Raw genomic sequence first — 144,179 nt, forward strand, 5'->3', positions numbered from 1 at the left:
ATAGCGTTATGAGAGCGTTATAGAAAACGAATTAGTGATAAACTATAAAATACCATATACATTAATTTATAAATATTTACAATATTATGTTACACATTCAATTTAAAGAATACATAGTTCTTCTCGTTACAAATACAAAAGTCCAGCACATGCTCAGTCAACCATATCAGAGAAAGTATAACACTCTCCCAGGTGAAGCTGAAGAATGTCCTTATAACCCCTAAGTAACATGATTTTTTTCTGTTTGTAATAAATAAATAAATAAATGTTTATTTAGGTAAGGTACATACATAAAGAGATTTTACAAAGTTTGTTGGATTAATAGATAGAGCTAGTACATACAATGCCTAAAGCCACTATTACGCAAAGCGTTTCGGGCAGGTTTCGTTTCATTTTAATAATAAATCCAGTCGTAGGATATAGTAATATGGGGCACTGCAGTGTTTAGATACAAGAATATTGGAATCTGGAATATTTGAATACTTTAATTTACCTTACACTGGGGGCCACCATTCCTTGTGGCCTCGATGGGGACAAGAAGCCAGTTATTTATGGAAGTTCTCGAGGAATTTGCCCACACTATTGACTTGAGAATGGTCCAGGACAGACCGAAACGTCGTCGTCTCTTCACTTTCTAGTGTGTGGTTTGGTCAGCATATTTCAGCCACGTTATTGTGACTCCTCGTCTGCCAATTTGCCCAGTTGTGTGTTGTGAACTGAAGTGCTGTCATGGCATTTACAGCTTCAGTGGCCAGGAGATTCCATGGGTTTGTTTACCTATGGACCAAAATATATCTGTTCTCTCCTACCTCGTGGCTTGTTGAGTTTGAAGTTGTTGCCCATTGTGAGAGTTACCTTGGACCTTTTAAGGAATGTTGTCTGAATCAATTGCTTCCAATTTGTTTATAATTGTAAAGATGTCGGTTAGATCAGCCTTGTCGTATCTGGTGTGCAGGTGTTGTTAGCTCTGAGGCGATCAGTCTTCCCTATTATGAGAGTTTACTCTGTTCTGGGACGGTTTGAGTTGCTCTGCATTAAGCCTTTTACAAATTTTTGTATTATATATTTTTATATATTTAAAAGAAGGCACAATGGATTGTGAGAGAACATATTTCTGTGATTAAAGTACGTTCTTGCAAAACCACTAAGGTCCATACCATAATGGCCAAGTCTCGTCTCAGTTGAGTTCAATTATTATGCACCTCATACCCAGCTTGTAGGCGGTAGTGGAAAGGGTTACAGAGGCACATAATGGGCTCAGGGACTGAACCCCACAATTCAATTGGCTAAGTAAGTTATAGTCTTGATGAACTAGCTACAAAATTCAATAGACATCGTCACATCATCATTGGGGTCGAGATCGATCACAAGTACAATTTCTAAATTAAGCAACTGTGAAATGGTCAATGATTTCCTCCTATTTAATTCTCTCCATAATTTTGCATATGGATTGGCTGATCACTCAGTAACTTTCAGATGCACAACTTTTGTTTTTCTAAAAGATACCTTTAGAATTTTCAAATGTTCAATCTTGGGGTATTTTTTCTTGATTTAGGTATTTGGTGAATAGGAGTATTAGCAGTAAACATTTCATTAGTCATATTTTTACTATTCTGAATTGATGATCCTCAGATTAGGCAAAATGGAATTTATTTTGTCAATAAAGATGTTAATAATAATAAAAAAAGACTTCCATCCATAGCTTAAGATTATATTTATTTAATTTGTTGCTGCTCTTCTCGATTACCTAAAAAATGGGGATATCACCCATTTACCGCATGAAAAGGGGATACCCGCTAACTCAATCTCTTCCCCTGCTTCAAACATCTGTTTGAGGTGTTGGTATACTCTCTAAGATTTCTAGTGTGAACACTGATGTATTCATTACTCCATATAATGTTTCAAGTGACCTTATCTGAAATTTAATTTGATAATTTGGGTGTTTTCTTTCATTGTTTTTTTAAGCAGTCATTGGGGGGTCATTTACCTCAATGACTTAATAACCTCGTTAAATCAAAAACATCCCCCCTACCCCACCCCAACCCCATAATATACTACCGTTGTTGTTACTTAGTATTCATGAGCTAGGCAAGAGCACGCTTTTCTTATCATTATATTATCATTATATTATATATTACTTTTTGTTTCACAGCAGATATCTGTGATGTATGATTTATGATGAATATGTTACAGTTTAATACTAAATTAATAAATAAAAACAAAATTATTAAATTAAATCACACCTGTTGAATACTAAAATTCCTTCATTTATGATCACAATGACTCAATGTGAACCCTCAAATTAAAATTTGGAAGCTTTATTCACCATTATAATATTTAAATTAAAAATGTAAGTGTTCTCTCTGTGCATAGACTTTGTGTATTTTCATACGTGATTTGTGTTTTTATTTTTCAAATTTTAAACTTCATGAGAGTTTTATAGATAAATGGGATCATTTTTACAAGTGTTCAAATTGCCATAATATATACGAAATGTTTTCAAAGTAATTTTTCCCAAAAAAACAAAATTCAGGAAACAGATGGCGATGGCTGGGAGCATCCCATCACCAGTGGTGGGTGGAGGCACCCCATCACCAGTGGTGGTTGGAGGCACCCCATCACCAGTGGTGGGTGGAGGCACCCCCATCACCAGTGGTGGGTGGAGGCACCCCCATCACCAGTGGTGGGTGGAGGCACTCCCATCACCAGTGGTGGGTGGAGGCACCCCCATCACCAGTGGTGGGTGGAGGCACCCCCATCACCAGTGGTGGCTGGAGACACCCCATCACCAGTGGTGGCTGAAGGCACCACCCCATCACCAGTGGTGGCTGGAGGCACCCCATCACCAGTGGTGGCTGGAGGCACCCCATCACCAGTGGTGGCTGGAGGCACCTCATCACCAGTGGTGGGTGGAGGCACCCCCATCACCAGTGGTGGGTGGAGGCACCTCATCACCAGTGGTGGGTGGAGGCACCCCCATCACCAGTGGTGGGTGGAGGCACCCCCATCACCAGTGGTGGGTGGAGGCACCCCATCACCAGTGGTGGCTGAAGGCACCACCCCATCACCAGTGGTGGGTGGAGGCACCCCATCACCAGTGGTGGCTGAAGGCACCACCCCATCACCAGTGGTGGCTGAAGGCACCCCATCACCAGTGGTGGGTGGAGGCACCCCATCACCAGTGGTGGCTGGAGACACCCCATCACCAGTGGTGGCTGAAGGCACCACCCCATCACCAGTGGTGGCTGGAGGCACCCCATCACCAGTGGTGGCTGGAGGCACCCCATCACCAGTGGTGGCTGGAGGCACCTCATCACCAGTGGTGGGTGGAGGCACCCCCCATCACCAGTGGTGGGTGGAGGCACCCCCATCACCAGTGGTGGGTGGAGGCACCCCCATCACCAGTGGTGGGTGGAGGCACCCCCATCACCAGTGGTGGGTGGAGGCACCCCCATCACCAGTGGTGGGTGGAGGCACCCCCATCACCAGTGGTGGGTGGAGGCACCCCCATCACCAGTGGTGGGTGGAGGCACCCCCATCACCAGTGGTGGCTGGAGGCACCTCATCACCAGTGGTGGCTGAAGGCACCACCCCATCACCAGTGGTGGCTGGAGGCACCCCATCACCAGTGGTGGGTGGAGGCACCCCATCACCAGTGGTGGGTGGAGACACCCCATCACCAGTGGTGGGTGGAGGTACCCCATCACCAGTGGTGGGTGGAGGTACCCCATCACCAGTGGTCCCCAGGAAGGCCCAGTCAACTCCCACCTCTCCCATACGAAATCGATTAAGGTCATCTAGACAGAGTCGAGGCGAAGTGACACTCCCACGTTCACCCCCTCCCACTGTGGTCTGATGTAGAGGAGAACCCCCTCCCACGGTGGTGTGATGTAGAGGAGAACCCCCTCCCACGGTGGTGTGATGTAGATGAGAACCCCCTCCCACGGTGGTGTGATGTAGAGAAGAACCCCCTCCCACGGTGTGATAAACTCAACCCAGCCCAACCCAATCCAGCCCAACAAGCCCAATCTACTGTAATTTAGCCTAGCAAAATAAATTATATTTATAAATTAAAATATCCAAAGCAGGAGGGCAGATGTCTGGGGCTAGTCTCACACAACTTTTCAACATGAAATCCTGGAATGGGTACCCGGCAGTGCCCGGGGTACGGTCTGTCTCTCCCCCCCCCCACGTCACCCCTTCCATTTCCACCCCTCCTCTCTACCCTCCTCCTCACATCCCTCCTCCTATCCTACCTCCTTCCGACCCGGATCCTGCTTGGCCTCTATTCCCTCCCATCTCCCTCACACTTCTATCTCCTTCCGTCCTCGGACAGACAACCAATCATTCTCTTTTATATATATGTCTTATAGATATACTTGGAAGGGGGGAAGGGGAGGGGATAGCTGACTATTCCCAGATCTCTCCCTCCCCCCTTCCCTTTCCTCCCTTTCCTTCTATCCCAGTCTTTCCCTCTCTTATCTCTCTTTCTTTATCCCCCCCTCGCTTTCCCTCTCCCTCATCTCTTTCACTCTAGCCTTCCCTCTCTTCAAACAGGACGAAAGGGACGTTCTCTCTCTCTCTCTCTCTCTCTCTCTCTCTCTCTCTCTCTCTCTCTCTCTCTCTCTCTCTCTCTCCCACAATATCGCCAATAACACTTTAAGATCACTCGCAAATAGTTGGTCAGAAGGGCGCTTACGTCGCATTAGGGTTGGACACCTGTCTCCATGGAAAATGGAAACAAAAAATCAGTTCATTTTCATTTTAAGATTCACAAAACGTAAGACACTTTCCGGTTTAATTTTCTGGCACAGTAGTACAGAGGAAAATATATTATTTTCTAAAGTTATCTTAAAACCAAGAGGTCTCACCTGTATGATAGCGCGCGAGATAGTGGCTGTCAGTAGCAATGGGTGTTGCTGGTACCGTAGTCCCCTTCCTTCCTCCCCTCGCTTCCACGACCCACTTCCGTCTGAGGGGAAAGCAGGTACACAACTGTCAGCTGATTTGTTATCGTAACTACCGCTTCCGTCCTGACACATATCGACACAGGCAGCCAATCATTGAACGTGTATTATCCTTGGCTACACCTCCCTCATAACATAATGCAAAGCTCTCCCCTCACGCTGACGGAACTCTCTCCAGGCGGCCAATCGGCGCTCGGCTTCTCGCATTGGAGAAGTCAGTCACAGGTCAGCTATTGGTAGAAAAGCTGACCCCTATGTCTGAGATATAGCTGAACGTACAGCCCTTCCCTGCTCACCCTTGAGCCAGATAACATGAAAGCTGTGTTCACTGCACACAGCTTTCCTCGCTGGGTTTAAAACATTGAGTCCTAGACTAATTTCCATTATCAATTTGCTTCAGAAGATAAGCACAGCCAGGTATTGTTCACTATCCCACACATTTACAAGGAGGAATATTAAACTAAGTCTTGTAAAATGAGTGTAGAACTGAATGTAAAAGTTTTCTCCAAAAAACTAAGTTTTACAAGATAATGGAGGTTTAAGTATACGTAACAGGTGAACATTCAAAATAAAGATAAAGTCAGATAGATAAAGACAGAAAGATAACGTGTTAGATAAAGCACGGACTTTATCCCATGAACTGTAGCCACAGGAGGTGTGTGGTGGGGTATCATCTACCCTACACACTCCTCGTATACAACAGATGGGTGAGGAAGGACTGTGACAAACAGTAATAGTCAAACTGGAGGGGATGGGGCTGTGTGGCCCCAACCGAACAACTGGATTACTTTCTAGAAGATAAAACACCCTTTGTCTTTCATCCTTTGACCAGAAGAATTAATGGCTCTCAGTCGTGGCGGTCCAAGTGGGTAGCTGTGAGAGAGATGATAGCTCTCACACCCAAATACTTGACTTTCTGTGTCTTTAATAAATATATGAGATGGTTTACCGTTTAAACCCTCTCATTAGAGAGTCTTCGTTCTCCATCCTCTCTCTCACAATCACTCTCGCGTCTAATTACCTCCTCGGTAATTCCTATATTCTGTGTCTCCAGTTGTCTCGCGCCATTAGTCTCACTAATTGTTCTCGACACGTTCTCTGCTCTGTTATGTTTCTTCCTTAATCAGTCTCTGTTTTTAGTCCCCCTTAATTTATCACTCTGCTCCTGCCATCTCCTCCTTAAGTTCAACTCGCCATAGTCTTGAATTCTCTTATTCTTAGCTTGATGCAACCTCCATTATCGCATAAAACTTGTTGCTTCACATAACTCACATGTATCTCCTCCCTCATACTTGCTGTTCTACATAACTCACACATATCTAGTCTATCATACTTGCTGTTCTGCGTAACTCACACATATCTAGTCTATCATACTTGCTGTTCTGCGTAACTCACACATATCTAGTCTATCATACTTGCTGTTCTGCGTAACTCACACATATCTAGTCTATCATACTTGCTGCTTTACATAACTCACACGAATCTCTTCTCTCATACTTGTTGCTCTATATAGCTCTCAAACGCTTAACTTTACTTTCAGTACAATATCAAAAGTTTACAATGTTAAGTCACATTAAAAAAATTAAAGAAACTACAAAGAATTAACAAAAAACTACAACGAGAGATTTATTGAGTTTATGAATGAGGAAGAAAGACGATAATTGTCATGAACATGCATAAGGGTGAGCAACCACTTGCATAGTTATCTTGAGGTTATCTTGAGGTTATCTTGAGGCTATCATGAGGTTATCTTGAGGTTATCTTGAGGTTATCTTGAGGTTATCTTGAGGTTATCTTGAGATGATTTCGGGCTTTTAGTGTCCCCGTGGCCCGGTCCTCGACCAGGCCTCCACCCCCAGGAAGCAGCCCGTGACAGCTGACTAACACCCAGGTACCTATTTTACTGCTAGGTAACAGGGGCATAGGGTGAAAGAAACTCTGCCCATTGTTTCTCGCCGGCGCCTGGGATCAAACCCAGGACCACAGGATCACAAGTCCAGCGTGCTGTCCGCTCAGCCGACCGGCTCTCTAGTTGCTGAGTGATCCTGAACAATTTTTTTATTGACAGGTGGAGAGACGACTTGGGACTCCTGTTAGCAGGCTTAGAGCTTTCCCCTTCCCATAGCTCATTGTAAGCCTTACCCTGCTAGTTTTCCTTGGCCCAAAAATCGGTTTGCAAACTGATCCCAAAATTGTGGCTGGGAAAACAGGGGTGAATAGTTTAGAATTAGCGCCCAGTTAGTTCTCTCTGGCTAGGACGCGAACCCACAAGAAATAACTGGCTAGATGCGAGGAGAGTGTATTACCACTATGCAACTGGAAACTTTCCAACGGAAGCTCTCGTATAAATTACAGCAAGATGACATGCACATAACACTGACATGAACCCCCCCCCCCTAGGGGGGTCTGGTAGCAGTACTCGTAATCCTGTGGCCCGGGTTCAATTCCCGGACCAGGCAGAAACAAATGGGCAAAGTTTCTTTCACACTGATGCTCCTGTTACCTAGCAGTAAATAGGTACCTGGGAGTTAGACAGCTGTTACGGAGCTGCTTCCTGGTGTGTGTGTGTGTGAGTGTGTGTGTGTGTGGGGGGGGGGGAAATAGATAGTAGTTAGTAACAGTTGATTGACAGTTAAGAGGCGGGCCGAAAGAACAGAGCTCAACCCCCGCAAGCACAACTAGGTGAACACACACACACACACACACACACACACACACACACACACACACACACACACACACACACACACACACACACACACAATAACAGGGAAGTGTGTATGTACAAATGAATATTATAAACGAGAGATTGCAGGAAGTATTTGTGTGTGAGAGCCCAGCATCCGAGCAGAAGGAAACGGAGGTGAAGGCAGAAGAGGTGAGGAGACAAGTGGAGGCGCTGGTAAGGACGAAGCTTCCGACGGACCAGACAGAATCTCATCACGTGTACTGAAAGTAAGAACTAGGGGTCCTAAGCCTAGTTTTAGGGGTCCAAAGCCTAATTATTAAGGAGTCCTTAGTAATTTTTCTTCGACCCATCGCTACTAACGAATGATCTGCTAAAGGTCAGAAAGCTAGAAGGTAAGATAGAGAGAGGTAAGATAGATAAGAAAGAAAGATAGGTAAGATAGAGAGAGAAGCCACGGTTCTATTTCAATGTCAACAACATGAGAGAGGGAAATTGAAGTTTCTATATCCTTGGTTGCGGATGATACAAAATGAACTAGGAGATGACAGCAGGAGACTACAGGGGCTGTAGTCGCTATGTAGACTATGACTACATACACTACAGGGACGCCTTGATGTGCTCCAGCGGTGGTAGGACAGATGGCTGCTATCCTGTAACCGTGACAAATGCAAGCGAGGACAGATGCGGGGAGGGAGAGGAAGGGGGAGAACATCCCAGAGACAGTTTGGGCTGACAGGAAGGCAGTTGCCAGGAACGGTGACAGAGAAGACTGTGGGGATGTAACACAAAACCTGTCGACCAAGGAACACATTAACAAATATAAGTATGCAGCATTCTTCAAACTGGCAAGTATCTGGATAGCGTTTATTAGCATGAGATAAAAGAGACATTGAGAATGATTATCTTGCGATACATCTTACGGGCGACCAGTTCTCGTACATACAACACCATCATGGAGGACACACCTACAAAAGCATAAAATTAAATAGTGCAAAGATACGCGACTAGACTCGTCCCAGAGCCTAGGGAGCTCACCTGCAGTAAGGCGCTCAACGAGCTCAAACTCACCATACTGAAAGAAAGTTGAATAAGACGACTCACAAAATATTTAGATGAATCGAGAGGATGGACAAAGAGGCAATACTAACCATAAGGAACGGTAGAGGGCACAGATGGAGGGAGGGAATTATCAAGCACCAAGGTATTACGACACTATAGCACTTGGAAGGGGTCAGGGTAAGGATTTGGGATAGGACAGGGAGGAAGGAAGGAATGGTGCCCAACCACTTGGACGGCCAGGGATTGAACTCCGACCTGCATGAAGCCAGACCGTCGCTCTACCGCGCAACCCAAATGGTTGGGCCGGGCGCAGGTGGAGCTGGAGACCCTGATCGCCAGGGGAAACTCTCCTTCGTAAGTGCTGCGAGGAAGCGGCTCAGGGCGGCGTCGCTGCAGGTCGTCGAGGTGCGGTCAATAACCAGCTTCAGCAGTTAATACGACGAGAAACAAAAGGGTCTAAAAGCTCTTGCATTAAACGACCGAGAGATGGAGAGGCGGAGCTAAGGAGCTATTGCACAACTCTTGTGAACACATTAGGTGAGTACAACTACGTGACTACATACACACATACACACTCGTGCTTACACGTCCTACACAATTAGCACTGAAACCGCCAAGCTCCTCCTGTATTTACCAATGAAGACTAATGCATTTCCAGCTTCCCTTATTCCATTCATTTCCCTCCCCCCCCACCCCTTCCCCCCCTCCTCCCACACACACTCCTCCTAATGCAAAATTCTACAATATGAAAATTCTACTAATTCATCGACGGCTGCAAAATCTCACGGCAGCCGTTTCCGATCTCAATACTCCATAATTGGCATGCGAATCAATGTGTGTATCTCTCAGATTCGTTATGTTAATCACTTAAACACAAACAGACTCCTGTAACTGAATTAGGACATCCGGACACTGCAACTGTGGGCGGGGTCAACTCCATTTTCTATTAAACTTTATATGTGGGCGGAGTCTCTTGCCATATCCGTGCGGCGGTTGGCTGGTCGAAACGATGACGTCATAAAGAAGGTGGAGCTCCGATGCGAGAAGCCGAGCGCCGATTGGCCGCCTGGAGAGAGTTCCGTCAGCGTGAGGGGAGAGCTTTGCATTATGTTATGAGGGAGGTGTAGCCAAGGATAATACACGTTCAATGATTGGCTGCCTGTGTCGATATGTGTCAGGACGGAAGCGGTAGTTACGATAACAAATCAGCTGACAGTTGTGCACCTGCTTTCCCCTCAGACGGAAGTGGGTCGTGGAAGCGAGGGGAGGAAGGAAGGGGACTACGGTACCAGCAACACCCATTGCTACTGACAGCCACTATCTCGCGCGCTATCATACAGGTGAGACCTCTTGGTTTTAAGATAACTTTAGAAAATAATATATTTTCCTCTGTACTACTGTGCCAGAAAATTAAACCCGAAAGTGTCTTACGTTTTGTGAATCTTAAAATGAAAATGAACCGATAAAAATGATACCAAAGAAGATGTTACTGAAAATGTTAAATAATATTTCCTCCCCTATTGTGATACGTGAAAGGGAAATCATCCAGGAATCGAAGTGTTTTTTTTTTCTTCAATGTCTTAATTAAATTACTTGTGATGGACATCTGTATCGAGCAACTTTAATTACAGTGAACTACGATCAATGTATTTATACAGCGAGTGAGCGACGTACTGCATCTTACGATGTTTTTCTAAAATTGTCTGTTTTGTAAAATGACATCACACTGAGCACCTGTATTTACAAGACAACTACTACACCTCATATCACACACCTGCCAAAACTCTTACTATAACAACCAAACACACACACACACACACACACACACACACACACACACACACACACACACACACACACACACACACACACACACACACACACACACACACACACACACACACACACACACACACACACACACACATACACACACACACACACACACCTGCAAAGACTCTTACTATAACAACCAAACACACACACACACACACACACACACACACACACACACACACACACACACACACACACACACACACACACACACACCTGCAAAGACTCTTCTTACATAAACACCATTAACAACATTACCAGCACACATCTGACACACTGTACAGCGCAAAATACACATGTTATGTCAAACAACAACACAGAAAAAAACAGGTCAACAAACAACCCGTACTCAACAGGAGTAGCCTGTTGCCACTATTGAAGAACTGCATGACAAAATGCAGTACTGTTGCAACCCCCTCCCACCCCTCCTACCCGTTTCCTTTCCCCCCAAAAGAGTCGATGTTTCCCGTCATTTATTTTGTAGAGAAAAAGTAACCATATCAAACACACCAAATTTATACCTTAATTTAGGCCGAAAATTGCGTATGTTAGGACTAAAAATATTTTTGTAGGGCAACAGCCTTAATTTTTAGTTAGTCTGCTTTTGTTTTTTTAAGTCTTATGGCAACCAATAGTATATTTAAAAAGTACAAAATGGAGGACTTTTTTGGAGGGTATAACTTCAAATTGTGAACTTTTTGGGAGGGTGTAACTTCAAATTGTGAACTTTTTGGGAGGGTATAACTTCAAATTGTGAACTTTTTTGGGAGGGTGTAACTTCAAATTGTGAACTTTTTTGGGAGGGTGTAACTTCAAATTGTGAACTTTTTACGGGGTATAACTACTCATAGTCACATTTTACTGGGGGTGTAAAACTGTATATATTCTGTTCATTTCATTATAGCTAAGGTAATGTAATTTTTGCATGATGGATTGTCACACTATTCAACCAGAATTGTGAATTAAATTGACTCATTACGGCACTCAGCGACTCATTACGGCACTCAACGACTCATTACGGCACTCAGCGACTCATTACAGACCTCAGCGACTCATTACGGCACTCAGCGACTCATTACGGCCCTCAGTGACTCATTACGGCACTCAGTGACTCATTACGGCACTCAGCGACTCATTCCGGCCCTCAGTGACTCATTAGAGCACTCAGCGACTTATTACGGCACTCAGCGACTCATTACGGCACTCAGTGACTCATTACGGCACTCAGCGACTCATTACGGCACTCAGCGACTCATTCCTACCTTTAACGACTCATTTCGGCCCTCATAAATACATATCGGCCCCTCACCGACTCATGCCGACAATCACCGACCCTCACTGACTCATATTATTCATGGTGACCCTCATACGGACCCACACCCGACTCATACCCCCTCCTCACTTACTCACTCCTCATACCACCACATTCGGATTAATTCACGTCAATTAATACCATCAAAGCTCATATCGTGTTGTTGTATTCTCTCTGGCATAGGGTCCAGTGTTGACGGATATGATCTGTTTATCCATCTGTCTATCTGTCAATGCATCAGTCCGTCAACCCATCTGTCAAGTTAGATTGACGGATTTTTGGTACTAGGGATCAGATCTTTCCGCCAAAATTTGTTAATTTGATAATATCGTCAATCTATCTATGGTTAGGTCCCCCCCTATTCACCAGTCAGGTCTACCTATCCATCGGCCCTCTTGGTTCGACATCCATCTCTGCTCAGGTCAACCCATCCCTCAAAAATTATGGAACTTATATTAAACGACCCCAAAAAATTCACTTTTTACACAATGAACTTCGTATAGCACTAAATAATGAAAGATAACAGCCAAACCACTAAATTAGAGTTAAAATTACGAATGCTATTAGCCTAGGAATGATTATTTAGGCCTTGGATAGGCTAAACTAACCTCTGGCGGCTTAATTCAGTTTGGCCTACGGAATTTTCAGTGGAATTGAAAATTTCCATTGAACTACGGTTAATATATTTTACTTCAACCCACCGGCCGTGGCCGCTGGCGAACCAGGGCGGTCACCCTTTCGTAATGCGAGATGGGAGAGGAGGAAAGGAGGGAGCTAAGTTGTAATGCATGAGTATGGTGCTAAGTTGCAATGCATCAGTATGGTGTTAAGTTGCAACGTGGTGCTATGTTACAGTACAGTTGTGTATTCTAGTGTGCTAGTGTGATAATTGCAACAGCAGTGTGTCACTGGAGTGAGTTGATTATTTGTAGTTCTGTGTGATAAACATTGGTGAAGTGTGGTAGTGTGCATGTTAGCAGTGAAGTGTTTTAGTGGGCAAGTTAGCAGTGAAGTGTTTTAGTGTTCATGTTAGCAGTGAACAGTGGTAATGTGCTAAGATATATATCAAGAACAAAATATATAAAAATCTGTCCTTACTGACATCTCAAGTCTTTCTTCACCTCCCGTTATTACCATTTGTTCCTTCAGCGGCACCGGCCACGACACAAACCAACAACAGCCTGGCTGATCAGCGGTACTGGGAGTTCATCTCTCTGAGGGAGGTTGATCTATGGGGAAAAAAATGGCCTGGTAACGTAATGTGTGGTCACTCGATTGTTTAAACGTAAATTAGACGTACATGTGAATGAGTTTGGGTGGATGTAAATAGTTAGTCGATCATATGAATGAGTTTGGGTTGATGTAAATAGTTAGTCGAACATATGAATGAGTTTGGGTTGATGTAAATAGTTAGTCGATCATATAAATGAGTTTGGGTTGATGTAAATAGTTAGTCGAACATATAAATGAGTTTGGGTTGATGTAAATAGTTAGTCGAACATATGAATGAGTCTGGGTGGATGTAAATAGAAGGTACGTCGTAAAGGCCAACAGCCCTTCTGCAGTTTCCTTAATTCTAACAACCAGAGGGTCCTTGAGATTAAAGATTAATAACTTCGGGGATTTCAACTATCCCCCCTCCAAAAAAAAAAAAACAGCCGAACGCAAAGTTTTGTATATAACTATCACCTATTATTTATACTGTGATTAAACTAAATTTATTTAGTTTAAGATATGCTTAAAAATATCGTTCGTACCCCGATCTTGTATATATATATATATACATATATACACATATATATATATATATATATATATATATATATATATATATATATATATATATATATATATATATATATATATATAATAGTAATGAGTATATTTTACTTGCATAACAAATTATGTACTAGATTTGTTTAATTATCATCAACAGGATTTGGATTTAGTGTAATAATTTACTGTCAAACTGTTTTATAATGATGGTTTTTGGTATGAATTTTGGATTAAAAAAAAAAGTGTTTTATACATGGAGTTGTGTGAGTAATCTCATGCACTTTGGTGAGGATAAAGTCAAACACCGCTACACAGCGGCGCTGACCACGGCTCTATACATCAGATGTGTGTTATGTATTGTTGTATGGGATTAACAACGGAAGTAACGGTATTGCTGTATGGGAATAACAACGGTAGCTGTATGGAAGTAACAATACATTTTGTAGATACTTCTGGTTTATAGTTTCGGGCACATAGGCGCCCACACACACACACACACACACACACACACACACACGCACGCACACACACACACACACACACACACACACACACACACGCACGCACACACACACACACACACACACACACACACACACACACACACACACACACACGCACGCACACACACACACACACACACACACACACACACACACCAGTATTGACACTGAATGCTGCCATACTGGCCCCTCCACCATATTTCTCAACCTCTCTCCTATTCCTCTCTCCCAATTCCTCTCTGCCTCCCTCTCATTCCTCTCTGCCCTCCAAGACTCCGCTGCTCTCCTGGAGGGTCACAGTCACTCCACCTCGTCCTCAAGCTCCTCTCTACAACTTAATGAATGCTTCAAGAAACATAAGGCCATCCTCTGCGATGCATACGGCCGTCCAGCGTTGCTTACCGCCGTAACTTCCACCCTTACTGCAAGATCGATCCTAAATCCTTTTATTTCCACCAACCACCTTAAGACCGACCAGCTTTTAATATATAAAAAAATATGTAACACTAAAAATTCATATTTTATTTCCATTGTTGTTTTGAAATTAATATATATTTTTTAATTGTTAATTGCTTGAGGAAACGTAAATTTTGTGGGGTTTCCTTAATTTCGTGAAACACCGGAATTTTGACGAAGTGGTTGGTGGCGCTGTGGTCTGTGGCGCTGTGGTCGGTGGCGCTGTGGTTGGTGGCGCTGTGGTCTGTGGTGCTGTGGTTGGTGGCGCTGTGGTCTGTGGCGCTGTGGTCGGTGGCGCTGTGGTCTGTGGTGCTGTGGTTGGTGGCGCTGTGGTCTGTGGCGCTGTGGTCGGTGGCGCTGTGGTCTGTGGCGCTGTGGTCGGTGGCGCTGTGGTCGGTGGTGCTGTGGTCTGTGGTGCTGTGGTTGGTGGTGCTGTGGTCGGTGGTGCTGTGGTTGGTGGCGCTGTGGTTGGTGGTGCTGTGGTTGGTGGCGCTGTGGTTGGTGGCGCTGTGGTCTGTGGCGCTGTGGTCGGTGGCGCTGTGGTTGGTGGCGCTGTGGTCTGTGGTGCTGTGGTTGGTGGCGCTGTGGTCGGTGGCGCTGTGGTCGGTGGCGCTGTGGTTGGTGGTGCTGTGGTTGGTGGTGCTATGGTGTGTGGTATAAGTGTTTCTTTGATAGCTTATCGGTCCATAAGGACGTCCTAGAGTTACAGTGGCCGGGCGTTACAACGTCCTAGAGTTACAGTGTCCGGGCGTTACAACGTCCTAGAGTTACAGTGCCCGGGCGTTACAGGGTCCTAGAGTTACAGTGGCCGAGCGTTACAACGTCCTAGAGTTACAGTGGCCGGGCGTTACAACGTCCTAGAGTTACAGTGGCCGGGCGTTACAGGGTCCTAGAGTTACAGTGGCCGAGCGTTACAACGTCCTAGAGTTACAGTGGCCGAGCGTTACAACGTCCTAGAGTTACAGTGGCCGGGCGTTACAGCGTCCTAGAGTTACAGTGCCCGGGCGTTACAGTATTCGTGAGTTACACTATCCAGGCGTTACAGCTTATTAGTTACAATTTGTTTAATTTTCCTGCGCTCTATTACAGTGGGCAAACATGACCTATATATGACCCTTTACGGTTCTGTAATTATCCCTCCTTCAGCCGCTAGTACAATATATAATTATTGTTTATTTACATTTTCAATATGCCCCTCAAGATTTTAATCTGATTTCCATAAAATTATTTTTTTAATGGCGTTATGAAACCGAAAAACTTATTTCCAAAAGAAATTCGTGTGTTTCGTGCCAAGTTGTTTTGTAATGATTATATTTACTTGGTGCTTGGTGCCACAAGGTCTTTGGTGTTCAGTGCTGTAAGGTCTTTGGTGCTCGGTACCGGAAGGTCTTTGGTGCTCAGTGCTGTAAGGAAGGTCTTTAAGCCCTGTGATCTAATCAGTACTAATATACTATTTTAACAGTGAAACAAAATAATGTTCATTTTCATTCGTTTTCGTTCGGCAATGTTTGTCTTACGAGATGTAAAACAAAAAGAAAACTTGAGACCATCGTGAATTATCGTTGCGATAGACATTATAAAACGATAGACATTCAGGCGAATTAAGACGATTTTATCTAGCGGAAAGTTGGATTAAAATCTTCCTGTTGGGTGAAGTATGCTTGAAAACGGAAAAACTATACTGGGGGTTACCATCTTCCAAAACTGGTAGTTAATTACAGCATTAACCCGAGTTACAGTATATGAATTACATCATTCATCTACTTGAACTGGTTCAGCGACAGTCAAGCTTCATACAGGGGTAGAAGTTCGATCCCCCGATGATCAAGTGGTCTGGCATACGGCAAAAGCCTTCATTTAATAATATTTACTTACAAATCAAACTTTTATTAAGCTCAGCCTTAACAATGTGGTAGTATAAGTGCTGGCTGTTCTAAGTGTCCACTTTGATTGGCCACCACCACTAAGCTAGGCTGTTGTACTTGGGCTACAGAATGGATTGATTAACAAGCTGGTTAAGCCTCTTTCCAAACCTAATAGTTTACCAGTGTTACTTTAATCGTTCCGCCATTGTTCTCTCTCTCCTCCCTAGTCTTCGTCCTCTAGCCGCCGCCCCCTAGCCGCCGCCCTCTAGCCGCCGCCCCCTAGCCGCCGTCCTCTAGCCGCCGCCCCCTAGCCGCCGCCCCCTAGCCGCCGCCCTCTAGCCGCCGCCCTCTAGCCGCCGTCCTCTAGCCGCCGCCCTCTAGCCGCCGCCCCCTAGCCGCCGCCTCCAGTAATAACACTAATGTTTCCTTTATATGATACAAATACCTCCAGTGCTTCTGTTCTGAATTCAGATAAAGAGGAACTGATTGTTTTGTGCCGTGTGCGTGTGAGCTTTATGTGTGAGCTGCGTGAGTAAGCTCCGTGCAAAAGTGCGTGCGTGAACTGATTGTGTGTGTGTGTGTGTGTGTGTGTGTGTGTGTGTGTGTGTGTGTGTGTGTGTGTGTGTGTGTGTGTGTGTGTGTGTGTGTGTGTACTCACCTATTTGTGCTTGCGGGGGTTGAGCTTTGGCTCTTTGGTCCCGCCTCTCAACTGTCAATCAACTGGTGTACAGATTCCTGAGCCTACTGGGCTCCATCATATCTACATTTAAAACTGTGTATGGAGTCAGCCTCCACCACATCACTGCCTAATGCATTCCATCCGTTAACTACTCTGACACTGAAAAAGTTCCTTCTAACGTCTCTGTGGCTCATGTGAGTACTCAGTTTCCACCTGTGTCCCCTTGTTCGCGTCCCACCAGTGTTGAATAGTTTATCCTTGTTTACCCGGTCGATTCCCCTGAGGATTTTGTAGGTTGTGATCATGTCTCCCCTTACTCTTCTGTCTTCCAGTGTCGTAAGGTGCATTTCCCGCAGCCTTTCCTCGTAACTCATGCCTCTTAGTTCTGGGACTAGTCTAGTGGCGTACCTTTGGACTTTTTCCAGCTTCGTCTTGTGCTTGACAAGGTACGGGCTCCATGCTGGGGCCGCATACTCCAGGATTGGTCTTACATATGTGGTGTACAAGATTCTGAATGATTCCTTACACAGGTTCCTGAACGCTGTTCTGATGTTAGCCAGCCTCGCATATGCCGCAGACGTTATTCTTTTTATGTGGGCTTCAGGAGACAGGTTTGGTGTGATATCAACTCCTAGATCTTTCTCTCTGTTCGTTTCATTAAGTACTTCATCTCCTATTCTGTATCCTATGTTTGGCCTTCTATTTCCACCACCTAGTTTCATTACTTTGCATTTACTCGGGTTGAACTTCAACAGCCATTTGTTGGACCATTCACTCAGTCTGTCTAGGTCATCTTGTAGCCTCCTACTATCGTCCTCAGTTTCAATCCTCCTCATAATTTTTGCATCATCGGCAAACATTGAGAGAAACGATTCTATACCCTCTGGAAGATCATTTACATATATCAGAAACAGTATAGGTCCAAGGACTGACCCCTGCGGTACTCCACTCGTAACGTCTCGCCAATCTGAGACCTCACCCCTCACACTGACTCGTTGTCTCCTGTTACTTAGGTACTCCTGTATCCAACGGAGTACCTTCCCTTTCACTCCAGCCTGCATCTCCAGTTTTTTCACTAGCCTCTTGTGTGGCACTGTGTCAAAGGCTTTCTGACAATCCAAAAATATGCAGTCTGCCCACCCTTCTCTTTCTTGCCTTATTTTTGTTGCCTGGTCGTAGAATTCAAGTAACCCTGTGAGACAGGACCTGCCATCCCTGAATCCATGTTGATGCTGTGTTACAAAGTTCTTTCGCTCCAGATGTTCCACTAGCTTTCTTCGCACAATCTTCTCCATCAACTTGCATGGTATGCAGGTTAGGGACACTGGTCTGTAATTCAGTGCCTCCTGTCTATCCCCTTTCTTGTATATCGGGACTACGTTAGCTGCTTTCCAAATTTCTGGCAGTTCCCCTGTTGCCAGTGATTTGTTATACACCATGGAGAGCGGGAGGCACAGTTCTTCTGCTCCTTCCTTTAGTATCCAAGGGGAGATTCCATCTGGACCTATAGCCTTTGTCACATCCAATTCTAGTAAACACTTCCTTACTTCCCCGCTGGTAATCTCAAACTCTTCCAGTGGTTCCTGGTTAGCTATTCCCTCTCTTATCTCTGGGATTTCTCCTTGCTCTAAGGTGAAGACCTCCTGGAATTTCTTATTCAGTTCCTCACACACTTCCTTGTCGTTTGTTGTGAATCCTTCTGCCCCTAACCTTAATTTCATAACCTGTTCCTTTACTGTTGTTTTTCTCCTGATGTGGCTATGCAGCAATTTAGGCTGAGTCTTTGCCTTGCTTGCGATGTCATTTTCGTATTGTCTTTCTGCCTCTCTTCTCATCCTAACATATTCATTCCTGGCATTCTGGTATCTTTCTCTGCTCTCCAGTGTCCTGTTATTCCTATAGTTTCTCCATGCCCTTTTACTTTGCTGCTTAGCTAGCCTACATCTCTGATTAAACCATGGGTTTCTCATCTTCATTTCACTGTTTTCCTTTTGGACTGGGACAAACTTGTTTGCCGCATCCTTGCATTTTTGCGTGATGTATTCCATCATATCTTGGGCCGTCTTTTCCCTGAGCTCTGTTTCCCATGCTATATCTGCTAGGCATTTTCTTATCTCCTCATAGTTTCCCTTTCGGTATGCTAACCTTTTGGTTTCGGTATCCCTTCTCGAGTTCAATAACCCTTCTTCAATCAGGTACTCAAACACCAATACACTGTGGTCGCTCATTCCTACTGGGTCCTCAAAACTGATTTCTCTTATGTCAGAGTCGTTCAGGGTGAAAACCAGGTCGAGTCTCGCTGGTTCGTCATTTCCTCTCATCCTTGTGGGTTCACTGACATGCTGGGTTAAGAAGTTTCTAGTCGCCACCTCCAGTAGTTTGGCTCTCCACGTATCCTCGCCTCCATGCGGTTCCTTGTTTTCCCAATCAATCCTGCCGTGATTGAAGTCCCCCATGATGAGCAGGTGGGATCTATTTCTACAGGCAGAAGAGGCTGCCCTCTCAATTATAGTGTTAACTGCCATGTTGTTGCTTTCGTACTCTTGACTGGGTCTTCTGTCATTTGGTGTGTATGTGTATGTATGTGTGTATGTGTGTGTGTGTGTGTGTGTGTGTGTGTGTGTGTGTGTGTGTGTGTGTGTGTGTGTGTGTGTGTGTGTGTGTGTGTGTGTGTATGTGTGTATGTGGGCATGTGCACGTGCGTGTATCTGGCATAGCCTGGGTCTGTCTGTCTATCCCATCTATCCATCTACCTTTCGGTCCCACTATTTAACCATCTATCTATCTATCATTCTAGCCATCCGTCCATCCATCCATTTACCTGTCCATCCACCTATCTTCTCCCCCCTTATCTTCCCTCTGTCTCCACTCTCCCCCTCACCTTAAGTCTTCACTATATCTTCACCATAATCATCTTTACCACTCACTATCTTCACTAAATTTATCTCCCCACTCAAGGAGCTCAAGAACGTTTTCAATAAAGTCTACGGAAATCGCATGCCCGATTTAACTTCAAACTTCATGAAAATTACATGGAGGTTTGGGAAGAGGGGGACTGTTACAGGCTGGATTTCTTAAAGAATTTAACTTAGGCCTACCTCGAGTAGCTAACCCCGGCCTGTCTGTGTCTCCCATCTATTCATCTACTCACCCATTAATCTATCCATCCCTTTATTCGTCTATCCCATTGATTGTCTAGGGGATCTAAATGTGGTCCCCTAACACGTTGTTCCCCCTTTGAATTCAAGCCACCTCGACCCGCCTATGTTGATCCCATCCCCCAGACCATTCCCCCTGCCAATTTTCGGAGCTAATATTTTCGTAATATCTGTTATAGCTAATGACATCATAATTATTAGTATTATATCATCATATATCATCATTATAACCAAGACTAACATTATTAATTAGAAACTACGTCCAGCACCAGTAATAACACGTATTAAAAGTGCTAACATTTAATTAAAAAGACGTCGGGTGGATATTAGGCTACAGTTCAAAGAGAGAGAGACTGCGGGGCCATAGTGCATTCTCACAGGTGAAGGAGCGGCCAGGGCCACACTACCACACAAAGGAGCGGCCCGGGCCACACTACCACACAAAGGAGCGGCCCGGGCCACACTACCACACAAAGGAGCGGCCCAGGGCCACACTACCACACAAAGGAGCGACCCAGGGCCACACTACCACACAAAGGAGCGGCCCGGGCCACACTACCACACAAAGGAGCGGCCCGGGCCCCACTAGCACACTACAAAGGAACGGCCAGGGCCACATTACCACACCACAAAGGAGCGGCCCCGGGCCACACTACCACACAAAGGAGCGGCCCGGGCCCCACTACCACACTACAAAGGAACGGCCAGGGCCACATTACCACACCACAAAGGAGCAGCCCCGGGCCACACTACCACACAAAGGAGCGGCCCGGGCCCCACTAGCACACTACAAAGGAACGGCCAGGGCCACATTACCACACCACAAAGGAGCGGCCCCGGGCCACACTACCACACAAAGGAGCGGCCCAGGCCCCACTACCACACTACAAAGGAGGGGCCGGGCCACATTACCACACCACAAAGGAGCGGCCAGGGCCACACTACTACACCACAAAGAAGCGGCCCGGGCCACACTACCACACCACAAAGAAGCGGCCCCGGGCCACACTACTACACCACAAAGAAGCGGCCCGGGCCACACTACCACACCACAAAGAAGCTAGTAACGTAGCGTAGTTCAGTGTATTATATACAGTACCATGTGATGTATTTATTGAAGGTACATGGTACTGTGAAGGTACTGTGAAGCACCGGCACCAGTAGCCCACATTCTGCCAGCACCCCCCCCCCCTCTCCCCACCCCACCCCTCCCCACCCCTCTCAACCAGCAACCCCTCCCCCCCCCCCAAGTCTACCAATACCCTCCCTCTCTCTCTCCACTCTACCAACACCCACAGGTCTAAAAACACCGATTAATTCTAGGAATGAAAAGGTCTTTGGGGCTCATATCCCCCCCCCCCTTAAAAAAACACTAGATTCAAAAACTCTACATATAAGCCCCTCTTAAAAAAAATACTGCAAAAAGCTCCACTCTACAAACAAAAACACTACTAAAACGAAAACAAACACTACTAAAACAAACAAAAACAAACACTAAAACGAAAACAAACACTACTAAAACGAAAACAAACACTACTAAAACGAAAACAAACACTACTAAAACAAAAAAAACAAACTCTACTTGAAAAAAACACTCTACTCAAGCTAAATTACTACTATAACACCCTAAACTACTGTGTTTAGTAGTAATTTTGTACAAAATTAATAAAAAAAATTTTTATTTTTTATAAATTTTGTACAAAATTTAGTAGTAATAACTACAAGACTGCTAAAAAGCCTTCTCTTCCGAAGGCTTTTTGGAGAGACACTATCACTACTAGCATACCTCCCCCTAACCTACCCCCTCTAACATACCCACCTCCCTAACATACCCCCATAACATACCTCCCCCCTCCACCAACATATCCCAGTAGCCTGCTCAAACGATATCTATGCGGACTCAAGCAGGTCGGTGTTCAATCCCCGAGCGTCCACAAGTGGTTGGGCACCATTCCTTGACCTCGTCCCATCACAAATCCTTATCCTGACCCACCCTTCCAAGTGTTATATATTCGTAATGGCTTAGCGCTTTCCTCTTATAGTTCTCTTCCCTTCCTTCCCCTCCCCCCCCTCCCTCTATCACTCAAATACGCCATACGCTATGAAGCAAAGGAACCAGCTTTATTAACCTTAATTAAGAAAGACAATTTTTTTTAATTTGGAAATATATTCAAACGAAACACAAGACGATGAAGTTATAAATTAAAAATACATTCGATTGTATTTGGTTTATTTTTTGGGGCTTTTGTATGATTATTATTATTTCTTTTTATGGCTAGAAAGCGTATTGACGCAAGGGTCCATAAACATTGATGCGCGCGCGTGCACGTATTGTTGCAAAGACACACACGGTTGAGAGGCGGGACCCAAGAGCCAAAGCTCAACTCCCGCAAGCACAAATAGGTGAGTACAGATACGCACATGTGTACACGAGAAACGCTTAAGCTTGATGACACTTATCAATCACTTACCCCTATAACTTATATATAACTTATAACTTATAACTTACCATGTATAACTTGCGTATAGGCAAGTTATACATACGCCGGTAATAATATTTTTTTCTAAGGATTGAATTTATATTACAAGCAGAATAGAATCGCGTGAAAGCTTTTGCACATAAAATTATTGATTTATGCCTTCATTAACGGAAGGGAGAGAATGAGTGATACAATACACACATATCGGTTGATTGACAGTTGAGAGGCGTGACCAAAGAGCCAAAACTCAACCCCTTGGCAAGTACAACTAGATGAGTACATACACTCGCGGCCGAGTGGACAGTGTTCATGGGGAGGTCGTAGTTCGATTCCCGGTCGAAGCCAAAAGAAATTGGCAGTTTATTTCACCTGATGCCCCTGTTCACCTGACAGTAAACAGTTACCTAGGAGTTAGACAGCGGCTACAGGCTGCATCATGGGGATGTGTGTGTGTGTATGGGAGATATGTAGTAGATATGATAGAGGGAACGGGGTCAGTACATCAGACAACCGACGGTTAGAAAGGCGGGGTCCAAGAGCTAACAGCTCGATCCAGCAGATCCAACAACAAACCCAACACCTTCCCACTCCCGGAACACCCCTCAACACCTGCAACACCCCCTCCAACCCCCCGCAACACTCCTCCAACACCCGGAACACCCCTCCAACACCCGCAACACCCTCCAACACCCGCACGCACAAGTCTCCCACGCCTCCTACGACGGGACTGGACAAGAGCCACAGGGGCGGCCTTGCATGTCGGGAAGACATTAAAACACACCAATGCGTGTCCTTCGTAGAAAGACAAAACCTGTTCACCCATAATCCTTCCAACACTCTACCTGCGGAGGGCCAACTAATGGGTTACAATGTGCCACCATTTAACACTGTATTGCGAGTAAACACCGTGGAGCGATGGAACACCGTGGAGCGATGGAACACCGTGGAACGATGGAACACCGTGGAGCGATGGAACACCGTGGAGCGATGGAACACCGTGGAGCGATGGAACACCGTGGAGCGATGGAACACCGTGGAACGATGGAACACCGTGGAGCGATGGAACACCGTGGAGCGATGGAACACCGTGGAGCGATGGAACACCGTGGAACGATGGAACACCGTGGAGCGATGGAACACCGTGGAGCGATGGAACACCGTGGAGCGATGGAACACCGTGGTGCGATGGAACTATTCTTCACGGAGACCTTACGTCCGCCTTGGCATCGACGTCACCGCTAGTGTTCCACAACCAATTGTGAAAGGAAACTACTGCCCAGGATTTGGGAGCTTCTGAAGTGAGGTAAAGGTTATCTCCCAAAGCCAAAGGAGCTACAAAAATAGTTTCTAAGGACACTTATTCGCCGTCATGTAAAAAGTGTATCTATTAATAAAGTGATATAATGAAGTAACTTATGATTGTGATGCAGGAGCCCCAACCGGGTCATATATTACACGAAGGAAAACCAATTCATGAATGTCAAAAGATATCGTATTATATATTATAAATAAGATATAATGTAATACACATTTCTAGTTGAACAAATCTTTTGGAAACTCGACTCATCATTGATGACTTCTACCGCTCATTGATGAAACACAGGACAACGATAATACTCATTTTAAAAAGCACTCACATTATTACCAAAAAAAATAACTAATGTATTAGTGTTTCGATATAAACTTGACTGTGGGTTTTGCTATACATGTTACGATTGGGGGGACATGCTTCTTATCGTGTCTAAGTACCTAAGCACTGCTAGCGATATAAAGGAAATCACACTAACTTGTTACGATGAAGTCAATTAGAGCCCTAAGGTGACTCGAATCAGCAATCAGGGTACTCCTCCTTCCTCCTAACCGCACACTTTACCCCCTGTAACCTCGATGTGGATTTATAAGTCATACGGGTCCTGTGGATTCCACTGAATCCACAGGAAGTCTGGACGATTCACCTGAAGCCGGTCCAAGCTTTATATATACCTGTCCATGGTCACTGGCACACAGGACAGTGACCATACCTCACATGGTCACTACCAAACAGGGCTGAGGCTCATCCAATTGGTCTAAATTGTAGACTTAAGATATTATATCCTAAGCTTACAAACTACTACCTTAGACACTATACACGTTTTGAATTACGAATGGATAAATGCAGCTTTTTACTCTTCACTACCACACACGAAAAGGATGGATTAAAAAAAAATATAGGATTAACATCTATCAACCCTTAAGCTTTTAAGGATTCATAGATGTTAATCTTCTTGTTTGAGGAGCTGTTCACTTGAGACAGTTAAACAAGTCCCAGTTGTGTCTGGGTACAAGTGACAGGATGAACAACCCAGCGGGTTTTCTTCCTATTGGGGAGTGTTGTACATGCTGCTATGGCGGTGTGTCCACTCACAGGATGAGTGACGCTGCCCAATAAACTCGCCTCTCGGGGCAAAATTTAAATTTAAAAATATGGCCACATTTTGGAATGAATCGTTCAGGATGTTTTCCAATATATCTGATGAAATTGAACAGTTATATGTTGGATTGTTCAGTGGTTCAGAAGATCTACATTCTTACAGATTCCTGTTCAGTAACTTAGTGTTCAAGTGTATGTTTTAAAGGTTCCTCACAGAGTTTACAGGCTGAATATTCTGGTAGTAACTATATAGTCCCTGATGCGCCCTAGACATTCATGATCCAGACGTTCTAGACGTACAGGAGCCAGGTGCCCTAGACGTACAGGAGCCAGGCGCTCTAGACGTACAGGAGCCAGTCGCCCCTAGACGTACAGGAGCCAGACGTCCTAGACGTACAGGAGCCAGACGCCTTAGACGTACAGGAGCCAGACGCCCCTAGACGTACAGGAGCCAGGCGCCCTAGACGTACAGGAACCAGACGCCCTAGACGTACAGGAACCAGGCGCCCCTAGACGTACAGGAGCCAGGCGCCCCTCGTCAACATTCAGGGCTGACGAGCGGGGGAGCAGCGAAGCAGACGGCGGGCAGAGCAAAATAACGTGATCATATGGTCAGTAAGCCGTAGGGGATTACCATGATAAAACGAGGAGGTGGAGAGGGGGAGTTTGTCGTCGGGTGAGGGAGACGCCAGTGTAGCGAAGACCAGGACGAGAGAGAGAGAGAGAGAGAGAGAGAGAGAGAGAGAGAGAGAGAGAGAGAGAGAGAGAGAGAGAGAGAGAGAGAGAGAGAGAGAGAGAGAGAGAGAGAGAGAGAGAGAGGTAGGTGAGGTGATTATCAAGTAAAAAGCGCCAAGTCTTTACGACTATATAGAACTGGGGAGGGGCCAGGATAAGGATTTGGGGTGGGACGGGGGGAACCCAACAACTTGGACGTTCGGGGATTGAACGCCGACCTGCATAAAGCGAGACCGTCGTTCTACCGTCCAATCCAAGTGGTTGGTATAGAGAGAGAGAGAGAGAGAGAGAGAGAGAGAGAGAGAGAGAGAGAGAGAGAGAGAGAGAGAGAGAGAGAGAGAGAGAGAGAGAGAGAGAGAGAGAGAGAGAGCGTTAAGTGTGTCGAGGCAGTGAGGAGTTTTGAGGCCGACTTTCACCCCTAATCTCTGTCCGACTTTGTGAGTGCGTACGCGTGCGCGCTTGTGTGTATACCTTTGCGTATTGGGACTAACCTGTTTGTGTCAGCAAACGGGTCATCAACTGCAATGACTCCTGATTATAAATTTACAATTTCCCTTTGTCCAACCACTTTGCCCGGACGGTAGAGCAACGGTCTCGTTTCATGCAGGTCGGCGTTCAATCCCCGACCATCCAAGTAGTTGGGCACCATTCCTTTCACCCCCATCCCATCCCAAATCTTTATCCTGACCCCTTCCAAGTGCTATATAGTCGTATTGGTTTGGCGCTTTCCCCCCTGATAGTTCCCTTCTCTTCGTCTAGCTTATTATATAATTTCCTCCACTCGTAATAAACCACTTGCAAGAATAAGAACGATTAGACCAGTTAAACACCTAGAGAAACTCAGCGATGTAAATGAATACCAACATTGAGTACCGTTGGTACACGAACAAGGGGACACAGGTGGAAACTTAGTACCTAAATTTTGCCATAGTGACATTAGAAAGAATTTTGTCAGTGTCAGAGTAGTTAACAGGTGGAATGCATTAGGCAGTAATGTGGTGGAGGCTGATTTTATACACAGTTTCAAATGTAGAAATGATATAGCCCAGTAGGCTCAGGATTCTGTTCACCAGTTGACTGACAGTTGAGAGGCGGGACCGAAGAGTCAAAGCTCAACCCCTCGCAAGCATAACTAGGTGAGAACAACTAGGTGCGTACGGCTTCAGAGAAGACACATGATGCCACCTGATCCTACTGGAGTTCCATGAAAAATAAGGAAAATAAGACTGGACAAGAGTGACCAGATTGCGTATTTATGGACTGCACCAAAAAACCTTTGCCACGGTTCCACGCAAGAGGTTACAAACTAGAAAGAAAGAGGAAGGTGTGAGAGGAAGTGGGCTGACAGTACCTAACATGGGTGACAGTACCTAACATGGGTGACAGTACCTAACATGGGTGACAGTACCTAACATGGGTGACAGTACCTAACAGACAAGAGTCAAAGAATCACAGTGAGGGGAGAGAACTCGATCTGACGTAGGCTATCTTGAGGTTATCTTGAGATGATTTCGGGTCTTTTTAGTGTCCCCGCGGCCCGGTCCTCGACCAGGCCTCCACCCCCAGGAAGCAGCCCGTGACAGCTGACTAACACCCAGATACCTATTTTACTGCTAGGTAACAGGGGCATAGGGTGAAAGAAACTCTGCCCATTGTTTCTTGCCGGCGCCTGGGATCGAACCCAGGACCACATGATCACAAGTCCAGTGTGCTGTCCACTCGGCCGACCGCCTCCTAACAAGGATACTACAGGATAAGAAGCGGAGTACTGAAAGTATAGATTCTGGGACCCCACATTCTTTTTCATTTATGTTAATGACCTAACTACGGGGTCGAGTCCTACGTGTTGATGTTTGCAGATGATACAAAATTAATGAGAAGAGTCGAGACAGAAGAAGAATTAAGTTCTCCAGAATGACTCGGACAAGCTGCAGAATTGGTCCGAGAAATGGTTACTGGACTTAAAGACCAGCAAGTGTAAGGTGATGAACATGGGAACAGACCGAAAAACAGTTCACAATTAAGGGAAATTACGTTCCCTGAAACGACTAGAGAAAGAGACCTCGGAGTGTACATTAAACCAAACCTAACTCCAGAGGCACATATATATAACATCACCATCATACTTTATACTGGCAGAAATTGAAGCATCATTCAGGAACCTCAATAACGAGATTTTCAGTTAACTGTACGCCACGTACGTGAGACCAGGCCTGAAGTATGTCACCCCCATCATACAGAGGTTTGCAACGAAAACGTCCTAGAAATGGAATGGACGCGGTATGGAGATATACAGAGAAAGCTAGAGTTGAAAAAGGGGAAATGTTCACAGTGAACACTAATGGAACAAAATGACATGGAAACTTCAGAAACAGACGAGCCACAGAGATATTATTCGAAAGTATTTTTTCAGCGTAAGAATAGAAGGGAACTGTAACAAATTAAACGTGCATGTGTATACATACATTGATGTGTAGTAACTGTTTTTGCTTATTTGTTTGCTTGCTTGCTTTGGATGCATTGTTATTTTCATAGTTTTCTGATATTCTTCTTATGTTTATGCATTTCTTCTTTGCTGAATTGCAAATAATCCTGTCTCTGCTGTCCTCTGTTTTCCCCCTGTTCTTTCATTGCTTTTCCTTTTATCTTCTTGGTACTGTCTGCTGATCCATGGGTTGTTATAGTCCCTCAAGCCTTTTATCTTTACTGTTGATATGTATCTCTGATTCTGTGTTTGAATTGATTCATCATTTCCAGGACTGTTTCTCCCCTAATTGATTTCTCCAATAGCACATTTCCCCAGATAATGTGTTGTAATTTATTTTTTTCTGCGGTCTACTGTCCTTTCCCTGACCCCCTAGATTTTTAAGGGGGTCAGGGGAAAAGTCCTTACTCTGAATTCAAAGAGCAGAACACAAGAGTCATTGGCTTCTAGAAGGAATTCGTGCTCCAGATTCACGATGTCTGCCTCATTCTTGGTGAAGATCAGGTCCTGGAGGCAATGTGTACCTTATTATCTTTTTCTTGCTTTAGTCTTCTACATATTGTCCCAAGAATTTGGTTTCCATAATTTCCACTAGTTGTTCTCCCCCCATATTTTTCTCTCCTCTCCTTGTAGGGTTTTCGGTTCTCACTCTCTACCTCTGATTCGGGTTTCCAGTGAGTATATGTGTGTGTGTGTATTTACTATTTGTATCTGCAGAATGGAGCTATTAGCGTTTGGACGCCGCTAATAAAGGTGTAAAATAAAATTTTACACACGCGCAAGCGCTGTTGTCTAGAGGGCGGGGAGGGTCATCTACCTGGTAGAGCATGGGGAGGGTCATCTACCTGGTAGAGCATGGGGAGGGTCATCTACCTGGTAGAGGGCGGGGAGGGTCATCTACCTGGCGGAGGGTGAGAAAGGGGCGGCGGCTGGCGGTGGCCGAGGGGATGTTATACAGTACTTGCGGAAACCTCTTATCACAACCCTCTCTCTCTCTTCACTACCGTGTCCTCACCCTTACCACCTAACACTCACCTTTACCACCAAGCCCTCAGCACCAAGTCCACCCTAATCACCAAGCTCTCAGCACCTAGTCCACCCTAATCACCAATCCCTCAGCACCTAGTCCACCCTAATCACCAAGCCCTCAGTGACACAATATCCTATGGACCGGTTGCCCGCCCCTCACCACAAACGGGACAGACGTCGCCCTTCACCCGCCGAAATGATTTCTGTGGAAAATTCAATGTTTTGTCCTTTTCAGCGTTATTGGCGAATTATTGTGCGGTGGTTGTGGGTTGGTTGTCTGCTGGTTGTGACGTGGTTGTGTGGTGGTTGTGGCAGTGGTTGTAGGGTGGTTTGTGGTCGGTGGTGTGCCGGACGTAGCTCCATCGCTCGGGTCCTAAAGTCCAGGAGTAAATTTGCTTCTCTATAACTGGAAATGTCATTACTCGGTCTTTGTTCCAGTCATAATCTAATAATATATTCAGCGCGTAGCCCGGAGCCGCCTTTTATGTCCAGTCCGGGTTGACAATACAACCTTTTTTTTTTCTCTCCCCAATAGGCAAATTCTGTTTAATTTAATTTTCGTCGTTCTATTACGGATTTAGACATTAACGTCCACGACTTAGGAATATAAATCATAATGCCTTGACTTAAAGATGTCTGAGAAGCAATCTGAGATTTGATGTTCCTGAAAAACTAGGAACTATTATTGTTAAGGACAATTATTTCTATGTAATTACTTGTTGATTAGAGATGGAAATTTCTTGTGCTCCCTTAAGCCATCCTAATATCTGCACTTTCTTCCCGGTCGAGTTAATAGCGTGAGTCTCTGTATTCACCGGGGAATTCATTAACTTAGTTCACTTAATTTGCTGAATCCACTTTTTTGGCCTAAATTGATTAGCCAATATGAATTCGGTGAAAAAAAGTATATTATGCAAATGGCTAAGTTGAGAACGCTCGCTCCACAAGAATGTTGGGTTTGTACTCACCTAGTTATACTCACCTAGTTGTGCTTGCGGGGATTGAGCTCTGGCTCTTTGGTCCCGCCTCTCAACTGTCAATCAACTGGTGTACAGATTTCTGAGCCTACTGGGCTCTTTTATACCTAGTTCATCTTTATCTACCCGCTATCAATTCCTCTGAGAATTTTGTAGGTCGTGATCATGTCTCCCCCTAACTCATCCGTCTTCCATTGTTGTAAGATTCAGTTCTAGTAATATTTCCTCATAGCTCATTTCTCTCACCACCCTTTTCTAACTTTGTGTGTGTGTGTTCGACTGCTTGTGATTGGGTATTTGTGCTTGAGGGGTTGAATTTCAGCTCTTGGTCCCCGACTTTGGTGCCGTCGGTCTTCCACCTTTCCCCATGGTTCGCCTGTTTCTAGTTTACATACATTGTAAACATTTACCCGTCCGTGCCTTGCTCTAGACTCGCGAGTCATGCCAGACATGACGGTCATTCAAGTAGTGCGTCCACCCGGTAGTGCGTCCACCCGTTAGTGCATCCACCCGATAGTGCGTCCACCCGATAGTGCGTACAAAATGCGTACTATACTACCTTGCGTCCCAGCCAAATGCGTTTCCAAACTCATGCGGCTGCATTCATTTAAACCCGATAACCCCCCCCATCCCCCCCCATCCCCCACCCCACTTCGATTGTTCCCCCCTTATCCTTCACTCCCCCATCCTCCACCCCCCCCCATCCTACACTCCCCCCATTCCTCCACTCCCCCTCTCCCCTCCAAGGACTCCCCTTTCTCCCCCCCACCCCCAACCCACCAACACCGCTTGCGCCCTTCTTGCACGGGAAACACCGGAGACAAAATCAAAGAATAATTATGTAAATCTAATTATAGTATATTTTTTACTAATCTGCAGCCGTGGAAAACCTGATGAATAAAACAGTTTCCAACTTTCGCAGCTAAGAATTTCTCCCTCCGCCATTTTCCCAAAATTTCAGCACATGGAGGCTTTAAACAATCTTTTTTTTTTTTTTTGGGCAGGTCGAAAGGAAGAGATTTTCTAATCATTGTGTCTTTCTTTTTGTGTGTGTGTTTTTGTCCAGTAAATTCGCATTCGAATCCGTCGACAACGTGTTGAGTCTGTGAAAGAAAAGAATGAAGTTTCCTTCGTTCTTTCTTACGTCACCTACCTTCTCTTTCCCCTCCCCTTCCTTTCCCCTTCTTTCCCCTTCTTTCTCACCTACCTTTCTTCCTTCCCTCGCTTCCCTCCCTTCTTCCCTCCCTTTCCCCTCTCTTCCTTCCCTCCTTCCCTCCTTCCTTCATTCCTTCCTTCCTTCCTTCTCTCTCCTTTCTTCCTCCATCCCCCTCCTTCTTTCCCCCTCTTCTCTCCCTCCTCCCCCCCTCCCTCCCCCCCAATCCCTCCTCAGCTGAAAATTAAAAGAAAAAATAGGGAGCCTCAGGAAGGTATTAGATCAACACGCCTTGGTTAACCCAACGCAGATTAGCAGAGTTCCAATCAGTATGCTAATCACGAGTAATGTGATTGTGATGCGAGTGTCATTGTGATTGTGTTGACACTCACAGACGCGAGGGGCCGGAGTGAAGGGCTACTGGCGCGGAAGTCGCGGAGGGGAGGGGGGGGGAGGAATGAGGGGGGAGGAGGAGGAATGAGGAGGAGGGGAGGAGGAATGAGGGAGAGGAGGAATGAGGAGGAGGAGGAGGAGGAGGTGGAATGAGTAGGGGTGGATAAATGAGGTGGAATGCGGAGGAATTAGGTGGAATGAGAAAGAGGAGGAGGAGGAGGAGGAGGATAAGGAGCTGGAAATAAGGAAGAGGAGAAGGTTTAAAAGAGGAAAAATAAAGAGGAGAATGGGCGGCAAGTTTGGGAGTGAGGAATGATAAGGAGGATGGAGCAAATGTTGAGAATGAGGAGACCGAGAGGCATGAGACCGAGAGGCATGAGACCGAGAGGCATGAGACCGAGAGGTATGAGACCGAGAGGCATGAGACCGAGAGAAGGATGAGAGAGAGATTTGAAAGATAATGAAACGAGGATAAATAGGACATAAAGAGGAGTGACAGTGTAGGAGAGAAGGAGGGAGGGGGAGAGGGTTTCAGGACGGGCCTTGAGGGAGGGAGGGAGGGAGGGAGGAAGGGAAGGAGAAGTGTTGGGGAAGGGGCAAGCTGTAAGGTAGGAAAGAGGATAGGGGAGGGGGTGCAGAGCGATGAGGAGGAAAGGGGAGGAGGTAAGGTGCGTTTAGGAGAGTTGGAGGATGTTGGGGATGGAGGAGAGGGAGGGAGGGAGGGTGATGGGAGGGAGGGAGGGAGGGTGATGGGGAGGGAGGGTTCACCGGAGCGAGTAACGGGTAATCCTGACAGGGTGAATTAATTAAGTTGGTGGTCTATCCTGAGCCCCTGAAGGGCGCACGACTGCGCTAGAACCAACCTGCACTAACTAATGAAGTCTTCCCTCCCTTACTATCCCCTCCCTTACTATCCTTCCCTCCCTCTTTCCCTCCCTCCTCACTCTCCCTCTCTCTCTCCCTCCCTCCTTCGCTACCTGCCACCGTCTTAATACAAGAACAGACTGTAAGCGCAACGGAACTTCGAAATTCAGACCAAAATCTCCTAGTTTAAGTAAGGCCCGGGGACGGTCCCCAGGTCGACGATTGGCTGGGGGCCCCGGGCGTGCGGGTGGTGGCGGACCAATCAGCAAGGAGCCCCGTGTAAGCAAACTCGGGGGGGGGGGGGAGGGGGGCCGGGAGCCCCGCGGACGAAAATGCAGCTTAAATGTGTCAGGTTTGGGCGCGAGTCGCCTTGTTACCAACGCCGTGTCTCCCGTGGGATCCAAACTGATTAACTCTCTCCAATTGTTCCCAGCGTAATTACTTGCAATTTAATTAAGACAATTAAAAGTAATTAATTGAATTCTACGGCGGCTGTGATAGGCAAATAATGAGTTGCACTGAGCTGGAAATCCCTCGGGAAGGCGGGGAGTAATGGAGAATTAATTAAAAGCAATTTGTTGCAAACCCTTGATATTCATGGTATGCATGGCGATGAACAGGTCAGCAAGACGGCCGGACCTCCCTCCCATGTCCCCCCCCCCCCTCTTTCTCCCTCTCTATAAGGATTAATTTGTCAATTCATCCTTTTCCGGGCGGAGTAGGTGGGTGGGTCCAGGCACACCCTAGGCCATGAAGATGCCCATTAATCATTATATTCCCTCATCCTCAGAGACCAACCCCCATCACTCCAACACAAGCAGAAAGCATTCCCACCCACCGCCACCACCACCACTACCACCACCATCACTACTACCACCATCACTACTACCACCATCACTACCACCACAACAGTCAACACAGAGGCTACAATGGTAGTAGCCTTCACAGTCCGCTACTCTCCCCACACCGTAGGCTACTTCAGATAAGCTCCACATTGACCAACTCAACCACAAAGGCCATATGCAACACATTCTACACTAAATATAAGTAAGTTTTGTATTAAACTTACTATTTGTATTAAAATGTTCAATCTTACATTTCCCTCCATGGAGAAAGGTGAAATGGGATTAAATTATTTAACCCAATTTTGTTCACAAAACGATATTTAGTTTTGTATATTCACAATACTCTACGTAGTATTTATATTAGCTAAACTTAAAATGCAAGTTGGAAGTTTAGAAATGTGCAACAATGTCAAGATAATCTCAAGATAACCTCAAGATCTCAAGATAACAACACATATATATTAATGCTCAACAGCAGCGGCACAAGACGACGTGCTGGTTCTCCCAGATGTAGAACACATACAAGGTACTAGTTTAATGGCAACTTCTACATCGGAAGTTATTTGCACTACATCAGCACACACTTCAACATTCGTGTTAGCACATGAATGTACGTATCACCATATAGCTTGTTCATCTTCATGCTATATGACGAGTCTTGTCGAGTCGGTTCTCATATACAACATGAACCTTGCTCCACGGTTTCTAGTAGTGACGAATAATCAGGTAGACCAGGAAGGCTACGACCATGGACCAGAAATCAACAATGTCCAGCATCAATACTCAGTTTATAGAGCGTTACATACAACCTTCAGAAGGCGATGTTGGGTTGCTCCCGGACGCAGGTTCGAATCCCCGTCACGGCCCTTGTGGATTTGTTCTTCAGAAGGCGTTTTAAGGTTATTTCTAATTGGATTTCGTTTGTCTTATAATCACAAATTAATCACAAGCACACTCATCTTTGCAAAGTTAGCAGCCGCTCCTAAATAACTAAGTTATTGTTTGCGCTTGGTCGGATACCACAAAAACACCGAATATAAATTCAAAGAACTAACATTCAGAGCCGACTTTCTTCAAGATGTCAACAGGAGCAATAAAGTAATATTTTCTCTCAACTCTGGCGTAACACCGAGAATTATTAAAGGTTTGTTCTCCTTTAGTGCCCTGACTCAGCAATAAATTATTGATGCTCAACTACTAAGGTAAGGCAATTATCAGAAGAAAGCGCTGAGCCATTATAACTATATAACATTTGGGATAGGACGGAGGGAAGGAATGGTGCCTAATCACTTGGACTGTTGGGGATCGAACGTCGACTTGTAAGAACTCAGACCGTCGCTGTACCGACCAGTCCAAGTGGTTTGGAGTTCAAAGACTATTAGTATTATTCATCCAAATCATTTAAACATTATAATGCCCACAAATAAAGTAGTGAACAGCAGACCTCAGTCGATTAAGGCAGCATCTGGGATGCTCTTGGACGCAGGTTCGAATCCTCGTCACGGCCCTTGTGGATTTGTTCAGTGAACAGCAGTCCTTAAAATTATGCAAACACTGACTCTGAACTACCTAGGACTGAGAAAAGAGGAAGTATAACGACAAATATCACAAACACTACACACAAAATATACATACAGTTTTTAGGCAATAAATTACACCTTATGACAATATATTTCAACAATACAAAAATCCAGTGACTCCCTTGTCACAAATACACTTAATCAACAATTTTTTTATGCTGAAGTAAGAGTAATACTGACAAATCAAGGACGGAAATTGTCAAGGAACACCAAACAAGTCTACCAGTACGGCGTATATATGTCATGTAACTTTTGATCATCAACCAAGACATCAATGTGTTCCCTGAATGGCGATGGAGAATGTGGTTGTTCCCCCTTAGGAACCTGAGAAGCAGTCCATTTATACCTTCAAGTCCAGTGTCTCGTGCTGCTATATCTTAGGTATTTTTAAGTAGCTCTTGCTACCTAAAATCACTTAAGCAATTTAGGAAGCTGCAAAAGGCCTTAATTTGGCCTATTCGAGGCAGCAATAATTTATACCAATTCGAGGCAGCAATAAATGAGTTAAAACTAACTAATTTACAAAAAAAATCTTATATAATGCAATGCTTTATCAATTCATAAGTTTTTAAATATAATATTTCAGGAAAATTTGGTTTATATATACACACATACATACATACATACATACATACATACATACATACATACATACATACATACATACATACATACATACATACATATTCAGGCGATGAATCATAATAACGTGGCTGGAGAATGTTGACCAGACCACACACTAGAAGATGAAGGGACGACGACGTTTCGGTCCGTCCAGGACCATTCTCAAGTCGATTGTGACTTGAGAATGGTCCAGGACGGGCCGAAACGTCGACGTCCCTTCACCTTCTAGTGTGTGTGGTTTGGTCAACATACATACGTATTAAGCGAGGTTTATGTTGCGTTCAAAAGTGTCAAAACCTTCTCCAAATCTTCCATCTTTCCCTCTTCCTGTCCCTGTGGCTATATCGAAGGAGTATTGATTCCACTATAAGACGTGATTGATGGAGGTGATGGTTGCACGGTACGCGGCCTGCATTATTGCACATTACATGGGGACACGCACGGAGCACACCTCTCACACCCCCCTCCCCCACGCACCCCCTTTCACCAAGTCACCCCCTCTCACCCCCTTCACAACTGACTTCCCAGGAGAGGGGAAAAGAGTGAGTGAGGGAGGGAATTATCAGGAGAAAGTGTCAAGTCATTACGACTATATAGCACTGGGTCAGGATAAGGATTTGGGATGGGACGAGGGAAAAGAATGATTCCCAATCACTTGGTGGACGGTCGGGGATTGAACGCCGACCTGCATGAAACGAGACCGTTTGAAACTTAAGAGATAGGGGTAAGAAGGAGGGGTAAGAAGGAGGGGTAAGAGGGAGGGGTAAGAGGGAAGGGGGTGAGGAGTTGGGCAGACGGATATGGAAGGGGAACCAAGCATCAGGACTCCGGCGCAAGACAGGAACGTATGATATCAATTGTCTTGAGTTGCAAACAGCGATTGTGTGGAAGCGTCTCACGTGCCCAGGGTACTGGAGGAGGAGGAACTTGCAGTCCTGAACCCGAGAGGAGAGCGCCTTCAGTATTGACTACGGAGTGTGACTGCTTTCGGTGCGCCCGCGGCCGCGTGTGTACTTACCCAGTTGTGCTTGCGGGGGTTGAGCTCTGGCTCTTTGGTCCCGCCTCTCAACCGTCAATCAACAGGTGTACAGGTTCCTGAGCCTACTGGGCTCTATCATATCTACACTTGAAACTGTGTATGGAGTCAGCCTCCACCACATCACTTCCTAATGCTTCCTAATAATCACATAATGTGTGTGTGTGTGTGTGTGTGTGTACTCACTTATCTGTTCCTGCAAGATCGAGTGAACTCTTGAACTCCGCTGTTCTAGATGCTGGTTGTCTAATGCAATGACTCCGGACCTATTGCTCTATCATACCTGCTTTTTAGATTTTGATGGGAGTTCGCTTCTAAAACCTCTCATTTAGTTTATTCTATTTTTTCCCAACTACACTTACGTTAAAAGAAAACTGTTTACCTTTCTCTATGGGTCACCTGTTTCTCAACTTTCTATCCTTGCCCTCTTGATCTATTAATCTTCATTGTGAACATTTCTTCTTTTTCAACTCTAACAATCCCCTTATATAATTTTGTATACTTGCCTAAAGCAACTAATACGTACAGCGTTTCGGGCAAACGCAAATTTAGCAGTTTGTTCCTGAGGCAGAGACCCGTAGCGAGGCATCGTAAAACACACACACACAACACACACACACACACACACACACACACACACACACACACACACACACACACACACACACACACACACACAAACAATACAAATACAACAATACAAAAATTGTATTTTTGGTTCGGCGGGACCAAAGAGCCAGAGCTCAACCCCCGCAAGCACAATTAGGTGAGTACACACACACACACACACACACACACACAAGAGCCAAAGCTCAAGCCCCGTAAGCACAAATAAGTGAGTACACACACACACACACACACACACACACACACACACACACACACACACACACACACACACACACACAAGAGCCAAAGCTCAAGCCCCGTAAGCACAAATAAGTGAGTACACACACACACACACACACACACACACACACACACACACACACACACACACACACACACACACACACACACACACACACACTTCAAATGGAATGCACTTAAGGAACAGATTGTGGAAGCAAACTCTATTCATAATTTTAAAACTAGGTATGATAGGGAAATGGGACAGGGGGTCATTGCTGTAAACAACCGATGGCTAGAAAGGCGAGATCCAGGAGTCAATGCTCGATCCTGCAAGCACAAATAGGTGAATACACACACACACACACACACACACACACACACACACACACACACACACACACACACACACACACACACACACACTAGCTACTGTTCTTGTGTACTCAAATGTGACCACACGAGATGTAGGGGAGTTATACATACAGTTGACTTCCTATCAAGCATCTATAGTCTCGTGAAGCACATGTGCTAAACCGTGGATATGAATTCCAAATTCCAAGACTGTGATCATTGTTGGTCCACAGATATGCAATTTACGTAACGCATTATTCGCAATATGTTGAGCCTGTCTATTAAGGGAGCGATTGTCAACAATCTCTACACTTACTAAATTTATCAATGGATTATATACCAGGCTCTTATTGCCTAACTTAATAATATAACATTTAAACTTATTAGATGTAGTAATAGTAGTAGTAGTTTAGACAGACAGACACACACACACACCCACACACACACACACCCACACACACACACACACACACACACACACACACACACACACACACACACACACACACACACACACACAATAAACACCACAGGATTACCCGGTCCATACACGCCAAATCTCCTCTCATAATGGATTTTGTGAAAGCGATTTAAACAAGAAGAAACCGCGGAATTAAGCCTTTTCAGCCGAGGAGGATAATCACTCTTAAGCTATATTGCATGTCCATTACAGTGAAAGTTGGAATTAATCGGAGGCCAGGACACATCAGGCTGGATAATTAATGTGGACCGGGACTCCCGGGACCTTGGGGTAAATGAGCCCACAACTTTTAATTCACTCTCTACCCAATTTTAACCTTCCGCCAGTCCGTTTGTCGACACACATTAGTTAGCTCTTTGTTTCTGTCTCTCTCTCTCTCTCTCTCTCTCTCTCTCTCTCTCTCTCTCTCTCTCTCTCTCTCTCTGTCTCTGTCTCTGTCTCTGTCTCTCTCTCTCTCTCTCTCTCTCTCTCTCTCTCTCTCTCTCTCTCTGTCTCTCTCTCTCTCTCTCTCTCTGTCTCTCTCTCTCTCTCTTATGGCTAGTTCTGGCTCTCGCTGTCACTCTGCACAGTGACTGTGTCAGCCCAACCAAAGTTGGGCTGACACTTCATTTCCTTCATTTCCTCCTATCTCTCTCTAACTACTTCTTCCCTCTCTCCCCTTTCTGCGCCAACTCTCCCCTCCTCCTCCTCCTCTTCTTACATCCCCCCTCCATCTCCTTCACCAAACTCCTGTTGTAGGAAAGCATTACATTTCACACGATAACTTGCGAACTGACCTAAATAAATCTAACCTAACCCAGTCTAACACGGCCTAGCCAAAGCTAACTTAACAATTCAAGCGATTTTACCAACCGGAAAACGAGTATTGTCGAATCATAATGTGTACAATATGGCCACATCCCAGACGAATTGTAGAGTACAAGTCTCTACTCTATCCACGACTCAACTTGGACGAGAGATACTCTTGTAACGTGTAGATATTTCGAAGGGGAAATTCAAAGAGATTACACAGCTGTTACAAAAGACAAAACTCCCGTTACTCTACTGTCAATTACACCGCCACGCGATGTGGGTGACCCGACTCTCTCTCCTACACACTCCAACACAACCATGAATTTCAAGATACTGAAGCATATTCCCACAGATGTTAATGAAACTCCTCCCTAGTGCAAAAACGACCAGACTTCGCTCCAAGACGGTTTGCATGTTAATGGTCGCCCTCTTAGCAAGTGAAGCCGTCTTTGTAACACTCCCAGACACCGCCCGTTCAGGCAGGCATCTGGAACCGTGAACAGAAAGACAGGATGATAAAGTGATGGTAAAGGATGATAAAGCGATGGTAAAGGATGATAAAGCTACGATAAACATTGATCATGCTGACTGGTTCAGAACCCTTCTTGACGCACTTGAGTCTCTGAATACTGATGTTTTATGTGTGTGTGTGTGTGTGTGTGTGTGTGTGTGTGTGTGTGTGTGTGTGTGTGTGTGTGTGTGTGTGTGTGTGTGTGTGTGTGTGTGTGTGCGTGCCCGCGCGAGCGCTTGTGCTTGTGTGTGGGGGGTGAGAGGGGGTAAATGATCACCATCTTCCCCCCAGTCTCGACCCCCAGACACTTTTCTCCCACAAATGATAGCAGAACTCTCCTCACCAGGACGACCACGACGACAGCACTCCTTCCCCACTTGACCCCCAGGACGACCTTACCACAGGTGCAGACCTAACACCACAGGTGCAGGGATATCTCCACAGGTGCAGGGATATCACCAAAGGTGAAGAAACACAACCACAGGTGTAGGGATAACATCACAGATGCACACATATTACCACAGGTGCAGAGATAGTATAACAGGTGGAGATATAACATCCCAAGTGAAGGGGCAACATCACACCCTTATACACTTCCCATAATATCAACCATATGCAAGATGTAAAATATGTGTAATTGTGCATACTAAGGTACTCACAAGCGTATCCTGGAGATTTTTGTAGAGAGAGAGAGAGAGAGAGAGAGAGAGAGAGAGAGAGAGAGAGAGAGAGAGAGAGAGAGAGAGAGAGAGAGAGAGACTCTCGCAGGAGAAGTAACAGATATCGACGCAGCGGTCGGCAGCAGCACAAACAATGGCCACCAGCAAACAAGGCTCTCAACCTCCGATTAACGTAATGAACACCTCAAGAAGCTTCCGCTACCACCCCATCCCCCCCCTTTCCCCTCTTCCTTCCTTCCTTCCTTCCTTCCTTCCTTCCTTCCTTCCTTCCTTCCTTCCTTCCTTCCTTCCTTCCTTCCTTCCTTCCCCTTGCATCTCTCTCCCCTCACCTACCCTCCCCACCCCTCTCCTACTATTCCTTTTCCAATCACTTCCTTTTCATCCTAGTCATTTCTCAATCCTTCCCTCCCACCCATTTCCTACTCTTCATTTTCACCATTTTATTTATTCTTGCTACTTAATTAGCCTAATTCTTCCTACTTATTTATTTTCCTCCACCTCTTCCTCCTCTTTTCCTATTTCCTTCTCTGTCTCCTTCCCTATTTCCTCCTCTTTTCCTATTTCCTTCTCTGTCTCCTTCCCTATTTCCTCCTCACCCTCTTCGTTTCCTTTCTCCTCCTCCTCCTCCTCCTCCTTCCTCAGCTACGCCTCCTCCTTCCCCAGATCCTCCTCCTCCCTCCCTCCTCTCCCCGTCTATTCAGTTCAATGAATCAGACAAACTCCACAACAACGCTATTGACAGATACAATTTTTGCTGACTCCTTAATCCATATTTTCGCTGCCCTGGGAAATTAAAAGAGAACCAGCGTCTAATCCCACGTAAAATAATTTACCTCCAACTTTTTCAATTAACGTTATCGGATTGTGTGTTGGAATAAGGAGTGGCGCGTCTGCAGACTTGGGGTAATGCCGGTGTTGCTGAGGCAGCTCTTCTGAGCTAAACTCTGGCGATGGGATGGGTGGGTGGGGGTGTGTGTGGGGGAGGCCACCCCATGTCTGTCTCAGTCTTAGTTATGATGCGTGAGGCTCTTGGGCGCGCTTCTGCTGCGGGTTGGTGCTGGTGGTGGGGGTGGAAGTGGTGGTCGTGGTGGTCGTGGTGGTCGTGGTGGTCGTGGTGGTGCTGGTGACGGTGGTCGTGGTGGTGGACGTGATTCCTCCCGAACTGAAGCAGTCTTTCTGGAATTAGACTTGTCGAGTTCGAGACCCCGACCATGCTTGCTGGAATTGAAATACAGTTTTGTTCTAGGAAACGTCGGACTGAACGTAGTTTCAATCCTCACCACCCTGGCTTGTCCCGCTGTCTACACACTACTGCTTCCACAACCACCCACCACAATCTTACTGCAACTGATCCCGTATTGGGCCTTGCTCCCCCAAACGGCGACTTCTCTTGCAGGAACTTGAAACGATTGCTTCCACATCCTACCTTGCTCTACAGGCACTAAACGTCGATACCTCCAGAAGCCAAACAGAAGCTTCGCCGTTAGAAACAAGAAATCCACCTCCTTATTCAACACAACACCAGCCAGTGAAAATTTATCGCTGCAACAAAACCCCACCGCTACTAATTGTGCATGAGGACAGGTTAGTGCACTCAACATTGCATCAATTGCACAGAAAGGGGGAGAGGTTGCCATTAGTGTATATAGCAGGGGGATAATTGACCATTTGTGAGTCGAGTCAGGCTGGAGACGCCTATAAGAATACACTCTCGAATTAATTACTCCTGTTCATAATTCATCAAGTAATTACTTACGGACATTGTTGATGTTAAATACGTCCAGGTACCGGGGGAAGTGGTGATTATTTGACCCCCATCCTCCCCTCCCCACCCCACTCCCACCCCCGGCGTGGGTCCATGTTTGCGGTAGGAGCATGTGGGAGCGTAGGTTTATAGTTGGGTGTATGTGGGCACGTGGGTATGTGGGTGAATGGACATGTGTCGATATGCGTCACATTATGTTTGCTACGTTTCTGTGTGACAGAGAAACAGACAAGCACGGGATAGAATAATTGTTTACATTTAACCCCCTTGCATATCCTCCCATCGCCCCTCCCACTCTTCCACCCCCACCTTCTCCCCCTCACTTATTATACCCTCTTATCCCTCCCCTATTGTACTCCCCCCTCCCCGTAATTTCACCCCTTAACAAGTGCTCCTACACTCCATCCTTACCCCCCCCCTCTCAATCCTAAATCATAATCCCCCCTCCTCCTCCTCCCGTCCCCCTTCCTGACCCGCCCCCCCCCCATTCTTTCATCGATAAAAACAATACAAATCTTTCTTGCGCAATACAGAATGAGCATTTAATCTCGATAATGAAATAATTCAGGTTTATTGCTTCTAAGTGCAGTTCTCCATCAAGGAATATGAATCTTTACAAATAATATATTTGATTACAAATTATATTTATATATATATAATCACTAAGAACTCTCTTTGACCCCGGCCAGGATTCGAACACACGACGTCTAGGATCACCCCTAAACGTACATAGTACCGTGACCACTGCATCATTGATCGTCTTGATGTATGTGTGTGTGTGTGTGTGTGTGTGTGTGTGTGTGTGTGTGTGTGTGTGTGTGTGTGTGTGTGTGTGTGTGTGTGTACTCACCTAGTTGTGCTTGCGTGGGGTTGAGCTTTGGCTCTTTGGTCCCGCCACTCCAGGATTGGTCTTACGTATGTGGTATACAATGATTCTGAACGATTCCTTACACATATTCCTGAAGACTGTGTGTGTGTGTATGTGTGTGTGTGTGTGTGTGTGTGTGTGTGTGTGTGTGTGTGTGTGTGTGTGTGTGTGTGTGTGTGTGTGTGTGTGTGTGTATTATGGAAAGTGAAAGTGTACATTCACATTTGTGTACTTACCTGCCAGTGATTGTAATTTCGTAATTGTACGCGAGTACTAGGCCGTACTCGCATAGTTGTACTTGCTAAGTCATACTTGCCAAGTTGTACTTGTGGAGGACGAGTTACACAACCTCGGAGTCGCCTTTCAACCCTCCAAGCGACTTGTAACATAAGAATCTAAGCCAATTGGGCTCGTGTCATATATACAGGGTGACTCAAAGGGTCTGAACCCAAAGGACGAACTTGCTGAAATCTGATTTGCTTGTCCTTTTCCGTGTTAAGTGTGATCACCAATACGTGTGTAGTTTCCGGAAAGCCTGCCTCAACCACGTCAATTCTTATCGCATTCCGTTTGTTTGCTGTTATGAACCATGTGTGTTTGAGTGTGCGTGTTTGAGTGAGTGTGTTTGAGTGAGCGTCTGTGTGTCTCTCCTTGCCTCTGCCCGAGTTCATGCGTGCGTGTGCGAGTGCAAACGCCCGGAGATATCTATACATCATATCACATCATCGATAACGAAGCACAGGAGGACTTCTCAGCTGGCCACAGGAGGACCTCTCAGCTGGCCACAAGGGAACCTCTCAGCTGGCCACAGGAGGACCTCTCAGCTGGCCACAGGAGGACCTCTCAGCTGGCCACAGGAGGACCTCTCAGCTGGCCACAGGGAGACCTCTCAGCTGGCCACAGGAGGACCTCTCAGCTGGCCACAGGAGGACCTCTCAGCTGGCCACAGGAGGACCTCTCAGCTGGCCACAGGAGGACCTCTCAGCTGGCCACTGAAAGACCTCTCAGCTGGCCACAGGAAGACCTCTCAGCTGGTCACAGGAAGACCTACCAGCTGGCCACAGGAGGACCTCTCAGCTGGCCACAGGAGGGACCTGTCAGCTGGCCACAGGAAGACCTCTCAGCTGGCCACAGGAGGGACCTGTCAGCTGGCCACAGGTCAACTACCCCGCCGTCAGAGGGCCGTGGGACACCCCTACCCAAGCCTCGTCAGCTTAAACACCACTACGGACATTTTCACACCCGATTCCCGTGTTAATTATGTGCATGATAAACATAGTTAAATTAATGGCAGGTCCCCCGAGGTCAGGGGAAACACACACACAGCCTCGTTTATGAGCCGGCTGTCTCTCTCTGATAAAAATATATGTAATAATTTATTGCTCATGTTTTTAATTTGCTTTTATTCGGGTCGCTATTCTAAACGAAAATATTTAAATGTGAAAAAGTCTGTTTAAACTAATGGTAAAAAAATAGCAGTTTGAAGAATGAAATATTCCTGTATTTGGAACTTTTGCCCCCTCCAGATATATATATAGCAACCCGTTCTCGCAAATTTAATAAGTCAATATTGAGTTATTAAATATGTGCATAGGTGACATACTTAACATAATAGATACCCTTACGAATTTGCGAGAATGGGTTGCAACATATATATATATATATATATATATATATATATATATATATATATATATATATATATATATATATATATATATATATATATATATATATATATATTTTTTTTTTTTTTTTTTTTTTTTTTTTTTTTTTAATAAAATAGGAAGGGAGTACCACCTCTAGCTGGAAGAAGGGGGACCCATAGCCTCGGAGGAAACCACGCATAACGCATTAGAGGGAATGTTTAGATCCCCTCCAATACAGTTTCTGTGTGCTTTTCTCCTACCACCCCCTTCCTTGAATATTTTTTGTGCTTTATTATGCATTTGATGGTTACAAGATATACATGGGTTGATACAAAAATAATAATGCAAAAAGGTGCTTAAAGGTTATGGATCTCTTGAAGAACACAACAATGGGAAACATTGATGAATGTCACAGACGGGTTCGATCATTGTTGCAAGTCAAACACTTCTTCGAATTCCTCTGAAGTTGGACTAGTGCCCAAGACGCAACAGGCATTTCCCCTCTGAATTGCAACACTGAGGCGCTGGAACAAGAAACTTTTTGCTCTCTGGTCTTTTGTAGCGCTGATCAATTTGTCCCCCAATTCCTTCAGGAACTTCAATGCACATTTTCCCCACGAACCGAGGGTCTCCGAGCCGATCGGAACAAAGCTGTAGCAGTGTGCTAGACCTCTGTATTTAATAATTTTCTGCGATTCCCTGAAAGAAGCAGCACCACCGCTTTCATGTGTGCTGTAGTGGAGGTAGGTACTGGCCAGTGTGGCAGCGCACGTGTAGTCCCATAACACTTGCTTACCATCCTTCCAAGGTAGCAAGGTGACCGCATCAGGGCGCTTCTGAGGGTCGTTAGGTCTGGATAAGTGTGGTTCTCTTTGTGCCGGGCACGGGCTGTGGCGAGGCTCCTCTTGATGATGTCGTTGACTTCTTCATGTCTTGCAATTTTACCCTGTGATTTACGACATACCAGACCATGACGACCATATTGGTCTGCCATCGCAGTTCCACAGATGCACCTATGTTCGGTGAGGATGGGGGCGGCAAGACGAAGGGCACCTCCAATGCGGAGAGCGTCATGACTGAGGCGAGTTCCCAGGGCTGCATTGGGCACAGCAAATAAAAAATCCCCGGCGTGGGGTGCTGTTACCGCTAGGAGGCGGGCTTTGTTTTCAGCATCAGCGTTGTCAATCATTGCTGTGACAGTCTTTTCCATTATGGGGCTATCCCCCATATATATATATATATATATATATATATATATATATATATATATATATATATATATATATATATATATATATATATATATATATATAAAATTGGAGATCTAATTGTGAAGCTTGAGATTAATATTAAATTTAAACAATAATGAAAATAAATTTTTTGAGTTTATATCAATTTACATATTTTTTTATGTTTCACGTAATGAACAGCCCTCAAAAATACCAATGATATTTGTTTTATTGTATGATAAATTTTCTTACATTCAAAAAACTTACGACATTCTTAAATTCCGAATTGCATTCACTAAGATATCTGTGATGACATTGTTCAGACATAAGTAAACATTGCCCAATAGTAAGTCGATTGTATGTGAATAATAATAATAATAATAATAATACACAGAGGGTAATCAGACTAACGTGGTGTATCAGTGAGAAAATCCGTAGGGGGCCGTGATGAGGATTCGAACCTATGCGGTACAATGCCCATGTCGTAGCCTAGTTGACTAGGGCGTGTAAACACCCACTGCATAGATTCAAACCCTCATCACGGCTGCTACGGATTTCCTCAGTACTAATAATAATAAACACTTATGAGTAGTTTTAATATGAAAACAACTGACTTTCCACGTGATAATCCTAACTTAATTTTGGGTATGTGAGGTGTGACAATCGCTGTAACTAGTCGACAGTCGACCCCCTAACTGTGTACGCTTGTGTCCTCCCCCCGGCAGCCATGGAGGGGGTGGAGCAGCGCCTGGCCTCGCCCATGACGTCTTCAGTGGCACTGGCACCGCCCTGCCTCGACCAGCCGGAGCCTCACCTCAGCAAGGGTAACCAGGTGAGTCTGATGGAGCCTCCTTCATGCTCTCCATCCCCCGTCCTGGCCTCATACTCTCTCCTCTGTAGCACTGTGCGTACATATAATGTTCACATATTATAATTCAATATAATGTACACTCATTATGATTTAACATAATGTATTCGCACATATTATGATTCAATATAATGTACACACACATAATGATTTCAAATAATGTTCAAACATGATTCAATATCTCTCTCTAGGCTCCACCAGTGGAAGGAGCCGAGTCAAATATTCAACAAATATAATAGTTACCCATTTGTTTTGAGAAAGCCTTTGATGTTATGGGAGATTGTATGTTTTATGGTAGAACGGCCAAAGTATGAATAGCAGGGCATTTTTTATTTTCCAGACTTCAGTGAATAATTACTGTTAGGAAAAAAAAATTGTTTTAACATTTCTCTTTTCAAAATATTGAGCTGGGTGTAGCCGGTGGGCACTGCCAAAAATCGTCGATAGGGTCAGAATGTTACTCTGGAACGCTGTTCTTTCTTGAATTCTGGACACCCCGAGCAGTCTATGTCCGTCCCAAACCCCAGACCCTTCCCCTGCAAAGTTGGGTGAGTCTAGCCCCAAGTGTCTGTCCTCCAACCTTAGACAGACAATTTCCTACATATACAGATACTATATCAATTATTAAATTAAACAAAATCACAACCACGATATGTAATCTAAGATTGTAAACATTTTGGTGCAAACAATGTCCAATAAACTACCATTGTCAGCAAGAAATATTTGTGCAGTCTTAAACTGCTTCTTAGCAGAGGGTGTCCTAGCAACACCTCCCTCAGAGGTAAGTCCTGAGAGATCTTCACGGTGTATGGGCAAGCATTACGCGAGACTACAGGAGGGGAAGGTAAAGCTATATGCTTGAGTGGAGAGGGTTTAGCACACAAGTGAGATAGGGGGTACATCACGTTAGCATTATATAGCTATATGGACACGTTAGCATTATATAGCAGATGCAGCACCATTTAGAAGATGATATATTAGCATGCTGGATGGTAAGCATCATGCATAAGATGATACGGCAGTAAAATACCGGCGAAATATTAAATAATTCATGAATAATGAAGTATAATGAAGGGTGATAAAATAAATGTTAATTACTACACAATGAAGGAGGACATTGTGCTTAGGCTCCATGTAGCATGATGCTCACATATCCGAGGCTCCATGTGTGCCATGAGGCTCACATGAGCATGTTAGCCTCAGCTGGGGTAGGGAGACTTCCACTCCTGGGATTCTGGAGTGGGATTCTCCTACTCATGAGGAGTGGGAGAGCCGCGGAGGAACTGGGAAAGAGAGAATTCCAGAGAAACTTGAGGAATGAGATGGTAGGCGAAGTGACGGAGCTCCCGACGGAGGCCGGGTCAACAAGAGGGGGCGCCCTGCCTACCGCCGCCCTTTGCCCCCTGACCCGTGGCCTAATCCCACTTACAGTCCAGCCGACTCTTAGAGCCGCCACAGACAAGATCAAAGGGCAGCCCAGAGCACGCTTTGTGAGGCCCTGAATAACACCGGCGTCTTGAATACACCAAAGAGACATTCTTAATGACGGCGCCGCTCAAGGCCCCACTCCAAGTATAGAAAACTTGTCTGTTGATGATCCCCACCGATGCCCGCTTAGAGCCGATCCCCCCACCTCATCCCCATCCCCCCAAACCATCCCCCATTCCCCCCCCCCCCAACCATCCCCATCCCCCCAAAACCATCCCCTACCACATCTCTTAGCGTAAATAACGACGCATCTGACACCATCTATAGAGTTTTCCAAGACGACACTTTGGTGTCCTCGCCACTCATTCGTGTCTCAAAGCCGGGGATTACAGTCCTGAAGCAAGGATTGAGCAGACCTTCACTGAGGTTAATAGCGTTGGAATACCTTGAGACTTCTGCACTAAGCATATATTTGTTCGTATGTATCTTCATTCTTGCTGAAGACGGGGTAACTGGATTAGGACAAAACGGTAAAAGGGAACTTGCAAATACCGACGGCAAGCTTCTCCGCGGTTTTTAAAGCTTATGTACACACACCGCACGCAACGAGGAGATATATACACCAAGAGGTTATTATACTCTGCTTCGCGTTGTATATACACTGAGCTTTTACTCAAGTCTTGGACTATATTCAGGACTAAAGTATACTTGCTGGTTGGTTAGAAAGTTATTGTGGTGGCCTCCAGAAGTTGATAGGCCTTAAGCCCAACATCCCCCCCCCAAAAAAAATAAAAGGCATATGAATTAGCTTATGTGGTTGAGTGCTCGATGTACACCCAATGTGACTTGGGATGCGTGAGAGTAAAAGTGTGTAGCTAGACTCTATTCACGTGGGAAACGGAACGTAGAAGGCAGAGGAAGTGCGTCCAGGAGTCTCAATATTAATCAAACCTTTGGGTTAGATTTAAAATTTAAAGCTCGACTGAGCAGGAAAACAAAATCAGAGGGAGGGATAGGGCTCTGTGGCCCTATCCTCACCTCTGGCCCTATGGCCCTATGTGATGTGTAAATTAAGCAACCATAGATATGGTTGGTAGCAACTTGTTGCTTGGTATATATATTCAAGAGAATGAGACTAGGAGTTGACAGCCCCATGGCGTTGTTATGACTGGCACTCTTCATGAGACGGAGGCGAGCAAAGACTGGCGCTGCAGAGAAGAATGAGTGCAGCAAGGAAGTGATTATCAGAGTGCAAAACACCGCGCGCGTGTCAGGGAACATTCAAGAGTGCCTACACATAGCTCAGAGTGTCAATAGATACCAACAGACACAGAGTGAGGCCAAAGGATTTTGAGACACCGATAATACTATCGAGGGACATACATGACTCTGAGGAACAGTAAGAAAGCAGATTTGGATAATGATTATTAAATGACTGGAAAGTATTCCTCAAGCCACAAGCACAGATGGGAGAACCAGGGACCAGGATTCAGCAAGCAATGACGCATCTATTTACGAACCTGTACCGTTTTTCACAATCTTTGAAGGTGCTGTTTACATTTATTAAACGGTTTACGAGCATCAAACTTCTCCTGGTGCTTCGGAGCTCATAAACTGTTTAATAAATGCAAAACAAAAAGCTGCAAAAGATTGAGAAAATATGTACAGGCTCGAAAGTACTTGCGGAACTGAATCCGGGCCTCCTTGGGATCCTCAGGATACAATACCGGGCCACCAGTGATTGGTGTCGCAATACCGAAGGATCTCTCCTGCTCCCAACAACAGACTAGGGATTATAACGAAGTCCCAAAGAGCTATAGTGGCGTAACGAATCCAGAATTATGAACAGAATCTATAGTTCTCAGTCTAGATGAAATTACCAATGAATGCGGCTCGTACCGACACTTCAGGCTCAACACGCAGACTTTGTGCAGCCGGAAACTGATCGTTAAGACCACACTGGGAGACCAGCTGGAGACGGAAGGCCCGGCACAAGTTAATTACATGAAAATCACCCTTCGCTTCCCTCTGGCACTCCCGAGCAAGATTTCCCTTTGGCCTTCCATTTTCAAAGCATCATGGCAAGTTACGTGATCTGCAGTGCCTTTACAGCAAAATATCTTAAAACTATGAAAATGTGTGGTGAATACGATCAGCCATTAAATACAAATTAAATGCAAGCATAAACTACCAGTAAAACGTTTCTTCTTCACTCTACTAAATAAAGATTCGCACCCACATGCGCACTGTGATACACGATACAGGTGACGAGGCCAACGTTGCAATATTGCATCTCGCTCCCAAAAGCAAATCGGAAAGTGAACCTCAATAGCTTCGTTTGATAATAATCCGGATGTCCACCAACACTGAAATAGACGCTCCCTCGCGTCCAGCCCAGCCTCTCTACCTCCCAACCTCACCAATTCAGAGACTTACCACCCCCTCCGCACCTCGACTGTCTACCATCCCTGAATAAAAAAAATATTTTGCTTTCTCGTGACAAACTTCTTGGAATTTCATTTATAGATAATTCTGAATTTCTCCTTAAACACTGGAAATCCATGAACGTGTTAAGGTTATTCGTCTTGAAAGCACTGTCTTGAAGGCAGTGAGAGGAGAAGGACCAAGGAAGATGTGTTTGAAGAGCGAGAGTGCTTACACACAGCCTCCCTGCCTCTTGTATTCACTCCCAGGGATCTTTTCTTTAAGAAAATCTCACCCGTGGCTGAACACTTTGAGAGAGGCGCGAGAAGTTTTTGGCTAACGTAAATTCTGCAGAAGTGTTTCTTTTCTGGCTGATATTCAACACAGCAAAGTGTAAAGAACTCTACATAAAGACCAGGAAAGCGTAACCTCCTCATGCGCGTATTTACACATGCGCAACTGTGAAGAAAAAAAACCGGTAAACATTCAGATTTCCCGCGCGTTTGAATTTGAATCTCCCACACGATTACATCAAAGGCGCGTAGGTCAAAGGGTGCCAATTAGTGAAGATTTGTTCTTGAGGTGCGTGTGGGGGGTATTATGCGAGCGTGTTTGTTCTCTGCTACACCCATCCCCTTGCTCTTTGTCCAATCATATCCACCCTCCTGCATTCTCAATTGCACCCGACGTCTTTTTGTTAAATTCACTCACTCATTGTACGTCTCTTTACGTTCCAGCCTCTTCTTTTTTATATATAGAAGCGTCTTCAATTAAACGATTGTTGGGTATATAGTCCACAAGAACTAAAGTGGCATAAACAAAAAAAATTGAACATTCTGAAAAGGTATTTCGGGAGTTAATCCATAGAGTATTAAGAGTTATCCGGCGTTCAAGAGCACAGTATTGACTGGAACTCTTACCGGCGGCGCGTTAATTATTTGTCTCCTGGAAGCTGGACGCGCCAATTAGTATCCGAGCGTGTTTTTTTTATATTTTTTTTGTGTATTTTAATTGGTTCTGGTTCGTGAGGACATCAACGAGGCGATATTTGCCCCAGTGTATCATACGCTCCAGAATATGGAGTGTGACACGTGCATTATTTTTGCGGAAGAGAATGACAGGCCAGAGAGGTGATGAGGTGTGAGATGAGAGATGAGGTGTGAGATGAGAGCTCAGGTGTGAGACGAGAGATGAGGTGTAAGATGAGTGCTGATGACCAAAGTTTTCCCGTACCTAAGGGAAAAGTTAGAGTGAATCTGGCGAACAACTGTACATTACCACTGAGTGCCAGACTACCCGGACTTGCCTCTGATGCAGAGTCTTAACATAAGCAGATCAGAGATGGTAATTCCATTAATTACAAGCTAGAGATTCAATCCCCTCAAAGTGTGGTGGAAGGGGGAGGAGACTACACCATCCGTCTCCCCCTTCCCCCACCCATTCCTCGACCCATTTCCCCTCCTCTATCCCATCGCAATACCCATCCCCTCGCCACCCAGTACCTCACCCCTCTCTCACTTCTAACCTCAACCAACCTCTTTTTTTTTAACACAGGTGGGTACAGGAACGGACGACTTCTGACTCCTGTTAGCAGGCTGAGAGCTTTTCCCCTTTCCTATAGCTCATTGTAAGCCTTAGTCACTAACTTTTCCTGGAACTCGACCCGCCAATCGGTTTACAACCAGGTCCCCAATTACAGCTGGGTAAAGAGGATCGACTCCTGGCCAATCCTGGGTAGGAGTCGAACCTAGATTAAATCGCTCGAGAGACGCGATTACCACTACGCCACTAGCGAGGAAAATATTTGAACTTGCAACAACATGATGTTCTGACCGGAACTTTTAATAGATAAAAGTTCCGGTCAAGACGGACAGCTGTAGAACTTCTCGCCCTTAAATTCTAATATACAAAAAGTCACAATTTAATACGTCGTTTGTGAATAGTGTATAATCTCTGCCCGCTTACACAAACCCAAAATTTCCAGCTATACATGGAAAGTACCTAACCTTTAATGCAGCGATATCTTGTGTTTCAATTGTTACTACGATAACTGGGCCTCGGTGAGACTGTTGCAGATGCACGGAATCAGTTCGGAGCCTGTGTGTGTCCGAGCATTGCTGGCGAAGGTGTGTGTGTGTGTGTGTGTGTGTCCGGGCGTTGCTGGCAAAGGTATGTGTGTGTGTATGTGTCCGAGCATTGCTGGCGAAGGTGTGTGTGTGTGTGTGTCCGAGCATTGCTGGCGAAGGTGTGTGTGTGTGTGTCCGAGCATTGCTCACAAAGGTGTGTGTGTGTGTGTGTCCGAGCATTGCTCACAAAGGTGTGTGTGTGTGTGTGTCCGAGTGTTGCTGGCTAAAGTGTATTTCCTCATAGGTACTAACGAGGGCGTGTTTCCTCGGAGGTCCTAAACGAGAATATATTCCTCAGGTCGGGACGGTGATGCTGTACGGGGTTCCCATCGTCTCCCTCAACATTGATAACATCGAGCGCCTCTGCCTGGCCCAGATCTCCAACACTCTACTCAAGGTGAGAACCATATCCCACTCCAAGCTAACGTCACCGCTAAACAAACTCTATATAATGCTACTCTTACAAGACAAGCGGGAGACACAAGTAAACTCTCAAGAAATTGGATCATGAATATATTTTTGCGAAATTGGGCGATATTTTTAGTTGGTTTCTACGAGAAAGGGATAATTTTGAAGCTTGCTTTTACATCAACTTAATTATAGTCTTTACGACGACTGTATTACAGTCGTAATAATGACTGACTGCATTAATGCCTTTAGAAGTTCGCGTGAAACTTTTCTTTTTTTGTCTTTGTATGCTGCTTCTATTATCGCGTTATAGTGCGTTACGCAAGGTTAATGGTAATATTTAGGTGGGTGTACTAGTGGGTGCTCGGGTGTGGGAGTTGATTGTTCCTCACTGCACTCCCAGTGTACTCCTCCATACCCCCACCCCCCAGCCCCCTTCTCTCCCACAGTAAACTGAGGGAGTATTCATTCAGGGTAGCAAAGATATTCTTTTTCCTCCCACAGTTGCCTCTCCTATACTACTTTGTTCATCTTTTTTTTTGTATCTCTATTTTCTTCTGTCTCCTCTCCCCCACACCCCCGCCTCACTCCCCTTCATTAATAACTTACTTTTTTCCTTTCGTTTGTATAACTCTTGCCTCACTCTCTACTGTTGCCTGTCCTTACTTTCCCGCCCTGCTTCCCTGGCACTATCCCATCCCTCTCCATCATCCTCATCCTCTTCTACAACTTTCCCTTTTTCTCTCTTCCTGCCTCTACAACTTCTTCTCATTCTCCTCCCATTCGCCTGTTGTTCCTACTCCCTTCCTCTCTCCTCCAGCTCCTTCCCCCCCCCCTGCTTTATCCTTCCTCCTCTTCTGTTCGTATATCTTCTCCTCCTCCTCTCCCCCACACCTACGTTCTCCTTGGACCACACCAGCTGATAATGTCTGTTTTGGGTGTGTGTACTTCAAGCAGGAATTCAGCTACAACGAGATTCACAACCGGCGGGTGGCTCTGGGCATCACCTGCGTCCAGTGCACACCTGTCCAACTCGAGATCCTCCGGAGGGCGGGAGCGATGCCCATCTCCTCCAGAAGGTCAGAATCACCTGCGGGCGTCTTATGTATTCTGTGTGCAGGAGAAGAGCTAATGAACATATCCACAAGGGCCGTGATGAGGGTTCGAACCTATATCCGAGAGGATCCCAGGCGTGCCTTAATCGACTGTGCCACGACAATGGTTATATCCCTTGTGGATTTGTTCATTTGATGCATCACGCTATTGTGATTTCTGTGTGTAACAGCTAATGAGTTTATACTAATTATTTGCTAAAAACTTTTCTTCTGGTTATTGATTTGTTGTTGGTGTTTTTTTTTTAATAAGAGATAATTTCACATTTTTGACGTGTCTCTTTTAGGCTCATGAACTAGTGTGTAAATAGAGAGATTAATATTCTGTGTTTTTAAAGTATGCGCGTACTCGCCTATTTGGGCTTTCTGTGGTTGAGTCTCAATTCTTGGATCCTGCTTCTTAATATTCAGTTGAACAATGCACAGGCACTTTGAGGAACGTCATATCTGTATATGAAGCTCTGTATGAAGGCTGCCTCCGCCATTTCACATTTTAGTACACTTCATTTATTGCATAATCTGCCCTTGAACTAATTATTTATAATCTCAATGTACTTAAGTTTCTCTGTTTCCTTGGTTTTGTATCACTTAGCACCCTGGCCTTGTTTGCCTGTCACCTCTGTAGATGATTTTGCATGGATGTGTGCAGACAATGAGTCTAGGGCTGAAAATTATACACCAAACCCACACATCTGAAAATAAAGTAAGTGAGGTTTGGTCCATTCCAAACCTCACCAAACCTCATTATGGTGAGGTTTGGTCCGTCGTGTAAAAAAAAAGAGTGGTAGAGAAAGTCGCTAAAACTGGTAAGACTGTGAGGGTTAAAAGGGGAGAAAGTAAGAAGTATAGGATAGAAGTTAAGAGAAATAAAGTAAACTGAGGACGTCCTAATAATGGCACATAGGCCATCAAGGCTTCCGCAGATTTCTTTTATTCCTGTTGTCCTATGGTATAATTCTTGTCTTCTTGATTTTGACCTCACATTCTGACCTAATACATCGACTTTCTCTCTGCCACTCTTTCTTTACACGACGTGATAATAGTTTGGGACGGAGCAAACTGTCACTTTATTTTTAGACGTAGTGGATTGGGTGTCTATACTCGCCTGGTGTGTGTGTGTGTGTGTGTGTGTGTGTGTGTGTGTGTGTGTGTGTGTGTGTGTGTGTGTGTGTGTGTGTGTGTGTTCATTCCTTCGCAAGCTCACTTACTACAAGTATATACGTGAAGTCATACGCGAACTTATATTAGCTGTACATGACGAGGGGGGCCCATACCCCGCCACATCTCGCCACAGTCTCCGTCTTGCCTCACACAGGTGCGGAATGATCACTAAGCGAGAGGCCGAGCGGCTGTGCAAGTCCTTCCTGGGCGACAACTCACCGCCCAAGCTTCCGGAGAACTTCGCCTTTGACGTGATGCATGAATGCGCTTGGGGCTGCCGCGGCTCCTTCGTCCCCTCCAGGTTGGTCTTCACAGATTCCATAAGAACATACTTCCAGCTTCTTTGAGCATATGCCGACTGGAATACTAAGATCGCGACCATGAAAACAGTAAATTTAGCGAGGCAAATCTGGCGTAGAAACGTTTTTTAGTGCATAACGAGCTCAAAGTCAATTGTTTTATGTTTGTGTGTTCACTCTCGATGTTGTTGGTGTTTGAATGTTGACCAGACCACACACTAGAAGTTGAAGGGACGACAACGTTTCGGTTCATCCTGGACCATTCTCAAGTCGATTGTGACTTGAGCACAATCGCCCAGCCCTAACACTTCTTGGTGTTTGAAGTTCTCACGTGTTTAGCCTGCTTCTCTTACTGGCTTCGTGACAAGGGTGTTAGGCTTCACCTAACACCTAGCTCGTATTACTAAAAAAAAAAATCATATGAATAATCCCTTAAAATATCCAGTGATAAAGGCGGTGCTGATTTAGAGTGGGTCTGTCTGTGCCGCCAGATACAACTCGTCCAGAGCCAAGTGCATTAAGTGCCTGTACTGCGCCATGTTCTTCAGCCCCAACAAGTTCGTGTTCCACTCGCACCGGCTGGCCGATAGCAAGTACGTGCAGCCGGACGCCGCCAACTTCAACTCCTGGCGGCGGCACATCCGGCTGTCGGGGGAGCCACCGATGGACGTCCAGCATGCGTGGGAGGACGTCAAGGCCATGTTCAACGGCGGTACCAGGAAGAGACTGATGGCAGCTAGCACTCAGGTAAGGCATCACCAGCTCCTCTGATTGGTATGACTGGCTGAGGGCGCCCACATCGCCGCTTCTAATGCCAAATTAGGTCATCGTCTTTTATAATTAAATGCCGTTTAGCTTGCAATATTTGGACAAAAAATACAACGTTAAATGCAGGGCTTAGGGTGTATACCCCATGCTGCATACGTCTCTGTATAATCTGACAGCTTACTTAAAAAACTATGATGAGAAAGTATATCTGATCCAAGGTACAGCGCGGTCATATGGACTGTCGATTACCACAGTATTATATATATATATATATATATATATATATATATATATATATATATATATATATATATATATATATATATATATATATATATATATATATATATTCGCGTGCTGAAGAAACCGTTGCGTCACTGCACGTAATGCGTCAATGGCGTTCATATTTGCGTCACGCGGTAATCTATTGTATACTAACCCCCCTCCCCCCCCCCCTACACACACACATACATAATGTGTGTAGCATACATATGTATGAGTGTGTGTATATATTTGCATTGTTTCAATATGCATTATTAACTATTCAATAGTTCAGAAATGATCTAAACTAGGATATAAAAAGTTGATATTCTAGAGCAATGACACAATGGTTGATATAGGTGCCGCCAGGCGCTGTCTGGCGGCCCGACTCACAGTTACCAACACATGTCTTCGGCAGCGCCGTGTGTTTCCCCAGGGGCAAGGCTCCCGCATGTCCAAGGCGCCGCGACTGGACACGCCGCTCACCAAGCCGCCATCCTTCGCCCCGCCGGCGCTGAAAACCGTGGGCGCCGATCTGGCCTATCCGCCGCCCTACCTGGCCCCGCTACCCCCGCCCTATCCCTCCCATCACAAGGACGCCCACCAGACCTTCGTGGACTACCTGTGGGGAACCAGAGGGTCGTTACCGCCCCTTGGCCTGCCGTACCCACTAGCGGCGTGGCCCAGACGACCCCTACCCAGCTTCCCACCGCTGCCTCTCCCGGACCCCAGATCTGACCCGACTTCTGATCCCCGACCAACCGACGCAGAACCTCCCGCCCTCCGGCCGGCGCACTTGTCGGCGTTCACACCGGTGACCCGAGCGTCGCCCACGCCCACGGGGAGCACCGGGCGGGACTCGGGGGCGCCGCTCCCGGACTCCAGCAGACACTCGGACGATGAAACTGTCGACATCGAGGCCACAGACGACGACGCCGACCACAAAAGCGACGGCTACAAGAGCGACTCCTACAAGCACGAACTTTACAAAAGCGAGGCCGTCAAGCCAGACAGCTACAAGCCCAGTAGTTCGACGAAGCACCACAGTTTAGATACAGACCACTACAAGAGCGACAGTTATAAGCCGGACGACCTCAGAAGCGACCATGGCCCCGGCGAGGCGGAGGTAGAGGAGAGCTCTCGTGTTCTGTCCCGTCAGGAGGACAGAACACACAAGGAGGACCACGCCCGTGTCGCCCACGTCCGTGTCAGCAGCCCAGTGGCCAGCTCCAGCACCAACAGCCTGGAAACCTCCCGCCCAATCATAGAGGTAAGTCACAAACTAGACAACAACTTTCCTAAACAGAATTGTTATCTATTCTTTTTAATACCATTCCACAAAATGGTATTTATTTGTAATATTTTTTGTCTTCCATTTATTTCATTATAAAAATAGTGTTACTCATTATACCATAATGTATAATTTACTGACAAAATCTTACCGTTATCAATCTGTTTTTATACATAACAACATCTTACTTCTTTAAGTAGCTCGTAGGAGCTACTTCAGGTATGTTTCCTCTCACCTGTGGAAGTGACCTTCCAGTGGAGGTACACAACCTTAGTGACGGTGGGGTGTTGGTGGGGGAGGGGGAGATGGTGGGTGGGGTGGTGGGGGGGATGGAGGGAGGGGTGAGGGACACAAAGTGATATTCCATCCACAAGATGGTTGCTGGGAATGGTGAGGTAATTATGTGGAGAAAGCACTAAGCCAGTACGACGATAGAGCACTTGGAAGTGATATGGGGATAGGGAGCTGGGATAGGACGGAATTAAGGAATGGTGCTTAGCTACTTGAACCTTCGGTGATCGAACGCCGACCTGCAAAAAGGCAAGGCCGCCGCTGTATACCGACTGGAATACAGCGTAGAGACCTGAGTGGCGTGTCGAAGGCTCAGCTAGCATTCTCATCTCAGGTTCCTGAGAGCAAAGGCTGTGCACACCCTCGACAGGAAGCATTGTCTGGGCGCCAGTTTTTAATTGACCGCCTCTGTTCACCCAGAAGTAACCGAGTACCTGGTTGTTCACCCAGTGGCAGGTCGTGTTCCAGGGAAGCCTAGCGGGTAATGCTTACCATGAGCAATAGACGGAAAACAGCATTCTGAAGGGTTGAGCAGTACGACTCAGCAAGCCTAATTACTCAAGTAAACGCCCGTGCGCCCATGCACTCAAATTCACGAATGTGTTGAAACAAAATTGATGCATAACAACTGGATTATTATGTATAATTTCTTCAAAAAATTACAACAAAGTTTCATAATACTGAACAATAAAGATTAAAAAATAATGAACGGGCCGAATTACTGGAGGGTTCTAGCGTCTATCATCCAGGCTAAAACACAAGAAAAAATATAAATATGATTTACACATGAACGTGCCGTCAAACACACTAGTCACTAACCTTGCATAAATGCAGTCTTCAAAGAAGCTATTGCCACCAGTCGTCCTCACGTGTACTCGACTTGCTGAACATACACACTATGTGCATCTGCCCACACACCTGCCCTCACAAAACACGTGTGTTCAGTTAACAACACCTAGCAGTTAAAAAAAATGTACACACATACACAGGTCACAAAATGTGCACACACATGTACTATCCGAAATTGGCACACCAGCCACATAACGTACACACACACACACACACACACACACACACACACACACACACACACACACACACACACACACACACACACACACACACACACAGGGGCCTCGTAGCCTGGTGGATAGGGCGCAGGATTCGTAATTCTGTGGCGCGGGTTCGATTCCCGCACGAGGCAGAAACAAATGGGCAAAGTTTCTTTCACCCTGAATGCCCCTGTTACCTAGCAGTAAATAGGTACCTGGGAGTTAGTCAGCTGTCACGGGCTGCTTCCTGGGGTGTGTGTGTGTGTGTATAGTGTGGAAAAAAAAAAAGTAGTTAGTAAACAGTTGATTGACAGTTGAGAGGCGGGCCGAAAGAGCAAAGCTCAACCCCCGTAAAAACACAACTAGTAAACACACACACGCATGCACTGTAGCCACAACGCACACACACACACACTCTACTACAACAACGCACACACACACTACAGCAACAACCGCAACACTTTCACCAACAAACACACTTGACCAAAGAGCCAAAGCTCAACCCCCGCAAGCACAATTAGGTGAGTACACTGGAGTCAAAATACACAAGTGTGTTTCTCTGGTATACAGCTACCATCGATTCCTTTCATAAAGTTTTCGCATCGAGAAGATAATTCGAGAGGGATTAATAGTTTTTCTATCGTTGTCTGTGTGATCACTGAGAGACGCGAGAAAGGAGCTCGCTAGTGGTCCCTTCGATCACAGAGACGCGAGAGAGGAGCTCGCTAGTGGTCCTTCCGATCACTGAGAGACGCGAGAGAGGAGCTCGCTAGTGGTCCCTCCGATCACTGAGAGACGCGAGAAAGGAGCTCATTGTCCCTACTCTCCCCCCCCCCCCGTGAGAAAGGCGCCACAAGTCAACACCTACAAATAAAAATAAAAAAATAAAGTCTAAGTAGGGCTTGTGTTTGTCACAAGCCCCTCCCTCCCATTACGGGAATTCAACTTTCCTATGCAAATGAAGGCTACAGCGTAATGCATAAGGGAGTGGCACTATAATCAATGATCAAGATGTGTTTGCGCTAGTGATGTCTAACGCGCCATGACCCCCGCCGCTGCTAAGAACTCCCGGCCAATAATTTAACCAGTTACACACACCGAGAAAATCGCCGGTAAACAGAATTACACGAGCCGGAGCAAAGGCTGGAGGAGCATTATGGAAGGAGTATCGACTTGCTCACATAATGGCCAAATTGTTCACGGGCAGGTATACTCGTGACGTGGCCGATTATTATTATTTGTTAAACACTCACGGTTGTCCGGCATGAAGGACATCTGGAAGGAGGTCGGTGTGCGCTGGGAGGAGGTCGGTGTGCGCTGGGAGGAGGTCGGTGTGTGGTGGGAGGAGGTCGTTTTGCGCTGGGAGGAGGTCGGTGTGTGCTAGGAGGAGGTCGGTGTGTGCTGGGAGGAGGTCTGTGTGTGCTGGGAGGAGGTCGGTATGTGCTGGGAGGAGGTCGGTGTGCGCTGGGAGGAGGTCGGTGTGCGCTGGGAGGAGGTCGGTGTGTGCTGGGAGGAGGTCGGTGTGTGCTGGGAGGAGGTCGGTGTGCGCTAGGAGGAGGTCGGTGTGTGCTGGGAGGAGGTCGGTGTGTGCTGGGAGGAGGTCGGTGTGCGCTGGGAGGAGGTCGGTGTGTGCTGGGAGGAGGTCGGTGTGTGCTGGGAGGAGGTCGGTATGCGCTGGGAGGAGGTCGGTGTGCGCTGGGAGGAGGTCGGTGTGTGCCGGAAAAGAAGTTGGCGTGACCTGATGCACGAGACGTACGCACAACCACCTTCATCAAATTCAGTGTTCTTCCAGACGAGGGCCAGATACTGCCTGCCGTTCGTCTCCACGCCTACTAGCACCTGATTACCTCACTCTGGTTAGTCAAAGTCTTAAGAGCGCTCAAGGCATGCACGGAGCCTGGCTACAAGGGGTCGTGGGGGGCCCATGGTTAAGATCCCCCTCCGTCCGTCAAGACGTGATGGAAGACCCGCTCCCACTGTTGACCTTCCTTCCCTCTGCCTCGCTTATTTGCATATCATGTTGAAGTGTGTGTAGTTGCACTATATCATCGCACTTCAGTGTAACACCTCTGATCCCCATGTGTTTGGCAAGTATATCGCCTCTCATAAATTCTTGAATGTATCTTTGGAGTGCAAGTGAAGTGTACAGAACGATAAAAGACCGAGGGGAAAATTACCCACAGGTATGCTACGTCCTAATGGTGCTGCGACTCCCCAACTGAATCTTCGATTCCAATATACCACCGTAACGTCTAGGCAAGAAAATGGGTTGACAAATAAATTTCAGTAATATGTAATATAAAAAAAAAACGAGTAAATGCAGAACGTGTAATCCAATTAAATTTGTAGATGTCCGCCGCTTGTCTCGTTAATAAAGTCCACCGAGAAATGAACACCTGCACGATATAATTCCTACAAATGGTAATAAGAAGTGCCGCATGATGCGGACCGGCGACAGCGACCAAACAAGGTGGTGGTATCGACTCGAGTCGGCAGGAGCGCTTTACCTCTCCGGGTCTTGCCGTGAAATGTGATTACAAGTAATTGAGGGAAGTGGCGAGTCCCACCTCAATGGTAAACAGCAGAACGTCGACCCTCCCTCCTAATTGTTAGCGCCACTCAGGCTCCTCACTGCTTACCCGACAATTACCCAAAGCTTTTCTTGTTGGTTATATGTCGTAATGCTCCTCTCTCTCTCTCTCTCTCTCTCTCTCTCTCTCTCTCTCTCTCTCTCTCTCTCTCTCTCTTTCTCTCTCTCTCTCTCTCTCTCTCTCTCTCTCTCTCTCTCTCTCTCTCTCTCTCTCTCTCTCTTTCTCTCTCTCTCTCTCTCTCTCTCTCTCTCTCTCTCTCTCTCTCTTGCCCCCCTGGAACAACAACAGCGCCTGTCGGAGTGAACAGAATGCTATACGGGAAACCATGCACTGCGGGTGGGTGTCTGTAGCCAGTGAGGGGCACGACTATATCTGCTCCGTGTGTGTGTGTGTTTTAGGGTTGAGTCACAGGCGAGCGTTTCACTTCACCATTACTCTGAATTCGTAAAAGCGCAGCGTAATTATAGTGTGAAATATAATGAGTGTGGCAAGTAGTCTTTTACGCAATCTAATGCCGGCTTTCATAATGCAAGGGAGCGTACGCTCCAGTTTTAAGCGGTAGAAAAGCGAAACAATTGTTATCGTATTCTTTGTAATTTTTGACAATTTGCCAGTGCAAATGGATATTATGAAACTCAAGTTACTCTCCATTACCACATGCTTCCGCTCAGCCTACGCTGCCCTGTAATTCAGAAGCCGCCTTCCTAAACTCAACGTTTATCAAGCTTTGATGAGAGTTGAGTCAGATGGGCTCGAACCCGCGGCGCTCTCAAGCTAAAGCCTTGCACCACCGGGTACAGTATCACATGTTGCAAGCACCTCCAGAAACACTATTACAAAATGGAAATATAAACGGCTGCGTTTTTCATAAATATATTCCTTCAATTATTATTTAATAACTCTTTTGGGGACACGTTTAACACTGTTGGTAGAATGTGGTGCTCTTTTTTTGTCCTCAGATGCCAAATCCACTTCTGTATGTCTGTCTGTCTGTCTGTCTGTCTGTCTGTCTGTCTGTCTGTCTGTCTGTCTGTCTGTCTGTCCAAAATTGGAGGCCAGAAGCTTGGGGCTAGCCTAGCAATCTTTACAGGGTGACGGGTCATTGTTCGTGGAGGGTCACAGGAAGGTTAGGGTCGAGCCTCATGATGGAGAGGGAAGGTGGTGAAGGAGAGGGAGGGTGGTGATGGAGAGGGAAGGTGGTGAAGGAGAGGGAGGGTGGTGATGGAGAGGGAAGGTGGTGAAGGAGAGGGAGGGTGGTGATGGAGAGGGAAGGTGGTAAAGGAGAGGGAGGGTGGTGATGGAGAGGGAAGGTGGTAAAGGGCAGGAAAGGTGGTGAAGGGCAGGAAAGGTGGTGAAGGCCAGGAAAGGTGGTGAAGGGCAGGAAAGGTGGTGAAGGGCAGGAAAGGTGGTGAAGGAGAGGGAAAGTAGAGATGAGAAGTGTTGTAGATGGGGGTACCAAACGGAGCCTGGGAAGTGAAAATGGTTATAATGATGAGGATGGTCGTGTGTAGTTTAGATCGTTACAGTGTACCAGGTTCTTTGATGTGAAGAAAAGTGTAAAAAAAAAAAAGTGTGATTAAGCTAGTTACAGTGGGGGGGAAGACGGCGTGTAGTTAAGATGGCTGTAGTGATTAGAATCTTGTGTAGTGGTAAAGTTGGTTTCAGTGAGGACGATAATATGTAGTGAAGATGTGGCCCTCAGTCACCGGAGCAGCGCTGAGGGGGTTGCTCACTAGTATATGTTGGTATATTTTGGTAGCAGTCTTTCTTGTAAACATATGTTGTTAAATATGGCCGAAAAAGTAAGATTAATAATTCTAACACGAATTTTCTCAATATTTCTTATGTTTCTCTTTACCATCGACAGTAAAAAGAAACATAAGTAATATTGTGAAAATTCGTGTAAGAATTATTAATCTTACTTTTTCGGTCATATTTATCAACTAGTATATGTGTGCATATATTTATAAATAAAAGGAAAATGTCTGTTTGAGGTTGGAGACCGAAAGCTTGGGGCTCTAGCCTCCGCAGTTTCTCCAGTAATTGCTGTTGGGTACGTGCACAACATGGATGGCTCAGAATGACCATCAAGGAAAAAAAAGTTCAACGTGACATTCTGTCAATACTATCCTCACGATAAATCTTGGAATATCATATTAAATGGACCAGGAATTATTATTTTTTCTCTCGCCTGTCTTTATATAGTGTAAAACAGTAAGCACTGATGTTCGTAAAATTTGATTTAATCTAGCATAATTTGCCTATAGCTGTAATATACAAGAAGTGATTGTGAGGCAGCAGCTCGGGGAAAGGGATTCTCTCTGGGGTCAGTGTGTTCGTAGTTGTAAGAGATGGGGAGATATGAAAGAGAGGGGAGGGGAGAGAAGGGAAGGGGGAGGGAGATAAAAGCAGGAAAACATACCTCATGTCAACTCCTTCCAACAAACAAACTGCCATATATTTCATTTATTCAAACTGTGATGTTAATGTGTTAATTAAGAGAGGGAAAAAGAAAAGGGAAAAACAGAGATAAGAAGAGATATACACAGACAGGAAGACAGACAGAGGGAGGAAAAGGAGAGAGAGAGAGAGAGAGAGAGAGAGAGAGAGAGAGAGAGAGAGAGAGAGAGAGAGAGAGAGAGAGAGAGAGAGAGAGGGAGGAAAGAGGAGAGTGAAAGAAAGGGGAGAGAGAGAGAGAGAGACGGACCTGGGCACCGCCGGGTACCCACAGTCTGGCCAATATTAACCCCTACAACATACCCATGAGCCTCGGACCAGCACACGGGGGCCACTACGCTAATACGTCTCCCACAGTCTCGTACCAATATTTCACTGCTCGTTCAAATGAATCGTTAATTTTTGGGTAATTGTACGAGTAACTCGGAAAACTATAAATGGTGATTTTAACCTGGTGACTAACGACCACAGACAATGAATCCAACGGACGAAAATTAGTTAGTGAAATTAACAGTGGAAGCCGAGCTGGGAGTGTTGCCAATGCTGAATATTATAGCGGATTATACACCGTGTTATTTATTTGGTAGTGTAAATATTTACTGGTGGTAGTGTGTCATATGTGGGAAAGCGCTTAGAAGGGGCAGGACAAGCTCATAAATTGGCATGAATTATCAGCAGATTTATCCCTTCAACTAATTGCGATATGTATGTATATATATATATATATATATATATATATATATATATATATATATATATATATATATATATATATATATATATATATGTGTGTGTGTGTGTGTGTGTGTGTGTGTGTGTGTGTGTGTGTGTGTGTGTGTGTGTATTTACTATTAGCTCTTGGACCCCGCCTTTCTAACCAATTTATTTTTCCACTATTATTTCAACTACGTATATTTCTCTCTAACACACACACGCGCGCAGACACACACACACACACACACACACACACACACACACACAAACAACAAACACACACACACACACACACACACACACACACACACACACACACACACACACACACACACACACACACAGAAAGCAGCTCGTAACAGCTGTATAACTCCCAGACACCTATTCACTGTTAAGTTGAACAGGCGCACCAGCGTGAAAGAAATTCTGCTCATTTGTTTCTGCCTCTGCCAGGGATCTAACCCGGTCCCTTAGGACTACGACTCCAGAGCGCTGTCCACTCACCCTGCGAGGCCCTGTGTGTGTGTGTGTTTATACAGGATTCACATTAAAATTTTAAGAACAGAATTTCTACTGTAACAGGGAATACAAAGTGCGGGTACGCCTCAAAATGCCATCCACTAATGAGCCGCAAGTAAGAGGTCTAGCCGGGAAGGGGGGCCGAGTTGCTCCTCATTTTTCTATTTTCAAGTGGCACTCGAGGTGGAGTGTTACTTCCGAGCGAGAAAAGTAATATAATTATCTGACCATGACGATTAAATGCTACTTGGAAAGTATGTGAGGATAAGGATTTGGGACAGGACGAAGGAAAGGAATGGTAACCAACCACTTACACGGTCGGGAATTGAACCCCCCTAACCTGCAAGAAACGAGACGGTCGCCGATTCGTAAGATACATTCCAACCACTTAAGAGTCGAACCCTGTGAGCGTTGTGTCGTAACTAATAATTCGGTCGAGGTAATTCTAGTAGTGATACTGTTAGTCACACTAGTAGATCTGCTACTAGTTGTATAAGTATTATCAGTAGCTACAGCAGTGGTTGTCTCCCCCACTCCGTCAGCACCTCCTCCTCTCCGTCAGCACCCCCCCCACTCCCTCTCCGTCAGCACCCCCCCCCCCACTCCCCTTCCGTCAGCGCCCCTGGTGTGAACCTGCGCGGTCGGAGAATCAATATCGCGAGTCGGCAGCGAGAGAGTTCGAGCCTCAGCCTATGAATGTTTGATAAGTCACGCTGATCACGCTCAATGGCGGGGTAAATAAACACGCTTACGAGGTGTGGGAGAGTGTGAGGTGGACGGATGTTAGAGGAAGGGCGCTGGAGAGGAGAGAGGGAGGGACGCAGAAGAGGGGGAAGGAGGGACGCAGAAGAGGGGGAGGGACGCAGAAGAGGGGGAGGGACGCAGAAGAGGGGAGGGACGCGAGAAAAGGGAAGACGAAAAGACTGTAGGTAGAAAGGAGTGGGAACTGAGAGGGAGTTGAAGGAAAGGGATTGAATGAGGAGGAAGAGAGAGAGAGAGAGAGAGAGAGAGAGAGAGAGAGAGAGAGAGAGAGAGAGAGAGAGAGAGAGAGAGAGAGAGAGAGAGAGAGAGAGAGAGAGAGCATGGGGTTGAAGAAGGAGGAGTAAGAGAAAGAGGTTAAACTAGGGGAAGTGAAAGTAATTTAAGGAGAAGAAGTGAGACGGGTTGAAGGAATGGAGGTGAGAGGAGTTGAATGCAGGGAGGAGAATGGAAAACTAAAGGTGTGAAATGAACGTGATGGAGATGGAGAAGAATACAACGAAGACGCAGGAATAAAGCGAGAAGGAACATCAGGTGTAAAACGGGAGGAAGATGGAATAAACAAAAATTGTGAGAGGGAAAAGAGAGGGGGAGAGAAACAGGAAATAGAAGGACGGGAAAGAAAAGAAAGAAGAAGGACTGGAAAGGAAAGACAGAAGGGAAAACCAGGAATGACAAAAAGAAAGAGGAATCCACAAGAGAGAGTAGGAGAAGAGAGGGAGACATGCTAGGAACAAGTGCCACGAGAGGCACCACACGCATGGCACCTCACAGACAGCATGGCACTGGACAGACAGCATGGCACTTCACAGACAGCATGGCACTGCACAAACAGCATGGCACTGCACAGACAGCATGGCACCTCACAGACAGCATGGCACCTCACAGACAGCATGGCACTGCACAAACAGCATGACACTGCACAGACAGCATGGCACCTCATAGACAGCATGGCACCTCACAGACAGCATGGCACTGCACAAACAGCATGGCACTGCACAGACAGCATGGCACTGCACAGACAGCATGGCACCTCACAGACAGCATGGCACCTCACAGACAGCATGGCACTGCACAAACAGCATGACACTGCACAGACAGCATGGCACCTCACAGACAGCATGGCACCTCACAGACAGCATGGCACTGCACAAACAGCATGACACTGCACAGACAGCATGGCACCTCACAGACAGCATGACACTTTACAGACAGCATTTCACTTCACAGACAGCATGGCACCTCACAGACAGCATGGCACCTCACAGACAGCATGACACTTTACAGACAGCATTTCACTTCACAGACAGCATTGCACCTCACAGACAGCATTTGACCCTTCACCTACCCTAACATAAACACTTCAAAACACACTTTAAACATTTCTAGCACACTGTTGCTCTGCGATTGTCTTGTTTTGAGGAGTGAAAACAATCAATAGCTGGCAGAGATCCATACCTGATATTGTCTGGGGCTCACTCACTCCTTCTATGCGTTTTTATTTCCTCAAGTGCAGGGAGGGAGGGAGCCTTAACCGCTGCGGTAGATCAATAATGCATGGGGATTGTTCTCCTGGGGATTGTATACACTTTTAATTGTCCGTGATTGGATGGGAACTGACTTCTCTACGTGGTCGTGATGGTGGTGGTGGTTGTGTGGTAGTGATTGTGGTAGTGGTCAGTATCAGGTGGTAGCCTGGTCAACTGGTTGGTGATTATAACGTGTTGCGCTTGCAAGATGAAACATTAAAAAACAAACTTACAACAAATATATTTTAAAAACTCCATATCATGCACAAATATATATACCTGTAACTTTCCTGAAACCTTTGCCATCTTAAGCATCTCGTATTCCACCAAAAACATTTTTTGTTAAAAATACGAGAATTTACATGAAAAAAAAATGGTGTTCAAGTGTAAGAAATATTTTCAAGAGGTTCGAAAAGCCATCGACTTCCCCAAACTTGTTAATCCAATACAGTCGTTCCAGGAGTCAAACTTTATCCCTAACAATTCCAACTTCCGAAAACCCTTGAGTAAAACAGGCAATTCCAGTCTGGTTAAAAACTTAAGATTAAATGTGCAGTCGTCTATGTAAAACTAAAACTTGGTCATCGAAAATTCAAAGGTGAAATTTCCAGCAGAGTCGAGGAGTTTGCGGAGTCAGTGTAGCGGTACACTAAACCCCCCAGGGTCGTGTGGGGGCTTGCCTTCCCCCCCTCCTCCTCCTGTACCGTCCCAGCCCTGTCCCGTCCCGTCCCGTTCCATAACAGTCCCGTTGTGGCCCACTTTCGTCCCGTTCCAGTCCAAGCCTCGACCCATGTCAATCTGTCTCTGCTCTTTGTTTAACCGTCCATTCTATCTTCATATATACTGTGTGTGTGTGTTTGTGTGTGTGTGTGTGTATGTGTGTGTGTGTGTATGTGTGTGTGTGTGTGTGTGTGTGTGTGTGTGTGTGTGTGTGTGTGTGTGTGTGTGTGTGTGTGTTTGTGTGTGTTTGTGTGTGTGTGTGTGTGTGTGTGTGTGTGTGTGTGTGTGTGTGTGTGTGTGTGTGTGTGTGTGTGTGTACAGCCCATCCTCCTGCCTGCTTAGTGCTTATAATAACGATGAGGGCCATAGTACATATATGCCGTAATGGACAATTAAAAAAGTAGAAATCGTTACTATTGAATTTAAACAAAATGAAAAGGTATTTGTATATATGTTGCAAAGACAACTTAAACTAACCTAACTTTCTTAGGCCTAATGCACGCTATCTGAGGCCTAATATAGCACATATATGTGCTATACTAGGCCTAGGGATTATTAAGTTTTTTCAGCTTTATTTCTTCGAACTCATATATAAAGTGAATAGTACCAAATTCAACCGGAAACCCCACCCCATCCTCTTTCTTACAGACCGATATCCTTAACGACCTGATTAATCACTGCTGAGTATGTTGCTTGAGACGCATCGAGTTAGTGCGACGACTCCACGCTTGGTGGCCAGGGTTGATAGCCTGTGTCGATAACAGGAGTCAACAAGATGACTAGAAAGATGAACAGGATGATTACTCTCGATCTTCCTTCTTCTGACCTCCTTTTTATACCTTTCATCCAGCCACTTTCCTACCCCTCCATTCAACTTTTCTTCTGTTCATTCCACTTGGGTTCCATCTATCCCATTACCCTCTATCCCAGCTTCTCTGTCCACCTTCCCACCCTCTCTCCCAACCCTCATCCAGTGGCCACGCGCCTCTCAAATTCCAATTCTCATGCGAGGGGTCCCTTCCCACGTCTCTCTCTATCCCCCTGTTTACCTTCTCCTTTTTACATGAGGGTCGTTCTAAAGCACCCATTCATTAATGTCTTTAAACGGCTTAGCACACAGAGCATCTCTTCAGGGGTGAATATAAACCGTGTTTACTGTTCATTAAACACAGACATTCGCTTGTTCTTTGACTTAGCACCGGGTTGTGCCCTTGTTTAACAGTCTTGTTTACCTTATATTTAAGGTTGTCTGTAAACCAGAGTGACAGCATCTCCCATCCTCTCCGGCTATCTCAGGTTAACCTCTCCCTCCTCCCCCCCTCTCCCTCTCTAGCCCTCTTCCTTCATTCCTGTGTCAGGTGTTGATGAGGTAAACTGGAAGTTGTGGCAGGTGGAGATGTGTTGTGTCTCGGTGCTGAAAGTCCAGTTTGTGTAATGAGTTTTATTAGCTGTAATGTGTTGTGTTAGCTTGCTTCCTCCTCCTCCACTTGTGGAGCGAGTAGTATGTATACCTATACAATTCATAAGATAAATATAAATTTTTACATTACAAACGATAAACATAAATTATACATTCCACACGATAACATAAGTTATACATTACGCATGATAAATTATGTATTCCACAAGAATATAAGAATTAAAATAACAGGAATATCCATTTGCAAACGAGGAGTCACAATAACGTGGCTGAAATATGTTGACCAACCCACACACTAGAAAGTGAAGGGACGACGACGTTTCGGTCCGTCCTGGACCATTCTCAAGTCGATTGTGAGAATGTCACAATCGACTTGAGAATAGTCCAGGACGGGCCGAAACGTCGTCGTCCCTTCACTTTCTAGTGTGTGGTCTGGTCAACAACAATATCCATTGTTTCATGTTCTATTTTGTGATGATATATTTATTATCTTAATAATATTATCCGCGTGTTATAACCTTTTCAGCCATTTCTAGAATTGAATCATGTCACTCCTTATTCATCTTCTTCTTTCAAGGGAGCACTGATCATACTCAAGCATTAGCAAAACATATAAATTAACGTCTTAGCGTACAAGTACACTAGTTTACAAACAGGTCAACATACTGATACTACGTGTTGTCATCCTCAACAAAGTCACACACAAAAGTCTTTTGTTGCACACAAAAGGAAATGACTAAATAAGAAAAATAGCAATTTCAACCATCAAAGATGTAGAGGTGCGAAATACGTAGTCAATTTTGGAGAAACTTATTACAATTCCGTAGAATTTGAAGGAAGGTGAAGAAAAGACCCACTGGATACAGTATTCTGAGCACTGTATATAGGACCTTGAGAAAGGATGTAGGTTACATTCGAAAAATAGTTTTTTTTTTAATACACTTGAACCGCAAATGGGTCTTTCTTTCATCTTCAGTAGTTAATTTTGTTAATAAAATGTGGATGAAAACTCCGTAGAATTGTTCCTTTGCCAATTAAATTTTTTTTAAATACTAAAATACACCTGATGAACTCTCTCCCTCCCCTCTCACCTCTCCTTCTCCCTCCCCTCTCACTTCTTCTCCCTCCCCTCTCCTTCTCCCTCCCCTCTCACTTCTCCTTCTCCCTCCCTTCTCACCTCTCCTTCTCCCTTCCTTCTCACCTCTCCCCCTCTCATATACCCTCCCCTACCCCAAGCGTCGCCCCGAGCTCCCCCTTGATTATGTTTGAGTGTTCCGCGTCGTGGCTCTCCGGGCTATTTACCGGTCACATTTTGGACAAGTTTTTGTTTCAGCGGAAGAAGGATGTATACCTGAGCAGCCATCAAGGGGGGGGGGAGGGAGGGGGGTTTTGTTATATTTGCTCCCTCTCCTTCCTTTATCCTTTTTTTTGGATCCTTCTTGATATGTTTCTTTCTCTATATATCTGTCCTTCCCTTTCTCGCTTCCTCCCTCTCTTCCTTTATTATTTTAGATACTTTCTTACCATTTAACCTTCATTTCCTCTTTCATTCTTCCTTCCCTCCCCTCCTTTCCTTTCCCTTGCTGCCTTCTGACCCTCTTGCTCCCTACCCGCACCCTTCCATCTTCCTTTCAATTCTTCTCCCACTCTCTTTCCTATTCTCTCTTCCTATAACTCCCCTTTCTTCCCAGATAAGCAAAAATCTATTTCAACTCTTCCTTCCCCGTCTCTCTCTCTCTCTCTCTCTCTCTCTCTCTCTCTCTCTCTCTCTCTCTCTCTCTCTGTGCTATATAGTTGTAATGACCTAACGCTTTTTCCTGGTTTACATTCTTATGAACTGTGGGATTCTGACAAATATCAGAATCTGGCTAATGATTGGCTGAAGTGGGTTTCCAGGCTTGTGCGTCTTGACATACATCATACTCTCTGACCAAACTAAGTTCCAAAGGGTAACGAAGGACACTACAGCCGAATTAAAAGCAAAGGTCAACAAACTGATCGAAACTGAACGCCAAGAAATCCGGACTCCACCTGCCAAAGATCATTGGGGAATATAAACCTGGATATGCGTATGGAAATGTCAAGACGCACAAGCCTGGAAACCCACTTCGGCCAATAATTAGCCAGATACCCACACCCACGTACAGACTGGCGAAGCGACTCAACGGCCTGCTGACTCCTTATGTTCCTTGCGCCTTCAGCCTGAAGTCTCCAAAGGAATTTGTGGACTTACTGCGGGGCACACGGGCCACAGGGATAAGAGCCTCGTTGGACGTAGAATCGCTGTTTACCAACGTACCTGTGGACGAGACAATCGGAATGATAGCCGACAGAGTGTATCGTGATCCAGCCTGTACTCCTCTTGACATGCCAGAAAGTATTCTGAGGAAACTACTCCAAGCTTGTACTAAAGAGGCACCCTTCTTGAGCCCGGATGGGCACATGTATAAGCAAGTAGATGGGGTCGCCATGGGTTCTCCCCTAGGTGTCCTGTTTGCAAACTTCTACATGGGTACCATCGAGCAAAAAGTCTTAGTCGACATGAACTTGAAACCGGCCATATACTGCAGGTATGTTGACGACATTTTTACACAGGTACCTGATGTCAGACATCTGCAGGAGCTGAAGGAGGCATTTGAGCAGAGTTCCGTGCTGCGTTTCACTTACGAGACGGAAAAGGATGGGAAGCTGCCTTTTCTAGATGTAACAGTCATGGAAAAGGGCGGAGGTTTCCACACTGCAGTCTACACTAAGGAAACAAACATAGGAATGTGCCTAAATGCCAACAGCGACTGCCCTGACAGGTACAAGAGGAGTGTTGTTAACGCATACGTCGACCGTGCTCTCAGCCACAGCTCAGAATGGAAGCAAGTCGACGAAGAACTCTGTAGGGTAAGGCAGGTCCTAGTCAATAACGGCTTCTCCAATGGTTTCATCGAAGACATCATAAGAAGGAAAGTGAAAAGCCATGCAACCTCTGAAGAGACAACTAACACAACACCTATACCCCCTATTAGACTATTTTACAGGAACTTCTTTTCCACAGCTCATAAAACGGAGAAAGGGTCCTGAAAGATATTGTTAATAGAAACGTTATCCCTACAGACAAAAATCAGAGGATACAACTGACGATTTACTATAAAACCAGAAAAACGGCCAGCCTACTCATGAGAAACTCTCCAGACACAAAACAGAACGCTTTAAAAGAGACTAACGTCGTCTATGCCTTCAAATGCCCACTTGGGGACTGTAAGCTCCAAAAAACCCAGTATATAGGCAAGACAACAACATCTCTTTCTAGGCGTTTAACGATGCATAAGCAACAGGGCTCCATTAAGGAACATATAATCTCTTCCCATAACCAAACCATCGCCAGAGAAATCCTAGTAAACAACACAGAAATCATCGATAGATACAGCGATAGCAGGCGGCTTGACGTTTGCGAGGCACTACACATCAAGAAGTCAACACCAGCAATCAACAGCCAATTATTGCACAACTATATTCTACCCACCTCAAGACTCCGCTCCAATATAGAAGCATCAAGAAATATGGACCAATAGGCTTTCTACAAACACTTCTATTCAATACCCATTGTTTCTGTTCTGTCTTGTGTTGATACTTTTAATACCCTATTAATATCCCCTCTTGTTCTGTCTTGTGTTAATGCCACATCACCCCTCCCACCTCACTCAAATGTAGATATAAAATCAGAGATACGTAAGTTCTAATCAGTTGTGTATTTGTGAAGTCTTTGAAAATGTAATAAGTTTTACGAAACGCGCCCGTGTCGCGTCAGACTAGAAATAAAAATGAATTTTGGAGAAGTGATTTTTGATTTACCTCCAACAGTGAAGCGTAATGTACGAAAGATTGAGAAAATTCGTGTTAGAATTATTAATCTTACTTTTTCGGTCATATTTAATAATATATATATATATATATATATATATATATATATATATATATATATATATATATATATATATATATATATATATATATATATATATATATATATGTACAAGACGATATGAACGGATGATCACGTACAACCAAATCTCAAATGCGCCTCTAAAATAGCTGCCATATTCAGCTATTAATTGAAAGTGCTGTGTGTACTCACCTAGTTGTACTCACCTAGTTGTGTCTGCAGGATCGAGCATTGACTCTTGGATCCCGCCTTTCGAGCATCGGTTGTTTACAGCAATGACTCCTGTCCCATTTCCCTATCATACCTGGTTTTAAAATTATGAATAGTATTTGCTTCCACAACCTGTTCCTGAAGTGCATTCCATTTCCCCACTACTCTCACGCTAAAAGAAAACTTCCTAACATCTCTGTGACTCATCTGAGTTTCAAGCTTCCATCCATGTCCTCTCGTTCTGTTACTATTCCGTGTGAACATTTCGTCTATGTCCACTCTGTCAATCCCTCTGAGTATCTTATACGGTCCTATCATGTTCCCCCTCTCCCTTCTTCTTTCTAGTGTCGTAAGGCACAGTTCCCTCAGGCGCTCCTCATACCCCATCCCTCGTAGCTCTGGGACGAGTCTCGTTGCAAACCTCTGAACCTTTTCCAGTTTCATTATATGCTTCTTCAGATGGGGACTCCATGATGAGGCGGCATACTCTAAGACTGGCCTTACGAAGGCAGTGTAAAGCGCCCTAAATGCCTCCTTACTTAGGTTTCTGAATGATGTTCTAACTTTTGCCAGTGTAGAGTACGCTGCTGTCGTTATCCTATTAATATGTGCCTCAGGAGATAGATTAGGGGTTACGTCCACCCCCAGGTCTCTTTCACGCGTCGTTACAGGTAGGCTGTTCCCTTTCATTGTGTACTGTCCCTTTGGTCTCCTATCTCCTAGTCCCATTTCCATAACTTTACATTTGCTCGTGTTGAATTCTAGTAGCCTTTTCTCTGACCATCTCTGCAATCTGTTCAGGTCCTCTTGGAGGATCCTGCAATCCTCATCTGTCACAACTCTTCTCATCAACTTTGCATCATCCGCAAACATCGACATGTAGGACTCTACGCCTGTAAACATGTCGTTAACATATACAAGAAATAGAATTGGTCCCAGCACCGATCCTTGTGGTACTCCACTTGTTACTGTTCGCCAGTCCGACTTCTCGCCCCTTACCGTAACTCTTTGGCTCCTTCCTGTTAGGTAGTTCCTTATCCATGCTAGGACCTTTCCCCCCACCCCCGCCTGCCTCTCGAGCTTGAACAGCAGTCTCATGTGCGGTACTGTATCAAAGGCTTTTTGGCAGTCCAGAAATATGCAGTCTGCCCAACCATCTCTGTCCTGTCTTATCCTCGTTATTTTATCATAGAATTCCAGAAGGTTTGTTAGGCACGATTTCCCTGTCCAGAACCCATGTTGATGTTTGTTCACAAACCTAATGTTCTCCAGGTGTGCAACCAGTCGTAGCCTAATTATTTTTTCCAGTATTTTACAGGGGACGCTTGTCAGTGATACAGGTCTGTAGTTAAGTGCCTCCTCCCTATCTCCTTTCTTGAAGATCGGCACGACATTTGCCTTCTTCCAGCAACTGGGCAATTCTCCTGACATAAGTGACTCATTAAAGATCATTGCCAGAGGCACGCTGAGGGCCTGTGCTGCTTCTTTTAGTATCCACGGTGATACTTTGTCTGGTCCAACTGCTTTAGTTGCATCTAGAGTTGTCAACTGTTTCATTACCTCCTCTGCTGTCACCTCTATATCTGATAGTCTTTCATCTAGGGTAACCCCTTCCAACAATGGGAGCTGCTCAGGCTCGGTAGTGAACACTCCATGGAAACTGGCATTCAGTGCCTCGCAGATTTCCTTGTCACTTTCAGTATATGCCCCCTCTGTCTTCCTTAGTCTTGTCACTTGGTCGTTCACCGACATTTTTCTTCTTATATGACTGTGTAGTAACTTAGGTTGTTTTTTCGCTTTGATTGCAATATCGTTCTCATAGTCCCTTTCCGATGTTCGTCTTATGTTAATGTAATCGTTCCTAGCTCTGTTGTATCTGCTTCTGTTGTCCTCTGTTCTGTGTCTTTTGTACTTCCTCCACTCCCGCCTGCTGGCCATTTTTGCTTCCTGACACTGTCTATTAAACCATGGGTTATTATATTCCTTCTTATTTTTTCCCTTTACCGTTGGTATAAATCTCTCTTCGGCCTCCTGGTATTTCTGTATGACTAGGTCCATCATATCTTGGACTGTTTTTCCTCTAATTTCTTCCTCCCACTGCACTTCACCCAGATGTGTGTGTGTGTGTGTGTGTGTGTGTGTGTGTGTGTGTGTGTGTGTGTGTGTGTGTGTGTGTGTGTGTGTGTGTGTGTGTGTGTGTGTGTTATTATACAAGCACACACAGATGGCATGATAGACATCACTGGGTAATGACTTCATTCCGAGACACTTGACGTCTGTAACAACGTAAACAATGCCATCCCACCTGTACTCTCACTAAGTAATGAAGATTTACAGCACAGAGAGTACAAAAGAGCTCGTCTAGAATGATGCACTTGACTTTAAATTCTGGCGTAATGTACTCCTCTAGCTTAAAGGAAATATAAAAGGTTATAAGTCGTCAAGTCCTCGTGTAGTTAATTCCTGAGGTATTCCTCTTGCCTGGTGTAAGGAGATGTTCCTTAAGTGGAGATGGTGATGGCAGCTTAGACGGTTTAATTTAGACGAGTAAGCTGGTGGGAAGGCTAAGGAGTGAGCAAGGCGGTCCAATTAAGATCTCAAGTGGGCGGCGCCTTAAGTGTGAGTGTTGATCTCTCTCTCTCTCTGTCTGCACGCGTCTAAGGTGCCTTCAGGTCTTCCTGCAGAGCGGCGAGGCCCTTGAGTTCTGGTCTGCTGCAGCAGGAAGACGGGTCTTGTGGGACTGTCTGATGTAGTACGAGGACGGGTTTAGTAGGATCAAGCTAGTGACCTCAGTGTCTAGGAGAGTGTATGTAGATCGCAGCCTACATATATTCTCTTTATTAATAACTAACGGGGTTCAGATAATTGAGAGGTTAGTGAGGGTTCTCGCCTTAAAGGTCCACTTATGACCCAACTGGCACACTCCACCAGGACTATGCTGTGCAAGGCTCTCGTTTATTTTCCTTTCATGTGGCGCATTTAGAATAATTATATAATTCAAATGTAATATAATATAATTATGTATTATATAATTTTGGTCAAATACAAAACGGAGCTGTGTACAGTAAACAAACTTAGTTTCAGAGCAGACAGGTATGATTCATGAGGAAAGACTAAAGAGACAAAAAAAACATGATTACTACATACAAGATATTCATTGAAACTGATATTGGGGTTACACGAACAAAAATGTCCACGAGGGGAAAGTAACTCCCTGAATGAGCCACACCGATATTATAAAGATTTGTTTGGAACAAAAAATTAACAATTTAAATAAACAAGGAAGTGATATAGTGAGGGCCGGCCCTGCACCCAGCTTCAAATGGAGATATGACAAGAGTCCAATCAGCCCGCAGGGTTTGAGAATCTTCACACTAATCTATTAGAGGGAGGGAGAGAGAGAGAGAGAGAGAGAGAGAGAGAGAGAGAGAGAGAGAGAGAGAGAGAGAGAGAGAGAGAGAGAGAGAGAGAGAGAGAGAGAGGGAGAGAGAGAGAGAGAGAGAGAGAGGGGGGGGAGAGAGAGAGAGGGAGAGAGAGAAAGAGAGAGAGGGAGAGAGAGAGAGAGAGAGAGAGACAGGTGTGGCCTCTCAAGCATACCGAGTGAGTAAACAACTTCCTGAAGGAAATGGAACTATCAGGGAGAAAGCGCCAAGCCATTACCACTATATAGCACTTATAGGAAGGGAGGAGGGGTCAGGAAAGGGGAGGAGGGGTCAGGAAAGGGATTTGGGATGGGTCGGGGGGCAGGAATGTTGTCCAACCACTTTGACGGTCGGGGATTGAACACCGACCTGCATGAAGCGAGACCGTCATTCTACCGTCTAGCCCAAGTGGTTGGACAACTTCCCGAGACGTTTTGTATTATATTCTGAGGCTAGACTTCCGGCAACATCCTCAGACGTCTCAGTCGCCACACCCCCGTTATCAAAAGTGTCTTCCACTACACTACCGACGTCGGAGGACACCAGAGCCGCCAAGTTAACCAACCTAGTTAGAGACGTCGTCAAGAGAAGAGTACAAGTGGCACAACTGCCTCCGTCTCACACGCTCAAGCCGCCAGTAAGAAGCCAGTGACACACTGAGCACCAAAGACGCTCTTAATTGGCTAACAAATTCGTCTCAAGATATCTGTCGCGGTACTTGAAAATAAGAAGACTAATTACCCCACGCTTTGAATTGCCAGGTGTAAGACATCCCCCCCTTCCCTTCCCCCCCCCCCCATGCTCTAGAAGATTAAGTCTGGCGTTTTTAAATGTGCGTCGTACACAGCCGTGTTGGCGGTGTAATTTTGTGTCTGAACTCCCACAAACGGATGTCTCTCGTCTAATGGCAGAGGTTCTCTTTTTTTGGGCCGCGCCATTCACCGGTTTCTCCAATTAAGGGAGTCTTTCTGTGGCTTTCAGAGCGAGCCGTGAGAGCCAAGTGAGCGCTACGTTTGGTTACCTTATTGTCGGGTTTTGAGAGCCTCGGACCAGGACGGGTGTCCGGCTGTTCAAGTTGTGGAGGCGTCTCCTGCCTCCGCTACCTGTCTGTAGCTGCTGCGACAGGTGTTGCTCGCTTCCATGCAGTTGCGAGGGCTCTGTGTCAACATGAGATTGTGGGAGGTCAGTCTCAACAAACATGCAGGTTTAGGGAGACAGTCAACATGCGGTTTTAGGAATCAGCTTCAACTAATATGCGGTTGTGGCGGACAGTCGACAAACATGTTTTGGGATGTCACACTCAACTAACATGCGATTTTGGGGGGCTCAGCCACAACTCAGTTTTTTGGGGGGTCAGTGTCAACAAACATGAGGTTGTGGGAGTTGAGGGACCACCATACCCGGATCCAGTCGCGGGATATTGAGTGGTGTCGCTGGCTAAGGTCACATGGCTTATAGTAGGGGAGACTATAGAGCCAAGACAGGAGGGAGGAGAGAGAGGAAGCAATGTGGGAACCTCCGCCACTGTGTGTGTGTGTGGTACTTCCCTTCTTTGGTCAGAGGACGAGTCTACACATTAGCTGTTTGCACATCAAGTCGATCACTATACACAGTGATCACATTACAACACTAAGATGACAACCTTTAGTAGGCACTAAGGTTTGCTAGAGATAGAGAAAATATACAGGTTCCGCCTCCCTCCTTCTCTTCCATCTATTCCCCCTCCCTCCCTCCTTTCTTCCTTCGCTGCCTACTCTAACTTCTTCTTAAGAAATCAGTGTGCGTCTTAGTATAGGAATCGCGAGCCTAATTACATCCTTGAATGTGCAATAACAGTGTAGTTATCGGCATTAATGAGGGATTATATATTGGGCTTGTGGTGAGTCTGTCAGGGTCGAGTGGTGGAGTGATGATCGGTCGAGCTGCTTGGCGTCAACACTCAACAGGTCGGTCACTTCCCAACACCTGAGCCCGTCTGAGACAACCACCACCACCACAACCACCCTCGTTGTGGTGATGAGTCTGGGACAACCACCACCACCACCACCACCCCTCGACCACTTACGGTTGAGAGGGGTGGGTGTATCTGTGTGCTCTATTTTGTACATTTGCTGGAAACACGTCCCATATAAAGTGAAGCACCACTGCGTTTGTCATTCACATTTGGATCTATGTGAGGACTTTGCCTCCACTATTTCATTTCTTACTATATTCTATTTACTTGCCACCAGCATACTGGTAAACCTCTGGTTCATTTGGTGCGTTCCGCTTCACTGTGTAACCACAAGTCTTCATCGGGCGAGTTAATGTCCTTGTTATGTGCTTGTCATCGGCTTATTATGTGTCACAACCTGCTTGGTCTGAGCCGTGCTGTCTCAGGAGGTGTGGTGTTGGGTCTCAGCCTATCATCATATCTCTCGTCTCATTTAATTCATGTCTAGATTAATGACACACCGCCCAAAATTAATTATTGGAGTGTGGCGTTCTCCACACTACACAAAAATTAATGTGGAGTTCATGCTGACGTTGCATACTTTAATACTGATCTCACATACGTGGTGGTGCCCAATGTTATCAAAATGTGTTATCGAGATTTCTGAAGGTTGTCCTTACTTCCGCCAGCTTTGCATAAGCCGAGGTCATCTATTCGATATAATACAACCGATGAAGTGCTTGTATTGGTCTCATTCCGGTAATTGTTTCCCTCTCAGATGTGTTTAGTTCACCTCATCCGATCCTCATCACCTTACATTTGTAGGGGATGAACTTCTAAAGCCACATGTTCGACCATTCTTGCTGTACGGAACCTTCTTGTCCTGCACTTCTCCAGTGAACTTACGTTCCTATTCATATCGCACCATCCATAATCATCGTCATGATTCTACTCACTGGAGGCAAGACATACACAAGTTTCACGGAGAGCAGGGGCCCCAGAACTGACTCCTGGGGAACTCCTCTTCTCATGCCCCGCTGTTATCATATTTACCCGACTCCAAATCAGCTGTTTATTTGTTACGTACTCCATTATCCACTGACTACCCTCCCTGATATATCAGCCTGTTCCTTGTTTTTGCAGCTCGCAGCACTGTATCTGGTAGTCTATAAGTTGGTAGACTACCAGACTATCCATATGATAGTCTCTTAAGTAGGCAGTCTTCCAGCCCTTCCTTCTCCTCCCTTATTTCTCGTTAAAAAAAGATAATTCTAATAAGTTATTTAAGCATGATTTTCCTTCCCTGAACTCACTAAGTGTTCCAGGACAGTTTATGATTTCCACGAAATTTACGTTCTTAGTATTTGATCCATCATTTTGCAAGACATTAGAGATACTAGTCTAGTTCAGCGATTTCAGTCTGTTTCCTTTGCAGTTGGCAGTTCTTTAATTGCGGACTGGAAAACTGGAGCGGCGTCCTTAATTTCATCTGGTACCAGGTTTCTTTGCTGGTTTCAGGTTTCCTCAGGCACTCTTTCAGTTTCTTTGCTACTTCAGTGTACTCTGGTGTTGTTAGCTGGGAGGTCGTTCGCTGGGGTGTCGTTAGTTTGTGGTTGTCGTTAGTCTGTGGGTGTTGTTAGTTGCTGGATGTCGTTTTTCACAGTTTGTGGAAGTCGTTAGCTAGGAGATGTCGTTAGGTAGGGGCATCGTTACCTGCTATATCGAATGCTGGGGTATCGTTAGCTATCGCGTGGTTCCGTTGACTTTCCTTCGGATGTCAAGACTTCATTAAATATTTTGCTTATGGGTGTGCAAGAGAGGGAACTGTTCTCTCTCTCATTAACTTCCACAGTAAATATAGCACTTGTGAGATTTACTGTGGCTATGGTCCCGTGGTTTATACTAGGGGGGAGTATAGATAGCACCTGTTTCCTCTCGCACCTGTCACCTATCTCACTCTTTTCCCATGTGTTTCTACTTTTTAGCCATCTTCTCATCCCCCCTTCATCTGCTACTGTCTAGCACTGCACCTGTTGTTATCTACCACCACACCTGCTATTATCTACCATCACACCTGCTATTATCTACCACCACACCTGCTATTATCTTCCACTGCAGCTGTTATCTATCATGATATCTGTCACCTCTTCTCTCACACCTGCTGCAATTCCTCTCCTCTGACAGATCCCGTCGGCGTCCAGCGACTCCCCCACGAGTGCCGCTGCCGCCGCCGCCGCTGCCGCCGAAGAGGACCCCCGCCTGCGACTCTTCCTGCTGCGGGAGGTGGAGGCCAGAAGGCGCGTGGAGCAAGAAATGGCCCGGCTCAAGTACACCTACACCTCCCACCTACACCAGAGCCTCCACCACACTCTCCACCACAGTCTTCACACCGCCCTGCAGCCCGGACACCACCTCACTAAAGGTTGGTCCCCCCTCCACCCGCCCGCCGGCCGGTCAGGGGCTTCCGTAGCAGGGGGCCAGATTCACGAAGCAGTTATGCAAGCACTGACGAACCTTGCATTTCTTTTCTCAATCTTTGGCGGCTTTGTTTACAATTATTAAACACTTAATGAGCTCCGAAGCACCAGGAAGATATTTGTAACAATAACAACAGTTGATTGGGAAGTTTTCATCCTTGTAAACTGTTTAATAAATGTAACCAAAGCCGTCAAACATTGAGGAAAGATGTACACGTTCGTAAGTACTTGCGTAACTGCTTCGTGAATCTGGGTCCAGGCTTTCACTGGTACGTAAGTCGCGGTACATAATTATAACTTTCGGGCGTGGAAAATAGTTTCTCTTGAAGACGTATATAAAGCCACCGAACAACTCAAAGGGGAAATAATGACTGCCGGTATAATCAAATATTATTTGTTTGGGCATATTGCGTCAAAAACAGGGTCACAAATTTAAATACGCTTGAGCAAAGACACCTATTTTTTTGTTTGGCCTTGACTCTAAATACAGATGGCTTGACTCTTCGTTAATATTCAGAATTAATTCCGTGATTAACCGTAATAGAGATGAAGACGTTGTAGAGGGAGGGGGGTGGGGGGTTGAGGCGTTCTGTAATGAGCACCACTTGACCTGCCTGTCACCAACCACTCACGCGACCCTCTCCCAAGATTTAGAGCCTTCCTTAAAGCACCCAAGCTCGTTATTGCAGTAATTACCTGTGTGTGAGGTGGCTAACAGCCCCCACCAGTGCCACACTGCTCTTATCACCCTCCGTTAAGGACATGATATATACTGTGCCAGCCCCAAGGGCTGTGCTCAAGGATGTGTGTGTGGTAGTTATGGGGAGACAGGCACCTCACGCTCTCCACACTCACACGCACGCACGCATACACACACGCACGCGCGCATACACACACGCACGCACGCATACACGCACCCCAACCTCGCCAAACACAAAATAAACACTGATAAGGTACCGATATTATGATACAAAAACTAGTCCCAGAACTGAGAGACCTAAGCTACGGGAGATAAATTCCGAAAGCTGATGATATTGGAAGACCCAAGAAAAAGAGGTGTCATGATCCAGACATCTAAATACTCGGTGGTCTCGACGAAATAGATATGATGATGTTCAGGTTCAGCAGTAAAGTAATGAGAGGACCTAAAGCTGGCCACACAGAGAAGCCACTGAGATATGAGATAGTATTTTAATTACTAGGAAAAAGAGAGAGAGTAGAGGTTAACATTAACTCTAACTCTAAAGCCCACAAGCTCTAACTAAAGTAGAGGTTAACTCTAACATTGGTTTTAACAGCAGATGTTACCAAAAAATATCAAAAGGGGAGAATCTGAAATCATCGCAGTAATGTTATTAGACGACCCACGATGTGAAGGGTGGGACCCAGGAGTTGAAGCTCGGTGTTGCAAACAGGTTAGGTAAGAACAAGTAGAGGAACAAGCAGAAGAACAAGCAGAGGAACAAGCAGAGGAATAAATACAAGAACAAGCAGAAGAAAGAGTGGGAGCTGGGGGTGGACGACAAGCCCCCCCCCCCTCCCCCCTGCAGCAGGGGCACCACCAACAACACCAGCCACGACGACGACGACGACCTTGATTACCGCAGACAATTACCACCACGTGAAGTGTTCCGGTGATACTATCTGCGGCGGTAATTGGCGGTCGTTGTGGTGGTGGTGGGGGGGGGGGGGGGTCGCGTGTCCCGCCACCACTCAATGAGTACCTCCACTCTCCCCCCCCCCCTCTACTCCTTCTCATGCCCTCCCCCACCGACCCCCCTTGACTACCCTTCCCCCCTCCCTCCCCCTCCTCTCCACCACCACAATTCTTCATATACGCACCAATAAAACCATTACCACCCTTGCCCCGTTAAACACCCGTACAACCACTACACGTGTTGCTGGTGTTCCTCCCCTCCTACTAGAACTTCCCCGACTACCACAACAACAACTACTACTACCACCACATCGTAAAGTACCAACACCAAATACCGAAGATTTAATGGGTCGTTCTCAATAATATACCACCACATAGAAAATATATGTAGTGCATATTCCCCCCCTTCCCCTTAACCCTTACCCCCTTAACCCTTCCCTTCTTAACCCTTCCCCCCCTCCCTCCCTCCTCTTACTCACCCCTCCTCCAATCACCCACTCTTCCCTTCCCTCCCTTCCCATGTAGCCCATCCCCCCCCCCCTGACTGGTATTCTACCGTACACCAAGCCATAAGTGGGCGTCGTAAGGAAATACTCGCATGCAGTATTTACACTAAGAAAGTGGAGGCCATTCTTAGTGGAAGTGGAGGTCATACTTGTTCCAAAGCTGTTCATTTCTGCAATTAACAGCTTTGAAACACGTATGACACACACGCAAGGGGCAATGGGGGCTGGTGGCTGAGTGGAGAGCGCTCTAGACTCGTGGACCTAGGGACCGGGGATCGAGCCCCGGCGTCGGTGGAAAAATAAATGGGCAGAGTTTCCTTCACCCTGATGCCCCTGTTACCTAGCAGTAAATAGTTACCTGGGAGTTTGACAGCTGCTACGAGCTGCTTCCTGGGTGTGTGTATGTGTGTGTGTGTGTGAAAAAAAAATTAGTTAGTAGTTAGTAATAGTTAATTGATTGACAGTTGAAAGGCGGGCCGAAAGAGCAGAGCTCAATCCCCGCAAGCACAACTAAGTGAAAACACAAAAAAACATTGTGAGGTATAAATACACCAGTAACAACAGCTATGAGAGTTGGGATCGAGAGCTGGAGCTCAATCCCGTTCGCCACAACTAGATAAATGCAACTAAGCATCACTAGGCAATCACAATTAGGTAAGCGCAGCCGGATAAGCACAATTAGGCAAGTACAACGAGAAAAGCATACTAGGTAAGCACAAATAGGCAAGCACATCCAGGGAAGCACTCGAAACAGCATCATAAAATATTCACTCATTCACTCATCAAATTTTCCAAGAGGTTTTTTTTTATTATTATTATTATTTTCTACCACAGACGTGGCCACACATTTACAATACTAACCAGCATATATACATTTTCTTCTGTCCTCCATGGACAGGGTTAGAGATGTGTTAAACATATAGTTCAAGGGTTTATTGAACAATCAACCACAGAAGGTGATTCGGTGCTTTTAAAATGCTAAGCTAACCTACATACGTAAATACATAGATACACAGATTTACGTATACCCTACATAAAGTGTTCGATGTGTCTTTTACATAGTGTCATTAATGTGCATTTACAAACGTGAAATGTAATTCTGATCAGCTTCCATATATACTTTATACACATACATATACATACACACACACACACATATACGTACACATACATATATACATACATGTATACATACATATATACACACATGCATTCACATACATTTGTCTCTTTTACTCTGACAGGGTGAGATAGCTGAAAGAGAAACTAGTGTGCAATTAAGCACTTAATCACTGAAGGTGATGAAGGTGCTTTTACAAGCTCAGGTTATATAGTTACATCACATACATACATTGTATAATTGATACATTACATGGTTAATCTTGGGTACAAGTCCAATATATCATCAAGTGTTCCAGTACTCATATAGTAATTACACAGTTCAGCATACCTTAGCCCAGGAGGCCGAAAGTCAGTCACTATGGGACATTCCTTCCACCTTCTTCAGGACAGGTTGAATTTGAACAGATTTACAGGAGGGGAAAGCAATGGAGACAAGATAATTATTCAAAGGCGCTTAAGCACTATGAATATATATAATAGTAGGAAGGGATACGAGGGCAGACTAAGAGCCGAGATATGAGACCGGGGGTGAACGATTAGTGCCAAGTTGCCTTGCCCATTGGGCATCGAACGCCGACCGCGTGAAGCGAGGGCGTCTCTCTGCCGACCAGTTCAAGAGGTTGGGTGCTTTAAAAAGGCCGACAACGGCGAAATAGCACATAGGGGGAAGGCTTGGGTATAGCATTATCAAAGCCGTAAGCCGTCTTCATACTGTATGTTTAAATGGCTTTAATAACCGACTTAGGAAAGTAAGACGGAGGAATTACCAACTTAAATTAATTCAGTTGTTAGGAAATAAAAGCGTTAAAAAAGGTTGGTTTTATCAACGTAAGAGAGCTATTATATAGCCATTAAAATAAAGAAAAAAACGAGAGGGCGGAAAAATAGAGGTTGGTCAGAAAAATTAAAATATTTTAGTTTTATTTTGTTGATAAACACCAAAACACAGGAGGCCTGGTCGACGACCGGGCCGCGGGGACGCTAAGCCCCGGAGGCACCTCAAGGTAACCTCAAGGTAAGACTGTGTAAGGGGGAAGCGGGTGGGGGTGGAGGGTTGTTGCACCAACACCACATGCAAGCCATTCATATTGCAACTGATTACTGATTATTTACGGTAAATCAAGTTATATAAAATTCTCTCGTGACAACTCAAGAATACAAAAAAAACAAAGCAAAAATTGTTGGGTAAAAATTACTTGAACGATGAAAGGGAGGAAGGTAAAGTCTCTCGTTTCTTAACCCGTAATTAACAATTGATCTCCGCCTCTTGGGACTCGGCTATTGTGACATGATTTTTACTTTATAGCCCCCCCCCCCATGCTAGGCGCTCCGCTGCTAATTAGTTACAAGTGACCGGTGGTGTCGTAATTGGGGTGAGGTGAATAATTCAGCCCGTTCGTCCGTCCGCACTACCGCCCCAAGACGCCACGGGGCCGCTAGTTCGTGTACACCGAATAACTTATGAACTGCATTACTTTGTTCGTATGCTTACCTAAAATGGTTTGTTTTTGGGTCAGGATAGAGATTCGTTTCTTGAGCTCCGCCTTTCCCACTGTTTCTCGTCTTTTTTTTTTTGGGTCAGGATAGAGATTCGTTTCTTGGGCCCCGCCTTTCCCACTGTTTCTCGTCAAAGTGCCCTTTTGTTTCTTGTCATGTCTAATTTATATATATTTATTATTTGTGCCTGCAGGGTCCTGTCCTAGCTCTTGGACTCCGCTTTTCTAGCCCTTGGTTGTTTAATGCAATGATTCCTGACCTATTTCCCTATCATACCTACTTTTAACGTCATGAATGAAGTTAGCCTCTACAACCTGCTCCTTTAGGTCAGTCCGTTTACTCACTTCCCTCACGCTAAAGGAAAACTTTCTAACATCTCTATGACACATCTTCAGTCTCAAACTTACATCCGTGCCCCCTTGTTTTGTTGATATTTAGTGTAAACGTTTCCTCTGTTTTGTGTGTGTGTGTGTGTGCGTCTGTGTGTGTTTACTAGTTGTGTTTTGCGGGGGTTGAGCTTTGCTCTTTCGGCCCGCCTCTCAACTGTCAATCAACTGTTTACTAACTACTCTTTTTTTTTTCCCCCACACCACACACACACACCCCAGGAAGCAGCCCGTGACAGCTGACTAACTCCCAGGTACCTATTTACTGCTAGGTAACAGGGGCATTCAGGGTGAAAGAAACTTTGCCCATTTGTTTCTGCCTGATGCGGGAATCGAACCCGCGCCACAGAATTACGAGTCCTGTGCGCTATCCACCAGGCTACGAGGCCCCTCTGTGTGTGTGTTTGTGTGTGTGTGTGTGTGTGTGTGTGTGTGTGTGTGTGTGTGTGTGTGTGTGTGTGTGTGTGTATGTGTGTATACGTGTGCGAAAGCGCATTTGCGCACGGACGCGTACACAAACTAAAACAATGAAATAATGAAAAACTGAATTTAACAACGATTGGGAATAAAACGAATTAAATATACAAGCTGATAATATAAACATTGAAATAAAATGCTCGAAAAAAACAAAAAATGCCTCAAAATAACCAAAAGAATTAATAATTGTCAAATTTGAATGTATATGTGCGTTGCCTATGATGGTACACGTTAGTAAACGTTGGTACATATGATGGTACACATTAACGTACATATGATCATCATTGATAAACTAACAACGTGTAAAAGTGTTCTTTTAGTGCTATTAATGATATGAGAGAGAGAGAGAGAGAGAGAGAGAGAGAGAGAGAGAGAGAGAGAGAGAGAGAGAGAGAGAGAGAGAGAGGGGGGAGGGATAGAGCAACAACGTGTCTGGTAACATAGGGACTAACAGCAATAAAAGATTAACGAGAAGCAGACTCGTAATATTATTTTTTTTACTTAAAAATATTCTCCTTTAGAATTCTTTTTTTTTTTTTATATACAACACTATCAGAGCAGGACCCTACAACTAGCAAAGCAGGACCCTACAACTAGCAAAGCAGGACCCTACAACTAGCAAAGCAGGACCCTACAACTAGCAAAGCAGGACCCTACAACTAGCAAAGCAGGACCCTACAACTAGCAAAGCAGGACCCTACAACTAGCAAAGCAGGACCCTACAACCTATACTAGTCAAACACACTTCTCCTTTTCTAAGCCGCGGAACTTTTCAAAGGGCTTCAGTTAGCAGTTCCTTTCTGAATTATTAACCCGAGGCTCTAGATGAGGAAAGCTGCCATTCAGAAGCCCTTATCTGCTCCATCAGTTCCCGACTCTCTCTCTGTTTTTACCCATTACCCTAAACAGTCTTCAACTTGCTCCCCCTCTGGTCACCTTACCCCTAGCCCACTCCAGTCATCGTCTTCTTCCATGGAACACCTCTATGATGCAAGAACTTTTCGTCTGCCCTCTTTACTCTCACGTTTGAATTCCTCACAATAATGTATTCTTGATACAACATTCCCTTTTAGGCGATGCCTTCCTCCTGCAGCTTATTGTCTTGTGATAGTACGATCTTCCAGAGGGTGAAATTCAAGATTTTATTTTTAATAAATAACATAAAATTCATTATTTTTTGTGTCTGAGTCTCTCTCTCTCTCTCTCTCTCTCTCTCTCTCTCTCTCTCTCTCTCTCTCTCTCTCTCTCTCTCTCTCTCTCTCTCTCTCTCTCTCTCTCTCTCTCTCTCTCTCTCCTTCATGCTCGCGCGCGAGAGACTTTCCTGCCAACCTTATGTATACTAATTTTGTATTATTTACCCAGAATCAATCTCAAACGCTCCCCCAACACTCTCCGACTGTTATGTCTGGTAATCTGCATATTAATTAGGCAATTAACATGCGTCCTAGATCGACACTTTAAATATTGAACTTGCATACATTGTTGAATGTTATATGTAGGATTATATATATATATATATATATATATATATATATATATATATATATATATATATATATATATATATATATATATATATATATATATATATAAGTCGTACAGTGGGATCGAACCCGCGTCCCTGGACTGGCCAGGCACAAGCTCTCCCAACTGAACCATGAAGAGCTTAAACGCCAGTACTATGGGAATTCCTTCTGGGAACTTGTACGTAGTTCAGAGACAAGGTAAAAATAAGGGGAAGAGACATAAAGATACATGATAATAAAGAAAACCAAGAATAACCGAAACAGAAAAGAAAAACAATGGACGTAAGAAAACAATAAAGGAAAAAGGTAATATGATCTTACAAGGAAAGGGGGAGACATGATTAAGAAAGACAAAGCAATGTAAGAAACTAGTAAAGATAATACTAGAGAAAGAGAGATGACAATTAAGAACCATGAGAAATGCAGATGATAAAACAGAGATGAGAACGACAAAATTGAGATAGAGAGAGAGAGGGAGAGAGAGAGAGAGAGAGAGAGAGAGAGAGAGAGAGAGAGAGAGAGAGAGAGAGAGAGAGAGAGAGAGAGAGAGAGAGAGAGAGAGAGAGAGAGAGACAGAGAGACATAGAGAGAGAGACGAGAAGCCTTAGGGGGTTGTAAATCATAAATCTAATTATACATCCACACACTTTACCCCAGTGAAGAGTAGCTTGTCGTAATCTCGAGACGTTTCTACTATCACAACCGTACAGTAACCCCACACCCTAACTTCCCTCCTAGGACCCTAACTTCCCTCCTAAGACCCTAACCCTCCCAGGGCCCTAACCCCTGAGGACCGTACTCCAGAATGACCTTTCTTGCAGTCTCTCAACATCCAATCTCAGGTTGCCTCCAGAAGCCATTTTCCTTTAATTCAATTTGTATTTTGTCCCTGGGGGCTAATATTAATTTCTATTCCAAATACCTATTGCAATTTGATGGTGATGTGATGTTATGGTGGCAGGGAGCACACACACGTGGGATTGCTAGTGTCAGTGTTGTTTGCTGTTCTCACTATATCATTTGTCACCATACACGACACTTATCACTTTGCTTAACAGCTAGCACCATCGACACAGCTACATCTATCACCACGCACCACTACTACACAGTCGCACTGCTTACAGTTCTATTCTCTATCCCACAAGGTCCCACGAAAATCCCGCAAATCCCCAAAGTCCCACAAGTTTCCCCCCCAAGGTCCCACAAATTCCCATCAAGGTCCCACAAGGCCCTCTAAGGTTCTCCAAGGTCCCGCAAGTTCCCCCAAGTTCCCACAAGGTCCTCCAAGATCCTTTAAGGTCCCACAAGTTCCCCCGAGGTCCCATAAGGTCCCATTCGATTACCATTCTCCATCATACATTCGTGTCATACCACCATACGAGCCCATTACCACCATTATCACCACCTCAATGCCCAGTTCAACTCTCAGCCCACCACCAGTCTTGGGATGGTGTTCGCGCGTGCGGGCGTGCGGGCGGGAGGGCATGAATCACACGCGACATCCAACTTTATGCTACCGACCGTTCCTAATATAGCCATAAAATTCTCCCTGACAGCCAATCTGCTTAACACATACAGTATACAAGGAACACAACATTTACACGAATTGCTCCCAAGGAATTCGATGGCGACCGGAAATAGCAGACTTTACGAGACACTGCGTCTTGGAATAATTTAAACGTGCCTCTTCATTTTTATCTTTTTCTGCCGAAGGTGTTGAGACTGGAAAATAAGTGTTTACTTTCCGCTAGTGTTTACAAGAGTAAAAGAGGAGGGGAGGAGTTAAGGGAAAGAGGAGTGGGTAGGGAAAATGGGGGAAGGAATTAGAGAGAGAGAGAGAGAGAGAGAGAGAGAGAGAGAGAGAGAGAGAGAGAGAGAGAGAGAGAAATCCCATCGGGGGTACAGCACTATGGCACACAGAAAAAGAGACGATGTGGTAGTAAAGAGCTCACATAACACAGGCCATTAACAGATGACAGCCATGGGCGAGAGGTTAAACAAGTTCATGACTATTATGTTACACTAATAAACAGGCTGTTATGTGCTGGTGCGGGCGTCCGAGTGCTGGAAAATTAATAAATGATTTACAATGGTAAATTTGTGAATATGCATTGTGGGCGATACGTTGTGTGGGGAGTGTTATTGTATTACAGAGGAACCCTGAAACACGGTGAATACGGTGTGTGTGTGTGTGTGTGTGTGTGTGTGTGTGTGTGTGTGTGTGTACTCACCTAGTTGCACTAATCTAGTCGTACTCACCTAGTTGCACTAATCTAGTCGTACTCACCTAGTTGCACTAATCTAGTCGTACTCACCTAGTTGTGCTTGCCTCAATCTTAAAAGGGGTTGAGCTTTGGCCCTTTGGTGTCAACTGTCACTAAACTGGTGTGCAGATTTGGGAGCCTATTGGGCTCTATCAAATCTACATTTGAAACTGTGTATGGAGTCTGCCTCCACCACATCACTGCCTAATGCATTCCATCTATTAACTACTCTGACACTGAAAAAAAAATATTTCTAAAGTCACTGTAACTCATTTTGGTACTAAGTTTCCACCTGTGTCCCTTTGTTCGTATTCCACCCATGCTAAATAGTTTGTCTTTGTCCACCCTGTCAATTCCCCTGAGAATTTTGTAGGTGGTGATTATGTCTCCCCTTACTCTTCTGTCTTCCAGGGACGTGAGGTTCAGCTCCCGTAGCTTTTCTAGTAGCTCGTACCTCTCAGTTCTGGGACTAGTCTGGTGGCATACCTCTGAATCTTCTCTTTGTCCTGTATTTAACTAGGTATGAACTCCAGGCTGGAGCTGCATACTCCAGGACTCGTCTGACATAAGTGGTATACAAGGTCTTGAACAATTCCTAACCCAAGTTTGTAAAGGCAGTTCTTATGCTGGCCAGTCTAACATATACCGAAAATGATACCACCCCCCCTTTTGATGGGGTATCAGGAACAGGTTCGGTGTGATGTCAGCCCCGAATCACTGTTGATATCGGTGTGATATCAACCCCCGAATTACTGTTGATATCGAATATCAACAGTGTGTGTGTGTGTGTGTGTGTGTGTGTGTGTGTGTGTGTGTGTGTGTGTGTGTGTGTGTGTGTGTGTGTATTTCCATTTCCTCTGTTGCATAAACTACAGGACCAAAATTTACTGACCATTATCGCTCTACCGCCATTTGTTTTACCAATCACAGGGTGTCTAATCAATATTGATAAGCGAGTCCCTGGGGGAGGGAAGAAGAATTTGCTTGAATAATTTAGTGATAAATTTACATCAGTAATCTGCGGTATCTCCCTCTCGGCTGGCTGTGATCGGGACGTTTACAGTAATTGCGGTAAATTATATTAGTTTACATATTTACGTAAGTTGTCCACGATAACGATTTTGACAGTGATGGAGAGATCGTGGGGAGGTCGACACACACACACAATTAATCCTTTGACTTCTTTATTTGCAGACTGGCTAGATACGTCTTCTTCTGTCACGTCGACGCCGTAGAAGCCTTGACTTCGACCCCCCTTCACCCACCTTCCCTGCCCCCGGATAGCAAGGCCTGTACCAGGTCTTGTGCCCATGACCTTGTAACTTCTGATGCACATGCACAGTCTGCTGAGCCCCTGAGCAGCTGCTCCCATGTGCGCTGAATAGTCTCCTGGTGCGTTGTGGTTTCCTGATGTACGTTTAATGACACTTGGAAAGCTTGCACGTACGCTAGATAGCTGCACGTGTGATTATTATCGGAATACACGCGATCAGTCCGTGAAGGTCGTACCTCAGCGTGGAAAATATACGATCTGGTTAAGTGGCTTTCCGTTTGGTTGTGTTTATGGTGAGAGGGGGAGGGGGGGCAGGAGAGGTCCGGTTCCTGTGTTGCCCAATGACCTGGGCTGACATAATACTGCTCTAACCAGTCATTAGCCCAGCTGATGACAACGACTCTCTCGACGAGGTCATTAGTGTTGTCGCCCATGTCACGCCTGGGACTGATAATGACTCTTCAGACAAGACGTTATCCTGTCCTACTGCGACGACCTTTCATCGGTCGGGGTCCAACGGCGACGACCTCTAATCGTCGCTGACAACCATAATCGGTCGGGTCACTGATTCGTCATATCGTTTTCTCGCAAGACGGATGATGCCAAGGGCTGTACAGTTAAAATCTCGTCTGAACAGGCAATAAACATTATCTTAATGACAAAAAATAAGGACACTGTCATTACGAAAGGAATTAACCATATCAAGAAAAGCTTTAAGTCATTTCTGAGTGCGGTGTGGTGTGAGGTGTGCGCTCCTTCCGTGTTCCCAGAGCTGCTGGCCCTCCCAGAGCTCACTACCCTCACGCTAAAACTAACAGAAACAACCTTATTCGATTACATGATAATCACTTTGATATAGATCCAATTTTAGATAGTATCTGTAGCATGCAAGTTGCGTTTGACGCATTTAAGAAGACCTTTGAGAACATGTTCTGTAAGCAGGTGTGTGGGTGGTGGTGTTCCTTAACTCTGACGTTTCGTGGCGAACTTACCATTAAGTCATATGTGAGGCGAGATACCTTTTTCAGGTAAGAAAGTAAACAAGGCGCTCTGGTGTAGCGAGGACGCTCCTGTTCACCAGCTAGAGGGTCAGATGAAGTGTTTATTAACGAGACATCAATTTCCTCTTAGCTGTATCATAAATCACAGACAAAACACATGAACCTTATCAACTGTGAATGGAAACTAATGTAACATTATTTACAAATAATACATATGATACGGAAACTAAAACGAAATAAAACAATATATAAACACAATATATAAGATGAAAACCGTGGGAGGTCTCTACCGTGGGAGAAGTCTCTATCGTGGGAGAAGTGTCTACCGTGGGAGAAGTGACTTCAGAGGGCTCGCAACACCGCTGGCAACGAGAGCGGAGTGGGCTTAAGAACCCCACCAAGGTAGTTTGAAGATGTACTAACGACGTAGTTCAAACGAGTGCTAACGATAGGCAGAGTTGAATGGATGGTGGTGCGGAATGATTATTTCTGTTGTTATTACCGCCGAAGACTGGAGGATCCTCCTTAAGGGGGATCAGAGCTTGTGATAGGGTGTTGAATCCCACGTTATTGGCGGGACTAGAGACTCTCCAACACTAAGAGTGCAGACACTCATCAGTGCAGCAAAAGGGGGAGAAAAGGCTTGCCACTTTTCTATAATTATGGAGATAGCAGCCTCAGCTGTTTATAGCTCTTTTTTTAATATATGAAGACATAGTGGCAAGTTAGAGTGTGTGCTGAAAGACACATCCCTACCGTGGGAGAGGTGTCTATCGTGGGAGAAGTGTCTACCGTGGGAGAAGTGTCTACCGTGGGAGAAGTGTCTACCGTGGGAGAAGTGTCTACCGTGGGAGGTCTCTACCGTGGGAGAAGTCTCTATCGTGGGAGACGTGTCTACCGTGGGAGAAGTCTCTATCGTGGGAGAAGTGTCTACCGTGGGAGAAGTGACTTCAGAGGGCCGACAGGACGCATTAGACGAGATAGCGTTGTGAAAATTGATGTTGAGTAGACACTTTTGAGAGTTTGTTGATGCTGAATCAAGTCGTGTTTGTGTTCAGTGTTGGTCAATGTTAACAGAAAAACGTTAAACAGTTATGTAATCATAAAATGAAATATCAATTTGTATATAAAAATATTATAGATATATATATTACAATTGATGGATGTACATTTTTTTTTCTTGTTTTGCACATGAGCGGCTGTCTGTACATATATATATGCAAGTGTTTATTGATAAAGTGTTCCGTGTATTATACCAATGTTAACAGAAGTTCCTTATTCAGCCGTGTTGTGCTAATGTCAACCAGTTTGCTGTCCATAGATTAAACTTTAAGACTGCGACTACAGTTAAACATGTAAACTTTTATTTATCAGATTAAAGACACATATCACTAATAAAGATCTCATTTTTATTGAGTCATCATGTTAGTATGTGAATGTTGACAGCATAGTCTGTCACCCACCCACCCACCCATCCACCCCTCATCCACCTATTGCTGCTAACTTCTTGCTTCAGGTTCGCTTCAGGTCTGCGTCAAGCCTGCTTCAGGTTCACTTCAGGACTACTACTTCAGGTCTCAGTGATGCGCTGAAATGTCATCTTACATATTAAGATGCCTCTGCAGTCATTCCCCCTGGATGCTTTCCTACTCTCCTTCCGTTCCTTAATTCCGTGTGTGTGTGTGTGTGTGTGTGTGTGTGTGTGTGTGTGTGTGTGTGTGTGTGTGTGTGTGTGTGTGTGTGTGTGTGTTCGTGTTTCAAACACAAGTTATTTTGTTTTCTTGTTGTCGGTGAGAAGTTCTAAGTACTAAGTACCTAGTTCTAGTACTAAGTTCTAGTACTAGAACGTCACTAGTACTAGAACGTCACTAGTACTAGAACGTTACTAATATTAGTACTCAATATTTATTTCTTTTTTTTAAGCATATTTGCGCCGCTCACAAAGTGTTAGTTTCTGTACTAATTTCGCCTCTCTCTCTCTCTCTCTCTCTCTCTCTCTCTCTCTCTCTCTCTCTCTCTCTCTCTCTCTCTCTCTCTCTCTCTCTCTCTCTCTCTCTCTTTCTCTCTCTCTCATGTCTTACTGTAGAGCTTCCTCGTGTGTGTCAGCCTCTGGTGAACGTGTTGTACAGCTCACGGGTCCTCTCGTGCTAATCAGACTGAGGAAGACCTCTATAGGCACAGCTGCTCCCTCACTCTCACCCATCTCATCCCTAAAGCCCTCACAGCCTACATGAGGTCTTCGTCAAGTCAATGCTTCTTGTAACGCCATGACAGGCAGGTTGCCCTCCCTCACACACCCTCATAGTAAATCTTTTTTAGTATGTTATTAGCACACATTTTTATTGTTTTTATTTTATATAAATTAAGTATGAGGCCCTAATATTGTATACATTGTTTGGATACTGTGGCGAGGAAGGTATGGTGTTCGGTTCACCCTCATGCTGGCGCTCTGTTTCATCTCTTTTTCTTCTAATGTTCTTCACCTCTTCCTTATCGTTTTTTTATCTCTCTGTTTCCATCACCTATGTCTTCTCCGGACTCCCGCATGCGGCGTGTACAGTTATCTGTTATTACAAAATATCCTTGAGCGTGGCTGCTATAGAGAAACCAGAAAACGCACAACGTCACCACAGTTTTTTAACGTTGTTAAGACGTCTCAACGAAGTTGGAAAAAGGTAGTTACGTTGTACGTCCGCTGGAAAGAGACGTTTGAGCTCTCCTTCACCTCCGCTCGTCTCTGACTGGTGTCCCTGACTGGTGTCTCTCTCTGACTGGCGTCCCTGACTGGTGTTCCTGACTGGTGTTTCTGACTGGAGTCTCTGCAGAGGTATTTGTTGCCAGCCTTGACTGTGAGTGTCAGTGCAGTCACTCTAGTCCCTGAGTGTTCCTGAGTGTCCTTATGTCCCTGACTGTCCCTGACTGTCCCTGTGTGTAGAAGAGAAAGCTTTTCTGTCCATCACCTGGAGGAACAATAAAGCAAGTGTAAACAATGAAAGTCTTTGTTTTTTTTTTACATTGTAACCTATAATCTCTCCTGGAAAGCTAAGACAATATGAACATATGATTAAAGGAAACTTGACCTCTAAGAAACATGTCTGGAGATATATGGAGTGGGTTGCGTTTCTCCTATAATGTTCAGCCAAGTGATTGTGACTAGCTGTCTGTATTAAAGGACACTGCAGAAGGTCCATTGATAAATTAGTTGCAAGCTCCTATTTATACCCATCCAAACACCTTTTTTTTTGGTGATTAGGTTAATTGTCGTTGACTAGGTTAATAATCAACAATTGCTGTTAATTATCATTTGGCGTCTTCTAGCTACGCTGTAATCTCCTTATGTGCGATACATTAACATCAGCACCTTTCAATGAGGCATTTCACTATGAAAATTTTACAAGCCGGATTTTTTTTTTTTTATCTTAGTCAAAATTAACAAAATGATTGGTTACTCTATAAACAGGTGCTATACATGTCATGAGCTTGTTTGTTGACCAAGACACAAGCTTTGCATACTTTGTCAGCCAAGCTAATGGTCACTCTGAAGTGGATGTATACAGTTGAGTTCATTTTGAATTCAAAATGAATTCAATTTGAATTTGAATGAATGCAATTGTAAAACCCAAATCTGTACCAACACATTCCATGTTGGTGGGCAGACCCCAGGCGGACTAGGTTGGTGTCTTGTGAAGGGTCATAGAGTTACAGTGATGTAAATTACATAAAAAAACTCTAAGACCCGACAATGGTTCGAACCTCCATTGTCAGGGATTACTATATATATATATATATATATATATATATATATATATATATATATATATATATATATATATATATATATATATATATATATATATATACACACATTTTTACTATAAACCTCATATTTAAAACCATCCACGAAATGCAATATTTCATTTTTTTTAACAATGCATATTAAAAAAATCATACAATTAACATTCTCTCCTAAATAATTTTCCAGTGATGTGATGTGTATTTACGATTAATAGACCAAATAAAGTAAAGCGTAAAACTACTTAAAGGAATATTTGTAATTCAATCAAATAAAAAGACCTTTCATAAAAAATAAAGAGTGCCAAAAGTATTCTGTGTTAACCCCGCGAACCTGTGGGTGGCGGCACTATCTTCCAGCACTGTGGTAACTGCCGTAGGTAGCCATGGATTATCAGCAGGCACTGTAACAAGTGCCACATGAAGCTGCGACTGATATTCTCGGCTTTAACATCCTCAGTAAATAGGGGGACGGGATATGTAACTTCTCTGTAATGTCTGAATATGTATTGAAGGTTATTCTGGGGGGACAAAGACACGAGTTTCTTCATAATGGTTATTACAACAATGGCTTGAGAGGGACAAGTATATGGGGCCCCCACCACCTACCTTCCACATGGGGCCCCTACACCTTCCACATGGAGCTCCCATCACCTTCCTCATGGGGGGGGGTCCCCCCATCATCTTCCACATGGGGGCCCCAGCACGGGTACATAGCGACTGTAATCGGCAGCGGAGGTGTTGGCAACATACGTTTCACGACTGATTTCCCTGCGTGTGGTGGTGAGATTACGCTATCTGAGATCTCCGCGTGGAATGGATCCCGTTAGATAAAACGCTAAACATGAAATTCGCCAATGACCCTGCATAATCATATCGACCAATCACGTCCCCTGCCCCCCCCCCCCTCCTCCAACCATCTCTCAACACGCTTATGTGTTCCAAGCGACGCTTAGCGCCCTTAGAATACCCATCTTAGCGCCAGACACAAGTTACTAGTTATATTTTGTTTTAAATGTTTACATAAATTTCGAAGGGAACAAAACCATTGCAACCTTTTAAGGGCGAAGAATCTTAAGAGTGGCACTTAACTCTGCCAAGCGATACTTCCAGTAGGTACATATGTAGTCCAATTCTTTCTTAAAATTCTTATGTATTCTTGTGATCTCTTGGCATTTAGCATCGTCGTGAAATTCTCTTAGTTATGAGTTCCTGCAGTACCTCTCTTATATCTGCTATTTTCCCCTCACATGCATTGCTTATTTCCTCTATTTGTTCCATACAGTGTTCCCTCATATCGCCCAGCTCTTTCTTCTGCATTGTATCCGAGTACAATCAGTACTACATCTGAACAATCAGAAGTCTAACTTCTGATTGTACATTTGTTCCTGCATCACTGCCTACTCCTATTGCAACCATACCTGTTTTCTCTCTGCATCTACAATAGCGTTATTTCTGATCCATATTGGGATGCTTCTCCTCTCCATGCTGTGTATCCTTCATTATTTAATGTCTCTTATTTGCTTAAACCACCAAGCAGGAGAGAGATACAGTTCTTACAAGTACCATCTTGTAGCAGGTTTATCAAAATCAAAGAAAAACGTCGAATCGAGAGTCAGTGCATTGCCTCCTCATAGCCAACGTGTGTGTGCTTAATGGCATCCTCTCCACCTTACCTGAGACATCCTAGGGAGTGAGCTATCTTCTTATTGATAGCCCATCAGTCCGCTGTCAGCACCCATTGTTGGGCACAGTGTGTGTGTGTGTGTGTGTGTGTGTGTGTGTGTGTGTGTGTGTGTGTGTGTTTACTAGTTGTGTTTTTACGGGGGCTGAGCTTTGCTCTTTCGGCCCGCCTCTCAACTGTCAATCAACTGTTTACTAACTACTTTTTTTTTTTTTTTTTTTTTTTTTTCCACACCACACACACACACCCCAGGAAGCAGCCCGTGACAGCTGACTAACTCCCAGGTACCTATTTACTGCTAGGTAACAGGGGCATTCAGGGTGAAAGAAACTTTGCCCATTTGTTTCTGCCTCGTGCGGGAATCGAACCCGCGCCACAGAATTACGAATCCTGCGCGCTATCCACCAGGCTACGAGGCTCCCCTGTGTGTGTGTGTGTGTGTGTGTGTGTGTGTGTGTGTGTGTGTGTGTGTGTGTGTGTGTGTGTGTGTGTGTGTACTCATCTAGTTGTGCTTGCGGGGGTTGAGCTCTGACTCTTATGTGTGTGTGCGCGCGCGCACATATCTATACAAGAGAAACTCTGCCTATTCAAGGATGGAGGATGCACGCATGGAGGTTAACCTCATCCAACGTTTCAAGATGACACATGAGTGACATGGGAGTGTCCTAGGCCGGTCGGAGTCGGCCCCAGTGCCCTCTTTAAGGAGGATCAGCTCCTATTCCGAATCCCAGCAATAGCTGTGAAGTCTGAAATTAAGATTTTGTTATCCTGAGTTTTTTTAATTTTTTTCAGCTATAAATAACATTGTTGTTGAGTATTTGTATGTTGTGAGAGAAGGACAGAGTTGGGGGAGTAGGAGGAGGGAGGGGGAAGATGGGGGGTAAAGGAAGAGGTGAAAGAGGGGGAAAATAAGGGAAGAGATTGAGGGAGGAAGCGAGACCCGGGCATAGCTAGGTACCTTATTTAGGTACATAAACACAGATCACTTATACAAAATATTTGCAGGCGGAATCCTGTGAGTCACAGAGAGTAAAGGCAATAATTCCTTCGCGAATTGCTCGTGTCCCAACCCTAAGTCACCAGATAGACATATAAGACAGATTGATACAAAATATCTTGATAGTTCCGCACCACCCATATTAACTAACAAAAAAGCAATATTCCCCAGTTATAAAATGCATGGGTACTCTGACGTGAACGCCAAAGAGCGTCGCTGAGGTGGAAAATGAAAGAACTCCCATGGGCGAAGGTATTGATTTTTGTAGACCTTCCATAAGCGAGGTGCAGCGGCCAGAACACGCCAGCCCTGCAGAGTGATTGAGAGCGTGTGTGTGTGTGTGTGTCAGCCCTCTACCCGTCCCTCAGTCCTCACCTAACTATAGGCTCTGCAGGAAGCATGGAGATCCAGCTCTGCTTACGGGCTATTCATGCCCGTGCCACCTCTTAGGTGGCTTAATCTTCATCAATCAATCAATCCAGCTCTGGTAACCCGTGTTGTCAGAGGTGTTCTACCTGGTGCTTTGAGACCTCCCGGCTTCTGTAATGGTCTGTTGTACTTGCTCTGAACATGGTTTCTACGACTTGGCAAATAAACAACCCGTTCTCGCAAATTCGTAAAGTCAATATTGACTTATTAACTACGTGCATAGGTGATATACTAAACATAATAGATACCCTTAAAAAGATTCATAGAAAACACCGACCTTACCTAACCTTGTTAGTATCTTAAGATAAGCATCTTATTGCTTCGTAATTGCAATTATTACTTAACCTATACCTATTATAGGTTAGGTAATAATTGTAATTACGAAGCAATAAGATGCTTATCTTAAGATACTAACAAGGTTAGGTAAGGTCGGTGTTTTCTATGAATCTTTTTAAGGGTATCTATTATGTTAAATATGTCACCTATGCACATATTTAATAAGTCAATATTGACTTATTAAATTTGCGAGAACGGGTTGCAAATAAAACACGTTTAAAGCCCTTCTACTCGTACTGAGGACGAATATTTCTTAACAGTTTTTTTTTTCGTCTCTTTCGTAGTTTCCGATTTTCAGCAACCACTTGGGCTAGACGGTAGAGTGACGGTTTCGCTGCATGCTGGTCGGCGTTCAATCCCCGACCGTCCAAGTGGTTGGGCACTATTGCTTCCCCCCCCCCCCCGTTCCATCCCAAATCCTTATCCTGATTCCTTTCAAGGGATATACAGTTATAATGGCTTGGCGCTTTCCCCCTGATAATTCCCTTCTCTTCCCTTCCAGCTTTCAGTTGTTCCTTCGTTCTGCCTTTCGTAATCTGGAGAAACAAACTCTCACCACTTCAACTATTCTTAGTATTTTATATGTTGTGATTATATTACCAATGATCCTTCTTTCTTCTAGTGCGGTTATAATTCTCTTAATCTGTCCTCATAACTCAACTCTCTTAACGTTGATGCAAGTATTGGCATCTTGTATGTAGAGATGTCTCCACTGTTCCTTCTCTCCAGACTCCTCGTACCTTAGTTTTCTTAATTCAACCACTAGTCTTATTTTACGATTGATTGATGAAGATTAAGCCACCCAAAAGGTGGCACGGGCATGAATAGCCCGTAATTGGTGGCCCTTTGGAGCCATTATCAGTATCAAGAGCTGATACTGGAGATCTGTGGAGGTGCGACTGCACCCTGCGTGACGGGAGATGTCTCCCGTCCCTTATTTTACACTTACGTACTCCTTAAGTAAAGTTTCGCAAGGTTGGGATTTCATGCCGGTGCTACGTATGGTAATATTGACCTCACGTAGATTATATATTACCAGCAAGCGATCTTATGTAGATTTTTAAATTGTGTTTTATTGTTCACCAGCTTCCCATTTGCTGCAGATGTTTTCTTATTTTCTCTTCTCTTTTTCTGTGGTTACCTTCCTTGATTATAAACATTCATTTCGGTCTCCATCTCCTTTGTTTTCATTATGTTACACATAATAGTGGTTGCACTTTACAAGCCATTTGTTAGCCTATTCTTGGAGTCTGTCAGGTCTTTCTGTAACAGTCATTTTCCTTACAGTCAGTCCTTTGCATGCAGTCTTTTTAAATTGTATACATTCAATCCTATTAGTATATTTTGGTAGCAGTCTTTCTTGTAAACATATGTTGTTAAATATTACCGAAAAAGTAAGATTAATAATTCTAACACGAATTTTCTCAATATTTCTTGTGTTTCTTTTTACTGTCGATGGTAATTGAAAATTACCATCGACAGTAAAAAGAAACACAAGAAATATTGAGAAAATTCGTGTTAGAATTATTAATCTTACTTTTTCGGTCATATTTAACAACATATTTTCAATCCTATGTTTACACTCCTTTTTATATTGTTGCATTATGCATTAGTTTTGAGTCACCTACAAACAATGATGTGTACAACCTCACTCCTTCGTGCAGGTCAATATCATACAGAAAAAAGGAAACAATAAATGGTCTTTGAACCGAGCCTTGAGGTGCCCAACACTTCACATCACTCCAGTTCGAAGCCTTCTCTCTTAACATAACCCCTTTGTTTTCTGTCTGTCAGGTACTCCATGCCCAATTCAGTGTTTTTTTTTTTCATTTATTCCAACTTGTCTCCCCATCTTGTGCATAAGCCATTCACGAGGCACACTATAAAATGTTTTATGATAATCTAGGAAAAATGCGGTAAAGCGAGCCTTCTATGTCTATTGTAATTTTCTATCTTTGTGATAGAACTGTATCAAGTTAGTCAGGCATGATTTTCCCCTTCGAAATCCATGTTGCCCATCCTATACAAAGTTCATCCTCTCAGATCCTCTAATAGCATCATCCTGATTACTTTCTGCAGCGCTTATCAAGGCATACAGGTCAGTGACACCAATTTATAATTAAGTGCCTCTTGTCTATCCCCATTTTTTAATATTGGGACTTCGCTTGAGCTTTCCATGAGATGTTAAGTCCTGATTATTTTAACTTAAAAATATTCGTGTTAGTTGCCAGTTCGTTGTCAAGATTTAACGAGCATCAGATTTTAAGTAGTTTTGGCTAACTAGAAGCGTACGAATCTAAGTAATGTTCCCTAGTCTATCACGATCTCTGTTTATTATACCAAGAAAGAGTCAACACTTTATTATTTTGTGAAATGAAAAGTACTTTTGTTTTCTTTTGATGCTGTGGTCAATAGCGTCAAAATTACTACGATATGAGGACAGGTTTGGGGGGAGACAAACTCTACCCTTGCAGCCTCCTTCAGCAGTCATGGTGATATATAGCTTGGACAAACTGCTTTTGCTGAGTCTTGTTCTTCTAGACTCTGCTTTACCTCTCCAGTGCTTGACGTTGTTGCTGGTCGCTTCTCGTCTCCGACCCTCGGACTCCACGCTTGATGCTCTTGTAAAGCTCTAGGAACCTCTTGGTAAGTGCCTCACATGCCTCCTTGTCGTTTTCCATGAGACCTTATTCGCTTACTGTTTTTCCTCTGCATATGATAATGCTTCTTGTCGCTATATCGTTTTTCAAATTGCCTCTCAGGTGCCGTCCTGATTTCTATGCTGATTTCTGGCTTTCTTGAGGGCTTCTTTACTGTCCGAGTTCTGAAGTCTCTCGAGTTGTTCTTCGCTTTTCTGAGCCTCTCGTTCTCTTATTTCTTTAGTGAGATGAACGTTTCTTTGGCATCTGCACATGTGGTGTGTGGTGAGGGAGGGGCTGTTGCAGGTGATTACGGCGTCTAAGATGTTGCTGTGCATGTGGTGTTGGTGCTAGTAGTGGTGGTTCATGTGGTGATGTTGGTGCTAGTAGTGGTGGTGGTTCATGTGGTGGTGGTAGTGCTTGTAGGTGGCACTGGTTGGTATCTATAGTGGTGTTGATTTTAATGGTACTTCCGGTATTGGTGTAAATGACGGTAAAACTGATGGTGCTGGAGAAACTTACTACAATGCCGTAGTGTTTGAATGAAGGTGAAGACCCAATATAGGTCCAAGTGTATAATTTCAGCCAAATTTTCGGATGTAACCTACAAATTTTCTACAAACTTTATTTTTACAAAGAAAAAATTAAACAAGTTTTCGGATACGCAGGTATTGGGCCCTTTCCTTTCTCTTCACGAATATTCTCACTGACAGTTTTGGGATTTCTACTTGTGTTTACACCGGCGCTGGGAGTGTTGCGGCGGTGGGAGTGTTGCGGCGCTGGGGGTGTTGTGGCTGATGCTGCTACTGGCGGTGGAGTTAGTACTGGCCGTCGGAAAGGCTCGAAAAAGAATAATCTCTCGCAGCCTGTGGCCAGAACGCCGGGGGGGGGGGCGACGACACGGGGACCCAAGATGGCACAGTCTCTGTCGTATAAACCAGGGATCTCATCAGAGGACCGCTGACGCCTCCCCACGCCTCCTGCACACCCTCGACCTTCATGTTACACTGCTCGGGAACACAACGAAGTCTCGCACACCGTCGCGTCGTCAAGTGCAGCTTCCCTCGAAAATGTTTGTCCGAATACGAGATGGTGCAGCGAGACGGTAATGAGATTGACTGCGGCTCAGATGGTGACACTGTTCTTGTTTTGGAGATATTAATAATGCCAATGAGGATGACTCCAAGACCAGAGAAGTCATCAGACCATCGCGTTACTATCACACACAACAGCACCTCCAATGAGAACATGCAAATGTAAACACGTTTGCAGATTTTATATCTCGCTGAGAGTAAACACTCCTCGTCTCTTTGTTTACACTGACAGGGAAAATGATAAGCAAACGAAGGTTATTATCACTGTTGGTTGTGTTGGGTAAGAGCAGTTTCCTTCTCGCCTTATTTAAAAGCCTAACTTTAATATCCTTCCCTAGGAACATGATCTTCTTCTTGAGGTTATCTTGAGATGATTTCGGGGCTTTAGTGTCCCCGCGGCCCGCTCCTCGACCAGGCCTCCAACCCCAGGAAGCAGTCCGTGACAGCTGACTAACACCCAGGTACCTATTTTACTGCTAGGTAACAGGGGGCATAGGGTGAAAGAAACTCAACCCATTGTTTCTCGCCGGCGCCTGGGATCGAACCCAGGACCACAGGATCACAAGTCCAGCGTGCTGTCCGCTCGGCCGACCGGCTCCAACCTATGATCCCTAAGCCGATTGACACCCAGGTCCCCCCTAAGGCCTGGGTGTATAGCCTCTCTCTTCCCTAATGTCTCGCATTCCAGTAGAATCTCTCCTTCCAGTAGTCTCTCGCCTTTCTTTTAGAGTTTCACCTTCTAGGAGAGTCGAGCTCTCACGAAAGCACATCAAGAGTTTCACTTTCCATGAGAATCGCGATTTCCAGGAGTCTCTCTCTCCGGGAGAGTGCGCTTGGCGATACAAGACTCATTATCGCACATCAACACTTTCCAGCGGTAGGCCAAGCGTCCTGGTACGCGGTAGGGGCACAAAGGCAGTTTCTTAAGAGTCTTTGCTAACACCTATGGATACAGTGATAGATGCATAATACAGCTGCATAAATATGGATACAGCAACTGAGATTAAAAATACAGCTTGAAGCAACATGTGTACATACATTTCGGACGTGGACACATACTGTTTCGATGGAAAAGCTAATGGATACATGATATTATGGATAATGGATTTATGGATACTAACAGTGACAAAATTATGTATATGGTGCTTATACATCATGTACGAGTACACGTACATATAACTAAGATTGTAGCCAGTATCTGAAAAGTTAGATAACTAATTACAAGTAAATTATAAACATTATTTTGTCTCGGGCCAACTAGGGTGGGAATATACAAAACAGAAGCACAGACAGCTAGCAACAACCCAGGTACATCAAACTACAGAACAGATACAGCAAACAGTGGCGTCGATCTTCTTATCTTGAGGTTATCTTGAGATGATTTCGGGGCTTTTTAGTGTCCCCGCGGCCCGGTCCTCGACCAGGCCTCCACCCCCAGGAAGCAGCCCGTGACAGCTGACTAACACCCAGGTACCTATTTTACTGCTAGGTAACAGGGGCATAGGATGATAGAAACTCTGCCTATTGTTTCTCACCGGCGCCCGGGATCGAACCCGGGACCACAGGATCACAAGTCCAGTGTGCTGTCCGCTCGGCCGACCGGCTCCCCATACCCAGATCAACGCCACAGATACCACACATGCTCCAGTTTGGATACACCAATTAGAATACAACAAAATTATAGCATACAGCAATAATTTACATCACGATTTACAAACAACACGCATCAGTAAACAAAGTTAAAGCTAAAAAAAACAATGTGGATACAAGAATGGACAGCTGCAGCGGTCTCCTGTATTTATCCACATCATTGTGGATACAGCAAACAGCTGCGACACTTACGCAGCAGCAAGAATAGCAAGGAGAGGGAGGGGGGGGGGGTGAATATACAACAACAGCTGCGGAGAAAGAAAAAATGCAGCAACCAAATTTTATCACTCAAGTCAATTTCCTGGCATAATGCAACACTGGTGGATCCCTGGCTAGCCACTTGAAGACATTTCTGGGTCTTGTGAGACTTTTATCTGTAAACACGTTTTTTCCCCTGTGTGTGTGTATGTGTGTGTGTGTGTGTGTGTGTGTGTGTGTGTGTGCTCACCTATTTGGGCCTACAGGATCGAGCATTGACTCTTGGATCCTGCCTTTCGAGACATCGGTTGTTTACAGCAATGACTCCGGTCCTGTTTCCCTATCATATCGAGTTTTAAAATTATGAATAGGGTTTGCTTCCAGTGTGTGTGTGTGTGTGTGTGTGTGTGTGTGTGTGTGTGTGTGTGTGTGTGTGTGTGTGTGTGTGTGTGTGTGTGTGTGCGTGTGTGTGTGTGCCTGAATATTATAAAGACAACAACATCACACAGCTTAATAAGTGTCGGTAAACTGTGTTTTGTTTTCCTTCAATATTAGGAAGCAAACAGGCCAAATACAAACTTTTTTTTATTTAACACAATCATATGTAAAAAATTGAAATAAAGAGTCAAAAATCACAAAATTAATATATATGAATTTTAAAATATTAACATAATTTTTTGGTTATTAATTTTGTAAATGTTAATTTTTACATATGACTGTGTTAATTTAACAAGTTACGGAAACGTGTCAATTGAGTCACACCGTAAACTAGAAACTGTATTATTCTACCAAATTAGTAATCATACAAGCCAATGTATCCCTTATAGACAGCTCGAAAAAACCCCAATACAAATTAATACATAACCAAGGTATGAACAAGTACACATGCACAAAATAACCAATAATCATACATAAAGATATTTTTTAAAACAAACCTACCAAGAAATCGCGAAACAATTAGCATAAAAAAAGACACAGAAAACAACACAAAAAAAATACACCAATAATCGGCCAATGAGGACCTTCGAGCGGGAAGCCAATCTGTGCCACACTCGTTCGAGGTAGACACCCTCCCTCCCTACTTCCTTTCCCCCCCCCCCCCTTCCCCAGTTCGCCACCGTAAGAGGGGCGGGAAAGGACGACGCTGTATAAAGTAAATTTCTTTGCCGTTAACATATGAAATACCCCGCACTCTCGACCTGAGCGGGGGAACACTGCTTCACCTAATGGAATTGTGTTGGGGTAATGGCCCTGCCGCTCCCGAATTTGAATACTGCATAGGAAACACGAATGGAAAAATTGATCAACCCAAATCACTGGAACGAATTGAGCCGTACCTTAAAACAAACGAGTGAAGAGCGTCCCTAAGGTACTGACGCGATGTGGCTTGGCTTCCTCCCTCCCTCCTTCATTCATTTCTTTCCCCTCCCTCCCTCCTTCCTTCATTCATTTCTTTTCCCCTCCCTCCTTCATTTCTTTCACTCAATTCCCTCCTTCCTTCTCATCCTCCCTCATTCAATCCTTCCAAATCTTACTCCACTTAGAATAAGAGAGGAGAACGAGACTACAGAGTGTGTGTGGAAGAAGAAAATGAATCTGGAGTAACAGAACGAGAGCCAGAAAGAGAACCAACAGGAACAAGAAATTAGGAGACAACAGGCGAAGACTTCTAGAGGCGTCCACGACTCCCAAAAGGAGTGTGTAAATTCAAAATACAAAATTATATTAGATTTAAAAACAAAAAGAGTTTAAAAACCAAAACATTGTTAAAAAGCAAAAATTTAACAATTCACAGTAACAAATTCTGAGAAACTTCTAAATCTCAAAATCCTTAAAAAATAATTTATTGCTTCTATTATTGTTTGTCGCGTCCAGACAATTGGGCCACTGGCGCCAAAAAACAAAAAAAAAATAAACGTATGGGACAACAGCCCAGCTAAATTAACCTGGAACAACACAGATATCTGGCTAGATAACCAAAAACGAGTTGTTTGGATAATTTGGAGAGATAATCGTTGCCACTAAATATGATATAAAACAGACGCAAACAGCCATGTATTATATATATATATATATATATATATATATATATATATATATATATATATATATATATATATATATATATTATATATATATATATATATATATCGATCTTTCAAGATGCTCTGACGACAGGAACGTGGATGAGGTGTAACTTGGGACCGTTCCTCGACCAATGTAGTGGAACACTTTTAATGCTCGGTAGTGGCTCGACTCTCGCTGCTGCTGCAGTGCTTAAAGCAGTGATGACACGAGGCGCAGGAGGCCGCGGTGACGACTCCAGCAGGAGCTGGAGAGGACAGGTTGCCAGAGTGATTACAGAAATGAGACGAGAGGATGATGCTCTGGATAGGAGGAAGGCAAGTTACGGAGTGGCAGCTGCGGAAATCAGGTAGATGTGTGGGGGACCCTTTGGCAGGTATGTGTGTGGAACACTTTGGCAGGTATGTGTGTGGAACACTTTGGCAGGTGTGTTCAGTTGCAGATCAGATGTGTGATGTCCTATAACAAGTGCGTAGAGCATCATGACAGGTGCATGCAGCATATAAAAAGTGTGATGAACACCAAATTGTAGATGAACACTCAAGTGAAGATGAACACTCAAGTGAAGATGAACACTCAAGCGATGATGAACACTCAAGCGATGATGAACACTCAAGCGATGATGAACACTCAAGCGAAGATGAACACTCAAGCGATGATGAACATTCAAGCGAAGATGAACACTCAAGCGACGAGATGATGCAACAAGAAAGAGTAAAAGAAATTGAAAAAAAACAATAAATCACTTTGACGAAACGGGTTCTTAAAATAGACTTAAAATATTTGGAACCATTCGGAAGAGAGAGAGAGATTATAAACACTGAACGAGAACCTCATCAAGAAAATGACCAAAACATTTAAAAAGAAAACAAGTTCTAAAGCACGAGTAGTATCACGAGTGTAAATTCTAAACAAACGGTAAACCAAGTTTATTCCCATGGGAAAATGGTGTCAGTAACTATTAACTCAAAATACGTCTGCAGGCAATTCAAGTTCTGTTCGGTGGTTTAATATTACCACACACACACACACATTTCTCGAAGTTCATTATTCGTTTGTAATTTTAACTGATGGCTCGCCTGAGAGGTTCCCATATTGGGTCTCACTGGAAGAGTTACCATATTGGGTCTCACTGGAAGAGTTACCATATTGGGTCCAGCTGGAATGGTTCCCAATATTGGGTCCAGCTGTGAGTTTCCATTATGTGTTTTCACTTTGAGTTCGCGCTAAGTTCACCCAGGTTATGCTGTGGCTGTGTTCAGTGTCCGACCAGTGACCAACCGGTGACCACTAACCACATTACATGCCTTAGTAGCCAATGCATTTGGTTGCCCACTAGTTAATAAGCAGTTTAATGATTATCATTGGTTTTGCTGAATAGTGTTTGGTCCCCCCCCCCCTTCTCTGTGGGAGGAGGAGGAGGGGGTAGTGGACGGGAGAGTCGGTCTGTTTTGTTGCTATATGGTTATCACTCTTTTCTTTGGCTATGTCATTATTCCTTATTTAATTATAAATTCCTGTTTCGACTGTGTTAAGATATCTTATTTTTTGTTTTAATGATTGAAGGACTTTGTGAAAATAATTTTGTCCATTAATAACTAGTGTCATTACTGTTCTAGTGTGTGTATATGTACACTCCCTCGTTTGTGTTCGTTGGGGTCGTGCTTCAGCTCTGCAGTTCAGTAGTTCCGGGTTAGTTGACTTTTGTCCTATCGTGGCTCAGTGGGTTAAAGTGTCTGGGAATCACCAGAACGCCAGTGCAAGGCAACTGGCGTTCATTACTCCAAAAAAAATTACTCATTAATTCATTACGTTCATTAATTCTGGCGTTCATTACTCCAAAATTAGTTTCTCATATTCCTGTTAGACATAAAAATGGGCGAAACAAAACCCTGAAACAAGTTACGTAACCCAAATTACATTTTCTAAAACGCACTTTTAATCATTAAATAGATTTTCCTAAAATTCTGAAGGAAATAAGTTTTTGAATGAAAAATATAAATTGTCTTGGCAAATAAATTCCATTTACTAAACGTAGAGAAACAGGACAGGTTTATTGAACTATTGTTGGTAAGGAACGGTCTGATAACTGCTGCTGCTGCTGCTGCTGTTGCTGCTGCTGCTGCTGCTGCTGCGTCTATAGCATGCCGCCTCCCGGCTGTTTCTTCTATAAAGCAATAACCACCAAGCATTAAATTCCCTTCCCCCCCCCCTCCCTTGTTAAGGTATCTTATCTTCAGTAAGGATTATTTGTATTTGAAAGACGATCAAACACAGTCGCAACAATCCACCTGTCATTTCGAGGAAGTACGTACAGCTCTGGTGTGGTTTAGCTGCCCCTATCTCATCACCACAACAAACCCCTCGTCACCTGTGGTTGCCCAGCGACGTAGCACAACACAGTACTCGCCCAGCGACTTAGCACAACACAGTACTCGCCCAGCGACTTAGCACAACACAGTACTCGCCCAGCGACTTAGCACAACACAGTACTCGCCCAGCGACGTAGCACAACACAGTACTCGCCCAGCGACGTAGCACAACACAGTACTCGCCCAGCGACGTAGCACAACACACTACTCGCCCAGCGACGTAGCACAACACAGTACTCGCCCAGCGACGTAGCACAACACAGTACTCGCCCAGCGACGTAGCACAACACACTACTCGCCCAGCGACGTAGCACAATACAGTACTCGCCCAGCGACGTAGCACAATACAGTACTCGCCCAGCGACGTAGCACAACACAGTACTCGCCCAGCGACGTAGCACAACACACTACTCGCCCAGCGACGTAGCACAACACACTACTCGCCCAGCGACGTAGCACAACACACTACTCGCCCAGCGACGTAGCACAACACAGTACTCGCCCTGCGACTTAAACTGTTACTTAACCTCCTTATGCTACTAGTCTTATTTCGGAATTATAAACGCTTAAGAAGCACACTTACCAGAAGTTATATTTTGAGCTGTTTCTTCCTTCCTTCCCCGGGCGTCCCGTCGCGTGGTGAGCAGCCGATTGTGTAGGTAGCGAGGAGGAATGCCCATTAGCGTCCTGCACTCACACCATTGATTCACTTTGGATTATATATAAACACTGTTGATTACAATGTATAGGATTGGTATGTTTAGATTATCATCTACGAACGAGCGTTAATGTAATTTGGTGACTCAAGACACTACACCGTGTCTCACCGTCCTCACAGTCATTTGCGCACACTAATAGTCAATTTAAACATCCACTCAACTGGTTTTATGGTTTCTGATATTACACTTGTTCACTAGAAGTTATAAGTGTGAGTTGATTCGAGCAGACAGAGTATTAAATCCTCATGAAACATGGGAATACCGCCATGAGCACCTTTTCACTTCAGGAGCAATAGGCTACTGCTGTGGAAGGCGGACAGGGCAGTGCTCCTCACCTTCGACAAGCTTTTACGTATCTACATAGGAACGTGTACATCTTTAGAGTTACGGGCTCACCATAGCCTGTGCTACATAGACATTTCGTTCTGAGTAGCTAAATCTAAAACAATAACAACGTACATCTTTTCTCAATGGTTGGCGGCGCTGTTTACATTTATTAAACAGTTTACTACATTAAAACTTCTCACTGAAATGCTATTGTTGCTATAAACAACCTCCTAGTGCTTTGGAGCTCGTAATCTGTTTATGGAATGTAAACAAAGCCGACAAAGATTGAGAAAAGACTTAGAGATTCATAAGTCAGCCCGTCCTCCAATCCATTCTCGACCTAAGTCCATTACATCTTAGTCCGTCCTCAAAACAAAGACCCAAAGTCCATTCCATGCACCCGCCAAACCCCCTGTTTATGAATTGAAAACGATTAACACACGACTCACAACTGATGACGTTCGAACACTTCCGGAACAAGTGCTTCACTGACGAATTTTGTTCGAACCACAACGCTGTAAATGCTTCACCCACGTACTACAAATACAAATAATCGCCAACAGAACCTAAACACCTAACCTAACCTATGCCTAACTATACATAGAATTTTTATGTATAATAATACTAATTTATATAAGAGAACAAACCAATGTTTAATACACAGTTTGTTAAAATTGATGAATGCGTCTGGGGATTAAGGCCGCTGCTTTAACCAGCCTAGTGTGAGGACAGGTTGCGTAAGTGCTTGGTGAATCCCGGTCCTGGTGATTGGTCTAGACGTGACACTACTATTTTACACCAAATCGTGGGTAAATTCACGATTTTCGTGGCCTCGATAAAAAACATTTTTTTGATCATCAGCATTTAAAATTGAGAACATTTTATTCATCATTTAAAATTGAGAACATTTTATTCATCATTTAAAATTGAGAAAGTTTTATTCGTCATTTAAAATTGAGAAAGTTTTATTCATTTAAAATTGAGAAAGTTTTATTCATCATTTAAAATTGAGAAAGTTTTATACATCATTTAAAATTGAGAAAGTTTTATTCATCATTTAAAATTGAGAAAGTTTTATTTATCATTTAAAATTGAGAAAGTTTTATTTATCATTTAAAATTGAGAAAGTTTTATTCATCATTTAAAATTGAGAAAGTTTTACTCATCATTTAAAATTGAGAAAGTTTTCTTCATCATTTAAAATTGAGACAGTTTTATTCATCATTGTTCCTCATCAAAACATGGAAAGTATGTAATTTGTGAGAATTATTATGATATATAGAGGTAAACAATGGGACCTGAAACCATCGCGACTGGAGTTTTTCAATGCAGTTCTTTAACTGTTTGGTTTTATTTAATGTATTGATGGATTATAACTCCTTATCCGAGTATAATTTGTACGACTTATTAGCAAGTTTAAAAACTGTTATCGAATCAAATTCAGGAACAAAAGGGTTGAGTAATGCTTCAGATGAGCGGTGGAGAGGGAGAAGAAATGTCTCAAGTTAGTTTTTGAAGAAAATTAACATTTCTATTAAAATCACAAAAAAAAACTGTGCGACCTGCCAATTGACAAGTAAATTTTATGTATTAAATTTCTTAGCATTATATTTAAATTTATATCAACTCTAACTAAATTTATGTCAAATATTGTACCAAAATATGTTAACAAATAAAAAAACAAAACATATTTACTGACAGCAGAATGTTTCTTTATTCAGAAGTTATTACCTGACCGGGCTCACCATAGCCCGTGCTACTTGGAACTTTTTGTTCCAGGTAGCAAGTCTTAAACAACAACAACAACTGACTGCAAAGGGAGTGTCACTTATTATATCATGTTCTAGTTCTCAAAGAATACTGAACAGTGTAAAGCTTCATTCAGGTGAGCTGTGGGAAGAAGAGCTCTTAGCCTGAGAAACAAGAGTGAAAAACATGTTTCTCCTGATTCCTTTAAGGTAAGGTAAGGTATTTATCAAATGAAAGAGCTAAATCGGCATTACTATATAACACTTGCAAGGAATATATGGAGCAGAGGCTAGGCTATGAGGATAGAGTAAAGAAACATTATCCAACCACTTAGAACATCGGGAATTGAGCGCCGACCATGCAAGAAGAAAGATTGTTCAGACCAGTCCAAGTGAATGGTCGCTAATTGATAAGTTGATCATATTCTAGGAAAATGACATGTAGGATAAGGGTTTAATTTGACTGTAGTAGGAAAATTTCTCAGGGTTAACCCCCTCCCCCACAGAACACCAGGCTGTGGTAACCAAATGAGAACTTCAGTACTGCATTCTGAAGCACTTAACAAACAACGTCATTGTGAAGGTGAAATTATAAGGAAGAGATGTAACAAGACGAGATTAGCATGATTGTTTCTACGACCCATATTGTTCCAGACGTAGTCAAGCCCCTGACATGTGGAAAAACACTTCAACAAACATATTTATGCAAAACAGACAAGAAGAGTAAATATGGAGGATAACTACTACCGTACATAAGGCCAATTAACTATTATTTACCTTTTTCCACTTGAAGTAAAAAGGGGGAATATAATGATAAAGGAATCAACAACCAGCCCGTCCTCCAAACAAAGACCCAAAGTCCATTCCATGCACCCGCCAAACCTCCTGTTTATTAATGAAAAACGGTTTACACACGACTCACAACTGATGACGTCCGAACACTTCCGGAACAAGTGCTTCGCTGAAGACTTTTGTTCGAACCACAACGCTGTTAATGTTTCACCCACGTACTACAAATACACATAATCGGTGAACCTAAACACCTAACCTAACCTAACGAGTGCCTAAATATGGACAATATGCTAATATATAATAATATTTAGTTATATTTGAGAAAAGTTCTGTTTTGAATGAACAGCATGTTAAAGTTGATGAATGCATCTTTGGAGTTGACCGCTGGATGGAATGGACTTAAGCTGAGGACGGGCTGCAACATCACATCAAATAGATTACCAGAAACTCATATAAACAAGATAACAAAATGATGCACTCCTGAAACTGATATATATATATAACAGCGCCTAGGGCTCTGAACCAGGAAGCGTTAAGAGCCCAATAAATCACTTTCTTGAGATCTGTAGCAGAAGCGTGCGGCCCCAACATGGCGACGACACTTCCCCCCTTCCCCTTAAACCACATAAATAGATGTCCCATATTTCTGCCGCAATAACACCAGAACTAATATTGTCGATCTGTAAGAGTTTACTATTGAAATTTAACTTTCCGTTACTAGAAAAAAACTATCAGGGGGGAGACCCGATCACAAATTGTAAAATAATCATGAAATAGACAAAAGGGACACGTGAAAATTATTTTGTACAGGAGGCAGTAGAATGAGAGGACACAGGTGGAAGCTGGAAAAATAGTTGAGACAAAAGTACACGAGAAACTACTCTTGTCAAGAGGCAGCGAACAATTCAGGTTACCTGAAGGAAGGATCTGTGATCAAAACGTTCACAGCTCTAAGCGAAGATAGCCCAAGCACTTGGAGTGGACGGTAGAGCGATGGTCTCGCTTCATGCAGGTCGGCGTTCAATCCCCGACCGTTCAAGTGGTTGGGCACCATTCCTTCCCCACCGTCCCATACCAAATCCTTATCCTGATCCCTTCCCAGCGTTATATAGTCGTAATGACTTGGCGCTTTTCCCCTGATAGTTCCTTCCTCTAAGCGAAGATATTCCACCACAAGAAAATCGAGAGTTGCTGACCTGATAGATTAGAGACGAGGACCGAGAGCTAGAACTCATTCCCAAAAAAGCAAATAGGTGCTTTTATTTGCAAAATTTGCAAAAAAAACAAATATGCAAATGAGTTATTTGCAAAAAAAAACAAATAACTCATTGAGTCCACACGTTCGAGCGTGAGCAAACACTAGAGTGACAAGATAAAAGAATCATCCCATTAATTATTTAGTTAACGGCTGAGACCAAATATTTAACAAACGCAATAAGAACAACAAACGCAGTAGTACTACTAATTAACTAATTTCCACAAACTGGCAGCATACATGGAGAACAAATCGCTATTAGCAGAGAACACGAAGTTATAAAGCAGGTACAATCCTTCCCTCTGTGGCTCTCTAAACACATGAGCCACAGCTAACAGTTTCTGTACTCAAGTTGGGGCCATTTTATCGTTCCAGTCTTCATTTTAACCTTACTCACTGCACTCACTTGAGTGAATATCGTCCCAAGATATTTAACAGCTCGACCAGCGAGTGCACCAGTGCCCAGTTCACTCCGGCAGGTTCCTAACAGCGAGGTATATATAATATACCTCCTTATCCTGATCCCTGGTATATATAATATACCTCCTTATCCTGATCCCTGGTATATATAATATACCTCCATATCCTGATCCCTGGTATATATAATGTACCTCCATATCCTGATCCCTGGTATATATAATATACCTCCATATCCTGATCCCTGGTATATATAATATACCTCCATATCCTGATCCCTGGTATATATAATATACCTCCATATCCTGATCCCTGGTATATATAATATACCTCCCAACCTTTAACATATAATAAGGTGGGTTGATTTGACGCACGATATATCAGGAATCCCAAAAGGTTGATGGCGAGGTCCCAGCCCAACGCCCCCTCATTACTTGCTGCTCTGGGACAAAGTGCCTGCCGTTACCTTCCTGGGAGTGGCGTCGAAGCGTCAGGCGACCTGCACCTCCCAGCCCTCTCGCCTGAAGGTGGGCAAGCCGCCCCGCGGGCCCAGGTCAGGCGGAGAAAACAGTAAAATGAGATTAGCTCTTTCTGTCAGGTTAGTCGTTTTTTTTAGTGCAGTGTTCCCCGTGTCGCCTCACCGTGGTAATTGCCCTGATACAAACTTGCTGTTTCGACCCCCATGTGCATTAAATGCATAACTCCAGTGTTACTTAATGGAAGGGTGTTGTTTCTGAGGGTTGTGGAGACATGGCAGATAAGGTGACTGTAGGGGACATGACAACTGATGAGGTTGTATGGTGGACATGACACGGAAGAAAGCTGAGTAGTGAACATGACCGGTGAAGTGACCGTGGTGGACATGACCACTGAGGCGGCTATGTGGTGAATAGTGATTTTAAGGACTAGTCATCAGCACATCTACTGATTTTCGATAGTAACAGAAATTTAGAAACCCAAATATACTGATAAATTAGTAAACACCAGATCAAACAATTTTAAGCAATTCGAGCACAATTGTGTCTCATTCTTAGACACCACAAGACCAATCCCAACTGTGTCACCTTCCTGGGCACCAAAAGAAGACCCAGCACGGATCGGAGCTCACTATAGCCCTAAGACTATAGTGAGCTCCGATCCGATAAGACTATTCATCAGCGAGAACGCTGATGAATATATAAATAAATATTCAGTTCTTACTCCCTTACAGCTTCGGTCTGGCATCTAACCGGACGATCTATTCCGTTATTCTATTCCCACTCTGATCCATCGTCCGGCGGCTGTACGGAACACCATCGCTCGAACTCGCAAGTTTAGTTCATCAGGTCAACTGGAGACCTGAAGTCTTAGTCACAACTCAAGACCGGCCCGTATCAAGAGTACGGAAAGTTTTCTTATCTCTGGAAGCGACACAGGAAGTGTTGACTAAAGTTTGATGTCTGGCTCTTCTCTCTACAGTCAAATCAAATCAAAGACTTTATTCATAAATAGTTGTACATTTAGAATTGGGAAAGTTTATATAAAAATTACAGTACATTAATTTCATAAGAAAGTTACATTAGCAGTATAGAACGTAAACATTGTCATTGTCAGAGTCACAAACTTCATCCGTAACAACTTGTTACAGTTCTGGCATTACAATACTGGCTGGACTAAACAGATGTATAGCAATAAAAATCAAACTTACATTTTAAGCATAAAAAAGTGACATTTAGCTAACAATCTGAAACGGGATTTATTACAATGACTAAGTGAGGCTTTACGTTAGAGCGGATAGACATAGTGGCAAAATTTACCTCACAAAATTAGGATGATGAGACTATCAGAAGTAGAAAGAACTAAAAGTAGAAAATTAGAAAGTCCTGCTTTCTCTGCTGACGAGCTGGGGTATCCTGTCCTATAGACTCATTCTTGCGTTGCATTTCCTAACATTTAACAAAATGATATAAATAACGATATAAATAGGTGAATAATTTATCACATGGATGACGATATATCATTCGGATCAAGATATGTCAGGCGGAGGATGTACGGCGTACACACACAAGTAACAGTATCAGAGGAATATCCTCACGCCACAAACATAAAATCTTATTTCATCTCCCACCCCACACAAACCAATCCACCACCCCACACAACTCCTTCCTCCACCCCCTGTGTTCAACCTCTCCTCCCAACCCACACCCATTTCCACCTCTAACCCCCAACCCTCAATTCTTCCCCCAGTACAGACCCCCAGCCCTCCCCTTTCAAACTCCCAGCCCTTTCTCCACCCTTCAAACTCCCAGCCCTTTCTCCGCCCTTCAAACTCCCAGCCCTTTCTCCACCCTTCAAACTCCCAGCCCTTTCCTCCCCCACCCCCCTACAGTCCCCCAACCCCCACCACAACCCCCTGCAACGAGATAGAAACACACGAGACCTAAACAACAAACACATAAAAACAGCGAGGCTGGCGCAAAAATGACGCCGTGGCTCAGTTGGTCGACAATTTGTCCCCCAGTCGTTGGACCCGGGGCGGCATCTGTTCCCTCTCCCGTCGCTACAAATCGCAACAATCAAACCCACCTAGCTGGTTCGTTCGTGACCAGACCCGCCTTTACGAGCGAATCTGTTGCCAGACACCCGCCAGTTATCTTGATTAAACGATGATTAGATGTTTTCGTTTTGCCATGACTTCCTATTGGATTCTTTGGGGCGCTATCGCAGAGCCTTGACTTTATGTTTTTCTTGGAGGAGAAGGGAGTCGAGCTGGTACAAGAAGAAGTTTTATATATATATATATATATATATATATATATATATATATATATATATATATATATATATATATATATATATATATATATATATATATATGATTGATACATGAGGCCAGACCGATATAAACGCATCGCTTAGTATTAACAGACACGATAACACCTTTAACACAAACATCAATAAATACATATTTATATTTACACCACATGTGTTATCTATCACCTATTGACCATTTTTAAGATAATAACATTTGATAAAACAATAATATTGCATAATAAGTTATCATCCTCTGCTATAGCCGTTGACGTCCTCTGGGACAGATGTTGACGTCCTCTGCGATAGCCGTTGACATCCTCTGCGATAGCCGTTGACATCGTCTGCGATAGCCGTTAACACTCTCTGTGACAGTGACAAAAATTGTGACAAATATCTGATGGTTGATCGTAAAGTTCCCAAGCGTTACTTATTCCCTTCCGAAGCTGTCCTGCATGTAAGTAACAAGACCAGCACTGGCTTGCTAAACCTCTCCTCAGCGCCCAGGGAACAAGAAGGTCACTTTTCTCTCTACTTTACATCGCTTTTACCCAAAGTTTGTAAAGTAATTATTGGCCCTGGAAACGGAACCAGCAGGAGGGAGGAATCCCCCTAAGGGATTTGTTCTTGTAGACGATCTCGAAGTCTTGGGCAAACTGGCTACTTCGCTGACTGACAATGAAATCTGGTGGGGGTGTTCCGTAGACGTCTAGTGCCTGGCTTTACAATTGCAGGTAGGCTTTGCAATTACTTTATTCACTCTCGTGTTCTTGAGGATATCCTCATAATGCACCCAGAGTTTGCCAATGCAGGCTACTGAACATATGGCCCCGTATGACTAACCATCCTGCAAGATGGGGACTTTTAGTATCACTGCTACTTTATTCACTCTTGTGTTCATGATATCATCATAACGAACCCAGAGTCTGCCAGTGCAGACTACTAATCACATGCCTCTGTATGACTAATCATACAGTCACCATACAGTGTGATGTGAATTTTAGCATCACGTAGCTAACTTTTTGACACACTGTACTCCCCTTCACTTAGTCTAGGGAAGCTGTTCAAATGCAGATGTACCTAAATGTGTTAGTAACAAAAAAAGTAGCTAGGTGTGCAGTTCAGCCAGTTGTTTAATTAGCCAGGTTAGACAACTAGATGAACTCTAACAGAACTAGCTGTACTACAGTTAGCTACTAGTCTATTCAAATACATTGAATAAGTAATATTCCGTGATTCAAAATCTGCTCTGCAAGCACTTGAAAACGTCTGCAAGATAGACAACAAGATCCTTATAAAGCAACTATAAATAATCTTATTACAAAAATATAGGGTTTAGAATCTCATTTATCTGAATACCATCTCACACAAATGTAACTCATCACCATGGCACAGACATTGTAGTCAAATTAGTACGTCATAAACATAACATTGAGATAGACTAAAGTATCCAAATCTCTGTTGTTAAGACTTTATGCTACAAACATTGAGGTCTGATGAGTGAACAATCACAGCTTCTCCATGACCCGAAAGCACTATTATAAAAAAGTTATGATTTGTTTAAATCTGATACCTATATATATATATATATATATATACGCGGGCAGCACAGTGATTGCCAGGATCAGATTGGGACCTAAGCTGGATGCAGGTGACGAATCTCCAAGTCCTGAGCACTCCAGGTGCAAACTCTGTGAGCAGGAACCGAGTCATGATCTCACACACTACATTATTCAATGCCCAGTCATTAGACCCTTGAGACCCGCAGGCATGATAATACCTGGAGCTTTGCAATCACTAGCAATCGTGTTTTTGAGGATATCTCTATAATACCCCCAACATTTGCCAGTGGAGGCTACTGATCACATGGCCATGTATGACGAATCATCCTGCTAATTGGTGCTTTTTTAATATTACATAGTTAACGCTTGACAAAAACTATGTAAACTCATTTATATAGTCTATAATAACCATGTATCTATGTTTCTAAAATATAAATGGTGGCTACACTGCTCCAGCGCCCTATGGTGCTACCTTAATTACCTTTCCATCTGCTGTCATACTCATGTTCTGCTGTCATGCACATGTTCTGCTGTCATGCACATGTTCTGCTGTCATACTACTGTACGGCCGTCACACTGGCGTCATTTCGTCCCACTAAGATACCGTCCTCCTTAAAACAAATATATCAGAAGACCCGATAAACACTAAATGTTATATTAAAAGAAGAAAAAGTGACATTGGCACCCTTGGTATACAAGGCCACTATTCAAAACATTCTTCGTCTCTTAATTTTAGTGGAAGCCACAGTCACTGCTGGACCTGGCACTAACATCTAGCAACAATAAGTGCAGGTTGCATTACCACATATCTAGGCACTAACCACCAATATCAATAATAGTCTCCCTAGACATATTTCAGCAGAGATAAAATACACAGAACATACAAGGAAAGGCTGCGTTCTATGCTGCTGTGTGCTAGGAGATAAAGCATTGTTATATAGGTATTGATGGCATTAAGGGCGGTGGATAGCACCCTGTATGTCTCCCAAGGGCGCTGTCTACGGGGCAATACACATCACATCCCTCCACCATTACCTTGACTAACGACTCACTACTTCTCATAAGAGACTCTCGCCTGTGAGTCCCTTGGTTCCAGATCTCCGTTGTGGTCTTGAAGGTTTCCGCCGACTTCGTTCCTTGGCTCCACCGACCCGAGGCTATAGGCGTCACATGTCATTGGATCTAAACCTCTTGTGTCTTTCCAATCACCTTTCTCAAGTTAGGGTTGATTTAGCGTGGTCTACATCCTCGGTCAATACTGACTAATCAACAGGTTCCCCGTCATATCATTGTATGTGTTGATCTTCAGGGATGTGAAGTGGAGGGACGAGTCAAGACTTGTGGGGAATGTAGTTCATTCCCCACAAAAAAATTAAATCTCGGTGTTTTTCTGTCTCAGTTAGTTTGACATTCCTCTCTCAGGTCAGGATTCAGAATTGCTGAGTTCTGGAGCAGTTTGGGTAAGGTCACCTTTTTGTCTGCTATGTCCTTATAATATAGACATGATTCTTTCAACTCTGAAACATTTTTTCCTGGCCTTTGAGTACATTTTCCTGCCTTTCCTTGAGTTTTTACCGTCTCAAACTTGAGGTTTGTCTACTTGCACTGTTGCATAACCCGTAATTAATTCGATCAAGGACAATGAATCCACCACAGTAATAATGATTCTGTTGATTATAATAAACGGAAAATCAGAGAGTGAAGCTCAAGAGCACATTACTCCCAATTGATCACAGTGCTCTCTTAAGACGCATTTACTGTTAATGAATGGTATTTATCTCATTTTTTCAGGGATATTCCTGCGCGGGTCCTATGCCTCTGGCTGGCCCACTAAGTGATACTCTTTTCAAATTACCCGAAAACATAGTAGAATTGGGATCGTTGAATTGATTCAAGCGAAGATGAGACATATATATATGGATGTGTTTGGTTATTTATTTATGCTACGGAGCTACCTGGCATGAGCCAAATGGCTTTCATTTATGTTCTTATTTTCACATTTTTCTCTCAACATGGTATGCTGAGAAAGGTATCTTTCTCAACATGGTATGCTGAGAAAGGTATCTTTCTCAACATGGTATGCTGAGAAAGGTATCTTTCTCAACATGGTATGCTGAGAAAGGTATCTTTCTCAACATGGTATATCTTTATATCATGTTGTATAACACCTAATAATATTGTATCAAGATTAAATATAACAGCTATAACATGTCATATTTAACTATTATAAGCAACTGTGTCTCGAAAAATTTTTTATGAAAACTTCGAAGGAAAAAAAATGGTAAAGAAAAACTTGCCACGTTTAAGAAAAAACTTTAAAGGAACTGAGGCGTGTAATCTCGTTCCCTCCCAGAGATAATCTTGTGGTTTCCTCCGTGTCTCGCGTTTTATAGAAACACTCAAAATGACTCAGGAATTTGAGAAGCACATTGGAGGCGTGGGTTGCCTTTCCCTTCCTCCTTCCACCATCTTCCAAATGGATTACCGTTAAACTGAAACGGAAAAAAAGAGATTACAACCCGCCAAACACACACCGAAACTACGACGTTGGTACAACGTTCGAACAAGTTTTAACACCTAACCAGTTATAACAACCAATATAGCAACTTGTAACAACGTTCTAATACGTCATAAACACGGTAAGCCAAGCTGTAACAACTTTATTACAAGTTGTAACAAGCGGAAAATAGAGACAGTTTCGGTTTGTGTTTCCAGGGCAAGGCTTTAGTAGCCTTGTGTTCACATGTGTGCCATGTTCAGTGTCATGTTATAGCGTGTCATGTTAAGTGTTCATTAGAGTTTCATGCTTCAAGTGCTCACAAGCGTGATACGTTGCCACAGCGGTGTCACAGAAGAGCGCCGTTGTGTACACAGTCGGTAGACCTCCCGGACGCAGGTTCGAATCCTCATCACGGCCCTTGTGGATTTCCTCCCTGGAATTGTTTACGTTCTTGTCACAAACATCAACAGATAGAATAGATAGAACGGCTAGTGTGTAGAGTCCGTATACACGCCGGATGTAAAGGAAAAACAAACTAATCAGGTAACCAAGTAAGCTATAAAGAGCAGGAAGAGAAGGGCCAAGAGGAGGAGGAGAAAGAGGGGGAAGAAGCAGCAGGAGAAAAGCAGCATTATTACCTATTGTAAACTCACCGGCAAGGCGGGCTGAGATTTCTTCTTGCTGGATTGAGTCAATAAAATCCTGCTAGCCTCATCGTGTCTTCACTTTGCGTCGTTCTCCAGCCCGTCGTATTCCAGCAGGAGTTTTCTCTTGGCGTTCTGGACCCGGGAGAAACGTTCTCCCGAGCTCCGACCTGCTGGTAAAAAAAAACTGTTACGTTCATTACAAAAACAACAAAAATAGCGAGTCCTTCATCTGTCGACACGAGTAAATCCTCCGGGCGGAGGAACGGAAGCCTCATAGACTTCCAGTCAATCAAAAAACTGAACAAAATAAGAAGAAGCAAACCCCGTAATCCGGTTATTATTCTCTCAGCATCGAAATGGGAACGAACACGGAACCAATTGCGCTTTTATTTGGGTTGGATCCTATTATTGACGGTCGGTATCGGGGAGTTGGAGCGCTCCTATGTGGCGTTTAATCGCTTTTCCATTCTCCTGAACCACTTCCGAGAATGATCGAATCAGTCGCCCGCGAAAAGATTACGCGCCAAAAACAAGCTGTGTCTTGGCGAAGTTGGTGATGGGGGAGATTTTATCTGTTATTGCTCTGTTTGTCCCCCCCATATCACTAAAGGTCTTAGCCACCAGGACACTATCTACTGAAGCAGCTGTTAACGTCTGCAAGGAATAGTTGTTGTGAGCACAACTAATGAAGCCGTTATATGACCAGAGACAACCAATAAGGTTACAAAGATTTTGTGTTTATAATATACGATGGACTCGAACTATTCTGAGTGCAGAGCGGGCAATACACACACTCCCTGCCCTCCACCCCCTTCCCTTCCCCCCCCTCCATTCCTACCTTCTCCTTCCTCCACATCCCTCCCTGCCCCCCACCCCAACCCCCAACCCCGACCTCTCGCTGGTGAGGAGCAGCTAAGTGTGATGACCGCTCGAGGAGTCATTAAGCAGGCGACTGCGATCATCACTACACCTTCAGGAGAGCTGCAGCTGTCTTAAGTGCATCGATGAACTGGAGTGTGTCTCTTAACTCCGGCAGTAATACGCGGGGCTAAGAGTCGGTGAGGGAAGGCCCTCGGCGGTGATACACACACACACTTCCACCACGACACTTTTATTGGCGATCGCCTCTTACTGATTTGCATATCAATTCTACTAATGTACGGAGCTGCGAATTGATCGGAATAGATTAAACGTGAACGTTTATAGATTCCGGAAGGATACAGGACAGTGTGATGGCGTCACTACACATGTTATGGACTCTGAAAACTATGTTTGCCAATTGTGGTTACATTAGGCATACTTATTCCCAAAATATGTTTTATCAATAGAAAATAAAAAGAATAACGCCACTGGTTCCCAGATAAGAATATTATATATAATATATATATATATATATATATATATATATATATATATATATATATATATATATATATATATATATATATATATATATTATATATATATATTTTATATATATATATATTTTATATATATATATATTTTATATATATATATGTCGTACCTAGTAGCCAGAACTCACTTCTCAGCCTACTATGCAAGGCCCAATTTGCCTAATATGCCATGTTTTCATGAATTAATTGTTTTTCGACTACCTAACCTACCTAACCTAACCTAACCTAACTTTTTCGGCTACCTAACCTAACCTAACCTATAAAGATAGGTTAGGTTAGGTTAGGTAGGGTTGGTTAGGTTCGGTCATATATCTACGTTAATTTTAACTCCAATAAAAAAAATGACCTCATACGTAATGAAATGGGTAGCTTTATCATTTCATAAGAAAAAAATTAGAGAAAATATATTAATTTAGGAAAATTTGGCTTATTAGGCAAATCGGGCCTTGCATAGTAGGCCGAGAAGTGCGTTCTGGCTACTAGGTACGACATATATATATATATATATATATATATATATATATATATATATATATATATATATATATATTATATAGGGGGGTACCACCTCTGGTGCAATTATAGGGACCCACAGCCTCAGAGAAGGGAACACAGAGCATTCAGGGAAAAACTTGCCATTTAACTCTGAATACGTAAGAGTGTTCGCTTCCTTTACCACCCCCCTTTTTATATATTATATATATATATATATATATATATATATATATATATATATATATATATATATGTCGTACCTAGTAGCCAGAACGCACTTGTCGGCCTAGTATGCAAGGCCCGATTTGCCTAATTGGCCGTGTGTGTTTTTTATTTTCAATAAATTTTTTCCAATTAGTTTATTTGAATTATTTTTATTATATTATATTAAGAATATAAATTATTAACATATATTAGTTTAGGTTTAATGGGTCTGTGCTGGAAGGAGAGGTGGTTGCTCCGTCGAGAGGCCTGGGTAGTGTGGCCCTGTATAGTCCCTTCCATGTGGGCTACTGCGGCTAAGGTAAGGTAATTATGAAGAAAGAGCTCTAAGCCACCACGACTATATTGAACCTGGAGGGAATATGAGGACAAGGAGTTGGGATGGTGAGAAGGGTAAAGGATTGGTGTCCAACAATTTGAACTATCGGGGATTGAACGTTAGCCTGCGAGACGCAAGGCCTCCACTGTATCAACTAGCCCAAAGCAAAGGACAAATTTATAACAAACCCCATACAATGACATCAACAATCCTCAAATTTCAGTGAGAATTAAATGAAAAACACAAGAATCAAAAAGTGTGATGATATCCACCATAACCGAGTCTCGGCAGTTAATCAGGCACCGAATATAGGGGAAAATAACACAGTACCTCATTAAGCAAAGTTCTCTCTTTCAAAGAGTCAGTAATTACCATCGGTCGGATGGGCAAACACCAGCAGCCAACACAGAGGCCAGTCTGTTACCATCGTCGTCAGGGGGCATGTTTGAGGATAACCCCAGCGAAATGACTTCCACAAACTCACTAGTACAAACACACTAACACACTATATTAAACCTGCAATAAACACCCCAGTTCCATCTGTAATAATAATAATAATAATAATAATAATAATAATAATAATAATAATAATAATAATAATAATAATAAAAATAATCAGTGCACGTACACAGGTCGTATAAGATTGCCTGCTGGAGCCGCCTGGAACATGGTGCCTAATCTTCAGATAATTGTAACAATTCCAGCTCAGCTCCTCCGCTTCGCTGACCCCAGAAAAACACTCGTAGTTTGCACTGATGACAAGATAAGATTTTTAGGCCGCGAGCTTGTATTGGGGGATCATTCCCGGTCGACGGGATCTGCTGATCAGCTCTGGAACTTAGTCACGGTTGGCGGAGCAAGGGGCACCCTTAATGTGAATTATTTGTGCTACAATTTTTTGTAGTGATAGTGGGTTATTACTCCCATTCTTTCTCTTGTTTTCGGTAAAAGTAATTTAGAGATATTGTGAGAACCACTAAAATATTGAAACTTTATTATATCGGAAATTATTGAGGGCGGTTTATTAACAATTAAAACACGAACATGTGCTGTTCTGAGCTTGAGAACGATATAGCTCTTCCAGGAGGTAGAATGTAATCTGTAAATTGGGATGTCACGAATAGCATAGCTTTATTGGTTCTGAATAATTCAACGTTACTTTTGCAGAAAAATAAAGATTATGACTTAAGATTACGATACTACTTATCCTACTTTAAAAATGCTGAAACACCATCCATGTGTCTGGTGGACCACTAGAGTTTAGGGGAACGGCTCTTCCTATACTTCAAGAGTTGTTTCGTACTTAACAAATCCGAATATTTTTGTGAATAACGATTACATCAATATAGAATTCGACGAAATCTTTAGAATGAAGCTAAGGCGCCATTTGAGTGGGGTACTATTGTCGGATTCGTTCTCAAATCACAATCGGGAATTCCAGGTTCGAATCCTGGGCGGGACAGAAATGGTTGGGCACGTTTCCTGTCATCTAATGCCCTTGTTTTCTTAATAGTAAATTGGTAACCAGGAGTTAGTCAGCTTGTTGTGGGGTTGTATCCTGGGGAGGATTAGTAATTCGACCTTCATATAATCTATGTTACGTTTCGAAGACAAATCTTCAATCCTCTTCTGTTCAAAAATGTTGATTTCTTGTGTACAAACAATATTTGATTTAGAACCATATAAACAACAATTCTCGCATACGCAACGCCGCGAGTGATTGTTGCTTGGAGTGAAGGGCTCGCCAGAGTGCAGTAAGACTTGCTTCCTTGACCCATCTTCCACAATCATAACGAATCATAATTCCTGCAGCTACTCCTTTGTAAATTCAGTATTGTCTCGACGTACGCAACTATTTCATTTTCTTAACACGCTACAGTTATTAACTTGTATTTCTTTATCAAACCAGTTCTATATATATAGTTATTATATATATATTATATATATATATATATATATATATATATATATATATATATATATATATATATATATATATATATATATATATATATATATATATATATGTCGTACCTAGTAGCCAGAACGCACTTCTCAGCCTACTATGCAAGGCCCGATTTGCCTAATAAGCCAAGTTTTTATGAATTAATTGTTTTTCGACTACCTAACCTACCTAACCTAACCTAACCTAACCTATAAAGATAGGTTAGGTTAGGTTAGGTAGGGTTGGTTATGTTCGGTCATATATCTACGTTAATTTTAACTCTAATAACAAAAAAATTTGCCTCATACATAATTAAATGGGTAGCTTTATCATTTCATAAGAAAAAAATTAGAGAAAATATATTAATTCAGGAAAACTTGGCTTATTAGGCAAATTGGGCCTTGCATAGTTGGCTGAGAAGTGCGTTCTGGCTACTAGGTACGACATATATATATATATATATATATATATATATATGTATGTATGCCGGGGTAAAGATGCGAGAAATATTAAGACATGACAAACCTCCGTTCCTGGAACATATTGCCATCTGCTCGCGCCGATCTCTAAGTCACCTAACACAAACTACCCGTTGAGACACTTGTCTCCATCACACAGACACTCCTCCGGTTGTTTTCCAAGTCTTGGACACATACCACTTTAACTACTTATTGCGTCTTCCCTGACGTCACGATACACTTAGATTAATGACGTCAGACTGAGGGTCCTATCGGCGATATCGGAGTGTTAACACCGTGAGTAAGTTCAGTAGAACTTTTGGTTGCAATTCTGTTAACCATGCCGTAGCTCAGTCGATTAAGGCAGCGCCTGGGATGCACTAGGACGTAGGTTCGAACCCTCGTCACGGCCCTTGTGGACGTGTAAACACCGTGTTCACTAAATCAACGCCATGATTAATAAAACAAATAAACGAAAGACTTAGATTTATCCGTCTCTTATCACCAAAACCTTGACAAGCAAGAAAGAAAAAAGACGACTGGAAATGATACATGGTCAGGATCCACACGAAGCGCCTGTGTCACCGTGTCCGGGTGATGTATCATCGTCTCAACACTTTGTCAATTACTGAGCTATTTTTTTTTTTTTACCAAGTCTTTACACGTCAGCTGGTTTCAAAAGTGGTAAAGGACTGGATGCAGGTAACCAGTCTACTTCTGGCTGGGGGCTCGTGACCAAAACAACTCGAGTTATTGATGATAACACACAATGATTGGGGCTCTGAGGTCGATTAAAGTTACGACTCCAACAAGCTCAGAAGAAGCCGAAATAATTAAACTAATCACATAACCTTCCGATACTTGATATAAAAATCTCTGACACCTGATAATGTACAACGGATGGACGGATGATTGTTGTTGTTGTTATAGATTCAGCTACTCGGAACAAGTTCCAAGTAGCACGGGCTATGGTGAGCCCGTAGAGGACTTACCTGGCACAGGAGCGGTGCTGTGTGGGAGGGACGGATGAGCTCACAAGACTTTAAGGCGGAACTACAGGATTAGCTGCAGGGTCAGCGAGCAACAGAACACACACATAATGGATGATCAAATAAGCCAGATCCAAACAGATCACAGAAACCCACGAAAGTTAATATAAATAAATGCAAAACTTCTGATAAGGGGTTTCAATCGTGAAGACACTTTGCATCATAGTCTCCACTTGAACCACTTGTCCTATCAAACACTATTGGCATATATATATATAATTGTATAACTAGCTTCACTGAGTGTTTACTTGATTACCTAAATAAACTTGGCGCCTGAGTTCCGGAGCAAATTTTATATCTCTGTAACTATTTTTCTTTGCCACTACCGCCCACAAGATGGGCATAGGTGCAAAATAAATTAACAAAATTAAAAAAAAAAATCCTCAAGAAATAAGCTTTATAAAGACAGAAGACAAGATCAAGAATTAGAAAGCAACAGGAAAAAGATTCTTAGAATAGATCGTGTAGAAGATGTCAACGTTTCGTCCTAACACAGAAAGATATTACACATCTTGTCGATAAGAGAGCTGCAACATTACTTCCTAAGCGAATAATACACCTTAACAACATTATTAATAGTGAGTGCCACCTTATGAACCCGTAACGATCCGTCTCCTCCTTGTTGGACTACACCAATACGACCCATGTCCTCCTTGTTGGACTACACCAATACGACCCGTGTCCTCCTTGTTGGACTACAGCAATACGACCCGTGTCTTCCTTGTTGGACTACAACAATACGACCCGTGTCTTCCTTGTTGGACTACAACAATACGACCCGTGTCTTCCTTGTTGGACTACAGCAATACGACCCGTGTCTTCCTTGTTGGACTACAACAATACGACCCGTGTCTTCCTTGTTGGACTACACCAATACGACCCGTGTCTTCCTTGTTGGACTACAACAATACGACCCATGTCCTCCTTGTTGGACTACAGCAATACGACCCGTGTCTTCCTTGTTGGACTACACCAATACGACCCGTGTCTTCCTTGTTGGACTACACCAATACGACCCATGTCCTCCTTGTTGGACTACAGCAATACGACCCGTGTCTTCCTTGTTGGACTACACCAATACGACCCATGTCCTCCTTGTTGGACTACAGCAATACGACCCGTGTCTTCCTTGTTGGACTACGGCAATACGACCCGTGTCCACCTTGTTGGACTACAGCAATACGACCCGTGTCTTCCTTGTTGGACTACAGCAATACGACCCGTGTCTCCTTGTTGGACTACAGCAATACGACCCGTGTCCACCTTGTTGGACTACGGCAATACGACCCGTGTCTTCCTTGTTGGACTACAGCAATACGACCCGTGTCCTCCTTGTTGGACTACAGCAATACGACCCGTGTCCACCTTGTTGGACTACGGCAATACGACCCGTGTCCACCTTGTTGGACTACGGCAATACGACCCGTGTCCTCCTTGTTGGACTACAGCAATACGACCCGTGTCCACCTTGTTGGACTACGGCAATACGACCCGTGTCCTCCTCGTTGGACTACAGCAATACGACCCGTGTCCACCTTGTTGGACTACAGCAATACGACCCGTGTCCTCCTTGTTGGACTACAGCAATACGACCCGTGTCCTCCTTGTTGGACTACAGCAATACGACCCGTGTCCTCCTTGTTGGACTACAGCAATACGACCCGTGTCCTCCTTGTTGGACTACAGCAATACGACCCGTGTCCTCCTTGTTGGACTACGGGAAATTGTGAGGCAGGAAAAATAGGGTCAAGAAACGAGAGTTTCTTGACTATGCTTAACACCACAACTTGTGCCGTGGGTGGGACGAGGTAGTTACGAAACAGTCACACTGTTGCCTCAATATTATATTCTTTAGAGCAGTGTTTTTTTAAACTTATTTCACTGCGACCCACCGCGAGAACTGCCTTTTATATAGCGATCCTGAATGTGCAATAAAGCTGACACAAACTGTGTGAATTATGTTCCTTTACTTACAATTGATACACGATAAATGTATATTTATGGATGGAACCAAGTCAATTAAATTTCATATTTTAATTTGTAGGAAGGATATAGAAAACTAAAAAAAAAAAACTTTTTGCATGAAAGTCTAGCAAAATAGAGACAGAGTAAACAATATTTTTTTAGAAAAGTTTTAATTTATGAGAAGGATGTGCATGTTTTTTTATTGATAGTTGATTCCAATTTGGAACACATGAAGACAGTGCTACACTCATATCTTGGTGCAATGTTGAGCTGGTTTCTGTCTTTCGTTTTTAACTGAGATAATGAGAAAAATCGTAGTTCACGCAAATAAATAGTAGAATGGTCCAAGGGGATTGGACACCATTCCTTTCCCCCATTATCCCATCTGAAATCCTTATATCCTGATCCCTTCCCAATTCTATATAGTCGTAATGGCTTGGCTCTTTTTTCCTGATAGTTCCTGCCCCCTTTCTTTAATTTTAATCTAAAATTATGACAAATTTAATTGCTCAAACACATTTTTCAGTGTAAATGCATAAATTAACAACGAAGACGCAGCGATTCGGCACCAAATCGCCTGGCAAGAAGCGTACCTTCTTGCAAGAAGCGAATTTGCTTCTTGCAAGAAGCAATTTTCGAAAATTGCAGTGATGAGTGATGAGTAATGAATGAGATTGTTGTTCTCACTTGTTTATTTTTTTGGTGTGGAATTTCTCTGTTTGTCGCAACCCATTCTATTTATTTTGCGACCTACTAATGGGTCGCGATCAGCAGTGTGAAAAATCCTACTCTATAGAGTCTAGAGAGCCTACAGTTAGAGACCAGAACGGGATGATGTGGAGTGCTACGTCAACGTCATGTTATGTAAACAAAGAACAGGTGATATTATGTAAACAAAGAACAGGTGATATTATGTAAACAAAGAACCGGTGATGGAAACACCGGGGGTGCGCGCGATGACGTCACACGCTGACATCGAAGGAGAGGCGATGGGTGACGTCACACGTCATCACACGAAGAAGCGGTGACGTCACCGGTAAACACAGTGCGGGCGGTGTTGCTCACACGCCGCGTTCAATTAATTAATTCCACGTGATTGTTGGGCGTGTCCGAGGGTGGGGCGTGGCGTGAGCGTGCGGCCGCCTCGCGCGCACACCCGTGTGGATATTGTCATCGATATGTACACACGCAAGATGAAGCGTAATAAAGTGTGATTAGTTGGTCGTGGTTGAGCTGTGGTGGCGGGGTTGGTGGGGTGACTGTTGGAGAGGTGACTGTTGGAGAGGTGACTGTTGTTGTTGGAGTGGATGACTGCACTAGTTGATGGGGATCCCAGATACCGTAATGGTATGGGTATACCATTTACTGAAGGGTGGTTGCTTTACACAGTCAATTGTTTGGGCAGTGGGTACTGAGCCACTACTGGGGCGCCCCATCGCTACGTCCAAGCATAGACATCTCAATCGACTTGAGAATGGTCCAGGACGGACCGAAACGTCGTCGTCCCTTCACCTTCTAGTGTGTGGTCTGGTCAACATACTTTAGCCACGTTATTGTGACTCATCGCCTGCATATGGACACCTCACTCTATCAACTGGGCTATGAGCAGTCTTAAAAAAAGGAAAGTTTGGACACCTATTTTTTGGTGGGGACACCATGAGCAGTTTGGAAGAAAGATGGACACTTCACCTTCAGAGAGGTATAACACCCATGGAAAAAGTTCAAAGCAGAGCAACAAAATATCACCCTCAGAGTGGAGTGAACTTTCATACCAGGAAAGATTGAGGGTCTCTGGCCTAACAAATCTTACAAGCCAGACAAGGCTGAAACTTTAAGATACTAAGCAAATAAGAAAATATAAATCCAGATAACGTCTTTAAAATATCCAGTTTAACTCACACAAGGAGCAACAGCTTCAAGCTCAACAAGTCACAATGTAGGAGAGAACACATATGTGTTTTTAACCCATAAGATAATAAACCTATGAAATAATCCACCCGCCGAAACCGTAAATACCAAGACTATTAAGAAATTCACTTGGAAATTTTGTTTCAAGAATAGTGAAGAGACTGTTGACAACTCCTCGGAGACGTCGAAGTCATTCAATTCAAGTAAATAGTTCGTCACAATTCATCACTGTCAGAGGCTGCTAACAGTGATGTCTGTATAATTCACTGGTGGCTTCCTATAGTGGAATCTGTAAAAGACAATACTGGCTTCCTTGTAGTGGTGACTGACTAGACTATGTTTGCTATATAGTCGTAATGGCTTGGCGCTTTCTCTTGATAGATAGTTCCTTCCTACCCAGGTTCGGTTCCCTGTGGTGAGAGCTGTGCCTTCAAGGATGGATGTTGTGGTCAGTAAACAGCTGTGCAGATATTAAATTAGGTGGAAGTAATTATTATTTAAAAAAAAAAGCATTGGGAGTACTAGAATCAGCAGCATCAATTGTGGTAGTAGTCGTGGTAGTTGGCGTAGAACAATACGGAGTAGCAGTAGTAGTCGTGGTTTTAAAGAAGTAACAGAAACCCTTAAAGTAGAACTAGCCATGTCTATACTTTTCTGTTACTGTTATAGTTGTACCAACAGGAATTAGTCTGAGTGGTGTGAATGGTGGTGAAAGAGATAGTTTCAATGGTGGTGTGTGGTAGTGGCAACAGGAATAGTAAACACCATTAGGATAGACATCTATTAAAGTCAATATCCCTCTGGATATCGTAATCTGAAGTAACATGGAGGTAAACTTACGATAGCTAGCCATAGCACAACAGGAAAAGGTACAGAGGACAGCAAGAACCTCTGTGGTTATCGTCCTGGAAGACACTGCAGCAAGCCGCGAAAGAATCAGAATTACCAACAGAAGTTTCAAAACCAATAGATGAGGAAGTTGACCAGACCACACACTAGAAGGTGAAGGGACGACGACGTTTCGGTCCATCATGGACCATTCTCAAGTCGATTGTCTTGAGAATGATCCAGGACGGACCGAAACGTCGTCGTCCCTTCACCATCTAGTGTGTGATCTGGTCAACATACTTTAACCACGTCATTGTGACTCATCGCCCCAATAGATGAGTATAAAAAAGTTCACATTAACAACAGCAATAGTCTGAATATCAGCTGTAGTAATAGAATAATAAGCTCCAATGGAATATTAGCAGTAGTAATATTAAGTAAACGGTACCAACTGAATATTAACAGTAATACTAGAATAGTGACAATAAAAATAGAATATTAATAGTAGCAACTGAAAATAAGATTTAGCACTAGGACACAGTGCCAACAACACCACAATCTCGGAAGCAGCAATAGAATAGTGGCAGTAGCAACAGAACAGTGTTGTAGCGAGTGAATATAGGCAGAAGCAATAGAATATTAGCAATGTCAATATTGGCCGGTAGAGTAGTGGTGGCAGCAGTACCGTCCACACATGCACCAGGAGCAGCGGTCATCAGTGACAGAGGCCACTCATGATTCAATTTGCCACGCCCAACACTCTCCCGTCGCGAATTAAGTTATAGAGAAACGCCCGGCGGGTCTCTGAGGCATCCTGGAGGTGGACATCACACTCGACCTGACTTCCCTGCTCGTCACTCCCTCTGTCATAAAGCCTGACCCCGAATACACACGAATACAGACACGATACATAGAGCTCTCACTATTCGTCGTGTCGCCAGAATAAAATGATGTCTTAATGGCTTCGTTTCCCCCGTGATCTCTGGCCATTTGTCCCATTAGAGTGAGTGAAACAGCGTATTTGTGTACCATATATTGGTTCAGAGGACCCCCTGTCGCTACTGGAGGGACTGTACAGCTCACGACTCCGTGCCCACAGCCTGCACACTCGACCCTATGAACACGCGATAGGAGTTGGTGGGTAGGAGAATTGATATGCATTGATTTGTTCGAAAACTGTCATGGAATTGAATGATTGGATTGCAAGTGGATTGGTTTGGGGATGATTGATCAGAGGTATGGATTAAAAGGTGTTGATTGTTGTCAGTGATTAAATTAGTGACGGTGAATATTTACACCAGGCTCGAACAATAGGTAGACCCAGCGTCAGGAAAAAACCTGTGTGCTTCTCTGCAAACCAATGGAAAAATACTGCGAATGGTTGCACGAGTTTTTAAAGGGTTTGTGGTATTTTTTCCCCCCTCTAAACCTGATCTGTATGACAAAATAATTATAGTGTACAGATATATAAAATAAAACAAAGTGTGGAATAAAAAAAAACAACGGAACTCGAATTTCTACCAAACTTTTAGACATTTTTTTTTCACGAAGCTCAACGTTGTATTTGGGGGGGAAAAATGAATGCATAAAATTTATTTATGGGAATATGAATTGTGACTATGAATATAACAGCCCATTGACCTGTTTTGGTAGTACTTATAGTAATGATGAGGTCCATAGTATATATATACCGACGTACAGCGAAATTAGAAGGGACGGGAGACATCTCCTGTCACGCAGGGTACAGTTGCATCTCCACAGATCTCCAGTATCATCTAATGATACTGGTAATGGCTCAAAAGGGCCACCACTTACGGGTTAATCATGCCCGTGCCACCTTTTGGGTGGCTTAATCTTCATCAATCAATCAATCGAAATTAGAAAGTTAAAATCTGAACTATTGAGTTGGACAAACCGGAAAACTATTTTTTATTTGAGTTTTACTTTAACAAACTAAACTAACCAAACCTAAACTAATCAAACTTTCTTGGCTTAATACATGATATTATCTGAGGTCTAATATAGTACATATGTGTGCTATACTAGGCCTTGGAATACTTAAGTTTGTTTTTTTAGTTTCATTTATTATAAAAGAATTCCTTACTAGTCAGTATACTACTATCTAAAAGCTAAGTACGTTCGAATTCGTAACTATTGTCGACCGTCACAATTTTACTATCTAAACAGGAGGATGGGTTGTATAATGTGTGAATAAAATATACCAATATATGTGTTATATTTACATAAAGAGACGTCTTCTTATTTAGTCAAATACTGAAGGAATTAAACCTCAAGTCAATGGAATACAGAACAATTTATGGGAGACATGATTACAGCATATAAAATTTTCCAGGGAACTGACAGAGCAGACCAGGAGAGATTATTATGAATGTGCTGAAAGAATGATACTTAGATGATACTTAGTCCCCAACTGATTAGTCACAGAGACATTAGAAGCAATGTTGCCTGTGTCAGACAAGTGAATAAGTAAAATCCTCTATAATGTGATGTGCTGGAGGCAGACAGTTTCAACTGTAGATACGACAGAGTCCAATAGGCTCATAACCAGTTGATAGTTGAGACGCATAACGACACATACAACATACACACACACAGACACGCACACACACACACACACACACACACACACACACACACACACACACACACACACACACACACACACACACACACACACACACACACACACACAAAGAGCCAAAGCTCAACCCCCGCAAGCACAAATAGGTGAGTACACACACACACACACACACACACACAGTTCACTCACAAGGAGACATAGGTGAAAGCTGAGTACCCAAATGAGTCACAGAGGCTTTAGAAAGAACTTTTTCAGTGTCAGAGTAGTTAGTAAATGGGAAGTTAGTTAGTAAATCACTAGGAAGTGATATGGTGGAGGCTGACTTCATACACAGTTTCAAGTGTAGATATGACACAGCCTAACAGCCTCAGAAATCTGCACATCAGTTGATTGACAATTGAGTGGCGAGACCAAAGACTTGCTCAACCCCCTTAAGCACAACTAGGTGAGTACGGGAGTCAGTACATTAGACAGTTGATGATTAGAGAGGCGGGGTCCAAGAGCTAACAACTAGATCCTACAGGCACAAATAATAACTGCAAATAGTAAATACACAATTCGGCTAACAACCGATGATCGTGGGTTAAATTCCCGCGGCAGGACAAGTTCGTTTAGTCACCTTTCCCCATCGCCTGATGCTTCTGCTCACCTAGCACTAAATAGGTACCTGGGAGTTAGACAGCTGCTGTGGGCTGTATCCCGAGAATGTATGCATGTGTGTGTGTATGTGTAGTAGTACAAATATAGTAGTAACATACACAGTAGAATTTATAGATAAAACAGGTCAGGGGATCATTACATTAGACAACGGAGGGTTGGAAAGGCGGGGTCCAAGAGCTTAATGCCCGATCCAGCAGGCACAGATAGGTGACTACGCGCACAAATACCAACCCGGTGCCTCAGTTAACCTTTTCAGAAGCGAGATGTGGACCATTGAGGGCAGGTCGTCGGGGGGTGCAGGAACCCCAGAGCTGATCCCCTCCGTGTTGTACAAACCTCTCTCTCTCTCTCTTCTTTACTTTCCCTTCCTTTTCCTTCCTTTCTTCCCTCCTCAAAGCCTTTCTTTTTTTTTATTCATCTGTTATCCCTCTCCTGCTGTCGTCCTGGTCCTCTCATACGACTCTTGTATAAGTGTGATATGATATCAAGTAGGGGAAGCTTCTGTAGCTGCTTGTATTAAAAGATGTGTTTTGTATTAAATGGCTAGGTACTGTTACTGTATCCCGTTACAGCGGCTGTTATTAGTTACCGCTGTAATTTTTTTTAATACGCCTAATTGTTTTTTTAATACGCCTAATTGTTTTTTTTTTGTTTTTTTTACTGTACCTGTATATTTGAATTATTCTTGTTCAAGTTTACTGTTATCAATTGTCCTATGAGTCTGTTGAGACAGGATTGACTTGTTAAATGACGGATGTCCACCATGACTTGTAAGACCTAGATAGCTCAGTTGGGAGAGCGTCTTTTAAGAAGACGCTCTCCCAACTGATTCTGATTCGTACCAGACCACACACTAGAAAGTGAAGGAACGACGACGTTTCGGTCCGTCCTGGACCATTCTCAAGTCGATCCTGCGACTCTGTTGTTGTACCAGGAGCTGTGATGTTGCTATCATGGGAGCCTGGTATTGCATCAGGAGAGGATGTGTGATGTTACTATCTGCAACCCGTTCTCTCACTTGCTTATAGTCAATATTGGCTTTTATTTAATAAGTGCATATGTGACATACTAATTGATTGTGAATATTTTAGTTTACCTTGAAAAGCTTCATAGAAAACACCGACCTCGCCTAACCTTCTTAGTATGTTAAGATAAGCATCTTATTGCTTCTTATTTACAATTACTACTTAACCTATCAAAGAAATAAGAAATTTCTTTAGTTAGCTCATTAAGAAATCAAACGTTGCTAACTATCCAAAGCGTTTGATGCTGTTTTAGAGGAAGTTATCCAAGGGGCCTGTTGCTGCTCTTGCTGCATTGCAGCTGTATTATCCTGTAATGCAGGATAATGCGGGTGACTGTGGTAAGGTGACCTACGTTATCACGCTGTTAATGATCTACGACCAAATTAAAAATCTACTTTTGTAGATTTTTTGTAATTATTTACGTTTACTTTTTTTTAGGTAAACTAAGACTGCTGGGACTCGTTTGTTGTTGTAAACTTTTGAAGTTACTCTCTGAAACTCGTGATGCTTCTACAGTTCTTCTGCAGAAGTATACTTCTGTAGTATACTTCTGTAGTATATATATAGTAGTATTATGTAGATAGTACTTCCCAGTTCGTAACTTAGAAAGTTTTTCACCTATACTTGACAATATTCCCACCAGATACAAATAGCAAAAAATAATATCGCCTCCAGCTCTTTTTCAAACTAATGTCGAGGCTGAAACATTTTCATTAGATAAAATGTCAGTTTAAAATATTCGTAAAAAAAGACTTTTTTTTTATTTAGGTTACTCCTACTGGGAAAAAAAAGTTCATTTCGAAATGGCAAGTTTTTTTCTGTCACTTGTCCATGTGGTGAACCCCCCCCCCCCCTCCCCTCCCCCAACCCCCCCTCTCGTGAGTGTAAATACAACAAGTTTAACTAAAGTATTTTTTTTTTAAGGTTCGAGAGTGACAACATAAGTGTAACTAGACGAAAAGAGGATTATCACATAGACCTAAGCTATAGCTTAAGCCACGTGCCTAAGAGGTGAAAATCCAAGGCAGCGCAGGTATCGAACTCGACTTTAACGACGAGCGTTGGTTAGCACTCTCTCGCACCGAGGAGCGCTATTTACGGGTTAGATTGCTTTCCTCTCGTCCCCCTCCCCCCCCCCCCCCCCCCCCCCGCCAAGTGCGGCGCCCGTCAGGCAAACACTCCACAATGGCCGAGGGACGACTCTCACAGCTGCCAGCTCCACCCACCTCACACACATACACCCTCATCTTCTCCCTTTATCTAGCCTCATTTTCCCACCCTTTTTCCTGCCTATTTATCTCCCACTTTCCCCCTTTTTTCCCCCTACGAATCCTAGATTTTCCTTGAGAAAAACACCAGATCCTTCAGGTGTAGTGAGCGCAAACAGCGGGGGCGCTAGATTGTGAAGCGAGGAACGAAACATTGCGGAATATGTTCACCTCGCTGTTTCAATGACAGAGAGGCCGTGGAGTCTATTTAATTTCAGCCCCCGTGTATCGCTTAACTCTGGACGCTCTGTAGAGTAATTATTAGAAAAGTGTCCCAGTGGGCTAGGGTCAGCCGCGGCTGCAAGGGGGACCACTCCGCCACACAGATACACCAGACGAGTGAGGAGCTGGAAACGAGATGATTGATAGAAAGTTGATTAATGTGAGATAGAAATATAGAGGGCGAATGAGAAAGAGAGAGAGAGGCAAATGCGAAAGAAGAGGAGGCAAATGAGACTGATAAAAAGGAATACAAGTGACTAACAAAATAAAATACAGAAGAGGCGAAAATGAGAAAGAAAAACAAGACACAAAAGAGAAAATAGAGAAGAGGCAAATCAGAGACATGGAGAGAATAGAGAATAATGATTAAGATACCAGTTGCGAATGAGAATGAAATAAGAAATGATAAAAATGCACATTTACCCCCACGAACCTCTTAACAACACCCAACTCTTGTAATTACTAGTTTTCTACATGTTCCTGATAGTAGCAGTCCCGCCACTTTCACATACACTACACTGCAAATAGGCATCAACCAATGCAGATGCCCATGTGTTGACCCTCACAACCTATTTACCATTTAGGGGGGTTTCTTTCTGCTGGACACTTGGTTGTCGCTAGGCTGTTGTTGTTTTGTTAATGATGTTATTGCGGCTTCGTGCCTAGAAATGTTTCCCCCTCTTATGGCAGATGAGACCATAGTGCCCGAATTGGTCTGGTGATGCATTGCTGAGGATATACCTGTATTCGCGGGGGGATGGCGGGCAGCGAAATGCATCGCCAATAAGATGAAGTGAAGAACCCATCGGTCGAGCCGGATGCCAGGGAAGGAATTAGGAAGAGCTAAGAGGAAATCCCCAGCATGAGGGGCTTGAACATCAAGGATAACAAAAATGATAAAAGGACAAGACGAATGAGAGTTAGAGAGTAGACGAATGAAATGGAGAAAGAAGATGAATGAGAGAATTGTAAAGAATAATTTAATAAAGTAAGGCAGTTTATCCTCCTGTTTTGGTAATACTTATAGTAACGAGTATATATGCACGTATATAAAGATCATAGTATATATGCACGTATATAAAGATCATAGTATATATGCACGTATATAAAGATCATAGTATATATGCACGTATATAAAGATCATAGTATATATGCACGTATATAAAGATCATAGTATATATGCACGTATATAAAGATCATAGTATATATGCACGTATATAAAGATCAGTATATATGCACGTATATAAAGATCATAGTATATATGCACGTATATAAAGATCATAGTATATATGCACGTATATAAAGATCATAGTATATATGCACGTATATAAAGATCATAGTATATATGCACGTATATAAAGATCATAGTATATATGCACTGGCGTACAACGAAATTAGAAAATAAAAATCGTCACTATTGATTTGGACAAACCGGAAATATATTTTTAACTTGTGTTGCTTTGACAAACTAAATTAACTAACCTAACCTTCGTAGGCCTAATACACGACATATGAGGCCTAATATAGTACATATATGTGCTATACTAGGCCTAGAAATATTTAAGTTAGTTTTTTTAGCTTCATTTATTATAAAAGAATTCCTTTCTAGTCAGTATACTACTATCTAAAAGCTAAGTACGTACGAATTCGTGGCTATTGACGATCGTCACAATAGGTACTGTCTAAATAGGATGATGGGTTGCATAAGAGGAAAATTGAAAGAAACGAATTGCAGAAAGAGTCGGATGATGCGAAATAGCGAATTATGGAAAGGAACACGTAACAGAAAGAGATGAATAATAGAGAGAATTAAACAAATACGAGAGAAAGAGAGACGGACAGACACCAGACAAATATACACACAAACACAGGCCGAGTGGACAGCGCTCGGGGGGGTCATGGTTCAAAGGACCCGCGTTCGATTCCCGACCGAGGCAGAAACAAATGGGCAGAGTTTCTTTCGCCTGATGCACCTGTTCCTTTTAGCAGTAAACAGGTACCTGGCAGTTAGACAGCTACTACAGGCTGCATCCTGGGGATGTGTGTGTTTGAGAGAGAGAGAGAAAGAGAGAGAGAGAGAGAGAGAGAGAGAGAGAGAGAGAGAGAGAGAGAGAGAGAGAGAGAGAGAGAGAGAGAGAGAGAGAGAGAGAGAGAGAGAGAGAGAGAGAGAGAGAGAGTCAGTGTTGTCTTTTCTTGACAGTGACTGGTGTGGTGGCACTGTTCTTGGTACTGCTGTTGCAAGTAAAGCAGCTGTGCTGACCCTCCCCAGGATGCAACCCACAACAGTTGTCTGACTCCCGAGTGCCTATTTACTGCTAGATGAACAGAGGCATGAGGTGAAAGGAAAAGTGGCTGACCGTTTCTGTGCGGCCCGGGTCCATCGGTTGTGAGCAGAGTACGTACACCACTGTGCTACGTTATCCATGTATCTTCAAGCTAGACTGGAATAGCTTATGGCTCGATTAGGTTAGGTTAGGTAAGCTTAGGATGGGTTAAATTTGGTAGGTTTTAGTAAGGCCAAAAAAATGACAAACCTTCTGTGCTTCATACGACAGGCTGCGAGCAGCTGCGTTCCACAGCCTGGTTGACCAGACCACCACCACCAACCAGGAGGCCTAGTCGGAGGCCGGGCAGCGGGGGCATTGATCCCCGGAACCCACAACAGGTAGAACACATAGGTAGATACGTGGACACAGTAGATCACCGCTGACACAGAACCACTTAACCACACTCGTAAACACACATACCACTGGACACACAAACTCCCAAAGAATAGCAGTGGAAGGAGGGAGTAAGTTATCAAGGGAAAAGCGCCAAGCCATTATAACTATATAGCACTGGGAAGGGGGAGGGGTTCAGGATAAGGATTTGGGATGGGGCGAGCAGAAGGAATGGTGCCCAACCATTTGGACGGTCGGGGATTGAACGCCGACCTGCATGAAGCGAGACCGTCGCTCTACCGTCCACTGGACTGATGGTCAACAAGTGGAATGCACTAAAAGAAGTTGTATAAGCCACCTCCATCCACAATTTCAAGGAAAGGTTCCACAAAGATAGAAGTAGTGTCCAACCACTTGGACTGGACGGTAGAGCGACAGTCTCGCTTCATGCAGGTCGGCGTTCAATCCCCGACCGTCCAAGTGGTTGGGCACCATTCCTTCCCCCCGTCCCATCCCAAATCCTTATCCTGACCCCCCGTCCCATCCCAAATCCTTATCCTGACCCCCCTTTCCAGTGCTATATAGTCGCAATGGCTTGGTGCTTTCTCCCTCATAGTCCCCCTTCCCTTCCACAAAGATAGTGATTTTTAGGATAGCGAAGCTTTAACGCAACGGATACAACAAGGCTAGTAGGCGGGGCATCAAGAGCCAAACTTCACTTCCTCGTAGACACTGATAGAGTTAACTGTTAATCTGTAGACACTGATTAATCAATGTCTAATGATTAATCTATCCTGTAGACACTGTTAATCAATATCAATGTCTATACTACGACCCATACTTGTCGTGCAGGTACGTTCGATTTACAGCAATTGTGATGTATTATCCGTCACTGTAAGTCTATCCAGTATTACAATGGCGAAAAGACATGTTAGTCATCCAGTACCTTAAGAGCCTACGGTGTTTAACACAAGGTGAAATACAGCGAGACATATGTCTGTAAACACACATGTGTATGGACAAGATGGTGCAGTTGCTTACTAGTGATGCAAGCGAAGCCTGCCTAGCGCTGGCATTCACCAGGCATTCACCAGGCATTCACCAGGCATTCATCAGGCATTCACCAGGCATTC

At 44.0% G+C, this 144,179-nt stretch overlaps 2 protein-coding genes and 1 non-coding gene across 3 annotated transcripts; all 3 read left to right on the plus strand.

Annotated features, from left to right (window-relative positions):
• Positions 1-9,943: 9,943 nt before the first annotated feature.
• Positions 9,944-56,721, plus strand: fuss (SKI family transcriptional corepressor fussel). The gene is made up of 6 exons (XM_069333179.1): positions 9,944-10,055; positions 46,815-46,921; positions 53,234-53,332; positions 54,301-54,422; positions 55,771-55,917; positions 56,407-56,721. The coding sequence occupies exons 2-6, from the start codon at positions 46,817-46,819 to the stop codon at positions 56,684-56,686; spliced, it is 753 nt and encodes a 250-aa protein (XP_069189280.1). The 5' UTR covers positions 9,944-10,055; positions 46,815-46,816; the 3' UTR covers positions 56,687-56,721.
• Positions 56,722-57,290: 569 nt separating this feature from the next.
• Positions 57,291-93,504, plus strand: LOC138369591 (mucin-1-like). The gene is made up of 3 exons (XM_069333012.1): positions 57,291-58,214; positions 81,971-82,208; positions 93,347-93,504. The coding sequence occupies exons 1-3, from the start codon at positions 57,291-57,293 to the stop codon at positions 93,502-93,504; spliced, it is 1,320 nt and encodes a 439-aa protein (XP_069189113.1).
• On the plus strand, positions 59,660-59,730 carry TRNAT-CGU (transfer RNA threonine (anticodon CGU)). Its single transcript has one exon. It is a non-coding gene; the product is annotated as a tRNA-Thr (tRNA).
• Positions 93,505-144,179: the final 50,675 nt, after the last annotated feature.

The sequence above is a fragment of the Procambarus clarkii genome, chromosome 29 (genome assembly GCF_040958095.1).
Source record: "Procambarus clarkii isolate CNS0578487 chromosome 29, FALCON_Pclarkii_2.0, whole genome shotgun sequence".
Lineage (NCBI taxonomy): Eukaryota > Metazoa > Arthropoda > Malacostraca > Decapoda > Cambaridae > Procambarus > Procambarus clarkii.

What these genes read in the sequence shown, in the direction of transcription:
- LOC138369591 (XM_069333012.1), top strand. Translation starts at nt 57,291, where the DNA reads ATGGTTGATATAGGTGCCGCCAGGCGCTGTCTGGCGGCCCGACTCACA. An exon ending in CCTCCCGCCCAATCATAGAG is followed by an intron (nt 58,215 to 81,970) that starts GTAAGTCACAAA and finishes CTCCTCTGACAG; the next exon opens with ATCCCGTCGGCGTCCAGCGA. An exon ending in CGGACACCACCTCACTAAAG is followed by an intron (nt 82,209 to 93,346) that starts GTTGGTCCCCCC and finishes TGCTCTAACCAG; the next exon opens with TCATTAGCCCAGCTGATGAC.
- fuss (XM_069333179.1), top strand. Translation starts at nt 46,817, where the DNA reads ATGGAGGGGGTGGAGCAGCGCCTGGCCTCGCCCATGACGTCTTCAGTG. An exon ending in TCTCCAACACTCTACTCAAG is followed by an intron (nt 53,333 to 54,300) that starts GTGAGAACCATA and finishes TACTTCAAGCAG; the next exon opens with GAATTCAGCTACAACGAGAT. An exon ending in ATGCCCATCTCCTCCAGAAG is followed by an intron (nt 54,423 to 55,770) that starts GTCAGAATCACC and finishes TGCCTCACACAG; the next exon opens with GTGCGGAATGATCACTAAGC.